The 144,179-nt window shown below is 37.2% G+C and overlaps 2 protein-coding genes, 1 non-coding gene and 2 pseudogenes across 3 annotated transcripts; all 5 read right to left on the minus strand.

Annotated features, from left to right (window-relative positions):
- Positions 1 to 9,885: 9,885 nt before the first annotated feature.
- LOC118621394 lies at positions 9,886 to 22,720 on the minus strand (annotated as a pseudogene).
- Positions 22,721 to 48,673: 25,953 nt separating this feature from the next.
- Positions 48,674 to 48,875, minus strand: LOC118622092. The gene has a single exon (XR_004957919.1). It is a non-coding gene; the product is annotated as a small nucleolar RNA SNORA73 family (small nucleolar RNA).
- Positions 48,876 to 52,075: 3,200 nt separating this feature from the next.
- On the minus strand, positions 52,076 to 63,417 carry LOC118621530 (cysteine-rich secretory protein 2-like). The gene is made up of 7 exons (XM_036248842.1): positions 63,346 to 63,417; positions 61,819 to 61,935; positions 60,964 to 61,051; positions 57,365 to 57,510; positions 56,841 to 56,938; positions 54,334 to 54,422; positions 52,076 to 52,203 (listed from the first exon to the last, which is right to left on the minus strand). Exons 1-7 carry the CDS (start codon positions 63,412 to 63,414, stop codon positions 52,076 to 52,078), a joined length of 735 nt encoding a protein of 244 aa, XP_036104735.1. The 5' UTR covers positions 63,415 to 63,417.
- Positions 63,418 to 66,556: 3,139 nt separating this feature from the next.
- Positions 66,557 to 67,710, minus strand: LOC118621395 (annotated as a pseudogene).
- An 8,534-nt stretch (positions 67,711 to 76,244) lies between these two features.
- On the minus strand, positions 76,245 to 94,051 carry LOC118621565 (cysteine-rich secretory protein 3-like). Its single transcript, XM_036248885.1, has 7 exons — positions 93,989 to 94,051; positions 84,929 to 85,045; positions 83,155 to 83,242; positions 80,968 to 81,116; positions 80,441 to 80,538; positions 78,464 to 78,552; positions 76,245 to 76,372 (listed from the first exon to the last, which is right to left on the minus strand). The coding sequence occupies exons 1-7, from the start codon at positions 94,049 to 94,051 to the stop codon at positions 76,245 to 76,247; spliced, it is 732 nt and encodes a 243-aa protein (XP_036104778.1).
- Between the last annotated feature and the right edge of the window lie 50,128 nt (positions 94,052 to 144,179).

A 144,179-nucleotide genomic window follows, 5' to 3' on the forward strand; every position in this document is an offset into this window, starting at 1 on the left:
GCATAGTGGTTAGACAATCACATGCTTTACAAAGCGATTCCCTTATATTCCAGTACCCACCTGGCACCATACATAAGTACTACAATATTCTGTAGCTATCCATTTGTACTTCTTAATCCCTTCACCTTTTTCATCCAGTGTCCCAACCTCTCTTTCCTCTGGCTACCACCAGTGCACTTACTGTGTCTGTCTGAATTTTGTTGGTTCATTTATTCTCTTCTTTAGATTCTACATATAAGTAAAATCATATGGTATTTGTCTTTCTCTGAGTGACTTATCTCACTGAGCATAATACCCTCTAGGTCCGTTTATGCTGTTGCAAAGGGTAAGATTTCATTCTTTTTATGGCCAATGATATTCTATTGTATATATGTACCACTACTTTTTTATCCACTCATCTATCGTGGGCACTTGGGTTGCCTCCATAGCTTGGTTATTGGAAATAATGCTGCAATGAACATAGGGTCATGCATTTTTTCAAATTAGTGTTTTGTGTTTCTTGGGATAAATATCTATAAGTGGAATCACTGGGTCAAAAGGCAATTTTATTTTTAATTTTTTGAGGAACCACCATGTTGTTTTACACAGTGGTTGCACCGATCTGCATTCTCACCAGCAGTATACGAGAGTTCTCTTCTCTCCACATCTTTGCCAACACTTGTCATTTGTGGATTTATTGATGATAGCCATTCTGACAGGGGTGAGGTGACATCTCATTGTGGCTTTAATTTTCACTTCCCTGACAATTAGTGATGTTAAGCACCTTTTTATATTCCTACTGGCCATCTAACAGACACTTCTTGAGTGCTTCTTGTATACCAGGCACTGAGTTAGGCTCTATAGGAGACACACAACTAAAGAAAATATGGGATGTGTCTATAATTAACTTTCTTGAGGAAGTTAATATAGTTGGGAAGACAAAATATAAGTAAAGATTGTATAAAACAGATAAGTAATATAACAATGGTTCCAGAAGTATTAGGGAACATAAATAAATCAGCAATTTATTTTGCCTTGGGCCAAGGACACTAGCATATAAAATGATATGGATGGGGCATTAAGCTTTAACACCAAAACACATTGCTGAGAACGGCATACAGCTTAGTAGGACATGGCATGTTTGGGGAATAACAATTGATTAAATAAAGTTGGATTAGAGGAGAGATGGGGAAGAAAGCTATAATTGCAGCTAGGCTGACTTGTAAAGTGTCTTGCATCCAATATTAAAGAGGCAGATGTTGAATATTAGCGTATAGGCAATGCGGGGACTTAAGACACTATAAGAAGTGGTTTTGCTTATTTAGGATAATGTTTCTTCTTGAGTCCTTACTCTGCCTTGCACAAATGTAAATATAGAAGTCACAAATATGTATTTTTAGTACTAAAAAACAGGAGAGAAACAAGGGAGTTGCCCTAACTGGTTGCTCCGTGGTTAGCGCATCGCCCGGCAAACCAGAGAGTCTCGGGTTCGATTCCAGTCAAGGGCATGTACCTTGGTTGTGGTTCAGTCCAGGCCCTGGCAAGGGTTGTGTGGGAAGTAGCCAGTCTATGTGTCCCACTCACATTGATGTATCTCTCTTTTTCTCTCTGAAAAGAAATTAAAAAATATCTTCAGGTGAAGATATAAATAAATAAATAAATAAATAAATAAATAAATAAATAAATAACAGAGTGAATGTAAATGTGCACATAGCTAATCTTCTCTCTGACAAAGTTATGTGTAAATAAGATGCTAAATTTTTTAAAACCATGACCACATTTTTTGCTTCCTTCCTGAAGTTGTTCTCAGAGCAGAATAGAGCTATGTTTGACAAATTACAGCTAGCAGTGAAATAGCACTGTTATCACTGATCTCCATTTTCAAAAGACTCTATTCAGAATATAAAGGAGGGAAAATGCGAAAAACTGCTGGGACAAACTCTACATCATAACAAAGGTTTATAAAAGAGAGCAGCAAGTTTGTTTTGTCTTTCTGGTGTATTTTTCCTCAAGAGAACATAAGACGTTAGGACGAAATGATTTCTGACATTTTATAAATCTACAATTTAAATATTTTTAAAATGGCTGTTTCTCTTGTTCCTTACAGGATGGCCCAACAGGAGTGAGTTTTCAAGCTCCATTGTGAGAATACACATGTGCATTGTACACTTTGGTATCTGGTCTTAATGCTCATGAGAACTCCAACAAATCATAAGCGTAAAGCATTTATGTTAATAACACTACACTAAGGTTGTAAAAGCACAAGACACACATTTTATGTTGTGAGGAGTTCTAAACCATCATAAATAAGTGTGGCTTAAACTATGGAATAAAATGATAAAGTATACCACATATATTGCAGTATTAGACGTGAGTAGTTCAGATGCACTGCCCTTCTGAGTGCAGACCTTCCTATTGAAATAAGCTGAGTCATGTTCAATCTGGGGAAATAATTATTTTTCTCTCTTAGCTCTTTGCTCAAGCTATTCTTTTAAATCGAGGACTCTTTCCACACATACCCGTGCACATCATCCTTCACTTCTCAGGTAAAAGCTTACTTCTTCTGCAAAAGCCTTCCTTGTCCTCCCATTATAACCCAGCTTCTCACTATTATTGTTCACTGAATAATGACCTTTTCCTTCATAGCACTTCCCAGTTGATTGTGTGTGCATGTTTCTGTGTTGTTTGTTGTTTATATGATATTTTTTAAATGGCTGTTTTCCTCACTGGCCTGTTGCTGCCCACGGACAGAGGCTGAGTCTCTTCTGCGTGTCATTAAACAATTTCTTTTTTCACTTACAGCTGATGTTCAATGTTAGATTAATTTCAGTTTGTACAGCATAACGGTTAGACATTTATATAACTCATGAAACATTCCCCCATAAATCTAGCACCCACCTGACAGCATACGCAGTTATTACAATATTATTCACTGTATTCCCTATGCTGTACTTCACATCCCCGTGACTATTTTGTAATTGCCAATTTGTACTTCCTAATCCCTTCCCCTTTTCACTCTGACATCATTTGTTATCTAGAGTCTATACCGTGCCCAGCACACAGTGGACAATTGATAAATATTATTTGAATGAATTAAATTAAGGGCAGTCTTGAAGAGGGAACAAAGTTCAGAAAGCAGTCCAAATTGTGTGATGAAGGGAAATAGGAACAGCCTTATTGCAACAATTGCACTTCAAATATAAATATGTATTATTCTAACAGTAACTACATTATCTTTTAAAATATGTTTTTATTTATTTCACAGAGAAGAAGGGAGAGAAAGAGACAGAAACATCGATGAGAGAGAAACATCGATCGGCTGCCTTTTGCACACCCACGACTGGGGATCAAGCCTGCAACCCAGGCATGTGTCCTGACTGGGAATTAAACCAGTGACCTCTTGGTTCATGGGACCACACTCAACCCACTGAGCCACCCCAGCCAGGCCTAACAGTAACTTTAATATTGCTGTTTACTTTCTCATTGTTTCAGTCAGCAAGAGCTTATCATCAGGATCTCTTGGACTTGAGCAAAACTAAGGATCAAGCTGAAATCATGAAGCTTAGAAGAACCAAAGGTCTGCCATACAGCAAATAGTGTGACCTTGAAAGTTCTCCTGACAGTTCATAACCACAAAAGAATCAGGCCGGAGAGCAGGGGAATTCTAAATTCAATGATTACAGACAGCTCTTTTCTCCTGCCTTCATAGACTTTCAGTAGGTGAGGTAAATCTGAAATTAACATGAATGAGTAAGTTAAGTTCTCATCCTATATGGATTCTTAACTTGCTATGTAGCTTCAGGAAAGTGACATAATTTCTCCATCTCAACTTCTGAATGTATGTAAATTTGGATAACAGTTATTATTAGAAACTTTTATTGGAGCTGCTTATTTTTGTTAGGAATGACTGATCCGAATAAGACCACTACTGCTTTTAAATGGCTTCTCTCTCAAAGGGAACCCTCATGCACTGCTGGTGGGAATGCAAATTGGTGCAGCCACTATGGAAAACAGTGTTGAGGTTCCTGAAAAAATTTAAATGAAACTGCCTTATGACCTAGTGATTCCACTTCTGTGTATTTATCTGAAGAAATTTAAAACACTAATTTCAAGGAATATTTGCACCCCTATGTTCATTGCAGCATTATTTACAATAGCCAAGATATGGAAGTAATCTAAGTGTCCATCTTTAGACAAATCGAATAAATTAGTGATACATATATACAATGGAATGTTACTCGGCCATAAAAAAGAATGAACTCTTACCATTTGCAACAACATGAATATATCTAGAAGGTATTATGGTAAATGAAATAAGTCAGATCAAAAAGGACAAACACCATATGATTGCACCTATATGTGGAGTCTAAAAACAAAATAAAAAAACAAAACAGAAACAGACGCACAGATACAGAGAATAAACCGAGGGTTGCCATGTGGAATGAGGGTTGGGGGGCTGGATAAAAAAGGTAAAGGGATTAAGAAGTACAATTTAGTAGTTACAGAATAGTCACTGGGATGTAAAGTACAACCTAGGGAATATAGTCAATAACATTGTAGTAACTATGTATGGTGCCAGGTGGGTACTAGAATTATCGGGTGTATCAATTTGTAAAGTAATGATTGTCTAACCACTGTGCTGTATACCTGAAACTAATACAACATTGAAGGTCAGCTGTAATTTTTTTAAAAAGTTTGCCCTTCATAATCTTTCCAAGAAAGTATATGTACCAAACATGTTTCCCCTGCTTCACTAATAATAAAAATGTATGCGGTAGCTGTTATCCCACTGTGCACAGTTTAAGAACGAAAGAGAAGAAGGAGGTGGTAGAGGAGGAGGCAGAGGACAGAGAGATCCCGCCCGATCAGTGCAGTGGCCGTTGCACTCAAGGGAGTATACGGCTTAAACGAAAGGAAGTCACATCAGCCAGGCAAGCTGCTTTTCAAAGATAAGGTTGGAACGGAGGGCCTCCCAGAAAATATGACAGACCTTTATTACTTTTTTTATTTCCAGAGCTTGGTCTCTTTCCCCATTGCACTTTATCAATGTACCTCAGCTTGTTGAGCCTTAGGCACCAATGTGTCTTTGGAGTAAGCCTTTGGGGTCTTTTCCACACCGCCTGGCACCTGGTATTTGCCAGGCTCTTTATACGGTGCTAATTATAATCCTTAAAACGTCCCAGCAAGGGAGGTTCGCTTCTTATTGTCATGTTACAAATGGGAAAAACAAGAAATTGAGGGACTTCTAAAGTCTAATACTATTTAGAAAATGTCAGGACCCAAAGCATCTTGCAAGTCGGTCTGACCCTGTGACTGCTGCTCTCTGTATTTGACTAATTGGTTTTGGCGTTCTTCTGCTCAGTTGTTCAGAGATTACTCACATCTTCGAAAAAGTACTCTCCTTCATAGGAATATCAACAATTATATGTGTATATACAGATATAGATGTATATTTGTATTTAGTTTCAGTTTTTAAATTATGTAAGTTTTAAACAAATTTTTCTTTTACTTTCTTTTCTTTTTTTTTTTTTAATACTCACCTGAGGACACTTTTGCATTTATCTTCAGATAGAGCAAGAGGAAGAGAGAGAGAAACATCGATGTGAGAGAGACACATCGACTGGTCGCCACCTACACAACCACAAATGGGACCGGGGACGAACCCAGGTCTCTCTGATCCGTGGGCAAATGCCCCAACTGCTGAGCCAAACTGGCCAGGGCTCCTTTTTTTTTCTTTTTTCTTTATTGATTTTAAAGAGAGAAAAAGAGTGAGGGAGAGAGAGATAGAAACATCAATGAGAGAGAGCATCGATTGGCTGCCTCCTGCATGTCCCCCACTGGGCATCAGGCCCACAACCTGGGCATGTACCTTGACCAGGAATAGAACCGGTGACCTCTTGATGCATGGGTCGACACTTGACCACTGAGTCACACCAGCCAAGCTTACCTTTTCATTTTTAAAGATGGTAAAATGTTTCATAGATAGATGAACCATATGTTTTGAAGTTTTAATAAAGGATTACTAAAGATTCTTATTCGAGGATTACAACCCAAAGAATAAAAACTATGCTCTGAAACTTCAGCATTCAGACAGTGGGGAGCCGGGGTATTTGGAAGCATTCGGGGGCCATGTAGTAGTGCAGGTCGGCGTTTCGCACCTCAAATTTAAATCTAGACTGTTTTGCTTCTGATCCCAGGTACAATGTTTACTGATAAACTTGAGGAAGTCAGATTCTGTGGTTGATTTTGTTCTCTAAAAGATGGGGATAGTACTTTCTCTATAGGATTATACTGTAATGAGCACCCTAATTGTAGTGCATATAAAAGACTTAAAGCCTGGGACATAGTAGGGACACATTAAATGTAACTATTGCTGTTATTGTCATTTTTGGCTACCCACATTCAAACTCTTTCCATTTCGAGTGAGTTTTTAAATAAAGATCTTGCTTTCCATTGTGGAAACTCAAGTTGGGTGGATATTTCCAACCTTCCTTTACCTGGTTTTGGCAGTTTTAGCCTGTGATTTGGGTTTGGTCAACTGTATCCTCATATATGGGATTTAGTGATCAATTATACAAAATGCACAGGAGTGGACACCCTGGGGGCTGCTTATAACCAACAGTAGCAGTGGTCTTCTAATTAGAATGTTCCTGTGGTGTCCTCTACCTGTGACCTCAGCTTGCCTTGATAGGACTTGTTTCCTAATGTTTGGGTGGATTCTGTGAGCTGCCTGGTATCCACCCAGCAAATCCCATTTACCCTTTAGAGAAGACTTGGTTTCTGTAATTTGCAACTAAGGTATCTGATGATTCAGTATACTCTCTGTACCCTTCTCTAACCTCACTGTATTCAAAGTATTTGGTGGGGACTGTCTATGTCTGATAGGAGCGCTACAGCGTGTGATATTGTTCCTCTTTAACAAATTCAAGAACACGCCTAAAAAAAATATATGCACACTTGGATACCTTGACCCACTGCAATGGATTTTTTGGATCTGTCACTGGATTTAAGGTATTTTTACAAGTTAGGATCATGAGACTGCTTATTTACACACATGTTTTGGGGGAACATGTCAACTTTAAGGTAACCTGGAAATTACGTGGCTATCAGTGTTTTAAAGAGTTATTTTTTTTTAATCTAATAAAACAATTTTGCATGTAGGAAAACTATATCAATAGGTGTTTTCCAGGAGTAATAACTTGGGAATTTCTGTATGAGTTTCTGTGGAAACTTCCTATCAAACCGACATTGGATTATTCTGCATAGAGCAGTCTGTCTACTTACAAAGGCTTCTGCCTGGTGCAATACCTTCAGCCTGTAAGACTCTTCCCTTCTGGCCCAATCCAAACCCAACTTCTCATCAACTAAAAGAGAACCTAGGGTTTATGTATTCTTATATGATCATTTTTAAGTCTCAGCTCTGTGCGGGCTAAAACATATCGATACTTTGGGAACAGTGGGTGCACTAAAGAGGAATTGCCAAAAAGTAAGTAATTTACAAATATTTGCAATCTTACTGATAGTTGAAGAAATAAAAATCTAAACCATAGCAAGGTACCACATGTACAAATTAAAACAATACAATTTAACCAAGTTTTTTAAAGATATGGAGAAGTTGGAACCCTATTCTTGCCTGTTGGGAGTGGAACCTGGTCCTGCTAGTTTGGAGAACAATTAGGCAAGTTCCAGTAAGGAGGAAAATGCAAATTACCTTTGGCCTAGCAATTCCAGTGCGGAAGAATGCTGGAGCATGTTTACAGGAACATGTGTAAAAATGTTTACTGGAGCCTTGTTTGCAATGTTGAAAACGAGAGACAATCAAAATATCCACAAATAGGAGGATGAGCATACAGTGTAGGAAAATGCAATTAAATGCCTATACAAAAGTGCAAATGAATGTGAAAAGCTTGATAGCGTCAGAATGAATAAATCACAAAACCATATTTTTGAGATAAAAAGATAAGCTGTAACCCTGGCCGATTTGGCTCAGTAGTTGGAACATTGGACCAAGGGGTCGAGGGTTTGATTCCAGGTCAAGGGCATGTACTTGAGTTGGAGGTTCGATCCCTATACCAGATGGGGTAGTGTAAGAGGCAACCAATCAATGTGTTTCTCTCATGTCTATATTTTTCTTTCTCTCTCTTCTTCCCACCCTCCCTTCCATTCAATCTAAAAAAACAATGGAAAAATATCCTGAAGTGATGATTAACATAACAAGCAAACAAAAAGACAAGCTGTAGATGGTATGTACAGTGTACTGGCATTTACCTAAAATTTGAAAATATGAAAAACAATATTAAATATGTCTAAGGATACACATATGGAAAAACTATGCAGTGATCAATAAATGGGCATGATAAGCAAAAAAATTAAGATAGAAGCAGAAGGAATAAGGGCAAGTGTTTCAGGGAGTTTCAAGTCTACAGTATTTTGTGTCATAAGCTGGCAGGTGAACACATGCTTGTTCATTATATGAATCTCTCTAGCATGTCTGAAGTATTTCATGAAATCAATATGCACAAAACCTTATCTTTTTGCCACAGCTATTAAAATAGCAGTACCAAGTACTATGGCACTAAAAAAAATATTTTGTGAATCTGTGAATCTAATAGAACCACTATGGGGAGAATATATATATGTTTGCCTTGTTATATAAAGGGAAACTGTGTGTGGTTATCTTTGCTCATTGTAATGGAATAAGAGCAATTATGAAACTATAGATGTATTCCTGGTGCCAAGGAATCTGTTGACTTCCTCTAATAAAAATTTGACATGTAGAATTACAGTTGTGAGTGGGACCACCATGTGGTTAAGTTTGCAACAGTCTACAGCATCTATTTTCCACTGGTGTGCCACAGAAAATTTAAAACATGTAATACCTGACTATTTAGTTAGGGGCACTAACTTCTGTTCCTTAGATTGTCAAATAAAAAAAAAAAAGACAACAACCAACACAACAATAGCTGTCTGGTGTGAATGAATCAAAATTATTCCTATTTATTTTGTCAGATTGGCAAAAAATATATTTTTTGGTGTGCTGCTGAATTATAGTAATTTGTTTATGTGTGCCATGGGATTAAAAAGTTGAAAATTGCTGGTCAACAGTTATTATCCATAAGACATTTTGCTTTTACACTAGCTAAATAGGCAAGTTAAATAGGGATGAGGGAGGTCATAATTACTACCCTTGAATTTTGTATAGATTGTAACATACATTTCTGCAGTACCCAAGTCATTAAACTTATTTTTGGTTTACTACCTTGCTTGATTTCAGGGCCTTCCACTTGGCTCTGGCTACCATGATAGCTAAGGGAAACAAACCCGGGTCTCTTTGGACTGCAGGCTGACGCTCTAACCACTGAGCCAAACAGGCCAGGGCTATTTTAACATTTTTAAATACATTTATTTGTAAGATGCACAAAAGCTTTTGGCACATATTGCAAATTATGATGACTAAAGTATTCATTAGATTCAGCATTGCATTTTTTATCTGTAGTTCACAGTTACTGAACTTACTGTTTTTGTTGCCTGTTTTTTTTTTCATTCAGATATCATCAAATTTAATGGATGAAAGAGGACGTATTCAATAGAAGATTTTTTCTTTTCAAATTTTTCCTTTATTGATTTTATAGGAAGAGGGAGAGAGAGAGAGACATCAATGAGAAAGAACATCAATTAGCAACCTCCTGCATGCCCCCACTGGGGATCAGGCCCACAACCTGGGCATGTGCCCTGACCAGGAATAGAACCGGCGACCTCTGGATGCATGGGTCAATGCTCAACCACTGAGCCACACCACCAGGCCATAGAAGGTTTTTTCCAAAATTTGTTTGGAAACAGACGATGACATTTTTACAGTTCTGTTTTTAAGCGGAATCGCTCTGCTCTTGCGAAGAAGCACCACCCTTAAAGTATGTTTTGTTTTGCTGAGGGAGGGCGCCTGCAGGTGGCTCGGCAGTTTTCTCTTGTGATTTCTGCAGCACACCCGTGTCTTCTGACCAAATCGTCACAATTCGATATCTTATTCACCTGCATACCGGCATTGGCTAAAATGAAATAAAAGGTAAATAAAATGCTGCTTTTGGGAGCGAAGTATTCATTATTAAAAACTATATTGTCTCAGGGAAAATCCACTTACTCCTTATATATTTTATTATTCAAAGGTCACCACACACATAAGAGCTGATAGTCTTCAACTGCTCGACAAACATACCTAATATAGCAGATAGAAAGTTCACACACCCAGAACTTCATGAAATCTAATAAATGTCTCTATCATGTTCTAACAAGGTGCACAGTAACAGAAATAAAATAATTACCAATACATTTCAGAGACTACTTATTTAGCACCCTGTGTATGTGTGCTTCCCCGTCTGCCTGTGCAATGAACAGATTGCAATGAACAGAGCCAGGGCAGCGAGTGGAAGACCCATCCTGCCCACTCCTCACGTAACAAGCCATACAAAGGGGTAGAATCCTATACGAGCAGTGACTCTGGTCTTCTCATTTATGTGTATATGTAGTGTCTAAGGATTAATAGAAGACTGGTGGGGAAGTTCAATGTATGTGCTTAAAATAGCTCAAAGTTCTTTGTCAGGGGCCTGCTTCCCATGAAATGTGGCTGGGAAGAAGGAAGCAAGTGATGTAATTGGCAGAATGTGTGAGTGTACATGAGTGTGTGAATGTGTGTGTGTAGGGGTGGCCATACTAAGGAGAACAACTCCCTTTATTTTATCCCCTGGCTTTTATTTAGGGGCAAAAGCAAACGGAGCCTCAGCCTCTCGGAGACTATAGTGTCAGTTTCTATACTTTTGCCTTCTCCCCTCCCCCGACTGAGAAAAAGGAGGCCTGAATTGACCAGAAGGACTTAAAGGGCGATTTCATCTCCACCCTGGCTGGTTTGACTTCGCTCTGCATGACCACTCCCATGTTAATCTTAATTTAGTCATCACCACTCTCAAGTGGCTGAACCCAGCACTTTCACTTTCAGCTCTGTTTTTATTGCCAAGACCAAAACAACTGAAGTAGGAAAGGGAGGGCCCAGGAGCAGAGTGAGGTGGTGTATACATCAGGCCAGATTTCGAGACTGTCCTACTCAGCAAGGCCAGTGCCCATGTAGACCTCACTATAGAAAGAGGCAGAATGAGTGTTACTTACTGCAAAGCCCTTTCTCACAATGATGGGGAAAGTCTTCTCATGGTTTTCCTCTTCTATAGGGGTTTTTATGGTGCTCAATATGTTTCCGCTGGCAATAGAATATTTGAAGGACAGAATTAGTGGCCACACTATGAAATATAGGACTGTGTCATATAGAACATACAGCAAGAGTCACAGATCAGAAAAGAGAAAGATGTATGAAGGTAGGATCCACAAAGACCATTTCAAGGTAAATCAGTACTATTTAAATATATGCAGAAGATAAATTTATATAAATAAATAAATAGATGCAGAAAAAAGAAATAGGGTTCTGCTGCCTTCACCATAGACCAAAGGTGTGCAACCAGAAGACAGGTTTGCAGCAAGGTGCCTAAGAATTTTTGGAATTGGCGTCTCATAGAATATTTTTTTTACCTCTTTACTGGATGAATTTGTTTTCATTGAGAATCTATTAAGTGCGACAAGCTATGCTAGGCACTTAAAATAGCTTAGTATATTTAATCCTCAAAAAAAAAAAAAAAACACTTTCAGAAATGTATTGCTATTGCCTCTTTATAGATAAGGAAAAAGGAGTTCAAGTTGTTAAGTTACTGCTGAATTGCAGGTCACTCAAGTGGGAAGTGACAGCCAATGATTGTACTTGAACCTTGTGGACCTCAGAGCACATTTTCTGGGCACCATGCTACCAATATCCCCATGGCTTTGTCACCCCTTAGAAGGCACTGCGTGTCCTTTCCATTCTTTCCCAGTTTTCTCCTTTCTTCAAACCGCACCCTCAAAGCTGTCCATGAAGCTATCGTATAACCTCAAATAGATGAAAGGGGTTGGATTTCCCCTCAAGGTGCAGGCCACTTGGCCTACCATCCGCCCAAAGTGGTCCCTTGGGCTGTTTAACTGGGGCAATAATGGCAAACATAGTAATACTCTAAGATGTTATGAGGACAGTAGGCAAACGCCCAGCCAAGATGGTAGGAAGTGGCCGAAACAAGCTTAAGTGAAAAGTTTAAAATAAAGTCATTTTAATTAAATTTATGGTGTTCACATTGTGTGGCTTATTTGCTTCTTAGAAGTTATCAAGGAAGATACTTTTAAAAACTGAAAAATATTGGCTGTAATTTTTTCGAATTTCTAAACTTGATGGTTATTCTTTTTAAATATCTCTTCCAGCTATGTGGCTTTATTTAACATCAAACGAGCTTTATATATTCATGATACCTTTGGTGTAACAGTGAATCATACTAAAATTCATAAATATGTGGACAATGGGGTATTGGGCAATAAGGGGATATTAACCCAAGGACAATTTGGTATTTGCAGGAAAAAAGAAGAAACCTTGTTAATCTTGTGTGTGTGTGTGTGTGTGTGTGTGTGTGCAGATAATTTTAAGGGTCCCAATATAACTTTTCTTTAGTTTCTATATAATACAAAAAATATTTATTCAATGATTTAAAAATAATTTGCATATATAAGTTAATTTTTAAAATATTTTTCTCTTTAACATTTCATCCTGTGACTAGTCTAGAGAGAATTACTCAAGACTTGTTCAAAATGTTGCTTAAATATAATTAAGGTCATTAAATCACTTGATTCTCAGAGCTGTCATCTAAAAAATTCATTGTGGTAAGTCCAAATCACAATAACCAGATGAGTGTTTACAGGTATCCAAGAGACAATGGATTTATGTTGATGTACATTAATGGGTAACACATACCTTGTAAAATAGGGCAGATTTCATGCTCACGTACAAATTGCATAGCTAAGATGTATACCTAGCATCTCCAGAATGAATTGAGGAGACAAAGGAATTCTGGGGTAGTAGTGGACAAAACACATTACACTTTTGTCATTTCATTTTACCTGGGTGTAATGGCCAGTCACAGCATTTGCTTGCGTATTTCCAAATCCATATTTGAAATCTTTAACTTCATCGTAAAGAGATTGGATTGCATGTGACCATAATTTAGGACTACTAGACATGAATAAATTTTCTCCACAGCCAGTGACTAAAAATTAGAAAAGACAATGAACCAATAGTTAAACCAGTAGTTGCAAAGAATGCTCATCGAAACTGTTAGAATAGTATATTTTTGTGTTAGTGATCAGAGTCACCTCCCAAATCTTTGACTGACCTCCTAGAGAAACCTAACTTTTATTTCTAAAGCTCAGCTCTGTGAATTGGAATCGCTCCCTCCTCTCACATATAAACAGCTCTTTTTAAAATATAAATAATGATTCATTTCCATGCTGATTATGCAGCTCAACACAGTCACAGTCATCATTTTGGCAAACTAGTGAACTGACTAATAACCAGCAAGTCTTTATTTTTGTTTATTTTTTATTTTTTTAATCTTCACCAGAGGATATTTTTCCACTGATTATTTTAGACAGACTGGGAGGAGGGGGCGGGGGAGAGAAAGAAGCATTGATGTAAGAGAGACACATCGATTGGTTGCCTCCGGAATGACCCCGACCAGCCAACCAGAGCCAGGGATCAAACCTGCAACCCAGGTAAGTCCATGCCCTTGACCGGGAATTGAACCTGAGACTCTTCAGTCCTCCGGCTGACACTCGAACTGTTAAGTCAAACCAGCCAGGACCAGCAAGTATTTATTACCTACTATGCCTTTATAGTACACATGCAGGGGATGTGATTTTGACCTTTTGCTCTTCAGCTAGAGAAATAAAAGGAGCACATGTGAAGCAGACTGCAAATAGATCAGACACACGATAGGACATCCTGTGGGAAAATGAAATCAAAGCCATGGATGCAATAGTGGTGATGAGGCCAACGAGATTATAGTGAAGATGTGTAAGACAGGTTGGCGCACAATGGGCTTGCAGAGGTAAGCGGACTGCAGACTTTGAAAGGGAGCTAGAGAGTTAATTCTTCGCTAACATAATTTACACTTATGTTCTGGAAAGTTATATTAAAAAAATATTATTTCACCAGGAATTTGTGGTCTGGTAATTTTTGCTACAATATATTAAGTGGGAGTTTTTTTTTAGATTTCAAGAATAAATTTGGCATGGGGATAAATAAGGATGATGAGTATCTAAATGCACTAAAGTTCAGAAAACAATTTCTATTTAAATATTTAAAACAATTTTTTGTTGTTGTTTTCCTCCCTCATAGCTTTTGCCTTGGACCAATAACTCAGACTCATTTTACATTTTTTTTTTTTTTGGCTTGGAGTAGCAGGAGTAATGCAATTTTAGGGCAAGAGTTTCAAAAGGGAAAACAAGAAAAGAAGCAAGGTATGTGTGTGGGGATAGGTCATGGAATTAAAACCAACAAACAAAATCTAGATCACTATTTTCATGAAGTTAAAACCAACAAACAAAATCCTTATCATTATTTTCAAGCTGCCATCGTTCACCACTTCAGTGCAGTTTAACTTCATTTTTGGTTTTTATTCAATGCACACTATTCATTGGGAAAGTCTGACTTACAGCTGATTTACTGTTCAGCTGAAGGACTGTGAGACATTATACACTTCTTCTCCCATTTTTCGGCCTTCCTTGCAACTTCATTATTCCATGTCCTGAAATAAAATACAAACATTTGGAAATGAAAATATGATGCTTGCCCTGGCCGGTTTGGCTCAGCAGTTAGAGCATCGGCCTGCGGTCCAGAGAGACCCAGGTTCGGTTCCCGCTAAGGGCACGTACCTTGGTTGCAGTTTGTCCCCGGCCCTCCTTGGGTCGTGTGGGTGGCGGCCACTCGATGTGTCCCTTTCACATTGATGTTTCTCTCTCTCTCTCCCTCCCACTCTATCTGAACAAAAATATCAAAAGAGTGTCCTCGAGTGAGGATAAAAAAAAAAAGAAAAAGAAAATATGATACTTTCATGAGCTAATCGTGATGTATACCACCACATTTTTAAAAAAAGGCCTATTTGATTAATTATTTTCTAGTATTTCTTATTTTTCCACTGTTCTACCAAAAGACACATTTCTTGATTTCCTAAATTACTTAATTACCGAGAAGTATCTTCGCATATGGGGTCACAAATAAAATATTCTAGGGAAAAAAATATAGCCATTCAGTTTCTCAGCAACAAAACCTTTCAAAACCAAGCATGTTCTTTTTTTTTGGTATGTGCCCGTAGCGGGAACCGAACCCAGGACTCTCTGGTCCGCAGGCTGGCTCTCCAACCGCTGAGCCAAACCAACCAGGGCCCAAACCATGTTCTTTTTGATGGATAATCACGGCTTGGGTTTATGGCTATTTAATTAAAAATGAGAACTTAGTACTGTATGTGCTGTTTTCCCCAAAATGTCTATGGCATTTGCCCAGTCTTCATATACATCAGTATACTGCCAGATGCTATAGCAAGCATTAGTAGGTTTTTGTTGAACTAAATTAAATATAACAGTGGAAAAGACACAATGTATGGAAAAATAAATGTCAACCATTATCTCACATGCAAAAATAAGAAAGATCTAGGAAAATCAATGCAACTAGGAATTTAGTATTATAATTCAGACAAGTTAAATCAAGATTACTCAACAATACTTCCTAGGGAAAAAAGAAAGTTGCAATCTCCCATGAGCTGTTGAGATGAGAGCAGACACCTTGCATCTTTGAGAGGGCAATGTCCATTAATTATCATGGTCAGGAGGTATTTGTCTTGGACAGCTGGCAGAACACACCTCCTCAAAAATGGAACTAAACATAAGGGTCAGTAGGAACATTCCCTCCTATTGCCCAGATTAAGCAACAGCTTTCAGAATCTCAGAAATGGAATGAACTAGAAAGATAATGGATTCTATTTCTTATTTACTATAGGAATTACCTCCAAAAATATGCACATTTTGCCTATAATTGATGTATATATTCAGTACCTCCTAAGACAGTTAATGGTAGCACTAATTGCTAAATAGATTTTTTTTTTAATCTTTTGAGGTATAGTATAATTTCCAAATACCTATGATTTGCTGATTCTAGCTCAGCTCTTTGAGAAAATTCAGAAAAAATTAATTCATTTGTCATACGATAACACTTTAAATACTTGAATTGGGAAGAGAAACAGTAACTAATTTTTAATGAACATCCCATATGTTAATGGCATTTGTTTATAATAGTATTTCTCTGCTCCTCACAAAGATGTTGCAAAGTTTGATTATCATTCCTATTAATAGCCAAGAAACCTGAGGCTCCTCCAGGTTAAGTACTTAGCCTAGAGTCCACGATCACATTCTCCTGGGATAGTATTTAGTCTAAATATCTCATACTTCCTCATCTTTTGGTGTCCAGGCTCCCCACCATGCTAATCAACACCTTCTGTCTGTGCTCCCTTTTAACTAATGTATTGCCTAAATCCATACACATTCTATAACCTATGATCTGACTGTAGCTGAAGAGTAGTGTCACTGTTGTAACTAGTTTATTAATGTTAATAATAGGAAGAAAGCATTGGGAAGGCCAGACATTATAAGCATGGTCATCTGGGCAGCTTTACTACGAAGCTACAGCTTCACACTCCACTGGTCCATTCCCTGCAAAACCACTGGGGGAAAGGGAAATGGATGCATGTGCAGTGAAGTTGGCGTGACGCAGGGAAGGTATGTGCCTGTGAGTCTCACCTGGGAAAAGATAATTGGCTAGAAAGGGTTGATTGGTTATGCTCCCAGTTATAATCCCCAGACAAAGAATTGTTTCTCTTGTTCCTCTTGCTTGTTTGCTCTTCTGCTCCTGCTCCCTTGCACTCTCTTGCTCCGTGACCCACACTCACCTTGCACTTGCCTGCCATGTGGCCTTCACAGCCGCATGTTCCATGGCCACGGGACCCTACACACTCTGGACTGCAGCTGGAGACACAAGCTAAGCTACCCAGATGCTGACTGGACTGTGCTTTGACATGGAGCAGAAACTGCACAGTGGCCTTAATTCTAGCTCTGCTGAAGAGAAGGTTGGACTTTTTCCATGGCAAGGTGGAAGCAAATAGGACTTTGGAAACCCAGGGGCTTAATTCTACGCAAATAAATACCACTCATTCTCTCGTGCGAGTCTCAGAAAATTCCTATTCTTGGGACATCACAAGAATTACATTTCCACCAGTCACAGGTGGGGACACACAGGGCACCCCACCAATAACAGACGGACTCTAATTTTTTAGACCTATACACCATATTTTACTATATAGTTTAATTTTCCAATTGCTGTTTAGCAATTGTTCCAGTAGTGTAATTTACACTGCCCGTTAATTATACCATCATCCTATACTGAGTGAGTCAATATGTTTTCAGTTCAAATGTAGTATGTTACATTTAACTACCAGCCAATATGGCAACTTTTCTAGTGAAGTAAAGAGATGAGAATCTTTTACATACATAGATCCTAGTTTAAAGTCCATTGTTAAATGGTTAGATGCTAACTAATAATGATCTGTCAATAAGACATGACTTACCATTTTAAGCATGTTCCTGGCACTGGGACTTACCAGTCTTCTAAGGTCATTATGCTTATTAATAATCTCCATTTGGATTGATGGTTGTTGGGTCAATAAAGAGAACACTGACATATATATATATATATATATTTTTTTTATCCTCACCCGAGGACATTTTTCCATTTTTTGTACAGATAGAGTGGGAGGGAGAGAGAGGAAGAGACAGAGAGAGAGAAACATGGACATGAAAGGGACACATCAAGTGGCTGCCACCGCATGACCAACCAGGGCCGGGGACAAACTGCAACCGAAGTACGTGCCCTTAGTGGGAACCGAACTCAGGTCTCTCCGGACCGCAGGCGGATGCTCTAACCGCTGAGCCAAACCGGCCAGGGCAACACTGACATATTTGACTTTAAAATGAAGCAAAAAGATAGTAAGGACAATGTTATAATATTGAGCATCAAGGTAACAAAACAATTGATTTATTTCAATATGGAAGTTAATAGAAAGGTTTAGTTTTGTGTTCTTTAACTTGAGCATCAAACTCACCAAGTGGGTTTGTTAACCTACAGATTGCTAGACTTCCCCCTGTCCCCCCGAATTTTTATTCAGGAAGATTAGGTGGGGCCAGGAAATTTGCATTTCTGACATGTTCTCAGGGACCATGCTTTGGGAATTAGTAGTCTAAATCACAGACTCCTTAAATCCTTCAACTAAACAAGCTACTCATGACAAGAGTAGATTCCTGTAAAGCAAGTAGCGCATTGATATTACATTCTGATACCCGCTATGCTTCTCATTTGATGCTCATTGCTGACCCACTGTCTTGTTGCTCAGTAGTGTTAATGAGTAAAAAGGTTACTGATTGCTGTAAAAATACACATTAGTGAGAAGACAGGTGCGTTATGTAATAAAGGAATAGTTCTTTTTCTCCCCATGCCAGGAGATCTGCAACCATTACCTATGTCCACATCACATTCACCATGAACTATGAGTCAGGTAGCCCTGTTAACAGAGCCTAAAGATGGATCTTATATGTAAAATCCTTACCACGCCTGCAGCCTGTTGTAGCAGTACCACAAAGCATATGCCTACCAGCGTCATTGTTTCTGAGGCAGACAAAAAAAATGAAGCATTTATGAATATATAAAAATAGTTTACTTTATGAAAAAAAGTGATGATACTTTTAAAAAATGTACTCTTATAGCTTTTTGTAGATTGGACTTTCTATAAGAATATATTTTCTCACTCTGGCCAGTGTGGCTCGGCCTGTGGACAAAATAGACCCGAGTTTGGTTTCCACTAAGGGCATGAACCTTGGTTGTATTTTGTCCCTGGCCCTGGTTGGGGTCGTGTGGGTGGCAACCAGTCGATGTGTCTCTCTCACATCGATGTTTCTCTCTCTCCCTCCCTCTCTCCCTCCTGCTCTATCTGAAGATAAATGCAAAAATGTCCTTGAGTGAGGATAAAAAATTTTTTTTTAAAAGAATACACTTTCTCAGTCAGATGGACAGTTTTTCTTAATAAAAATCAGTTTCATCCTTTACCCTCAAATGTAGGTTTTAGTCTTGTGTTACCCATTTCTAGATTGGAGCTTGGGAATATAGTAGCAACGTTTCTTAACACGTTAGAAAGACAAGAATTTGAGACCTAACCAAAGATGAAAAGTAAAACTTTGATCTTTAATAATTCATATCACTGATGAGCATCTCCAATTGCAAGGAAGTTAGTTTAAAATTCTGTTTTTAAAATTTGTTTCTCTTTTAAGACGCAACTGAAAAAAAGTGACAGGTGTTCAAGGTTATACACTAAAGTAATAATAGTAGATACCTCTAAACAGTGATGGATTTATAGTTATATTACAATTTTACTTTTAGCTCCTATAATTCTCTACTGTTATTATTATTGAACAATTGCCAAGTGTTACTTTTATAATAATTTTCTCTTTTATATTAAAACTTATTTTTTTGAAATACCTTTTGTTTTCATTAAATCTTACTCTAATTCTTTATTACCACCAACTATTAAAGTTGACTGGCACTGTCCCATGAGGACTCCTGTCTGAAAAGCTGACCGGCCTGCCTTCTTCACTTTGTGTACAATGTGTTTTCAGTATCCTTAGTGCCCTAGTGGCTTTGTACTGAATGCACTTTAGTTTATCTATACCCCTATTAAAAAGTGTTATGCTGCCCTGGCAGGTTTGGCTCAGGGGTTAGAGTGTCACCCCTAGAACAATAAGTTTTGGATTCAATTTCTGTTCAAGGGCATGTACCTTGGTGGTGGGTTCAATCATCAGGGCTGTGTGGGAGGCCACCAATCATTGTGTATCTCTCACATTGTTATTTCTTCCCCCTCCCCCACTCTATCTAAAAAAAAAAAAAATCAATGGAAAATTTTCCTAGGGTGAGGATTAAAAAAAAAAAATTGTTATACTAAAAAGAAAAATAATATTCCATGCATGAGACAACTTTTGGTTTATTTGGTGTGTTACCCCAAGACAACACTAGAAAAGTATCTTAAATAAATCCTAATAATTAATGCATTCCCATTTACTAATAGTAAAATTGAGAATAAAATTAAAGGCTATAAAAGATTTACTCCCACCACGAATAGCTCTTATCATCCCAAAATGCAGCAAATGTTTTACCTGAATTAAACAGATGGGAAAGAGAAGATGTTCTGACTTCCAAAAGGAGATGAGCATATTTTGATCTTCAGCCCAGAAGTATATATAAGAACACAAATCACTTCTCTTTCCTGTTTGGTTACTCAGAATTATGCAAAGTGGTACTAATACGCTATGGTAAAAACATCTTAAAAGATCTTATCACCTGCTTCAGTACGAAATCAGCCCATCATTTCATTCTAAAGAGAAACTAAATTGATAATTGCTGTTCCCCTATAATTAGGTTTAATAATGTTAGTAATGATGGATTAGGGAAGGGCTAAGCTTTACTACAAAGATCTGGAGAGTATAATACCATTTAGCTAGGTAGTGATTTGTGTATTTTTTCTCAGTAGCTTCCTTGGAATTGTTTACTAATTAGCTTTTGCTAAATTGCCTGTATGTGGTCTAAGGATTATATAATACATATTACATAATCCAATATTATGTTCATTATTAAAATTAATTATACAATCTACTATGAGATTTAATAAACATAGAAAACTAATTTTTACTGTATTTTCAAGATCAAATACCTCAATATCAATGTAAAGTGCTCAAACAATTTTTTAGAAACATAATATCATAACTTAGTGAAAAAATATCTCCCAAGTAGATCAAAAGGGGAAAAAAAAATGAGCCTTACATATGTAATACATTTGTTTTAATAACTGTCAATTTCTTATGCTTTCATTAAAACATAATTTTCTTCCTGATTGTGCTACTGTAGATTGGAACAGTAGCCAGGCAGTGTTTTAGGGTGTGGCTTGGGGGCCAGTCACCTTTGTTCATGGCCCGCTTCACCCCTCACTGAGAAAACTTGAGCAAGTGATATATCTTCTTTAAGGCTCACTTTCCTCATTTGTAAAACAGGTAATACTAACAACCATGAAATGTTGGGATTATTATTAAATAATTTAATCCATTTAAAACACTCAGTGTTCACCCTGGCCGGTTTGGCTCAGCGGTTAGAGTGTTGGTCTGAGGAGCAAAGAGTTAGAGTGTTGGTCTGAGGAGCAAAGAGTTGCCGGTTAGATTCCAGTCAAAGGCATGTGCCTCAGTGGGGGTTCAGTCCCTGGCCCTGGTTAGGGTTGTGTGGGAGTAAACCGGTCCATGTGTCTCTCTCACACTGATCTCTCTCTCTCTCACTCTCTCTCTCTCTCTCTCCCCCCACTCCCACTCTATCTGAGGATAAATGCAAAATTATCCTTGGGTGAGGATTTAAAATAAAAAAATAAATAAAATGAAACACTCAGTGCTTGCCGTATTGTAAGCACTTAATGATTGCTATCGTGATATTCATTATATTTATATAATTATATTTCACTAATTCTTAATGTGTTAGTAGCACTGGACAAAGCAAGACACTATGAAGTATACAATGAAGTGACTGTGGTAGCAACAGGGCAGCAGGAGATGTTCTTCCTTTTCATCCCCCTTTTAAATCAGTGCATTCGAGCTCTATACTTGGACAGAAACACCTTTGTGGGTATTTTGGCGCCCAGTACTTTACTCCCTCAGTTCTGCGAGGAATTTCACCCAGCAGTGCAGCTGGTAAGAGACAGACACACCTAGGTATCAGCTGTAAAAAATAATATAAATGAAGCCACTTCAAAGTGGAGTCAGAGCCGCCGTCCCAGAGGAACTGCCTCGCACGTCTTAGCCCTCAAAGCTTCAGAATGTTAAACTGGGTAAAATCACCTTTAGACTGTGTTAAAGGAGACTTGTACACCAAACGACTATTTGCAAAGCTAAGAGGAAAGACATAGACATTCTTCAGAATTAGCATTACTATGTTAGCTTATCTGCATCTATAGAAGTTCCTTCTTTCTAGTCATGTAATTATCCCTCTTCCCTTTCTCGTTAATACCCCTTGACTCCACATCCTACGTGGAACACTGTTTCGGTTCCTGCCTGCATCAGTGCTTCCCCAGTAGTTATTCGTTTTAATCTCAAATAAACATCTTGCCCTCACTTTGGCTTTTTCTTTTTAGGTTAATAGAGCTATGGAAACAGTGAAGCCGGGGGAACTGCCTACACCACTCTGGCCACTGTCAGGCAAACCTCTCAGTGGCCTTTTATGTCCAGGTAGGCACTGGAAAGTATTTGCGGAAGTCCAGCCTCGCTGAAGGGAGACTCCAGTGTAATGCTAGAGAAAAAATAAAGAGAGAAAGAGAAATAGGACTTTGGTCACAGTGAAGTAGGTAAGCAGCTTTCCTGGTGTCACCCTTCCCGCAGGATGTACATGGCTGATTTACCAAGCAAGGCCATCTCTCCCAGGGGCAAAGGGAAGCTGTGTGTGACAGCCTGCCTGCCACAGCTGGGCAACGTGTGCTGGAGAGACTCATGTCTCCCCACCAGCACCTGGAGTACTGAGGTGGGAGTTCTAGCCTGGGGGTCGAGAGGACACTGGGGAAGAGGCAGATGCGAATTCCAGAAGGTGTTAAAGGGAGTGCGCTCATCTGATAGTCTACCCATAAACCTCTGGGAGTGCCAACCCTGAAACTGTCCTTACCTGGTCCATGGGCACGCTCAGGGTATCAATTCCTAACTCTACACTTTCTTCCACTCTGCTGCCAGCCCCCTGTGCGTGTTCCCGTGTGAAAGAGTTCCCATCAACAGGGAGTAAACAGGCCACAGTCGGTGGGCAAAGGACAAGCGACACACTTGAGCTATAGCACCGCTTTCTGAAAAATAAAAGTTTCCGACAACCAGATGGGTAAATTGTAAGAACTACAGTAGACCCAAAAGATTAAAAATTCACCCACAATAGGAAATTTTTAAAAAATGGAGCAGATATGTTTTCACACAGACAGAAAAAGAAAAACACCTCAGGTAGTAACAGCACCATAGAAATAATAGTCTATCTGCTGAAGGCGATGAGTTAAGGATGTGTCTGCTACTTCAGATGCAAAAGCAGAAAAGCATAACTACAAGGACTGTTAAAAATCAAGGGAAAATAATACTAATGCTACCACCACCACCAATATGACCAATATGATGATAAAAGTAGTTTTCTTTTTTTGCATTGTATTCATGACATGAAATATAAAGAAAATAAATAATTATGTATATTCTAATTCTGTCCTTACCAGGGCTCTTGAGAATGAGGATTATAGGTGTGGAAAAGGAGGTAAAATGTTCACATAGATATGTTTAAATATTACTATAAAATTATAAAGTAGTTTTTAAGGAAAAAAATTATGATGATATGGCATCACAAAAATAAAATGATAATTCTCTAACAACCAAACTCAAAGGCATGGAATATTGTGATCTAACTGATTAAAAATTCAAAATAGTTGTTATGTAAAAACTCAGAGTTACCAGAAAACTCAGAAATAAGATATATGAATAAAATGAGTTCTTTGCCAACAAATTTAAAATAATAAACACACAAACAAATTATTTGGCTGAACAAATCAATGAATGACATAAAGAATGCAATAAAGAACATCTGTAGCAGGGCAGACCAGATAGAATAAAAGAATAAATGACTTGGAGGTTAGAAATTTTGAAATAACGTAGAAGAGAAAAAAAATAAAACACTAAGATTAAAAAGACTGAAGAAAGTCTACCAGAGCTATTGAATTCTAACAGAAAGATAAATCTTAGAATAACTGGGACTCTTGAAGGAGAAGAGGGAGATAGAGGCAGAATATATTTAAAGAAATAATAGCTGAGAATTTCCAAAACTTGGGGGAAGACTTGGACATACAAGTTCATGAAGCTAACAGAACACCCTATTATTTCAATGGAAAAGGACCTTCTCCCAGATACATTATAATGAAACTGTCAAAAATTAATGATAAAAAAAAGAATCTTAAAGGCAACCAGAGAGGGAAATAATTTAATTTGCAAAGGAATGTCCATTAGACTATAAGTATATTTCCCAGCAGAAACTCTACAGGCCAGCAGACTGGATTGACATTCAAAATGCTGAAAGATAAAAACTGCCAGCCAAGGCCCTGGCCAGTTTGGCTCAGTGGTTAGAGCGTCGGCCTGCGGTCCAGAGAGATCCGGGTTCGGTTCCCGCTAAGGGCACGTACTTCGGTTGCAGTTTGTCCCCGGCCCTGGTTGGTCGTGCGGGTGGCAGCCACTCGATGTGTCCCTTCACATCTATGTTTTTCTCTCTCTCCCTTCCTCTCTCTCCCTCCCACTCTATCTGTACAAAAAATGGAAAAATATCCTCGGGTGAGGATAAAAAAAACAAACAAAAAACAAAAAAAACTGCCAGCCAAGAAAAAGACTCCCTCTGGCACAGTTCTCCTTCAGTTATGAAGGAGAAATAAGGACTTTCCCAGACAAACAAAAGCTGAAGGAGTTTACTACCAGCAGACCTATATTCAAGAATTTCTAAAAGAAAAGGTTTTTCAAGCTGAAATAAAAAGATGTTAATCAGTGACATGAAAGTATGCATATATAGTCACTAGTAAAGTAAAAAATATATGTTCAGAAAAATATTACTCTATAGTAAGACAGTTTATTAACAATTCAACTATGGTATAAAGAGTAAAGAAAAAAAATATTAAAAAACTATAGCCCTAGCTGGTTGCTAAGTGGTTAGAGCATCTGCCCGCGGACCAGAGAATCCTGGGTTTGGTTCCCACTAAGGGCACGTACCTTGGTTACAGTTCATCCCTGGCCCAGTTGGGGTTGTGTGGGTGACAACTACTCCATGTGTCTCTCTCACATGGAGGTTTCTCTCTCTCTTCCTTCCACTCTCTCTCCTGCTCTATCTGGAGATGAATGCAAAAAATGTCCTCTGGTGAGTATAAAAAACAAAACAAAACAAAAAAACTATAGTTACTATAAATTGTTAACAAATACACTACATACAATTGTGACCTCAATAATATAAAAGGGAAGAGTAAAAGGCTGAAACCTTTACAGGCAATCAAAGAAAAATTGCTATCAGCCTAAAAGAAACCATTTTTTTTGCCAGGCAGTGTGGCTTAATGGTTAAGCATCAACCCATGCACCAAGAGGTCGCTGGTTTGATTCCCAGTCAGGGCACATGCCCAGGTTGTGGGCCCGATCCCCAGGTGGGGGCATGCAGGAGGCAGCCAACTGATGTTCTCTCTCATCGATGTTTCTATCCCTCTCTCTCTCCCCCCTTCCTCTCTCTCTAAAATTAGTAAAGAAAAAATAAAATTAAAAAAATAAAAGAAATTGTTTTGTTTACAAGATGTTTTATGTAACCCCAAAGGTAATCACAAAGCAAAAACCAAGAACAGACTCACAGCCCTGGCCGGTTTGGCTCAGCGGTTAGAGCATCGGCCTGCGGTCCAGAGAGACCCGGGTTCGGTTCCCGCTAAGGGCACGTACCTCGGTTGCAGTTTGTCCCCGGCCCTGGTCAGTCGTGCGGGTGGCAGCCACTCAATGTGTTCCTTTCATGTCGATGTTTCTCTCTCTCTCTCTGTTCCTCTCTCTCCCTCCACTCTACCTGAACAAAAAAAAAATGGAAAAAAAAATGGAAAAATGTCCTCGGGTGAGGATAAAAAAAAAATAATAATAATAAAAAAAAAAAAAAAGAATAGACTCACAAAAGATAAAGAAAGGGGAAACTGAGCATGCCATCATAGAAAATAACCAATCTAAAAATATATGCAGAAACAGAGGGAAAAAAGAAAACATTGGAAATACAAAACAATCAGAAGGCCATTAATAAGGTGGCATTAGTAAGTCTGTAGATATAAATAATTACTCTAAATATAAATGGATTGAATTTATCAATCAATAGGCACAAAGTGACTAAATGGGGGGAAAAAAACAAAACAAGAATCAACTATATGTTACAAGTTGACCCACTTCAAGAGACTCACTTCAGAGTTAAGGATGCACATAAACTCATCTGTGCATAAAGGGATGAAAAAAGATTCCATGCAAATAGAAACCAAAAAAAAGCAGGAGTAACTTTAAGCCAAAAACAGTAAGAAAAGAAGAAGGTTATTATATAATAATAAAGGAATCACCCATCAAGAAGATATCATAATTTTATACACACAACATCAAAGCACCTAAATATATTAAAGAAATACTAATATATATGAAGGGAGAAATAGGCAACAATACAACATCAATAGGGTACTTCAATACCCCACTTTCAAAAATGGATGGATCTTCCAGACAGAAAGTCACAAGAAAGCACAACATGAACCATGCATTAGATCAAATGAACCTAACTGATATCTTTAGAACATTCTATCCAACAGCAGTGGAATATACTTTCTTCTCAAGTGCACAGAGAACATTATCAAGGATAGAACTTAAGCCCTGGCAGGTTTGGCTCAGCAGTTGGAGCATCAGCCTGCGGACCAAAGAGTCCCATGTTCGGTTCCCGCTAGGGGCACGTACCAAAAAAAAAAAAAAAAAAAGGAGAGAGAGAGAGAGAGAGAGAGTAGAACTTAAAATAGAACACAAAACATATCTCAGCAAATTTAAGAAGACTGAAATCATACCAAGTGTCCATTGGTCCATTCTAATCACAATGGTATGAAACGAAATCAATAATATGAAAAAGGTGAAAAATCTACAAATATGTGAAAACTAAACAACACACTACAGAATAGCCAACCAATGAGTCAAAAACAAACAAACAAAAAAATTGAAAAAGAAATAAAAGAATTTCCTTAAGCAAATAAAAATGGAAACACAATGTATCAAAACCTATGGATGCTACAAAAGCAGTTTTTAGAGAAAAGTTTATAGCAAAAAATCCATATATTAAGAAATTAGAAGGATATGAAATAAACAACCTACCTTTATACAACAAGGAACTGGGGGAAAAAAGACAGATTAAACCAAATGCTAGCAGAAGAAAGGAAATAATAAACATCAGAGTGGGTAGAAATAAAATAAAGATAATAAAAAATGTCAGGATCAATAAAATTGAAAGCTTTCTTGTTGAAAAATAAGCAAAATGGACATTAACTTTCTGCCAGACAAACTAAGGGGAAAAAAAAAGACTCAAATAAATAAAATCTGAAAGAGAAGAAATAATAATGACACTACAGAAGTACATAGAAGCATAAAAGACCGTTATGAACAATAATACTCCAACACATTAGATAACCTAGAAGAAATCAATAATTTTCTAGAATCAGACAACTTTCTAAGATTGAACCACAAAAAAATAGAAGTCTGAACAGACCAATAATGAATAAGGAGATTGTATCAGTAATAAAAAATCTTCCAACATGGAAAACCAGGACCAGATGGTTTCACTGGTAAATTCTACCAAACAATGAATGAAGAATTAATGCCAATTCTCAAAATCTTCAAAAAACTGAAGAGAAAACATCTTCAAACTCAGTCTTGAGGTCAGCATTATCATGTTATCAAATTCAGAAAAGAGTACTTTAAGCATAGGAAACTAGAGACCAATATCCCTGATGCCAAAATCCCCAACAAAATATTAGCAAACTGAATTCAATAACTTATTTAAAGGATTGACCAAGTGATGCAAGAATGTTTCAACATATATATATCAATAAATGTGATACACTACGTTAATAGAATGAAAAACAAAATCACACGATCATCTCAACGGATACAGAAAGAGAACTTGACAAAGTACAACATCACTTCATAATAAAAACCTTCAACAGTTGGGTACAAAAAGAGCATACCCCAAGCATAACAAAGACCACATACATCAAAATCTGCATCTTTTATACTCATGCAGAAAAATTGAAAGATTTTCTCTAACGTCAGCTACAAGACAGGGTGATGCTTTTCTCTATCTTTATTCAACATAGTACTAGAATTCTTAAGTAGAATAATCAGGCAAGATAATTAAAAGGTGTCCAAATTGGAAAGGAATAACTATAAGTATTGCTATTTTTGGATAATATATCATATATTTAAAATCTCAAAAATTCAAGTAAAAAAACTGGTGGATCTTATTAGCGAATTTACTAAAGTTGCAGGATATAAAATCAATAAAAATAATCAGTTTCATTTTTATGCATAAACATTAAACATCAAAAAAGATACAAAATTACCCCATTTTAAATAGCATCAAATAGCCCTGGCCAGTTTGGTTCAGCAGTTAGAGCATTGGCCCACAGACCAAAGAGTCTCAAGTTTGAGTCCAGTCAAGGGCATGTACCTCAGTTGTGGTTGTGGTTTGTCACTGGCCCTGGTTCGGGTCAACCAGTTGTGGGAGGCAACCAGTCGATGTGTTTCTCTCACAATGATGATTTTCCCCCCCCCCCCCCTCTATCTGAAGATAAATAGAAAAATATCTTTGGATAAAGATAAAAAAAAATAAAATAAAAATAAAATAGTACCAAATATAGTAAAATACCTAGGAATAAATTTAACCAAGTAAGTGAAAAATCTGTACAATAAAAGCTACAAGACTTTGCTGAAAGAAATTGAACACAAATGAATGAAAAAAACATCTTATATACATGGATTGAAGAGTTAATATTGTTAAAATGTTCATGTTTCCCAAAGCCATCTATGATTCAACACAATCCCTATCAGAATCCTAATAACATTTTTCACAAAAATTTTAAAAAAGCAAATTCAAATCTAGAATTTGTATGGAACCATAAAAAACCTTGAATAGCTAAAACAATCATGAGATAAAAAAATAACCAGAGGCATCACACTTTCTGATTTCAAATTATACTACAAAGCTATTGGAATTAAAACAGTATGGTACTGGCATAAAAATAAACACCTAGATAAATGGAACAGAAAAAATATCCCAAAATGAATCCTTCACATACACACTCAACTAATATTTGATAAGAGAGCCAAGAGCACCAATTGAGAAAGGAAAGTTTCTGCAACCAGTGGGGTTGGGAAAAGTGGATAACCACATGCAGAAAAGTGAAATTGGAAACCTATCTTACACCACAGACAAAAATTAACTCAAAATGGAAGAATGACTTAAACATAAGACTTGAAATCATAAAACTCTTAGAAGAAAACATAGGAAAAAATTCCTCTACATTGGTGTTGGTCAAAAGCACAAACAACAAAAGAAAAATTCAACAAGTGAGACAACATCATACTTAAAAGTGTTTCCACTGCAAAAGAAACAATCAACAAAATGAAAATACAATCTATGGAATTGAAGAAAATATTTGCAAACAGTGCATTTCATAAAGGTTAATAACTAAAATTGATTGAGAACTCATACAAGTCAATAACAACAATAACAACAAACTATTCAATTAAAAATGGGAAGAGAAACTAAATTGACATTTTCCAAGAAAGATATTCATGGTATGTGAAAAGGTGCTCAACCTCACTAATCATCAGTTAAATGAAGTAAAAACCACAGTGAGATATCTTACCTCAAAACTGCTAGAATGGCTATCACCAAGAACACAAAAAATATAACAAGTGTTGGTGAGGATGTGAAGAAAAGGGAACCCTTTTACACTTTTGGTGAGATTGCAAACTGGTTCAGCCACTATGGAGCCCAGTGTGGTGGTTTCTCAAAAAATCAAAAATTGAACTACCACAAAATCCAGGAAATGAAAAGAGGTCATTGAAGATATATACACTTCCATGTTTATTGCAGCATTATTCACAACAGCCAAGATATATTCATCAGTGGATGAGTGTATAAAAATGATGTGGTATATATGTCCAGTGGAATACCACTCAGTCACCAGAAAAGGAAATCATGCAGTTTGCAACAACACAAATAGACCTTGAAGGCATTATGCTAAATTAGATGTCAGACAGAGAAAGACAGATACAATATGATATCTCTTATATGTGAAATCTAAATAAAGCTGTCTGAAAAAAAAAACAGAGTAGGGTGGTAGTTATCAGGGGCTGGGTACTGGGAAATGGGAGAGATGCTGTTTTAAGGATATCTACTTTCAAGTACTAGGTAAATAAGTCCTGGAGAGCTTACACAGTGCAGTGACTGTAGACAAACACAAACACACACACACACAAAACCTGTATTATAAACATTAAACTAAGCTAAGAGACTCCATCTTAATTGTTTCCATTATTAGAAGAAATAATTAAGTAACTCAACAGAGGTGCTAGCTAATACTACAATGACAATCATATTGCAATATAATTGTACCAAATCAATATGTTGTACACTTTAAACTTACATCATGTTATATGGTAGTTATATTCCAGGTTTAAAAAAGAAATTAGTTAAGAAAGGCAAAATGTGATTTTAAAAAGAAAATGTTTTTAAAAAGTATATGTGAGTTGGTACACACAATAAAATTATAGTTTATTTTGAAGACGATCTGCCTTGGCTGGTATTGCTAAGTGGTTAGAGCATCAGCCCTCGGACCGGAGAGTCCCAGGTTTGGTTCCCACTAAGGGCGCATACTTGGGTTGCAGTTTGTCCCTGGTCCCGGTTGGGGTCGTGTGGGTGGTGACCTCTTAATGTGTCTCTCTCACATCGATGTTTCTCTCTCTTGCTTCCTCCCTCTCTCCCTCCCACTCTATCTGAAGATAAATGCAAAAAATGCCCTTGGTGAGGATAAAAAAAAAAAAAAGGAAAGAAAAGAAGACAATCTGCACTTAATGCTTTGTGTGATAGTTTGAAGTAAACAGGAAACTTGGTCCATCTTTACTTTTCTTATAAACTAAACCAGTAAAGCTTATTGAATAAAGTTATATTGTACATATCTACCTGAAACTGTAATACATTTGGCCAGATCTCTTCTTAGATATTTTATACTGAAGATGTTTGCATGAAGTTACTAGTTCTTACTAAACTTGTCTGACATGGTTAAATCATGAGATAGCTTGAGGCTAATGGGTATATACAAATATGTATATAAATATAAAGATATTTATGCAAAAAATAACACTAAATATTGTTTAAAAATACCTTAGTTTCATTTTAAGAGTTTGTTACTCAATAGTTTGTATAATTTCATCTCCCATCCAGAATATCAACTTTACATATCCACAAAAAATAATTGGTGGAGCCATCTCACATAGAAACATACTGTGTCATTCAAGCCCTTTGCTAACTATGGAACTTATTATCCACGAGGAAACTGCATTACTTAGCAGCTGATTTAAGAAAGGTTCTGTATTTCATTTTTCTAATTTTTAAATGAGATAATTGTGATATTTGCCTTAGAGGGTAGGTTGCTAAAATGAAATGATGTAACCTATATACAACGCTTAGGACAGAGCACAAGTAGGAGCTCAATAATATTAGCTACCATAGTCCTAGTGCTCCTCTTCTTCCTCCTCTATCTATTGGCTTTACTGTTACAAGCAGGGAAATGCAGTTTATCTCTGAGTTCTAAGGAGATTCCAAGGAGGTATTATTTATATATGTCCTGATAAATATGAGAAAGGACCACTGAGACATTTAGTTTAACCCTCCATCCACCCCCAAGATTATTTGAGAATAAAGAAATTATTTGAGAATAGAGAAATTACTTGGCAAGTAATTTTATTTTTTGACATGGGATCTCTAAAAATCTTTTCTAATATTATTTTCACTTTTTGAATGTACAAGAGTAAATTTAAGTAGTTCTACATCTCCTACTTTGTAGAGTGTTCCAAGGTAGTACAAATGAAATCTAGGAAAAAACAAAACAAAACAAAAAAACACAGCTTTGTTTAAATAAAGATACTAAGAGTATCAGGTCTCATTATTTGTACTTGAGTGATCTTTCTCTCAATCAAGAAGAGCTGTTACTTGGCAAAAGGCTCTGCCTCCATGAGAGCCTCCAGTTTTGAAAAAAAGAGACCTATTTTTTTTTTGTGGCAATTTTTATTAATTTATTTTTGTTACAGATGTTTCTCCCTTTTCCCCCTAGACACCCTCCTCCCGACCCCCCCCCCCCCACCATTGTTGTCTCTGTCCATTGGTTACAAATACGTGCATATGAGTTCTTTGGTTTATCTCCGCCCCCCTCCCAACCCCACAAGGTTTGTCAGTCTGAATCGTACTTTTTTCTATGTCTCTGAGTCTATTTTGTTCATTAGCTTATTTTGTTCATTATATTCCACAAATAAGTGAGATCATGTGGTATTTTTCTTTCAGGAAGAGACTTATTCTTAACCCTCCACTTCAGGTAACTTATCTGCTGGTCTTCACAGTTAGCCATGGAAGGACAAATCCTGTTCCCCTCTAAGAAATGTAACTTCAGTTCACTGTTAGTCTTGGAAATGCATTGCATGCTCCATGTCTCTGGACATCTGATGGCAGATCTGCAAATACAGCGAATGGATAACTACAATAATAATAGCAAATCCATTAATTATACTGATAAAATTAGCTCCTCATAACTTTAAATTTAGTACTTTAAACTTTTAAAATCTTTCCTGCTGTGAGAAGTTTCTAATCTCATAGTCTGAAGCAACTTTAACCACAAAAGAGTACAGAGGATTTGAATGTTTCCCAAAGTGGGTCATTTCTATGCAAATCATTTCCTCCTAAGATTATATTTGGTATCCATTCACCTCAGTGTTTAGATCACATACCAAGAACTAAGTCCACTCTTCTACATAGGCAGGTTAAACATATGTTCTCTTCCATTTTTGGTGAAAAATTCAAAATCTCAGCTCTTTATTGTAGTACAGATTGACCAAGTTCATCTACTGGTTTTTATCTGTTTAGGGAATTAATATTTCCAGTTTAATTAAACACTTCAATATATTATAGAGTATCTATCATGTAATGAATGTTTTAGATGCTCTGACAGAGTTTACAATCCAGTTTGAGAGCTCAGACTTGAGAATGAGAACAATGAAAAAAGAAATATGAAATAAGTAGCACCATAATACAGATGAATACGTGAAGAAACCTTTCTTCTTCTGTTGAATCCAACACACACACACACACACACACGCACGCACACTAGTGAATATAGCATGACCTTATACATTTGGGAAGTAATTCACTAGACTGGAAATACTGTGTTTTGCCAAGGAAGTTAACTTGAGATACTGGCAAAAGCTACAGGAGGTGTTAGTCAGAGGGGGAAATATTTCAAAGATAGCAACAATAACAGGTCTAGAAAAGGTGCCTGCAGGCTAAGAACTAGTCATGACTGACAGATAGTAGATGGGGTGATAGATAACTAAGCTTTTGTTGAAGAAAGAAAATGTAGAGATGGGGTAAAGGATAAGGGAGAAATGAAAATAAATGTTACAAAGAATCTACATATATTTTTATAATCCTTATTCTTGTATATATGCCTACAATAGTAAAATCTGTCAGTCTATAAAACAAAAAAAAAAAAGAAGAAGGGAGATAAGATGTCTTTGCTTCTTTTAAAATAACTTGACTAATTTAGAAAAAGTGTTTTATAACAACATAGTTATATCATTAAACATGAATATAAAGCCTCCTGATTCACAGATATTGTCTAACTAAAATGGACGTAATTAAGAAACAGGCAATTGCATGGGTGTGCTTGGCCCCATGTTGGACTGTGGACATAAGATGACAGAATCGTTACAAGAGAAGCAGTTTTAGCAAATTCTCAAGTGAAGACTCACAAACTAGGCAATTAAAATGCAGCACCTAAGACTGTTAACTATTCAGGGCAAGACTGGTTAACACTTCCCTTGAAAGATGGTGTCCTTACCCAACATTTTGGAAAACACCAAAGATGTTTTTCATTGTTCTCATTTACTGGTTTGATAGTGTAACCAACAATTCAGGTTTAATAGAATATATATTGAATAACTTTCAACCCTTATGTTTCAAAGAGACTGCATGGAATTCAGAACTTTTGAACAATCTATAAATATTTACACAGTGAAATGGAGAGATGACCCAGTCATCATAATTACAAGACAGGCTCCTGGGTGCAAGCAAAGGAAGGTGTTATGAAATAGTCAGCACATGTCGTTACATAAAAAATATTTTTTTGTGTTTGTTACATAGATGCCTAACGTCCAAACAGGAATGAAAATAACCATCAGGAAAAGTAATGATAATTTTTCTTCTCTTGTTTAATTTGTATGTGAAAGAAACTGTAAGGTCCCAAAGGTTTTTTAGTAATACTGTGTAAAACCATGATGATTTATGACAAAGTAACCATGACAACCCATGTTGTTGGGTTTCTTCCTTAGTAATATAAAAATATCTAATTTATGGATGTAAAGTACCTATGCAAAGGATTTTCATGAATGTCACAAAAAGACATCTTTTTAAAAAGAAGTTTCAATGACTGTTGTCACCATCAGAGTCTTTATTATATTGTGAACATAGTGTTTTCTTTGCCCTCCAGGTGAAGACAGCCCTCCATCCATTAGTTGACAGTATCATGTCATTCTTCCCTAGTTTCAAGTAATCTATGTGCATAATTCTCTTGGAATAAATTTCCTATGACCTCATTAAAAAATGGAAGTGTCCCTGTTGCTAAGTACTCAGTTACTTACCAATAAACTGGTGCAAAAAAAGATGGGATTTTCCCTTATTCCATTTTGTACAAGGAATGATGGAAAAGAGCCTCTTTTACTGAGGTATTATTTGAATAGCGGACACCATTGGAGTCCAGTTTCTCTTCACCAGCTGGTGCACCCATCTCCCAGCCGCCCTGAGTGTTGGCTTATGTGTGTGTGTGGTTCATAGCTCAGCTGCTCTTTTCTCACACAACTGCCCTTGCCCTTCCTTGCCCAAGGATGTTATGCACCCCCCAACACTCGGGGGCACTCAGGAGCCGATGATATCACCTTAAAAAGCCCAGTTGCCTTGTTTCAAAGTGTGATAAATCTTGCCATACAATTTGGTCTCTAGTAGGATCAGAGTCCAGTAGTTCTTGCTTATCCCTCACAAGTCCTGTTTTCCTCCCTCTCCTCCTGAGAGCACTCCCCAGCAAATCACTTGAATCAGAATCCCCATCCTGGTCTCCCCTTCCAGGAACCTTGACTCAGGACACTTGTTTGCCCACTCTAGGTTAACATCAACAGTTTTCTGGATTTTTCTAAGCCATAGTCTTATTTAATGTTAGAACTCATTTTGAAGAGAGATTTGACAATTTAAAAAATTCCTTAAGATCTTGAAATTAAAACTGAAGCAATTATATTTGGTGACTGTCTGATTTATTAGTAATATTACTATACACATGAATAAACAACTAAGAGAGACTTAAAACAAGCTGCTATAGAGTTCATATACTCAGTTGCCTCATTTGGCAACACACTGTAGGAATTAAAAAAACAAGCTCTATCAGATTATGTGCGTCCTTAAACAAAACAAATTTGTGATAATAATAAAACTTTTACTTTTAGAAATAAACACAAAGCATTATGCATTGTTTATTCTAGCTACTTATTGTCATAATCAGAAATGGAGTAAAGAAAAAAAGATTAGCAATTACCAACTCTAATAGATTCCTCCTCATTTGAGAAACAGCATAATAATAAAACTAGCTGTATATATTTACCTACAAGATAATTCATGCAGAAAATATAATTCAGTTCATAAATTTTATTTGCATAAACTAAAGGAACAAATATTTTAAATAGATGTTTAAAACGAGAATCAGCAAACATTTTTTATTTTTTTGGTGTGGATAGTCCAGTCCAGTTTTGTGTTATACTCCTATTGTTATAACTAAGATTTTTAAAACACCAATTGTGTGAACAATTAAAAAAAATATATATGTTTTTTATTGATTTTTTCGAGAGAGAGGAAGAGAGAGAGATAGAAACATCAACTGGCTGCCTCCTGCATGCCCCCTACTGGGGATGGATCCCTCAATCCGGGCATGTGCCCTGACCTGGAATCAAACCAGGACCTCTTCATTCCCTGGGACAGTGCTCCATCCACTGAGACACATGGGCCGGGCTGTGAGAACTATTTTTGGTGCTTTCTCAATACCATGTTATCATTCCTTCTTTCCAACAGTCCTCATTTCTATTGGAGGTTCCTTGTAGTTCTGGGAAGTGTGACTCCACCTAACTCCTGACAAGGGAGGGAAGATTATCTGATATCAACTAAACTGATCAGGCTTTTATTCAGGCATCTCATTCCATAGCGATTGATAAGAGTACTCGACTGGAGCAGGTCCAGTTCACATAAACATCAAGATATGTGTTTACATGTTAGCATAAATGCATTGCTTTTCTCTCCTCTGAAGGTTGTGTGATCTGGATGTGTGACTGGAATAGCCATGGTCATGGTTGCCACTGTTATACCTATACTCCTCAATTCTTTCTCGAACTACCTTTAATCAAAACTTTGCCCCCACGATTCATTGAAAACGGCCTTTCTCAAGGATGTCAGCGACCTCTGTTCTTGGTTTTCCCCTTTTATTTGATGTATTGACAGCGCATCCTTCATCCTTAAACTTTTATTTTCCCACAAGGCTTCCAGTGAAGTAAAACGAACTCATACTTCAAAGGCTGTGTTTTGGTTTCCTCCCCAAACTGTGCCATGTTTAGACCTTTTCTCTTTCTATTTACACTCCACAATCTCAGCAAATCTCATGTCTTTAAAAACTTATTTTTATATGCTGAGGAATCCCAACTTCATATCGCCATTCTGGAGTCTCCCCTGAACTCCAGACTCAAATGCCCAATTACCCACTCAACATCTCCACTTGGTTACATAAAAGGCCTACACAATTTATCCAAAACTGAATTCCTGATCTGCCCACCCAAACCTAATCATCTTCTAGATTCTCCATCTCATGAAATAGCAATTTCCTAATTCTAGTTTTTTGGTCCCCAAACCTCATAGATATCCTTGATTCCACTTTATTTTATCTCACATCAGATCCTTCGGTAATCTTCATAAGTCTTGCATTTAAGATATACCCAGAATCTGCACAGCAACCACCTCGACGTAGCTATGTCCACCTCTCATCTGTGATATTTACCACAGCTTCCTAACTCCCATGCTTCGGCTCTTGCTCATATTTAGTTCAATCTCACAGCACTGGGACAATCTTGTTAAGATATCAGTCAAAATGTGTTATTTTTCTGCTAGACCCTTCAATGGCTCTTCCAATAGTTCCTTTAACTGTTTTTTTCTTACAACCCTTACAATGGTTCACAAGAACCTATGTGATTTTTCTCCCACCCTTTACTTCTCTGATCCATTTCCAATAATTTTCTACTTTGTTTACTCAATTCTGGGCTTATAACTATGAATCATGTTATACAATTTTATAATTTGTTTTCTTAATTGTCTATCTCTCTCCACTAGAATGTAAGTTCCCCAAGGGAAAGGATTTTTGTTATGTTTGTTTACTTACAAATTTTAGCACTGGTGACAATGTCTGACACATTATAAGTACTAAATAAGTATTTGTTGAGTGAATGAAATGATGAGAGGTTCCAAGCAAAACAAACAAAAAACTTGTGATTATGAGCCTTGCTTATTTGTTTAGCTTCAATAGAAAACACCTTCCCTTTGATCAACCAAAATGTCCCCAATTATTTAAAATACTTGAATCTAAAATTGAATAGAGGCTGACATTCTCATTATAATATAACAATTAAATTTAGGATCAAATACTGCTTAAAATATGATGTGATTCTTAAAATAATTTGGAAGAATCGATGAGTCACACGTTCATGGACAGCCTAGTTGACTAGTTGTCAAGGCATTCTTTGCAAGAGTTATGATTATATGTAATTAGCCCTTAACAGAAAGTTCTGCATTGCTCCTTGGCTCCATGGTTGTCTGTCTGGGGAAGTCTGAGGCAGCAGGAAGAACACCCAGTCTCCTGCCTGTGCTGTTATAGTTGCTTACATCCATCGGTGACATTTCTTTTTTGTCCCTTGACTAGACAGAGAAACATAGTTTTTCAGAATCAGTAGACTCGCAAACACTCACCCCTCCACCTCACTCCCTGCCATCAGTCCCATGCCCTGCCTGGGGGGATGAGAAGCTGTATCCCTTACTCCTCATTGAGTTACAGACCTTATTCCTTGACATTTGACCTAAGGAAGCTGGGAGGTGACATTAAATTTTACTTTTTAATTTATTTCTTGTTGTTAGGTAAAAATCCATTCACTGCGGAGATACATACCTTGCTCTTAGTCCCACATTTAAAACTACAGATTGATTTTTAATAAAATTACAACACAACCTGCCAATAAAGCCAACACATGGAGGAGGGCAAATTGAAAGGCTGCAGACAGAGAAATAAACCTGGTAATTTGAGAACATTGAAAACCTTCGGCTCCAGTAGTCTGCCCACTTTGTCTTTTTAGTCATGTACATTAGAAAAAGCCCTTGTATTGTTTGTTACTTCAGATTGGGTTAAAACAAATATATATATTTTTTAACAATGAAAGAGTACTAACTGATATATTTATATAGTTAAGGATATACACAAAAGCAGATATTTTGAAAGTGTACATTCTGTTGAATAATATAAGAACCAAAATTTATAGGCTGTTTACTATATATCTTGCATTCATATTAAATGCAAGTGATATTCTACACACCAGTGACATTGGCACCATAAGGAATAAAATAAAACATCACATCCTTCCTTTCAAAGATTAAGTAGAATACTTGGGGTACTACAGTAAGAGGAAACACTACTTATTCATACTATGCTCTCTTTGAGGGAAGCCCTGATGGCTGTATCATCTTACTATAGGAAGGGGAAAAGGTTGGGTTTAGAGTTTATAGACAATTTATGAAGGGTTATAACATTTTAAATGAAATGCTTTCATTTATAGAAAAAAAGAATCTGTTGGAAAGTTTTTAAACAGGAGGGAAACATAGTGTGTTCTAGGAAGTATAGATTAGTAGCAGTGTACATGATGATTTTATGAGATAAATTAGGACAATCATAATTAATACTCCAGGGAATAGAGTATAATGACACTCAAGGAATATTGTCATATCCCAACAACTTCAATTTTTTTCTTTGTTGTTTCAAGAATTTATAATAAGCTATTATAAATTTTCAGATACTTTCCCTTTAATCATTCTTTTTTTTTATCCTTACCCGAGGACATTTTTCTATTTTTTGTTCAGATAGAGTGGGAGGGAGAGAGAGGAAGAGAAAGAGAAACATCAACATGAAAGGGACACATCGAGTGGCTGCCACCCGCACAACCAACCAGGGATGGGGACAAACTGCAACCAAGGTACGCGCCCTCAGCGGGAACCGAACCAGGGTCTCTCTGGACCGCAGGCAGACGCTCTAACCACTGAGCCAAACCAACGAGGGTACTTTAATTATTCTTTATTGAAGTTTCCTATACAGAACAATACATTAGAAAATAATACTCATGTAGTCACAGAATAACAATATTTATATGTGTATAATGTTTTGCTTTTTTTTTTTAATCCTCACCCGAAGATATTCCTCCATTTTTTGTTCAGATAGAGTGCAAGAGAGAGAAAGAGAAACATCAACATGAAGGGGATGCATCGAGTGGCTGCCACCCACACGACCAAACCAGGGCCGAGAACAAACCGCAACGGAGGTACGTGCCCATAGCGGGAACCGAACCCAGGTCTCTCTGGACTGCAGGCCAACACTCTAACCACTGAGCCAAACCAGACAGGGCTAATGTTTTACTATTATGAAATGTTCAGCAATATCATGCTGTGATATCACAAGATTGAAATAATTGGGCAAGAATTTTTATTTTGAAGCTTAGAAAAATGATAGCTCAAAGAGCTAAGTAATTGTATCAGAGAATTGGAGCAGGTAAAGATCGTTCTCAGATTCTTGGATTTTAATTTTCCACATGGCTTCAAAGCAGACAGAGAAAGCTAGTGCCTACTTTATTCCACTAAAGGAGATGGAAATTAATTTCCCAGCTACCTACTTATCACCTTGACTCAGTGACCCGAAAGTACACCAGAATCAAAACCTTTTTGTCTGCTTTTCCTTCCTTCCTTCCTTCTTTCCTTCCTTCCTTCCTTCCTTCCTTCCTTCCTTCCTTCCTTCCTTCCTTCCTTCCTTCCTTCCTTCCTTCCTTCCTTCCTTCCTTCCTTCCTTCCTTCCTTCCCTCTCTGTCTCTCTCTTCTTTTTTTCCCCCAGATGAGTTAGCTTTATCTTATCACTTTCTAATCACTTTCTTCTTGATTTTATTTGTTAGTCTTGTTAGCTGTAGTTCAACCGAACACTTAACTCCATGTACACTAATAACTAACTTCAAATTCCCAGTAAAAAAATTGAATCGAATTTGCTTCCCTGATAATAATAATAATGACCTCTAGTAATAGAGCTTCTTATATTTAGAAAATAACATAAAACCTACCCTCATGTTTTAAACATGTTCAGGAGATTAATACCTTCCATGAAGTCAAGATTTCCCAGTGCAACTAATCAGCACATGTGGGGAACAATAGATCCTCATTAAACATTTGATATCTTTTATTGAGTAAAGACTATTTTTAATTTACCAGAGATATGCATAATGGTGCTGGATACTCAATTCAATTATAAATACAACTTGATATATATCAATGCCCATAATTGCCTTTTAATGTTCTTATTCTATCAAATATATTGTGATATTCTTTTTTACGCTAAAACATTTAGATATTTTTCTTTTAATTTTACATGCACTAAATCACCAATATATCAACTTATTTTAAAATAATAAACATAGTATTAAAAAGTGAGAGTGAGAACTTTGGAGTCAGCTCACATGGTTCCTTTAGCTATGTTTCTTCCTTGTATTTATTATATTTCAAAGGGAAGTTGGCTTTTATTTCTTCCTCCCACAAAAACAGAGGTGATATCACGTTCCATGTTTACCAAAGATGTGGAGATGACAATTGTCTTCTTTATTTTTAATAAATTAAACAGCAGGTGTGTTCTTTCACATACAATTTTAACAGGAAATACATTAAGAGTTTATTTGACAATGCTTCTTTCTTTGCCAAAGGATTCTTTGTTATAGACTTATTCTTTGAAATAACTTGGCTTTTTAAAGTATCTAAGTCAGCTTACAAAATATAGTCCTATGCAATTATTCAGTTCACGTATTCATTTATTAAATTACGGCTCAGTAGCTAATGTCAAGCAGAAAACTGAGTGTCCGAGTGTCCGATACTAAGCAGAATTCTAGCTAAACAAACATCGAATTTATTATTGAATAAAGATACACTTGAGAAAATGCCAAAAAAAATCCCAGCTGACAAACATACAAGGGATCAATACTTAATAAAGAAATAGATAATGAAGGCAAGTGTTATTATGGTAGATAGATAAGAAATGGTGATATTCAAGAATGAGTATAGTTTTAGTGGAACAATTACTGAAATTGAAGTTAGGGAACCTGGGTTTAGAATTGGTTAGATTTATAACTTCCACTAAATATGTCTGTAACCTCCCTTTTTGAGGTTCCATTGTTCTTTCCTCTAAATAGAGTGTAGACCATAGAAAATTTCAAGGTCCTTTTAAACTCTCATTTCTCATACTTGCAGGGTGAGTATATCAAAAATCCATCTGGAATTTAAAAATAAAAATAATAACATCAGAAGTAGGACACTAGATAAGGTGTTTGGAAACAATTCAGCACAACAAATATTTCCTGAACATCAAATATTGTTCTACAGGGTGCTAAGTGCTTTAGGGGACATAAGTGAAATATCATCCACAACTCCGAAGAAGTTATGCATCCGAATGAGTTGATAAAGCACACATGACCTGCATGAGCAGTACTGTGTTCAAGTTTCAGCATGGGCCACATCACAAGACATGTCAGTCCAACAATAGACTTTGCTTTTCTATAAGGATATACCTTCTTTGAAGCTCTAGGGAAAAAAAAAAATTTTCCACCTCATTATATTTGTTCCAGAAAAACATCTTGATAGTTCTATTTATTATATATTAAAAACAATCTGGCCCCGCCAGTGTGGCTCAGTGGTTGAGCGTCGACCCATGCACCAAGAGGTCACCTGTTTGATTCCAAGTCAGGGCATATGCCCAGGTTGTGGGCCCAATCCCTAGTGCGGGGCATGCAGGAGGCAGCTAATCAATGTTCTCTCTCATCCATGTTTCTATTTCTCTCTCCCTCTCCCTTTTTCTGTCTCTCTTAAAAAAAAAAAAAAAATCAATAAAGAAGAAGGGAGGGTCTGGGGGAGGAAAAGGAGAAACATCTGTAACAAAAATAAATTAATAAAAATTGAAAAAAAAATATCAGAAGTGGAAGAAAAACAAAGTTATTCATTGAGGCTTACTATCTCATATCATAGCTAGCCCCCTCTGCCCCACCCCACCCTCACCCTAGCCCCTTCAGTTTATGAGGCTGGGACATTTGTAATTGTGACAGGGCAAATGTGAGAACATCAGGATTTAAAGTGAGAGAGGTAGGGAATAGATTCTCCAGCCTGAAGTCACTGTTACGTGTTTTACCAGGTGGGACAGGTGGCCACTAAATATACCATAGTGCTCAAACCATAAGGATGTCTCTGACACTCAGAGGTGGTCAGTGAGTGAGAAGCAGCCATGCTTATGGATGTGGACTGCTGAATGATCAGTGTTCTCGTGGCTCTGCGGGATGGCCATGATATGATTTAATAGACCTCACCTCCTTATTACTGCCCTTTGAACACCAGTTCAAATATCCTGCTAAAAGTTGACATCAGAAAAGAATAGAATGTTCTAATGTTCTGGTTGTCTTCTCCACAATGCACAGTTGCCTGAGCCTTTTATTTGCCTTGAGCGAACATTTTCCTATAAATGCATGCTAGCTTGTGTCAACACGTTAATAGTGCTGTCATGCTATTGCCATGTCACATTTGTAATTAATGAAAAGCTCTGTGTCTTTTTCAAACAAGACACTCATTTGCCAAGAATTGCTCAACCCAACCTTCCACAGTTGATTTTTGCACCTAAATTCTATCTTAGTTACTGCCACTGTCCAGCTTTTCAACACTTGCTATCCTTGATTCTGTCACTTAGAGTATTAGCTATCTGCCCAAGTTTAGCATGACTATGTCCCCCTTTAAGGGCTCCTCTTTTGCAGTGACCAGGTAATTTGAAGGCCAGGCATGTGATAAAAATGTTGAATTTTGCACACAAAATGAGAGCAAAAGAAAAGAATTTGGAAAGGTATTTCATTCAAGTCATGACAGAGCCTTGCCTCATGGGAAATACTGTCCCCTAATGACTACACTGGAGTCTGCCAAATTCAATGTCTGCCTTCCTTATTCCACACCATGGGACAATCAGCCTGGAATTTTAGAGCATAGTGGGGGGCATGTCAAAACACAGATCTCTGGGTCTCACCCCAGTTTCTGATTCAGTGTGTTTTAACAAGTTGCCAGGTGATGTTGATGGTTGGGAGACAACTCTTTAAGGGCCACTGCCTTATGCTGACCTACCCTGTCTAATTACATAGTCTTTCCTTAAGCTTCCATTTAATGAATTGCAATTACATTCCAATCTTTATCTCTAGTAAAGTAGATCTAGGTTAACTTGCTTGGGGTTTTGGGCCTTCTCAAACATGTCATTTGACATTGATTACATCACTAGGTTTAATTAAGAACTAAAGTTTATTTATAAGCTCCTGAGAGGTTGCACATTGCTGAACCAATTTACTGCCTAATTGCCTACTTGTGGAGAAGTTAGCAGAAGCAATGAGTAAATAGCATCTAACCAAGGTCCGAATCTGATGCTGAATAAATCCAGTACAGAGAACTGTAGATTGACCTTTTTTTTCCCCTCTAACCAGCATTTTTTCAACCTCTTTCAAGTATCCATTATATTTGTGAATAGTGTCCATGTTTTAATAAGAATTTAGTAAAGTTCTGCTGAACCTGTAGATGAACTATGGACACACACACATGTAGTTTTATAAAATAGGATCAGTCTTCATTTATATGTATACATTGTTACAAAAAGAACAAATCTAGGTCAGCAAAATTTTTTGAAAAGTGTAGGTTAACGTATGGCTCTGTTTTATATATGAAGTCGTGGTACAAGAATGCTAACAAGTGAAAGAATAATATTTAAAATTTTAGATATTTCCTGGAGAAAAGGGGACTCTAATACACTGCTGGGGGGAATTCAGACCGGTGCAGCCACTATGGAAAACAATATGGTGTTACCTCAAAAAATTAAAAATTGAACTTCCACTTGACCCAGTGATCCCACTTCTAGGAATATACCATAAGAAGCCTGAAACACCAATCAGGAAGAATATATGTATCCCCATGTTCATAGCAGCACTATTTATAATAGCTAAGATCTGGAAACAGCCCAAGTGTCCATCAGTAGACGAATGGATGAAAAAGCAGTGGTACATATACACTTTGGAGTACTATGCAGCTGTAATAAAGAAAGATCTCTTATCCTTTGAGACAACATGGAGGGACCTGGAAAGTATTATCCTAAGTGAAATAAGCCAAGCAGAAAAAGACAAATACCACATGATCTCACTTATATACAGAATATAATGAACATAACAGTCTGAGGAATACGGTAGACCCAGAAACATGGAAGTAGGGCACAGACTGACATCCTTCAGAAGAGGGGGTGGGGGTGGGTGGGAAGAGATAAACCACAGAACTTATATGCATGTATACATAGCCAATAGACATGGACAACAAAGCCGGGGAAGGGGCGGGGGGGGGGTGGGGTGGGGAGGGGGGTGCCAATGGGGTAAAAAAGGAGAAACATCTGTAACCAAAAAATAAATAAATTAATTAAAAATAAATAAATAAATAAATTTTAGATATTTTCCACAGATTAATATCAAATTTTCAAGAGATTCTTTGGCTCTTCCATTTGCCATATGCCAGTCCCTGTACATTGCTCACCTTCCTCATTTTTCAGGTTAACCGAGTTACTCCATGATGACTTGAAAAGGTTGTCAGTGTTCCCCAAGCAAGTAGATGATTTGTGACTATCTCCTCACAGATTAAATCATTACTTTCCTCTTTCAGATAATTGTGCTGGGCTGTAGAATTTAACGATTCATCTCTTTGATAGAAAAACATTATAAAGGGGAGTTAGACAGTAACTTTGGACATTTTGGTTCAATCTTTGCATTTTATATTCACAAGCTTCAGCATATTCTGGGACTCATCATGTCCCTTCACTCACTCTCTAAGAATCTAATGTAGTATAGTGATTTTAAGTATCATCTGTCCAGTGATGGTTTCCCAATTTTTATTTCTGAAATGCAGCTGCTACTCCATACCTCCACTTTGAATATGCCCCAAACTGAAGACTGATTTTCTTCCCAAACCTGAGTTTCCAAGACAAATCACGGTAATCTATTTTGTCTTTTTGTTCTTAACTTCTTTTTCCCCTCCTTCCCTTCCTTCTTTTCTACATCTGTTTATTGTTTTAAAATTGTGGCATAATTTGTATACAATATATTGCATAAACTCAAGGGTCTATAGCCAATTTAATTTTTCAATATGTATACAGCTATCCACCCAGCATTCTAGAAGTCTTTCTTATACCTCCACACAGTCTAGTACTCTTTAGGATTTTATCTATTTCTGGGAACCTTTTAAAAATAATTATAGACCATATTTTTAACATAGTAGCAATGGAAGTCAACAGAATTGAGTCAACTGTGATTTTATGAAGTTATAAGGAGATATTTTATGCCTGACTACCATTGAACTACAACTCTTAAAAGTCACATAGAGAAAAATCAACACTTTCCCACAATCTATCTCAAGGCTTAAAGAAATGTTTTCTTTTCAACTAAAATAGAGCGAATGCATTTTTAGTCCAAAGTGTCAAACAAGTTCAATCAAGATAAAAAAAACAAACGAAAAAAAAAAACAAAACAAACAACAACAAAAAAAAAAAACAGCACTGTATAGTGCTTAAAAGCTTTAGGCTTTTCTCAGGCTGTATCTGGGTTGAGTTGATGCACCACATTTTACTCAACCACCTTTTTGTGTGTGAGCTACAGAGTTTTATTCAACAGTTTGCAATTACAAATAATATTTTAATAAATAATGTTGTGCATATGAATCGTCTTATAGTTGGAAGAACAGCATGAAATTTCTAGAAGTGATTTGAAGATGAATCCTAGAAGGATGTTTGGATTAAAGAATAAATGCACATGTAGTTTTGGTACATATTGCCAAACACCCCTCCATAAAAACTGTAGCAGAATGTACTATTTTTGTATTTTTGCAATTTGAGAGCTGAAATGTTATGTCAGTGTGGTTTAATCTATTTCTTTTATGGGTAAAGTAAAAAAAAATTATTTCCTTATGTTTAGTGACCATTTTAATATGTTTTTGTGAATTATCTGTTCATATTCTTTGCTCATTTATCATATTACACACACACATTTTTTTTGAGAGGTAATATTTACTTAATAGATTTTTCTATATGGACAATGAGCATTTTATTCTTTATATCTCTAATAGAGTCAATTTTTATATTTCTATTTTCCTAGCAAATCATATTTTTTTATCTAGGTGTCCAAGTATATTTGCGTAGAGATTTTACTAATCCCCCTTCCATACCCCTTCAAGCCACCTCTCTCTTCCTCTTCATTTCTTGTATTTTAATAGTTGTTTCTCCCTTGTTATCTTATTTGGTAAATTTTTGGTTTTATCTTTTTATTTTTCTTTGTTAAGCTTCCTAGTCATTTGTCTCTTTTGTTAATTATAAAACACAGAATTTTGATTAATTATATCTTTTGATTTTTTATTCTCCATTTCATTAATTTCTGTTTATGACTATCATTTTCTTCCTACTGTTCTTTTTCCAGATTTTTGAATTGGGGACTTAATTAACTTATTTTAACTTTTTGATAAAAATGTTTAAGGCAATTATTCTTTTTTAACATTGAATGTGTTCCACAAATTCGGATAAATAGTATTTTTATTATTATCTTTATAGAAATCCTGTAATTTGTATTTGTATCGTCCCTATCACCCAATACTTGTTTAATATAAGGTTTTTAAAGTTCTAGGTAGAAAGGCCTTTTTCAGTTTTAATTTTGTTTACAATTTATAGTTTCATTACTTGATAATAAAGTACTTTTATATTTCTATTTTATAAAACTGTGTTAAAATTGTGTTATGTACTTGAGAAGAGTGTTATCACTATCTTAGTGAATCTTTTGTGTTCTATATTGAGTTTCTATCCACTTTTTCTTGAGTTGAAGTTATTAGCTTCCCATTGTTAGCCTGTTTCTGTCTCCTTGCATCTCCTATAGTTGTCATAAGATGTCCTCACTGTTATCTGGTTCACAGGTGTTTATAACTTCCAGATGGTGAAATGCAACTTTTGGCATTACATAGAGCTCTTTTTTATATTTCATGTAATTTAGCTTCAATTCTTCTTACTTTAATATCAGGGTCATAGTCCATGCTTTCTTATTTTTTCTATTTCCCTGGAATACCTTTGCTGATTCTCTTACTTTTAGTCCATTTGAATTACTCTTGAATAAAGCATATAGTTGGGTTCTGTTTTGTGCCAAATTAAATTTTTTTAATGTAATTTATTTAAGCTCATTCATATTTATTGATAGAACGGATACATTTTTTCAACAGGGGACCCCCTAGGGCCATAGGAGTTGGCCTGGATCTGAGGTTTGTGGTGAAGTCAGGTGTTCACTTCACTCTGTTTCTCCCACAGAAGGGTATTTGTCTGTGGTAGGCTGCCCAGGATTGGGGGACAGAAATGTGTGTGGTGTCAATTTATCTTACTGCCTTCCTCAATGTGTCGTTTCTTATTTCTGCTCTTCACCCAGATGCCGTAATCTCTCACCTGGAATCCTTGGCTCTTGTGAAGGTATTTTTGGTGCAAATTGTTGTTCGAAATTATGTTTTTGGATGGTAGATGAGTGCTAGAAATTGCTAAGCCACCATTTTGCTGATATCACCCAATAAACATCACTATTTTAAATGTTTACCTATATCATTAAATTTTACAAAATCTCATGTGATGCATGTAATGATTATACTCATTTTATAAATGAGGAAACTGAAGATCAGCTTTCTGTTGCTATAGTTTGCTTTTAGTTTTATATAAATGGAATCACACAGTATATGCACTTCTGTCTTCTTTCACTCAGCCTAATTACTTTGAGATCCATCAGTTAGGTATATCAATAATTCATTCCTTTTATTTGACAAGTAACATTTTATTATATGCATATGTTATAACTTGCTTATACAGTCACAAGTAAATGAACACTTAAATTGTTTCTAGGTTTTGACTATTACTAATAAACCTGTTATGCATGCTCATTTACACACACGTCTTTGAATGGACTTATGTTTCCCCTTGGGTATATAGAAATGAAAAGGCTAGATCATGTAATAGATATATAACTCAATAACACTGCAGATGTGTTTTCTAAAGCACATATTTCCAAATAGAGTGTATGATAGATCCAGTTCTTCCACAATTTCACCAACACTTTGCATAGTCAGCCTTTTTTTATGTTAGTCATTCTAACACTTGTCTAGTGTTTTTTTTTGTTTTTTTTTTATAGTGGTTTTAATTTGCATTTCAATACTGGCTAATCATGTTGAACATCTTTTCATATTTTTATTTGCGACCTGTACATATTCTTTGACAAAGTGTCCATGTTTTTTATTCATTTTATTGGGTTGCTTTTTTGTTTTCTTTTTTCTAGATGTTTCTTGCATGATTTTTCTTCTCAGTCATTGTCCACAGGACTCCGAGTAGCTGTAGAAATATGTAGGCACAGATTCAAGGCCCAACTTTCCCTCCAACGATGTGGGAAGAGACTGTACATCATTGGGCAGAGCCTTATGTTCCCCTACGCCACCTACAGAGCCTAGAAAGAGTGACCTCTGAGGGTATCCACGTTGGGATATTGGGTTGCTTTTTAAAAATAATTATTGAGTTTTAGAAATTATCATATACTTGGGTTGCATCCAAGTTGTATGGGAGGCAGCCAATAGATGTGTCTCTCTCATATTGATGTTTCTCTCTCTCTCTCTCTCTTTCTTTCCCTTTCTTCCTTCCAGCCTATCTAAAAAAGTCAATAAAAAATATCCTCAGGTGAGGGTTAACCCAAAAAACATAATCATATATTCACAATACAACTCTTTTTTTAGATTGATGCTTTGTAAATGATTCCTCACAGTTTGTGACTTGCCCCTTTATTCTCCTAATGGTGTTTTTAAAGAACAGAACTTTTTAATTTTGATAAAGTCTAACTTATCAGGTTTTTAAAAATATTTTAAAATGATTTTAGAGATAGAGAAATGGAGATAGAGAGAGGGAGATCGAGAGAGAGAGGGAGAGAGAATGAGAGAGAGAGAGACAGAGAGACAGAGAGAGACAGAGAGACAGAGAGAGACAGAGAGAGAGAGAGAGAAATATCGATGTGAGAGAAAAACATCCATTGGTTGCTTCCAGCATGTACCACAACTAGGGATGGAACCCAAACCTGGGTATGTGCCCTGACCAGGAATCAAACTGGTGACCTTTCTGTGCACCAGACAACACTCAGCCAACTGAGTCACATTGGCCAGGGCTCTTTTATATAGTTTTGACATTGTATATAAGAAATCTTGACTTAACCAGAACTCAAAAATTTTTTCTCTTATGATTTCTTGTACATGTTTTTGAATTTTTTATTTTAGGTTGATGATTTGAGGTTACCTTTTTTGGTGGAAAGTCTGGGGAAAAGTTTATTTTTAAACATAGAATATCAATTTTCTCAGTATCATTTGTTGACAAAACTATTCTTTCTCCATTGAGTGGTCTCCCCACTACTGTCAAAATCAGCTGTTAATATATGTGTGTCCATTTTCAGGTTAATAACTATGTCTATTGTTTCTTCTGTGCATAAGAATGACTTTATTATTTCCTTTCTAATTAGATGCTTTCTGTTTATTTTATCTAATTCACTTGCCAGAACTAGTACAATGTTTAATACAAATGATAGTGTATGTCTTTGACTTTTTAATTTTTGAGGAAAAACTTTTAGTCTTTTACCATTAAATGTGGTATATTTGTTTATAGAAAAAATATATTTTGTTTATAGTTTTCCTTTATCAGGTTAAAAAATTTTCCTTCCATTCTTTGTTCGCTGAGAGTTTTATTAAGATTCGATATCAGATTTTCTCAAATACTTGTTTTTCATCTATTGAACCCATGGTTTTCTTCTTTAGTCTGTTCATATGGTGGCACACAAGTTTGACTCGAATGTTAGCTGAACTCTGCACCTATAGAGTAAATCCCATGTGATTAGGGTATATTATCCTTATTTTATAATCCAGGATTAATTTACTTAATTTTTGCTTGGAATTTTTATATCCATGCTCATGACAGCTATAAATCTATAGCTTTTTTTAATCCTCTTTAATGTCTTTGGATTTAGCAATAGGATAATACGAGTCTCAAAGAATGAATTGAGAGTAGTCCCTCTTGTTCAATTTTTGGAAAAATATTGTGTATAATTTGTATAAATTTTTCTTTAAATGTTTGGTGTAACTCTGCAATGAAACCACCTGGGCCTGGAAATTTCCTTGATAGAAACATTAGAATTATGAATTAAATTTCTTTAATGAGAATGAGATAATTTAGATAGTCTATTTCATTTTGGAGGCTCATTCTAGTATACCATGTCTGGCAAGATCTATTTTCTGACTAATAGCAACACTTATTTTACTTTTTTTTAGATTTTCAAAGTACAGTGATACCTCGGTTCTCGAACATAATTCGTTCCAGGAGGACGGTCGAGAACCAAATTGTTCGAGAACTGAAGCAATGAAACCCAATAGGAAATAATGGAAACTGGATTAATTCGTTCCAAGCCCCAGAAAATGCCTATTTACTGGCCTAATTTGTATATAATATGTAGAAAAACATAAGTCTCAACAAGAAATAAAAGTGTACAGTATGTCTAAGGGTTAAATTCAGTGTAAAGCGTGACTCTCTCCACAAAGCGTGACTCTCTCCACAAAGCGTGACTCTCTCTCTGCACTCACACTGATGACGCAAGCAAGGCGCGCTGGGCCGAATGAACGCCATTCGGCTCAACTCGGCTCATCTCGGAAGTTCGAGTTCCAAATATTTGTTCGGATTCCAAGACAAAAGTTTCTCGAATCTCCTGGTCGAATACCGATTTGGTCAAAAGTCAAGGCGTTCGAGAACCGAGGTATCACTGTATATTTTCTCATTCATGAAGTGGGTCTACTTTACTTTGTTGTTTTACCAATCTTAAATTACAATTTGGCAAAGACTAATCATGGTAAATCTCTTTAAAAGATTTACTACTATTGTTTTTGGGGAAGATAGAGGATATATTTGTATATATTGTCAGAAAATAGCCTCTTTATTTTTTTATATATCAACTAAACCAATAGGGAGGATTATCAAAATGTCAAAAAGCAAATAAAATAAAAAACAAATAAGAATAGATTGATTATTTTTGTTGTTAAAATTTACTTTTATAGGCAAACATTTTGGAAATTTTGTTCTGTATAATCATTTATCTGGGCTGAGTCTAGCTGGAGTAGTTATAAATTCTATAAAATATTGTACAAGAATCACATCCATGTGGGTGCTTAGACAGGTTCTTTATTCTAAAAGCTGATTACTTTTGTTTAAAAAGGAGACCATAAGACAAAAGTAGATGCTAATCTTTGAATTTATTCTTTATACATGTGAAAATTCATGTAGTAGGAAGGACAATAATGTTACAGTTGTTGTTTTTTTTTTCCCCAAGTTGTTTCAAGAAACATGTGATTCTTCATTTTAATCCCAAATTCGTGACCTGAGTTCTGTGGTTATATAACTTTTAAAATCCTCAGCTTGATTTAATTCATTAACTTTAAAGCACCAAATGTATCTCCCAGTCCAAAGTTGTCATCATAGACTATGCTGCTTTTGTAAATTGATGTATGAAAGAGATTTCTGTGAAGATCCAAGAAAAAAAGATGCATTACTGTTTGGACTAAAATGTGTGACTAACATGCTTACAATTGTCCCTCTAGGGTGTGTCAACCAAATAATGCAGCTCTTCCTCACTTCGTCTTGCTCAATGCATGTTGAGTATTTCAGTAAATTTTGTTTTCACACAGGCAGGTAGCCTTGCACTTTTCCTTGAGCAGTTCATGTTCACAGCCAGCTGTTGACTTCAAGGAATTACAGTTACTAAGGAGATCTTCATACTCACAACTATTGGCTGTAACAAAAACAGATTAGTTACATTATTATCATTTTCATTAATAGCTGCAAAGCAATTTATACATTCAAAATGCATAGGTGTGGAGGGTTCTGGCTGGGCAGTTCATTTGGTTAGAGCATCATCCTAATACCAAGGTTGCAGGTTTGATCCCCAGTCAGGGCACATACAAGAATCAACCAATGCATAAATAAGGGAAACAACAAATCATTGTTTCTCTCCCTCTCTCTCAAAATCAACAGAAAATTCGTGGGGCGGGTAGGGTGGGGTGTAGGATTGAACAAACAAGTCAGTGTTTCTTACACTACGATGGGCTTTCCATTTCTTGAGGGACATATAAGGTGCCTCAGTTGAGCTCACTGTGTAATCTATCATTTTTAAAATTTTGAACTTGGTGACATGTTTCTAAAATGAATTGACCTACTTTCCCCCCTTAGCAAAGAGAGTAAAATGAATATAAATAAATCACTGTACATCTACAGCGTCTAATATTGGAACCACTAGTAACATGTAGTTATTTAAATTATCCTAGATCAGATAAAAGAAAACATTTGTTTTCTTAATCTTACTAGCCATATTTCACATGTTCAGAGGCCACACGGGACTAGAGAACTCTAAGACGCTTGTTGATAGGGAACATTTTTATCGTTGTATACTGTTGGACAGTACTGCTTTAGGCTCCAATGTCTTTCTTTATGAGGAAAGTGATTTTTGTGGGAAGATTAAGATGTAAAACAGGGATAATGTGCTCCCTTTCCTTCTGATATTTCTTCTTGGATGCTCCCCAGGGGCCCCAAACTCAACAAATTTCAAACTAAACTCATCATTCTATCCAGAAGGCTGACAATTCTTGGATTTTGTCTTCCTGCATCCCTCCTACAGTCACAGTAAATTGGTTTTCTGACCACTCAGGATGTTAGGCCAGGAACTAAATCGATCTGAAATCCTTTTCTGCTTCTGACCAAGTTCAACCAGCACAGAAACAGACTCATAAACATGAGCTTTCAACCTCTAGTCCCTCAACCCTGTCCCTTTCTCTTCATGCATTTTGCTGGGAGTGCAGTCAAGACATCCATTTGTTTTTCAACTCATGTTTTGCAAAAGTTTTCTAGCTTCCATTCAATTGTTTCTACATGCTATTACTAGAAAGGTTTTTGTACAACATGATTCTGAACTTGTCACTCTTATTTAAAATCTTTTTGTTGAGTACGTCTTGCTAATTAGATAATTCCAAGCTCCTCAGCAAACAGCATTCAGCAGAGGTATAAATATTCAACTTTTTTCTTCCTTTGTTGATTTATAGTTTGATTTCATCCATATTCTGAATTATAGCTTCATAATTCAGTCAAAAAGAATGCCAACTAAAGGTGAAAGCATTTGAAAGATCAAAATCTCAGTGAATGGGTCAACTCTATTATTCATAATTTTAATAAAAGGTTCCCAACTATAAAAGGCCAACAGCTATTTTTACCTATATGTATGACAACTTTAGAAATAATACGTATGACATTTACTTTATTTTCTCCTTTTTTAACAGCATGTTTGTGGGTTCTATGAGTCAGTTTTGTATATAGATTGGATTTTGTCATTAAAAAGTATACAACACTACTATCAAATTATAGGATTAATGGATCATTTATTAAGTCAAACACTATGATTCCAATTATACTATAAAAATGCGGTAATCAGCATGATGAACACATTAGCACAAAAGAAACTTAATATTTGGTTTGCTTGTTTAGACTGAGCCATAATATCATCTCATATCTGTAGATTTATATATTTTCATTCTTTCAAATTACCAGCTTTTGTGTAATGATATTTTGATGCAATGAACTAGTTACCAGAAACATGTACAGTTAATATTAATGAGCTCTCTACAGTCACAAAAGCTATTGGTGGTAGATGTTTTATTATGTTTGATATGGCAATATTCTTTTCATTACAAAAAATTAGTAAGTTATAAAAGTGTATAAAATGTTTACTTAAACACATCCTGTTGAGGAATCTTTCTGTCTTTTGCATCAAAATATTATTTAATTGGTAACTTGAAGAGATATCTTAATGCATAAAAAGAAAAGAAAATATCAACTTTTTGTTATAACAACGGGTTAATCACTTCAAACTTACTGCATAGTCCATTTTCACAGTTACCAGGGCAACTGGCACAAGGTGTTCCTTGTTGGTAAGGGGTATTCTTTTTACTCACATTATTACCACTGAAATATAAAATACATGATGTCAAATATTTTTCACTTTGTCATTTAGTTTATACTCCAAAGGTAGCATCAGTCACCAAATATACAGTTATCAAATATATTTAGATATGTTAACAAAAGTGAAAATTTACAGTTCCCAATGTGTTCAGATAATGTCCAAATTAAGAAAATACCTGAGAAATTGACCCAAGTCTTGACTATAATTCTTCAGGTTGAACAACTAAATTGGAATAACTACAGTCTAAAATTTTTAGGGTGTCTTTCATACTTTTTCATCTCCCAGGAAACTTGGTCAAATTAGTAAGGCAGTTGCACCACAACAGGCTGGCTCAGGGTAGGATGTATCTCCTAGACAGACAGAAGAAACTCGGGGGCTATGGGGTTGCAGTATTAAAAAGAATTCTCAATGTGGCAATATTACTTGTATTTGAAAAATGATAAAATACCATCATTTCTCTGATATGTACTAGGACAGTATAGCTTTAATATATATATTTCAGAGTCCAGAAGAAGTTAACATTTTAAGTCTTTGTTTCTCAGCAGTTTTCACACACACACACACACACACACACACACACACCACCACAATTCTACAATGAACCATCCCATACTGTCTTGATTTATAGCAGGAAACATGTGTGTGTATGTGTGTGTGTGTGTGTGTGTGTGTGTGTGTGTATATATATATATATATATATATATATATATATATATATACATTTAGCTCATATAGAAAGGAATGATGATATTTATGTAGTTAGTGGTGCATGTGTTTGTGGGGGATATGGAGAGTTGAGGAAAGGTTGTCAGTTTCCAGAGGCTGTGTGTGAGAGATTTTTATGTTCACCAGGAAAGGAATAAACTGAAGTACAAAGTACAAAATAGAAACAGAGGCAAGGATACATTGGAACAGACTTATAGCTGTGGGAGTGGTATGGGAGGTGGGGGTGCTAGATGAAAAAAAATGAAAGGGTTAGACAAAGAAAATATATGCATATCTCCATAGACACAGAGAACAGTGTGGAGATGGCCAGAGGGAAGGGGGACAGGGGTTGGGTGGAGGTGAGCAAAGGGGGTGCAAATGGAGACATCTGAAATAGCATTAATAATAAAAATGAAGTTAAAACAAAGGAACGTTAGTTTTAAAATGTTTTGATAAACCTCAATATCCAGGGTGTAATCACTTTACAGGGACTAAGCTGTAACCTTCTGATGATCACTATCCTATTGGTAATTTCATTCATTTGAAAATGCATGGGAGTCAAGCAGGCCAAGGGCCCATGGCAATGCATTTAAATCTCAGTCTCCTTGCACAGAATAGTGTGTGTGTCAACCCTTGGAAAAATTGTAAAATAGACATAAAAGTGCTCTGGGAGTTCTCATATCTCTGCTTTCCCTCGTTCTTCACTCTACCCCTCACTTCAGATGCCTGGCTCCAGATGATCCCCCACCCCTATCCGGCAGTGAGTCTGAACCCATTCTCCTAGAACTTTTCACTTCTTTCTATGAAACCTTAATAGATGCTTGTGGGGAAATGACTACGGAGGTCACATTCCTCAAACGGGAGATCCACAGATGCAGTTATCTATAACCTCAAAATTAATCCTGTGGGAGATTTGGTTTTGGGGTCTCCTTGTCATAAGGAATTTCAAACATTAAAATAAATTAGGGCTAATGGATATGTTGAGATTAGATCTTCAATATACCCATAGGATTTGTGTATGACTTCAAACATATTACTTGATGAAATAACATGTTTTCTGCTATAAATCAAGACAGTATGGGATGGTTCATTGTAGAATTGTGGTGTTATGTGTGTGTGTGTGTGTGTGTGTGTGTGTGTGTGTGTGTGTGAAAACTGCTGAGAAACAAAGACTTAAAATGTTAACTTCTTCTGGACTCTGAAATATATTAAAGATCTCTTCAAAAACTGCTGAAAAGCAAAAGAACAAATAAATCATTTTTAATGGAACAATGTCAATGGTTTTTTAGATACACAGGAAACATTTTAGCAGAAATCACAATTTTTGATCCCAATTTGCCCTGCGCATCCACTCTTTCCTTCATCTTCCACCTGCTTAGAGAAGAAAATTAGTGAGAATTGACAATACAAAATCTAGAGAAATGCACATTTCTCATGTTCACGGAATACCTCTGAACCCCAAGGTAAGGCAATTCAGAGAAAAGACGACATCTTATAACTGAGAATAGAGAGATTCAGATTTTATCCTTGGATCTCAGAACTTTGTCTCATCTCTGAGAAGTTGAGTGTATCTCACCTGAAAAAGCATTTCAAAGATGTATTCCTTTCCCTTACTGACACATATATTTTTATTCTGATGTGTTAATATATGAGAATTGTAAAATATTAAATTGCAGTTGGAATTACTGACATTAAACTCTAAAGTAAATACTCACGTAGGACAATATTGGCAAACATAGTAGTATTTCAGACTATCTTGATTGGGACAATAAGCAACTCCACATCCAACAAGGTAAGATGAGTACCAAACAACCTAAACATCCATAAGGCAACATGTGAAGAATACAGTAAGAAAGAAAAAATATTAAAGAACAAATCAAAACTTGAAGAAAAAAAAAAAACATGTTACTGCTATTGTTTGTAACCACGTATTTTATATAAATCATTAAATTATTGAAACAAAATCACATACATTTAGAATATTACAGTTTTATGTACATTCACTAGTTTCTTTATTTATAATGTTGGAAAAATACAGAGTGTATTTCCTAACCGACAGTGTTACAGGCCATGCAATTAAAATAACAGCTGTAGGTGGAATACCAGTCCAATGCTGGGACTATATTGTACCCATTCAGGTCTCTTTCTCCAAAATTTTACACTGAAGTTGGTCATAATTTGAAGAAGCATTATATATTAGAATCTTTGTGGCAGAAGTGTTTTCATGTGTTTCCTTTACCTGGGTATAATGTCCAACTACTGCATCGGATCTCTTTGGTCCTACACCATAGACAAAGTTTTGGCTCTCATCATACCAACTTTGGATGGCATTTGACCAGGCGGTTGGGTCACTTGACATAAAGAGATTCTCACCACATTTTGTACCTATGAAGGAACAGAACATGAGGAAAGCAATAAAACTGCAGCAGTAATAGAAATCAACTATATGGACACCAGGATACTGCCTCTCATGGTGCCTATACTTGCTAACTGTTAATACATTTAAAAGGTGGTTCTATTCCTTATCAGCTAAAAAAGCTGTATTGTAGACAGACTTCCCTAGCACATTCATATATAATGAAATATAATGGCCTTAATATATAAAACTGAATAGGTGGAGAAGACCTTAATTCTTTTAAAACTTTCTTCCCTCTGGATCATCAAAGAGGTATTCTTTTTCAGGCTAAATTCTTCAAGTGTGCAATGCCTCTTGTGCCCTCAGTGTTGTATTGTAAGCTTGCAAAAAGCAGTGACCAAATTTTATTCTTTCTCTTGCCCATCCTCACCAGAGATTTTTTACATACAGGACCTTGAATTTATTATGATTTATTATGAACTTTGGGGGAAAAAAAGCTTTATATGCAGTCTTTAAGAGTCCCAGAGAAGGAGCAACTGACAGCAGGAGAAATGGCAGATTTCCAAACTGGATCTTCCCTTACTCAGTAAGTCAGAATGTTTCAAGGTCAAGTCCTCCACAGAGAGTAAGGCAAGAAGGTCCTTGAAGAGGGTGACATCAGCAAGATGGTGGAGTAGGAAGCCTGGACTTTGCCGTCCCCAACTCACAGACCCAAAACAGTTTGTGAACAAATTGCCCTTGTGAGAAATCCAAAAGCTAATGGAAAGGCTTTTATACCTGGAAGACCATGCAAGAAGACTCACTGAAGCCTGTAAGGAGATGAGAATACTTGCAAGAAGCCTTAATCTCAGCACAGTATCATATGATCAGAAAGGGACCCTCCCACCTCCCAACTTCTCCCAGGAAAGGGAGTGAACTGGTTTACATGTCCAGCATTCCAACTTTTCCAAAGGAAATCTCCAGAGGGCTGGTTTCTGTTTTTCTGGTCTTAGAGCTCTGAGTGTCAGGCAAAGGTTAGCCTCCTGAAGGACAATGGATAGGGTGGCTTGGACACCATAACTCTGTCCCCTTGGCTCAGCACAGTGAAGAATCTTAGCTCTCAGCTTTGGAGGCAAAGTGATCAGCACATTTAAGGTTCCAACTTTGCCAGGGCTATCCAATAAACTGGCATCTGTCTTGCCAGTCTTGGAGCTTTGATGGGTTTGGCACAGTCTTGCCTTCTGGGGAGGAAGAGAGAAGGCCATTTGGTTTGATAGATACCATAGATCCTCTTCCCAGTTCAGCATCGAGCAAGCAGATGAAAACCACAGCTGCCTGCTTCTCGCTGGGGAGGAAAGAAGTTGGTCTGGGCATCCAATGCTTCAAATTTCCAGAGGCTGACCAAAGGACTGGCTTCTGACTTGCCTGTTTGGGAATGCTCACAAGATATAGCATAACCTTCCTGCCTGGGGTTAGTGAAAACAGAGACTGGGATTTTGGCTGGTAGTTGCCATAATTTCTCTTTGGTCTAGCACAAAGTGAGCAGACCGAAACCTTAGCTACTAGTCTCTCTTGGGGAAAGAAAATAATTGAATGAAATGCTTAAAGATCTGTCATTTCTGGGGGCTGCCTGAGAAACTAAGAATTGTTTCTGACCATGATGGACTAGAAGAGACCTTTCTTCAAAGACAACGTAAAAATGGCCAAATAGGTATATGAAAATGTGCTCAGTACCACTAATCATCAGCAAAATACAAATCAAAATCATAATGAGACATTACCTTACACCTATAAAAAAAAAAGAAAGAAAGAAAAAGAACAAGGGATGGTGAGGATGTGAAGAAGTTGAAATTCTTATACACTATTGGTTAAAAATGCAAAATAATGTATCCGCTATGGAAAGAATATGGAAATTCTTCAAAATATTAAAAGTAGAGCTACCAAATGATCTAGCAATTCCACTTGTGTGTATCCAGAAGAATTGAAATTAAGATCTTAAAGAGATATCAGCACTACAATGTTCATTGAAGCATCATTCATGATAGCTCACACACACACACACACTCTATCTATCTATCTATCTATCTATCTATCTATCTATCTATCTATCTATAATGGAATATTATTCATCCTCTAAAAAGAAGAACATTCTGCAACGTGCGACAACATGGATGAACTTTGAGGACATTATGCAAAATGAAATAGGCCAGTCACAGAAGGACAGAATGACTCACTCCACTATTTAAAGCGTCTAAAGTACTCAAGTTCACAGCATGAACGAGTGGAACGGTGATTGCTGGGGCTGGTAAGAGGAGAAAACGGGCATGTGCTAATCATTGGGCATGAAGTTCTGCTGCCCAGCATGGTGCCTATAGTCAACAATTGTGTATCGTGCACTTAAAATTTTCCAAAGGGTAGCTCTCATGTTGTGTTCTAAAACAATAAAATTAATTTAAAGAATAAAGAAGTGCCTTGTAGCCCAGAAATGTTTTCTTATCGTTTCTAGCCCTCGCTTAATAATTACATTTTGGTGGCTTGAAGTTTAATCTCTACATGCAGCTTAGAATATAAAATATTCTCTTAGAGTATGCAATAACTCCTTTAATAAGGAAGGAGAGAAATGACAAATCTAAGAGTAGATTTGGATCTTTAAGATAATTTGTATCAATCTTCTGAATGCAATGTTCTCAGGGAGTATCAGAATTTCATTATAATGTGAGCACCAACAATACAACAATAGTTCTGAAATTCCTGGGAAAGAAGTCACTACTTTCAAACTGGGCTTGCCTATATATAGATCATGCTTGATAATGTAAGTAAGTATATAGTATGTATATACATACATACAAGTTTTTGCATACAGGTGTTTTTCCTTTCATAGTGTTTTAGATCCTTGGTATGACTCTTATGTTTTTGAATCTAATATATCATTCTCTACATTATGATCACAGTCCATACAAAATACTAGACTGTTTTTTTCAAAAATTTAAAAAGTGAATCAATATACCCCAAATATTCATCCTGATTAAAAGAGATTTAATATTTTTAAAGAAAATAATCAGGAACACTTCCACACAAGTCAATATATTTTATGAATACAAAATAAATAGATTTCAGAACACCAAGTGGCTATAAGATATCACAAAAAGATAATGGATTAGAAATCAGAAAGCCTGGTTATCTTTCCAAATACGTGACTAAGACAGGTTGTGTTCTTGGGTTAGCCATTCCTTCCACATCTTAGTTTACTCACGAGCTGGTTGAGGAACAAATGGGATACTCCCTGAGAAACCATTCGCCTAGTATAAACAATCAATAAGCACAAAATGGTACTTATCATAACTCTCTCTTTAGGTACAGAAACTTTGATTTCAAAAAGACAAGCATAAGTAACATTTATTCACAGTCTTAATGCAACATCCCAAAATGGTCCATTCTATTTTATTTGTCCACTGTTACATTATTTCTTTGTTTATTCAACAAAGATCTGCTAATTTACGTACTGGTTTTTCGATCCTGTGCATTACTGTGTTGTAAAGTGCATTTGTTTGCCCATTTTTGGGCATTTGCTGTTGCTTCTCTGCTCCATTCCTAAGTGTCATAAGAAAAAAATATACACTTAAAAATTCAACCCCAACAAAGCATATGCATTATCATCTGATTGATAGATTAATTTGCACTACTTCAAAACTTCTGCAGATGTGTTATCTATTGGTCCTTGGCCTTTAAATATCTTTTGTTCAGTGTGACTTTATCTGCCGCAATTTTAATCTCCCACAAACAGTCCATAGGTGATATTTCTAACAAGAGAAATGTCTAAGAAAATAATATCTGACTATAACCATACAGCAGCCACATCCAAGATTTTGAGTAATGGTGCTATTCTAAATACTGATCAAAATGTGAAGTATTATAATTGTATTTTAACAGTAATAAGATGACCTAGATTATTCTCAAATCCATATGTAGCCCACTGTTTTCATATGGGAGATATTTAGTGTTCAGGGACTATGCCCCGGAAAGTGGGCTATTTATTCTAAATGGCACTGATTCTGAAAGAAAGGAGATTTATTTTAGACTAGGAAAGAGTGAAGAAACAAATGTAACAGCTTTATGTTTCATGCCTGAAGATTTGGCTTCTAAATCTGCCTTCCCAGCTTTATAGTCCTGCAAACTTGACAAGTTATTTAACCATTATAAAGTAAAAGTAAGAATTTCTTTCCTGCCTACAACACAGCTCAAATGAAACAGAAAAACAGAGGCAGAATGTTGTAAGCCACCAAGTTCTTAACAGGTGCCGGTTGCCTGCTCTCACCACCACCCATTCCCACCACTTCCCTTCTATTACTGCCTCTTACCATCTTTAGCATGTTGCTGGCAGGTGGAGAGACTGATTGCCTTAAGGCATTGTGTTTATTCACAATCTCTTTTTGGATTTGCGTGTCAGTGGTTAACAAAGAAGAAAAGGCTGGATCCTAAAGGGAAGTAAAGTTAGAGATTTTGTTTAACAATTTTGGAAATATTTTTAAAGTATAAGAGGAAATGAGCTATTCAAAGATCACTTTATTGTTCTAAATTTTTATTTAAAAAATGTTTTTTCTTTATTGATTTTAGAGAGAAAGGAAGTGCGAGGAAGAGAGAGAGAGACATCGATGAGAGAGAACATCGATTGGCTGCCTCCTGCATGTTCCCCACTAGGGATTGGGCCCACAACCTGGGCATGTTTTCTGACCAAGAATAGAACCAGTGACCTCTTGGTGCTTGGGTCGATGCTTAACCACTGAACCACACTGGCCAGACAGCAAGGATCACTTTAAAAAGTGTTGAGTTCAAGCCACTATTAGTTGTCAAGTATTGCCATGAATCTCAGCCAAAGCTGTGACAAACAGGAAAGAAGTAACTTGAAACTTTGAGAATGAAAATGTAATTCATGGCATAACAATTTAAAAAATAATCCTTTAGGCCATATATGACCATTTCTAGCTTCAAAGGAACTCCTAATACAGCATATGAGTGATAATATTTTATAACCCCAAAGGTACACAATAGGAACCTTAAGACATTAATTTACAATTGATCAGGCTGCAGCAGGAGGAATAAGGTTGGAGTTGAAGGTTCATCCTAGACTTTGAGGGAACTTTGAACAGACATGGTGTCTCTATTTAGAGGCAGAAGGTATTTAGAATATATTAGGGAAAGAATGTTTAGGCTCAGTTGAAGTGCATTAAAATTTCTAAAAAATTTGTTCTACCAAATGTGGATAGATTATATGAAATCACTCAAAAGACAATTTTGAGATATTAAACCAATCTCCAAGGCAATTTGGAGGAAGCAAAGCCATGCAATTAATGGACTATTTCTGATTTTTTTCCCTTCATTAACAGAAATGTAATTAAGGTATTAAATCAGGTGTCGATAATTTTTGGGTTATCTTTGTGTGTGGGAGTGTTGGCGTCTAAGTCTAATGGTACAGTAGGGTGTATGAATTGTTCCACATAGTTTATGCAATGTAATGACCTAAATTTATAATAATCTAAAATACTATTTCATCATATATTCAACATATAAACTATTAATGCAATGTTTCCTCTTTTTTTATTTGTATGCATTCAATCTTTCAAATCTTGAATGTATTTTACACTTAAAGTACATCTTATTTTGGACCAGCCACATTTCAAGCGTTCAACAGCCACATGGGACTAGTCACTACTGTATCGGACAGCGCAGCCGTAGACTTTCATCTAGAAAATTGTGCTAAGTGCTCTGAGCAACAGGTGGGTACTTTGTGATGAACCAGACACACTTGCCCTTTCCACTCTCCAAGTGCCTTGCCATCCCTCCAAGTTGCCCGGATAGCTCTGGAAAGATTTTCCACTCTACGTTACCTTTCCTTCTGCGGGTAAAGATGGAAGCAGGAGAGCAGCCAGAAACACCACCACTGGGAGTAAAGCCATTGCTGGGAAGTAAGTCAAAGAGAACAAAGGTCTGCATTGAAACATTTAGCACATGGATTAAGAGGAAAAAAAAAAAAAACAATGGAACGATCATGGTTACATCATAGCTACTGTGACTCCCAAATTCATAACAAGAGAAGGTTGTCACATGGTGTCAGTAGAATCACAGTGGAACCACAACTCTCTCTGATAGGAACAGTGGAACATAAACTGAGGAACCTGACTGATGCCCTGGAAGTATACGTAATATATAAACATTGTCATACTTTCACACTTTTCTATTAAAGATAGTTCTAGTTCATTTGCTTCAAAGTAAAAAATAAAGAATTATTTATAGTATCTGTTTTAGAATGAAATGTAAAGAATTCATTTAAGTTTCCATTTGATATAGTGAGTGAAAGAGTAAAATGTACTTGAGATCATTTTCTCAATAAAAATGTAACCATAAAGTTCTGGAAATCAAGGATGAATTAAATATATCATTGTTCCATTGGCAAAATAAAAATGATTGACAAATAGAGTGTTCACAGTAAAAGAAATGACTTGTCGCTTACCGAATGTTGGTTCTCAGAGCAGGATGAAGTATCTGCTTTACCTGGAAGAAGAAGGTGAAGGAAAGGTTAGCGCACCACATATATTCCCCCTATTTCTGTTTTAGCAGATTCTGGTTGCGCAAGAAAATCTAAGTCAACAAACTTCTGAAACAGACTTTTCTACATCCATAGCTTCAAATTTCATTGCCAGTTGCCTGACATTGCTTTTTGATATTATTTAGTTCCCATGTAGCTTTTAATTTGAGTAAAGAATTCCCTTCTTCCCTAACGATCCTTCTCTTATTTTTAGGCACACTAAAAGTTGGATGATGTCTTTTTGGCTTAGCATTTTTATAATACCCACTCAAAGTTAATCACTTCAAAGGTAACCAGGATCCTGCCTTGTAGCTGAACCCCTGTGGCTTAGCTTTCTGTGACATTTACTTCCTAGTTAACAACTTTCAATAGCTTATTGGTTAAGAACATAGTTTTTAAAAACATCAGCATTGGGAAACCCTCTCGAAGATTTAGTTTTCTCTTCTGTAAAATGTGGATTATCTTATCATAGGTTTGCTTTGACAGTTACGTCACAGGCATAAGAAAGGCATAATATACATAAAACACCCAATACAATGCCTGGCACAGAATTCTCAATAAGTGGAAATTATTAATACTTTCATTATTATCCTTTACAATGTGTGGTAGTTTTTCGAGCTCATAAGATTTTGCATATGTATGTTGTTTGGTTAAACTGCTAATTTTAGAAGTGTTTATAAGACCTGTATTTATTTATTTTTTTGCACTTATGGGAAATTTTATAATTTTCATAAATATAAAAAGTCAAGGTACAGTGTTTAAATATATAAATATTACTAACTGGCCACTGTTGGACAAGTAAAGAAAGGAAAATTCAAGAAATGTAAAAGCTTCATAAGTTTTTATCTTTCTTCTACTATAATCAGAAAAGTTTTTAGTTTTCTTTTAGATATAGTATTTCTAGGGAGTTAAGATTCAGTTCATCTATAGACTTGCATGCCTTCACTGATAACCAAATATCTGAATTGAAAGTACTATCTCAAAGGAAGTTAAAAAGAAATTAGAGGAGAGATGTCAGGCTAGCATGTTTTAGAGCTCTTGGTAAACTGTAACTACTGGTGACATTGATTACATAATCTGATGAGCTAAGGATAAACTAATTTATGGTGACATTAATTACATAATCTGCTAATTATTTCCTTAAGAACTAAATTATGTAACGTTTACATCCAAGACTAAAAAGATTACTATCACAAGCCATGAACCACCACACCATGAATCCATGTAACCAAAGATTCCTAATGAAAAATTATCTTTTATAAATCCTTCAAATTTCAGTTAAAAAACTGAATTTAGTGGCTAGATGTTCACGTTAATTGATAACAGACTTCCATAACAGGCCCACTGTACCCATGTTGTAAGTTGCTCTGTATTTTATATAGATTGAAGGCTTAATGCTGTTTACCTGACTATTAACAACCATTCATTTCCACAAAGGTCTTTAAGTGTGTGAATAGTACTTTAAGAGCAGCATTCTCTGAAATATGCCTCATATTCTTTATTACCCACATGTAGTTATAAATCAGAGTCATACAGATAGCTCATAAGGTTCTGAACACAAATTTAGAAATATTTTCAAGATTAGTTTCATACTATACTTTTGTAAGTTTGGCTAGTAACACAGTGGGTAGAAAGATGGCCAACCTTGTTCAGGGAAACTGTCCACTTTACTGTTACTACTTTGAATTGGTAAATGACAAGTATTTTCATTTTGCTACCTCTACACCTTGTGAAATATTTAACAGTGAGCCTCTGAAGGCTTAAGCATTCATCTGTCCCCCAATCCCACCCTCTTCCCTGCAACTACTTGGCCCATAGGAGATACTCAGGGCTGAATGAGTGATATAACTAGGGTGCCATGTGGGTGATCACTGGGCATTACCACTTGAAAATAAATACACTGATAAATTCACTCCATAACTAATATTTTTAACATTATGTTCAAAGTTAGTTATTTAATTTGAGTAACTACTGAAAAAAGAATACGAGATTAAGTAACCTGCATTATCAAAAGGGAAGCCCATGTTAATATTTGGTGTTATAAACTCAATTACCTTCCCATAAAATAAAGTTATTCTTAAAGGAAAAAAATTCAAAGTGCTTTCATCTTGCTCCTTTCATTACATACTCAGTGAACCATCTTTAGTACAAAATCAATGGTTAGATATATAAATGTAAGACATATAAACAATCTAGGGAAAAAATCCTCTTTTTCATCTGTGATTAGTAATATCAGCTCCAATTAGACTTAATCAGCATTTTTTTTTTTTTTTGTACAAACACAAATAGTAGACAAGCTTCATAATTTAACTCTTGCTAATTGGCAGTTAGGGTTCTAAAATGTCCTTAACTTTTTTACAAAGATCATTTAAAAACCAAAGCACTAATTTGACACACAGTAAAAACATAGTAGAGATAGCCACATTTCAGATCTGACTTTTGCTAGATAGCATCTAAGAATAAAGGAAAAATTTCCCCTTTCCACATAACGATTTAACAGATAAATATCTGTATTAAGTTGCACTGAACAGAGAATATGAAAGTTCCTGGTAGGAAGACCAGCCTAGAATTTGCAGTTTGAGAGTCATTGCATTCCCTGGTGGGACAGAGACTGAATTTTGTTTGCTTTCTGTCATTACTTCACATCTCCCTCTATTTCAAAATTAGGATGCACAAGTGAACTGGATACCACTGTTTCTGGTTGATCTGTCTGAACGGAATCCACCTGCAGCTTACTCTGTTGGTGTGGTCTTTGTGGGTCTTCAAATACCCTGTTTTATTCTTCCTTTTCTTCTTCGTCCAGTAATACTCATCAATGGCATATTGGTACCTGGGGGTACTGACACCCAAAATAGATACAATTTTCTTTCCAACAAAGTCATACACTGAGAGCGTTGATGTGGCAGCACTATGTTTGTAAAAGCATAAGTAGGGCCCCCAGGTAAGTTTTGTTGGATCAACAAAGGCAAAACATTTTTTCTAGGTCATCAATTAACATATTTTTTCTTTAAAAAGAAATGACAAACCCGGCTGGTGCAGGTCAGTGATTGAGCATAGACCCATATACCAAGAGGTCGCCAGTTCGATTCCAGTCAAGGCACATGCCCAGGTTGTGGGCCTGAACCCTAGTGGGAGGCATGCAGGAGGCATCCAATTAATGTTCTTTCTCATCAATGTTTCTATCTTCCTCTCCTTCTCTCTCTAAAAACAATAAAGGAAAACAATTTAAAAAGAAATCACAATATCTCACATCCATTGATAATTTTTACCTAAATCTGCCAATGCTACAATGGCTTAAAAATGATGTGAATGTGTTTATTTTCTTGGTCCTTGACATCTGCTGAACTGTGGAGCCAGGTAGGGCTGGTGCAGTGTCTTGCATCGATTTCACTTTCGTCAGTGCTGTATTCTTCCACTGTTTCCCCACCGACAAAGCAGATGACTTTCCATGGGGCTTTCTTCTTTTTACCAGTGACTCCCAGTTCTACATTTTCAAAGCCTCTTCTGTTACACATCTGCTGCTCTGAGTCCCCGACACCTCTGTGGCCTCAAATCCTGAGGTTGCAGCTGCTTCTCCTCCTTCAACAGGGCTCACTGGCTCCGGGTCCATACTGGCTACCACCACAGGGCTGCTGTCATTGGCTAGATAGAGCGCAATGGCCAATAAGCCCACTCCATTCTCTGCCTCCCTACCCAGCTGTGGACAGAGCGGGTGGTCACAAAGTAGAAGTCACCAGCAGTCAAGACCTACCTGTGTATATAAGTGTTTATAATTCCATGTGTCATAGATTTAAAGAAAAATTTGCATAATCTAACAAAAGATTTTAATGCTTAAGGCCGAGTTTAGTGGAGACCTATTGGCTAACTTTAGGAAAATGGTCTAACAATTGGCTGTTGTATTCTCATCAGCTCATTGAAAGACATACACATGAGCCTAAAAATTTTGTCGTTCAATCAGTTTGCATTAGATGACCCATGATTCCATAATTCAGTAGACTATGATGCCACATACAGAGCCCTGATACTCTCCCTCCACCCAAGTCACTCAACCTATAAGTTTCTTTGTTGCATCAATAAAAGCAGTAGCATTTTCAGTGAGAGTGTACTTACAGACAAAAATGATCCTATTTCATTCCTTTAAACCCACATTCATTTATAGTTGACAGGTTAGCTGCCTTATGTCACCTCACTACTTACTAATAGAAAAGTACTCTGCCCTTTGTTGCAGGTGTTTTAAAACCAGGATGGCATGGTTCTGCTGGGGTGTTTACAGGAAGAGCATGGTGTATGATTCCATAATCCTGGAATAGGGAAAAAGAGGATATTTAAAATAAAGATGTGAAGAATAGGTAGAATCAATAATCTCTGTCACAAACTTAAAACTTGACACAGCTGTTTAGTATTGTTCTCTAATACTTTACTGTATTAATTTGATCTCACCATTAAGACCATACTTGCCTTCTGAGATTGTTTTGATGTCCTGGTATTTTATTCAAATACTAACAAAGAATTGGACTAGTTGACTTTCTTGGAATATCCAGAATATTTCACTAATTCTCAACTCCTTATCTAGGCCTCTAACTTATATACTCTTTAAAAGACAAATTCTGTAAGTAGCCACCCACATAGTGAGTATTTGCAACATAGATTTGGTGTCACAACTATATTTTTCTTCATGTGTTTTTCTGGAAGCCAGGTGATGACATACAGTCCAGAAGAGTCAACAGCCACAATTCTAATTGTTATAATAATATACAGTTTCTAATAACTACATTCAAAAGATAAGGAGTTGTGCCCAGCTGGTGTGGTTCAGTTGGTTGGGCATCCTCCCCTGCATTGGAAGTTTGTTCTATTCTGGTCAGGGCACATGCTGGGGGTTGTGGGGTCCATCCTAGTAGGGGGTGTGCAGGGGGCAGCCAATCCATGTTTCCCTCTCATCCATGTTTTTCTCTTTCTCTCTCCCTTCTTCTTTCTGAAATCAATATAAATGTATTTTAATAAAAGTTAAAAAACAAAAACAAACAAACAAAAAACATAAGGCTCCCTGGCTGGTTTGGCTCAGCGGTTGGAGTGTTGGCCTATGGTCCAGAGAGACCTGGGTTCGGTTCCCGCTAAGGGCAGGTACCTCGGTTGCAGTTTGTCCCCGGCCCTGGTTTGGTTGTGCAGGTGGCAGCCACTCGATGTGTCCCTTTCACGTTGATGTTTCTCTTTCTCTCTCTCTCTCTCTCTCTCTCTCCCCCTCCCTCCCTCCCTCCCTCCCTCCAACTCTATCTAAACAAAAAATGGAAACATGTCCTCGGGTAAGGATTAAAAAAACAAACAAACAAAACAAAACAAAACATAAAGCACTAAAGTTCTCAATTTGTTTTTGAAAGGCCAGATTTAGAAATGATTCTGCTGTGACTCAGAGGCTTCCTGTGAATAGCATGGTTCATCTTTTAGATTGGTAAAGAATTTCAAAAGGACTAACCTAGAGACACACGTTGCAAGTCTTAGGTGGATGGATATTAAGCAATACAATGAAAAACTCTATGGAGTGCGCTGATGCAGACAACGACATGCATCAGAGCTCCAGAAGAGCTCTTAGGATCACAAGACCCCTCGCCTCACAGATCTTTCTCTCCCCAGTCTTTACCCCACCTCCCCCGTCCTGGTCATTTCCAATTTCCCAGCCTGTTCTCCTTCTTACCCTGGCTCCAGAGCCCAGGTCTTCCTGCTTCAGGGCGGGAGCCAGAGACAGGCTGCAACTGGCCTCTTCCACAGCACGTGTGAAACTGCCAGCCAGCCACGCGCGACACGTCACAGGGCTTTGTGCGGTCAGCGCCACGTGAGCACCAGCCTAGTTCCTTCCGAAACCTCCTCCAGCTCCCCGAGGGCTGCACTGGGGAAAACCCTCCGCAGTCTCCCTTGTAAACATTCGAGTTCTGCCTTGCTCTCATTACCATGATGAGAAAGGTAAATGTCTGCTCACACACCTGAGCGGGAAGAGGAGGATGGAGATAGATCAGGATTTTAATTGCCCAGGGGTGTGGCTGAAAAAGAGATGTCCTGCTGAGTTAACACGGGTCGGAATGTGAAGAACAGATCCGACTAGGGGACAGAGGCCTCCGTTCCCAGCCCTGTACCAGTGTGGAGCGAACAATGCGCTCAGGGTGGCATAGATCAAGTTGGCATTTTGTAGGTTTGCTCATAAACACTTCGTGTGCCTGCCCCGCTTTATCCTTTCCACGACTGTTTTGTGGTCAGGAAATTCCAGGAGAGGAACAAGAACACGTCTTAGGAAAACCCCCAGAATTCTCGATCCAAGGCTACTGGCTTCAAGTTCTGCAGGTATATCGGGTTTTGGTGAAGACGTGTTGCCTCTCTTCACAGAGGGCAGATGAAGAATAGCTGCATCTTCTTTCATGCTCAGTTGGTTTCAAGATTTAAAGGAATGGGTTAATTTACTACTTAGAGGGTGTGTTGGGTCCAAAGATGTCACACCAAGCATTGTCATCCGTCCCAGGCTAACTCTCTCTACCTGACTCAACGAGGCTTGAAGTTTCTCTCCATCCTCTGAGACTCGGGCACTGCCTTGTTTCAGGGCGCTGAGCGCCATTTCCCCTTTGCAGGGTTAAAATTCCAAGTGGCAAATCCAGGGACATTTTCTTAGTTCTCTACTATCTCAGTTCAGTTACAACTGACTAAAAAATCTTGGAATTTACCAGCTGTCCTATATTGCTTTACTCTTAGGGTTACATTACAGTTAACTCCTGACAGGTGCCTTTTCTAAAGGTTTATTAAATCCACCCCCAGATCTCTCTTTCTCACGTCTATATTTGTGTTTTGACTGTATCTTGTTTAGATGATTAATTTAACATTACAGGTACCTCTCACAGACACCAGAGAGGAGTTATCCAACAGCTCCCTGAGTCCGAGGGAGCAGGCTGCCCCCACCTCCCTTCTTGTCTTCTCATAGGAATGAATTCAAATGAATGACGCCAAATAATTGCATTGTGTTAAAGCACATTTATTAAGAAAATAATCTATTAAGACAGTAAAACATGCAAACTTATTAAAGGAGCAAGACAAGCAAATCTATCATCAGGCATAACGCACGGTGCGCTCTCTGGACTAATCCGAGGAGCGAGCGTGGTGGGGGCGTTTCTGTCTTATATACTCTCATGTCTTTAGATTTTAAAATTCCTTTGCTAGATATTCTGATATAAGTTAACTCTGAAGTTCTCTCCCTTTTACCTTGTTATGACTTTCCCAGAATTTATGAAAAGCACCTGGCGATTTTATCTTGACAAGCCCTGAGACTGCCGGCCTCACTGATTATGGAGTGACCCCCTCCCAACCCCCCCCCCCTTTCTCCTTTCCCCAAACAGCTGGTTTCTTTGTTTAATGAGACAGGCTTTTAATACTCCCTCTTCTTTCCTTCCCTTCTCCCGTCTTAGAGATTCCAGGGTGGTTTATGCTATGAATTCTCTGGTTGGGGAGAAGAGGCATTAAGACACCCCTTTCCTCCTTCCCTTCCCCCTCCTTTCCTGCATTCTTGTAGTTAGTGGGGAGAGAGATTTAGCACCATCCTTGGTGGGGGAAGAAAGTGGCTTATTATTTGCAAGCTGGCTGCAAGCTCCCCAGACAGTTTGGCCTTGTTTAATTTTCTTGTCTTCGTTTCCCTATTCCACTTGCTTAAAAATTTTCCTAGCTTCTCATGATCCTGTAACTCTTATTTATACAAAATTGCTGCTCACTTTTTAGGAAGAGAATTGTTTGGTGCATTTGTTATTTTTTCTAGTGCAAAACAATTCATTGTTATGCTATAATATGCTATAATTTACTGTGAATATTCTATTTTTATTCTTGGAGGCACCATACCTGCAGGATTATTTCTTGTTCTCATGGACAATGTCAGAATGAGAGCTATTTAAGTATCGTAGTGATAGATATTGTCAGTGAACATGTGCAAGGGTTGGCAAAAGTAGGTTCACAGTTGTTTGTATGGAAAGTTATACAATAATTAATAAATAATAATACAAGAATTAACTTTCATGTACTCACAACTGTAAACCTCCTTTGACCCGCTCCCTGTATTTAAGAAATTGACTATGTCTCTCTTGATTATTGCCATAGCTCCAAAGCTTAGCACAATAGTAGTTAGATAGGTGGCAGTTTGTAAATATTAGTTCAGTGAATAAATATTAGCCTGGCTTAGATTCTTAGGAAATGCAGAAAAAAGGACATGTCATCTCTTTCCTCTAAGATGTGTAGTCCTGTGGGAAAGATAAATACACATAAACATCAGATAGTGCAGTTTTTATGGTAAGTAGTTGAAACAACTGGGAGTTGATATTACCTGGGCAAAGACTACATGGTGGAGTTATATTTGAACCTCTTTGAAAAATGTTATAACATGATCAGAAAGGAAAACAAGTTTTGTGAGCTTGGCAGGAAGAGCAGAAACAGACAAATCAATGTATCACAAAGATATATTTAAGTCAGAATGTTAGGCTGTAGAAAATGTTGGGGAAGCTTTGTAGAGAAGTCTAAGGAGATTTGCTTCTTTGTATAACATGGAAAATAATTTCACTGATGTTTAGAGATTTGGGAAATTACATATTCACTATTTTTTCCTGAAAGGTACCTGATAGTACTGTGCAGGATAATTTTCAGAGCTGAGAGATTTGTGATGGGAAAAAAATAAGAGTTTGGTGACCATTTTCTATATTAAGTTTAGATTAGTAGAAACAGGCAGTGTTGATGAATTTGGTGTGGAGGGTAAACTCAGAATAAAAGAAAGCTTGTAGGTTTAGAGTCCAAAGGTGTTGGCAAGCACATGGAAAGTGAATCTTCATTATTGAAGGAACAGTGCAGGTACTGTAAATATTTATGCAAAGTCCAAAGCTGCCAGTGTGCTGAGCGGCAAGGAGCTGTGTTCTACAAGCCTGAGAGTTAGAAGAACTGGGTTCTGGCATGATTTTGATGAGAAGCCCACTGTAATTCTTATCCTGTGTCTTTATTTGTAAGATGCTACAAGTCCCGCTTTGTAGTCTTTGTAACCTTGCTTATTACATCTAGCAGCTTTTTTATAGGTCCATTTGGATTTTCTACAAGAAAGGTCATTATAATCTGCAAGTAAAGACAGATTTCTAATTTATATGTCTTTAATTTCCTTTCCTTATTTTATTGCATTGGCTAAAAACTTAAAATGTGAACAAAGTGGTACAAACTGACATAGTTGCTTAATTCTTGATAGTGGATTCCAGATTGAAATGTACTACAATGGTGCACTTACCTATAAAGTAATACAAAGAGAAAACACTCAGTCGATCACTAAATATAACGTCAGCTGGATGTTTTGTTAGATGTTCCTTATTAGGATGAGGAAACTACTTTTTATTCCTACTTTTCTGAAAATTGTTTTCATGAAAGGTTCTGAATTTTGTCAATCACATTTTGTGTATCTTTTGTGATTATCTTGTCTTTGTTTTACAAATATGGTATATCACATTAATTGATTTTGAATGTTGAAGCAACCTTTTATATTGGGACAACCCTACTTAGCCATGGGGTGTAATCCTTTTTATATGAGGCATCTATGTTCATGAGGAATAACAGTCTGTAATTTTCTTGTGATGTCTTGGCTTTGGCAAAAGGTAATACTGGTATGAGTTGGGAAATAGTTATAAACAAAATATCCTGAAATTGTAGAATATACATTACACACACACACCTATAACCTAGTGTAATTTAACTTAATCTCATTCGTTGTCAATAGTCTCTTACACGTTTTTTGCTTTATCTTGTGCAGTTACAATTTATACCTTATGGTATACTTAACATAGCTCAATTTACCTGCCCTAGAGGCACCAGGTGACTAAGTTTGTGCTTAGCTCTCTGACCTTTTTAAAAATTATTGTTACCTTGCTCATTGTGCCCCAGCAATTCTGAGTTTCTTGCCTTTCCTTAAATATACCGAGTTTATTTCTACCTCAACAACTGTGTACTCAAAAGTTGCCTGAAAGTTTCTTGATCATTCATTCTTATTCACTTCACTGTTTTCTCACTTTGATTGGTTCTGCAATCTCTTGTCATTACCTCAGAGAGCATTTACCTATCTTATTTAAATTAATATTTTCCCCTCCCTGCCTATTCTCATTATTTACATTCTCTTGCCCATTTTAGTTTAAAGCACTCAGCACTTCCTATATTACGTTAGAATTTATTTGCAAATATGTAGTTTTTTGTGTTTCTCTCTCTCTCTTCCCAATTAGAGGGTGAACTCCATGAAGTTCAGAACTTGGTCTGTCCTGTTAATCACAGTTTTCAAAAGACCTGAATATAAATACCTGAGCCATCACTGTTTCCAATAAATATTTGTTGAATGCATGAATAAATTATTACACATTGTGATATTATGAAAGGAAGTATAGGGCGCTGAGAGGGAATAGAAAGATGTACTTCAGATTCTCAACTCAACTCAAAGGAATGTCTTGGATGAAATGATATTTAATGTGAAGGAGCCAGTGTAGCGAATAATAGAGAGGTGAATCTTCCAGACATAGCTAACAACATACAAAAATGCTCTGGGCTAAGAAAAATCTTGAGGAGCTGAAGAGAATTTTATAAGATCATTGAATTTGGAGCATAAAAAATAAGGGAGAATGAAATGAAGTGAGGTTAGATAGAAAAGTAAACAAGCATTATTTCTTCTTGCCTACCAGTTTGGGCATAAATATTACTCTCAGTACTTGAGAGGTCTATGGAAAGGTTTTGAAAGTAGACTAATTAGGAAGTCTATCATTGTCCAGATGAAGAAATGTGTTGCAAAAACACCATCTGGGAGCTGCGTTGGTGGTCTTAGACCTGTCCCTGTTTTGCCTTTGCCTCATTACTTATCTCCTTGAAATGATTAGTGATGCTTGACACTGGATAAGCATGTGTGTTTGATTTGACAATCTAATCCTTGATGTTATCTGAAAGTTTTTGAAAATGACAAAATCAAACATTTAGCAGTGGAATAGAGGAACTAAATCCTGGGGTGAGTGGATGGATGGGTAGGAGAGTCTGACAAAGAAAAGCCAGATAATCTAGAAAACAAGTGTGAAGTGTCATGGAGTCAAGACATTGTTTTTGTATAATGCATTTTTAATTTTGGAGCATTTTTAGAGTTACAGAAATGTTGCTAAGGTAGTACAGAGAATTTCCACATAGTTTCCCATAATGTTATCATTTTACATGACTCTGGTGCAATTGGAAAGAGTAAGAAATCAACACTACTATTAAAAACACTACACTCTATTCAGATGTCACCATTTTTTCTATTAATGACCTTTTTCTGTTCCAGGATCTGACCCAAAATACCACATTGTATTTAGATTTCCTGTTTGCTCATTCTACTCTGGTCTGTAACGAAATCTCTGAATTTGCTCATGATTTTAACAGTTTGGAGGAGTCCTGGTCAGGTGTATTTTGTAGACTGGACTTCAATTTAAGTTTGCCTAATGTTTTATCTTGTGATGATATTTGAGTTACAAGTTTTTAGAAAGAACACCCCAGAAGTGAAATGCCCTTCTAATTACATCAGATGAAAAGAACATGAGTCCACATGACTTGTTATAGAAGATGCTAACTTTGCTTGTTTAAGGTGGTATTTGCCCAATTTCTCTGCTGTAAAATTACTGTTGTTCCCTTTCCATACTTTACTCTTTGGAAATAAGTCACTAAGTTCAGCCTAGACTCAAAAGGGTGAGGGCTCATTTCCACCTCCTGAAGGAAAGATTAATTATGTATATTATATTAAATTCTTCTTTAAGGAATATTTGTCTAAAAGGAGAGAGGTTTAAAAAGGAAGGTGCGGTCATATTGTACTGTACGATTTATGCAGATGAATAATCAGAAGTCTTCATTGATTTTGAGTAAACAAAGGTTGGGGTTACCTTAGGAGGAAGAAAATCAATTTAATTATAAGGATGGAAGCTAGATAAGTGAGAAGAAGGATAGATGGCAGAGGAGGAATTAAAGACCACATATGCGAACACTTCTTTGGATGAAAGAGATTTCTGTCAAGTAAAAAGCGCATCCAAGAGACAAAGACATTACTGTTTGGAATGAAATTCATAGCGGGCATGTCTACGATTTCTTTGCTAATGAATGTCAAGTGTAAGTAGATGTGGCTTCTCCCCCACTTAGCCATGACCGGTCTGTATTGGGCATTTAATAAATTTTGTTTGAACAGTTGCAGGAAGCCTTGCAACTGCCCTTGACGAGAGTATGTTCACAGCCCACTTGGTTCTTCAAATCTTTACAGTTACTATACACATCCTCATACTCGCAAGAATTGGCTGGAAGAAAAACAAATAAATTAGTCACTTCAGTGTCATTTTGCTCCACAGCAGTAACTAACCCACACAATAAATTCCATGTGAGGGAAGAGGAGGGAATAGAGCAAACAAGTTGGCATTATTCATGACACTCTGATGGTCATTTCAAATCTTGTGACACATAAGGTTCCTTAGTTAAATTCACTGATTAAGGCATCATTTCTTGTAGAATTTGAGCTTTTGCAAATGTTTCCAAAATAATTGACTGACTTTCCTCCCTCAGAAAACAGGGTAAATGAAATTAAGTAAATCTCTCTGGAACTATACTTTCCAACAATATAGCCACTAACCATGTGGTTGTTTAAATTTAAACTTTATTAAATAACTTTGAAATTTCAGGTCCTCAGTGGTACTAGTTACATGTCAAGTGTTCGATAGTAGATGTATTTAGGGACTACTTCACAGGACAGTGCCAATGTGGAACATTGCCATCACTGCAGATAGTTACATTGGGCATTGTTGCCACCAGACTCTAATGCCACCAGCCTTTCCTTTAGGAGTAAGAAGTCATTATGAGAAGATGTGAGTGTGACAGTGTTAAAACAAGATTTTACTATTATTATTGGACATTTCCACTTGGATGTCCTTCAGTGGCCACAGACAGACTCAACAAATCTCAAACTAAATTCATCATCCTACCTACAAGTTTGACATTTCTTTGGTATCCCTCCCCAACTCCCAATTCAACACATCTCAAACTAAATTCATCATCCTACCTACAAGTTTGACATTTCTTTGGTATCCCTCTTCAACTTCCAACTCAATTCACCCAAGCTCAGGGGAATGGCCAGCTCCACTACTAAATAATTCCAACCAGGAACCAGGAAACTACCTGGACTCATCCCCCCCCCCTTTTTTTTTATCAACACATTACAAGCACACGTAATGAACGCTGGCTATTCTACTTCTCCCTGTCTCTCATAAACTGTCCCTTCTTCTTCATTAATTTTGCCCTAATACAGTAAAGATACTTATTTGGTTTTTGAAACCATGTTTTTCAATAGTCTCTCAGCTGGCTTCTACCCAATTGTTTCTTTCTACTCCTGCCAGGAGCTCTTTATAAAACACATTTCTGATCTCATCACTCTTCTGCCTAAAAGCTTTCAGTTGGCTACTCATTGCTAACAAGATACATTCCAAACTTCTGAACAGATAGTATTCAGCAAAGGTATAAGTATTTTCTTCTTTAGTTAATTGATAGCTTTTTATATCATCAGTATTCTGAATTATGGCTATATAGTTCACCCAGAAAGAACACTACAATTCAGTCAGGTGAATGAATTTGAGAGGTAAAAATGTCTCAACTGTATTGTTCATAATAATTCTAAACTAAAACAAAAAACAAAAACCCAACTTGTTGTACCTCAATTTATAACAACACTGGGAATGAGAAATTATATGGCATTCATTGTAATCCTTTTTGTTAAAATAGTTTTGGGGCTTCTATTAGGTAATAATGCTATATGCAGATTTGATAAGCATTTTAAAAGTACATAAAAGTTACTGGCAAACAAGAGTGCAAATGATTATTAAATTAAACTTGATGATTCTAACTAAGCTATGAAGAAAATTAGGAATTTGATATAATGAATACTTTGGTTTACAAGGGATTATATTTGTTGTGCTTGTCCAGACTGAGCCATATTCTGTGGTCTCACACTTTGATATTTGTACATATTTTCTTTTTAAAATGTCACTTTTTCTATAATGGCATTAACTTTGATGAAAAGAAAATTCATATTTAATTACAATAAATTATTTTCACAGAAACATTTTCATATATGCCAATATGTAATGGGTTCAACATAGTCAAAATGTATATTGATGGTAGATATTATTTAGGTTACACATGGTAACAGGCTTTCATTGCAAATAATACATATATACTGAAGGGTTTAAGATTTTTGCTTAAACACACTCTGTTGAATAATTTTCTTGACTTTTGCATGAAGGTATGGCTTAATTTGGTTCCTTTTAAGAGCTTTCCTAATTTAAAAAATATATATATCAGGTCATATAATTATACCAGTAAATTAATGACTTCAAACTTACTGCATAGTCCATTGTCACAGTGATCAGGGCAGCTGGCACACGATTTTCCTTGCAGATAAGGGGTATATTTTCTGCTAGCAACATTACCACTGAAATTTGAAAAACAACATGTCAAACTTTTTAATTTTTATTTTTTGGGTTTAGTTTCTGTTCCAAGGGTAGCATCTGTCACCATATATATCTGATTATTTATTCAATGTTTTTAATCTTGTCAATTGAAAAACTAATATTCCCAGTGAAGACTCAGATAATACAAAGTGAGATCTTAATTCACACATACACTCACTTCCTTGACCATCATCTCATAGTCTGAGCAACTGAAATGGAATAAATAGGGCCTAACGTTTTGAGAGTATATTTCACTGTGGCAACACTCTTCATCTCTCAGTAGACTTGATGAAATGGTACATCGGTGCACCCTGAGGTGCTGCCTAAGGGTCAAGCAGATCCCCTAGAGAGTGAGTAGAAGCTCAGAGGGGACAGAAGGTTGTGTTATGGAAAATACTTAATGTTAAATATAATTTTATATTTTAAAAGGTAACTATAATTATAATTTTTATAATATGAACGGGGGAAAGTAAAACTCCAAGATAAATTTTGGGTTCTAGCTGCAGGGTGGTGATGTTTTCAATGGCGTTGTGAAAAGTGAGTGTGTTAGGAAGGGTTTTGAATGTTGAGAGATTATTGTGTGTGAGATTTTTATGTTTACCAAAAATGGGAATGTTAGTAAGAAAAGTTTCATTAGCACAAATCTCCAGGGTATAATGGTCTTAAAATGCGTGTCATTCATGATTATTATCCTATTGGCAACTATAATGTGAAAATGCAAGAATCAAAGTTTCCATTGGACCAAGTAGTCCCAAGTCCCAAGGTAATGCATCTGAGTTGCAGTCTCCCTTCACAGAATATAGCTATACATGTGTGAGCCCTTGGAAAAAATTGTGAAACAGGTATAAAAATGATTTAGAAGTCTTCTCACTCCTATTTTCCTTATTACTCACTCCAACTCTCACTACTGATGCCTGGCTCCAGGGGTCTCCTCCCTCACAGCCTGCCAGTGAGTTGTGGTGTGTTCTCTTAGGAACCTTCAGTTCTTCCTACCAACCAGTGCTTACAGGAAAATGACTTTGAAGCTCACACTTCTCAAACTGGAATCCAACCTCACCTGGCATAAATGATGTGGGAATGATGTGGGAAGCTTGATTTGGGGGGACTTTCTTCTTCCAGTGGCAAGGAATTTCAAACATTAAAAATAACCTATATATTGTGAATATATCTTCAATATATTTATAGAAATTTTTGTGGATAATTCAAATATATTGCTTGAAAAAGGGGTATATTTTCTGCTATAAATCAAAATTTTAATGGCTGGTTCCTTCAGAGATTTTTGTGTTAAATTCTAAGAAGCAAAGACTTAAGAAATTGCCTTTTCTTGGCAATTTGAAATATATCAGGAATTTCCTGAAAACTCTTGGAGGCCCAAGATTTAATCAATTCAAAATAGTACATTAGAGGTATTTTCAGATAAGCAGAAGGGGGACCATTTGCGGAAAAAGGGCTGGGATCACTAAAATGTCATTGCCATTGGCTGCTTCACCTTTACCCTTGGCCTTCTCATCAAGCTATCACTCTCTAGAAAGTGAATTTAATAAAAATGGAGACAGTACCAAATCTAGAAAACACACAACATGTACCCATTAAGCCACCCTGAGCCTCAGGAAAAGCAATTGAGAGGGTAGACACATAATTTTAATCGTGATGGAAGACAGCTACAGGATATTAAACTTGAAACTGAGAATTTGGTCTTCTTTCTGAGAAGTTGATTATGTCTCAAATTTAGGAAAAATTTTCTAAATATTTATCTCTCCCCTTCACTGAAATCTGCTTTTTCAGTCTGAGTTGTCTGTTACATGATAATTTTAAAATATTCAATTGCTGATGGCATCATTGACAGCAAATTTGAAAGTATATACTTACGCAGGACAATATTGGCAAACATAGTAGTATTTTAGAGTTGGTTCATTGGGACAATAGGTCATTCCGCATCCAACTTTGAAAGATGAGTACCAAGCAACCTACAAACCCATAAGTAAAAATGTGAGAATGCATTGGAGAAGGAACTGTCAAAAAAACAAACAAACAAAAACAACAAATAATGGAAAATAAAAAACTGAAAATAATATTACTGATGTACAATTGCACATACCTTATGAAAATATTTTAATTATGTAATTAAAGTAAAAATATTGAAAAATATTACATTTTCACTATTTTATCCATTTAACTCTTTAAAAAATACAGAGTATGTTTCTCTATTAAAAGCCCAGAGGCTTTTGACAAATGACAGCTCACAGCTGAAATACCTACAAAACGCAAAGACTATTCTTTACCTACTTGAGATCTTCCCCCAGAGTTAACATTGGAATCAGTCAAAATTTTGAGAAGCTTTCTTTTTAGGGCATTTATGGCAAGGTTTTTTTTTTTTTTTCATTTGTCTGTCTCACCTGGGTATAATGTCCAACCTTGGCATCCTCATATTTTGGTCCTACACCATAGACAAAATCATTTGTCTCATCGAACCAGTTTTGGATTGCATGTGACCACAGAGTAGGCTCACTTGACATAAACAGATTCTCGCCACACTTAGTTTGACCTAAGAAGAAAGAGATCATTCATGAGGAAAACAATAAAGCATGCTATATCTATCTATCTATCTATCTATCTATCTATCATCTATCTATCTATCTATCTATCTATCTATCTATCTGTCTATCATCTATCTATCTATATTTATCTATCTAGATATATATACACACACACATATATATACATATATATGTATATGTATATGTATAAATATCAAGAGAGATCTATCTGTCTATCTATCTATCATCTATCTGTCTAGAGTCCCTAGAGTTCCTTCAAGCACAGAGTCCATAGTGGCTAACTGTTCATTAATACATAGAGAGTTCCTTATCAGCTATAAGCTGAATAGAAGCTGAATAGATGTGCGAAACACATTGAGGCTGATTTCAACATGTAAAAATTTTGAGTAGATGAAATCCTCTTTCTTTAATATCTACTCCCCCTAGAGCCATTCATTTATTTACATGTTAAATTTAACAGGCAAATAAATGAATGGCTCTAGGGGGAGTAGATATTAAGCCTCAGACTCTCTCTGCTGGGTACTGTTAGTTTGCTGAAGGCAGAAAGCAACTCATAATATTTCTCCTACTCTCACCCCCATTTACCAGACAGTTTTTATATATAGCAACTTTAATAAATGCTTAGGGCTGTTATTTTGTGTGAACTTTGAAAACAATCTGCCCAGCCGGTATGGCTCAGTGGATTAAGCATCATTCCCTGGACAGAGAGGTCCCAGTTCGATTTCTGGTCAAAACACATGCCTGGGTTGCAGGCTGGATCCCCAGTAGGGGGCATGCAGGAGGCAGCAGATAGATGTTTCTCTCTCACATTGATGTTTCTATCTCTTTCTCTCTCTTCCTCTGTTTCAAAAAAAATTGATGAAAGCATTTAAAAAACAAGATAAAACAATTTTACTCTCAGTCTTTAGGGCCCCAAGCATGAAACAAATGACACCAAGAGGGATAATATATTCAAAGTTTCTGGGTTTCCCCTTAATCAGCAAACCATAACATCACAGGCCAAATGCTCCTCAGAGAATGAGGATAAAAGTCTTTTGCAGCTCATAAACATTTCAATATATTTTTTAAACCCTGAAATTAAGATTTATGCTTGGATGGTTTAAAATGTAATATCTATATGCTACTTAAAGGGAGTATAAACTACTCTTGAATAGTTTCTTATGAGGGAAAGAAAGAAGCTGAGATTTTAACAGTAGACGAATCTTCAAAACCATTTGTTTCAATCTTCTACTGAATGTAGTCACCCCTCTTCAGAATCTCATTAAATTATAGTATTAAAAAATGCAAATAACAATGGCAGTCCTATTTTCAAAACAGGTGAGTTATTTACTACTTTCAACTTGGGCTGGCCTATATCTATCATTTGATAATTAAGTAAATATTTTGTTTACTTGTTAATACATATGATATCTAATTGTTTTCAGGTTCTTTGGTGTAGAGGTCATGTCTTTGAGGCTATTTTTTAGTCTCATATAGTATTTCATGCTTTGTAAGAGGCACCCAGAACATACAAAACACTTGACTTACTGTCATCAAAAATTTAAATGATGCTAATGCTAAATATTTTTGAGTAAAATCCAGAAACTGTTTGAAAAAATTCAACATATTTTATAAATCCAAAAATAAGTAGTTTTCAACACACAAACAGGCTCCATAGTATGAAAAGGGCCCTGGGTTAGAAGCCTGTAATTCTCATTTTAAACTTCCCAGACATACTTATAAGCAATTGTTTTCCCGCTAACAGTGAGTCCCCTACTCTTTAAAATAGACAAGAGAAGTCACATGACCTGCTTTACTCATGAGATGGGCAAGAGGGACAAATGTGATATTGTGGGAGACAGTTTTTGTAAATGATAAAACAATAAAGCACAAGGTGGCGCTTCTCAGAGTTTTCTTTTGCACAGAGATACTTGACCATGAAAAAGGCAGCTTTAGAAGCAACATTTAATATCTTCATGCAGCATGACAAAATGGCCCCTGATTATCTTGTTTGTCTACTCAACAAATATTTATACATTTACATACCGAGTGCTCGATCCTGTGGTGAGCTGTGTCTGTAATGGCACTTGTCTGCCCACTGTTGGGCCTGTGCTGCTGCCTTGCTGTCCCAACTCTAAAACAAAGAGGGAAAAGATATGCACTTAATGAGTCAAACCGTGAAGGTGCATAAACTTTATAATGAGATTGGTAGGTTGAACTCACATCATTATACATTTTTCTGTACATGCATATTCTGATTATTCTTCCAATCAAAGACATATTTTTGATGTGCCCTTTTTCTGCCCCATAAAGAAATATAGAGCTCTGGCCGGTTTGGCTCAGTGGTTAGAGTGTCGGTCCGTGGACCAATGAGTTGCGGATTCGATTTTGGCCAAGGGCACATCTCTGGCCTTGGTCCAGGTCATGTGGGAGGCAGCCAGTTGATGTGTCTCTCTCACATTGGTGTTTCCCTCTCTCTCTCCCCCATTCCCACTCTATCTGAAGATATTTGGAAAAATGTCCTCAGGTGAGGATTAAAAATATAGAGAGAGAGATAGATAGTATGGCTACCCTAAGTAACTGTAAAATCTGAGATAGTTCATCGTCTACGTATGATAGCACAGCAGGAACACCTAAAGACTTTCAGCAGTGGTCCTGCTGCAAATATCGATAAACATGTAGATGTATTGATGTTACTTTTCCTGTAACATTGAGCTGGCATACTGCATTCTAATTTCCTCACCCCTCCCCCTCCCTCAATGAAGCCATTTGGGGGATATTTGGCTTTCAGTACTGGGTCCAGAATGGTCTGTTATTTACCCAAAATGGCATGGATCCTAATGGGAAAAGGCCTTTCTGATTCTAGATTATGTGAGCTCATGATCAGAAAAACATAACGACACTAAAGATTTGGGTTTAATTCTACCTCCACAACATAAATAGCCCTGTAAAATGGTCAAGTCATCAAACCATTATAACATACAATTAAGAGTTTTTGCCTTGTCTCATGGAGCTAATGAAGGTTAGCTTTGGGCCCCTCTCTTGCATAGGCCCTTCCAAGGTTGTTCTAGGGAACCTCAGAATATGCATGTTCATTTTTTTTTTTTTTTCCAATTTGCAGGGGTAAGATAGTTTTGTACTCTCTTCCTTAAAAAGGATTCCTTTAAGCTTCAAGTAAGCAAAACGTGAATTTCCCCAATGAACAGCATATCTCCGAGGAAAGGTCTAGGTTGCAAGGTGAAACTGTAGTGGACATCAGTAATAAGGATGATGTCGATGATGATTATAGGTCGTCTGATTGTACTGAGAGGAACTGGACAGAAGAGCTGCCTACAGCCAGATAACTTACTGGAAATTGTTTGGGATCAAAACAAACAGAAACGGCCCAGTGAAAGTGTCTAAAAGCCAAATTATCAAGGTCAGATGGCATACACTAATCTCAGGGCCAGCAGGGTTCACAAATGGCTTCAGACGCTCCATGGATACCTTGATCTTGTATGCAAATTATATATACATGTATGCATTTTTTTTCTGGGAAGAGAAATTCGACTCACAAAGATGGGAAACTGAAATTGCCAGGATAGCCACTCGATTCTGACAGATTATATTATTCTAGTGAATAGCACTAATCATGGCAGGATGATATATAATGCATAAGCAAAAACAGCATGTGGAATGAAAAAAGTAGTTCTGCCTTGTCCATAACACAGCTCTGTGGAAATGACAGACACTGAACTTCCTAAGTCACAGAGTTCTCAGGAGATCTTATTGACTAGAAGCCTATGCTGGCTTGGACCCTTCCCTCCTTACTGCCTCTTACCATCTTCAGCATGTTGCTGGCAGGCGGAGAGACGGCTCTCCGTAGGTCATTGTGTTTATTTACAATCTCTTGTTGCACTTCTTTCTGGGTCGTTGACAAATCATCAATATCGAGATCCTAGAGGAAAACCAAATTAGAATCATTAATGTTTTTAAGTTTTACAAAGATTATTTAAGAATTTTTTTCAAACCAGTATCAGTTGTTAAGCATTGCCAAGGAATCTGGACCAAAGCTATGACTTTTAAATAGGAAAGAAATAGTATTAAATTTTGAGAGTGTGAGTGTTATTCATATCATGACAACTACAAACTCCTCTGATGTCCTGGCCGGTGTGGCTCAGTTGGTTGAGCATTGTCTTTTGCATGGAAAAGTTGCTGGTTCAATTCCCGGTCAGGGAACATGCCATACCCATGTTTCAGGTTCAATCCCAGGTCGGGGTGGGTACAGGAAGTAACTGATCTATGTTTCTCTCTCACATCGATATTTCTCACGTTCTCTCTCTAAAAAAAAAAAAAAAAAAAAAAAATCAATAAAAACGTATTTAAAAACACCTCTGGGGCCACAAGTACCACTTTCTAGTATTAGGAGATGCCATAATGTGATTTTCAAGACAGATGAGTGATAGCATAACAACAAAGTTATAAGACATTCTCATTCACAGTCAGGCTGCAGTAAGGGAATTGCAAGCGTGGGGACAGGGGATTCATCTAGACTTTAAGGGGAACTTTGACCAGACATGCTACCTATATTCAAAGGAAGAATGTTTAAGCCCAGTTCAAGAGTATTCAATACTCTAGTCAATGGTTCTACCTGTTATGTAGCAGATTTTATGGAATTACCCAAAAGACCGTTTTATAATATTAAACAAACCTCCAAGGCAATTTGGAGGGATCAAAACTATCCAATTAATAGACTATTACTGACTTTGTTCATTTTAGTAACAAAAATATAATTAAGGTATTAAACCAGATCCTCATACTTTTTATGTGTCTTTGAGGGAGGAGTGTCTAAGCCCAGAGGCAGAGTAGGTTGTGTGATTGTTCCATAAGGTTTCCACAATTTGATGGCCTGAATTTACACAAGAATGCGATGCTATAGAAGCATACACCAAGGTTTTGAAGTATAAGTCTCAACAAACAGAGCCCTTTGTTGATTTTCCTTGAGACTCTGGAATAAGTTATACTCTCCTCTTTCAAATACTGAGTTTTATTCAGTGCTCTCCAAATACTGCAAACATAGGTCTGACCACGTTCTATGGCCACTATCTAGTCCATTTTCACTCCTACTCGTATGTTCCTAAGGACAGGGATCAGAACGAATGTACCCACAGATCTGGCACATTCCACCCACTGACTCCTAAATGAAAGGGACACACTTGAAAATATTAGCAGTGGTCAATGAAAGTGTCAAGTAACATACCTGGACAAGTCCTGTTAACCCTCAAAAACCTGCTTGAAACAGTTTCATCTCAAAGCATATCAAAATGTGGCTCCTGAGAAAGAAGTAATTATGTTCTGCTTCTTATCCAATCGTGTTTTGTAGATTTAAAAAATCTACTAAAAAAAGACATGTTTTTGTTTATTTTTAAATAAGTATTAATAAAGTTTTAATTAGATGATGAGAAATATGAAACATGTTGAGAATGAAATGGATAAAATATGGTATCTGTCTATCCTTAAATAATTTATATTGGATAGACCATATGACAAATAACAATAATACCATATGATAAATGAAATGATAGGCAATATCTACTACATACAGAGGAAGGAGAAATTAATTGTTTATGATTGGTGCTAGGAAATTGGGTTTTAAGAGGTGAATAGTGTTTCCTAAGCACCTTGAGAAGGCAACCCCACTAGATGGTGGGGATGTGCAAAAGACATGATGATATGGTCTCTTTTATTTTTTTATTTTCTCATTTTCTTTAATTAATTAATTTATTTTTGTTACAGATGTTTCTCCTTTCTCCCCAACTGATTCCCCCTACCCTTCCCTCCCCACCCTGTCCCCAGCTTTGTTGTTCATGTCCATTTTTCGTGCATGCATACAAATAAGTTCTGTGGTTTATCTCAGCCCACAACCCCCTCTCTGGGGATTGTCAGTCTGTACTCCACTTCCACATCTCTGGGACTACCCCATTCCTCAGACTGTTATGTTCATTATATTCCACAAATAAGTGAGATCATATGATACTTGCCTTTCTCTGTTTGGCTTATTTCGCTTACGATAATACTTTCCAGGTGTCTCCATGTTGTCTCAAAGGATAAGAGATCTTTCTTTCTTACAGCTGCATAGTACTCCATTGTGTATATGTACCACCACCGTTTTATCCATCAGTCTACTGACGGACATTTGGGCTGTTTCCAGATCTCAGCTATTGTAAATAGTGCTGCTACAAATATGGGGGTACATATGTTCTTTCTGATTGGTGTTTCAGGCTTCTTAGGGCATATTCCTAGAAGTGGGATCACTGGATTAAATGGAAGTTTAATTTTAATTTTTTGAGGAAACACCATATTGTTTTCCATAGTGGATGCACCAGTCTGCATTCCCACCAGTAGCATACTAGAGTCGCCTTTTCTCCACACCCTCACCAACACTTGTTTGATGATTTGTTGATGGCTGCCATTCTGACAGGTGTGAGGTGATACCTCATTGTTGTTTTAATTTCCATCTCTCTGATGATTAGTGATGTTGAGCATTTCTTCATATGTCTCTTAGCCATTTGTATGTCCTGTTTGGAGAGGTGTCAATTCAGCTCCTCTGCCCATTTTTTAATTGGGTTCGTCTTTCTTTTGTTGAGTTGTATGAATACTCTCTATATATTGGAAATTACCCCCTTATCTGATCCATCATTGGCAATGATGCTCTCCCATACAGTAGGTTGCCTTTCCATTTTGGTGATTGTTTCTTTTGCTGTGCAGAAGCTTTTTAGTTTGATGTAGTCTCATGTGTTCATTTTCTCCTTTTTTTCTGTTGCCTTAGGTGATGTATCAGTGAAAATTCTGCTGCGTATGATGTCTGAAATTTTGTTGCCTACAGTTTCTTCTAGGATTTTTATGGATTCATGAGTCACATTTTAGTCTTTTATCCATTTTGAGTTTATTCTTGTGTATGGTGTAAGTTGATGGTCTAGTTTCATTTTTTTGCATGTAGCTATCCAATTTTCACACCGTTTATTAAAGAGGCTGTCTTCACTCCATTGTATGCTCTTGCCTCCTTTGTCAAATATTAATTGAGCATAATGTCTTGGGTCCATTTCTGGGTTCTCTGTTCTGTTTCCCTGGTCTATATGCCTGTTTTTGTGCCAGTACCAGACTGTTTTTATTACAGTAGCTTTGTAGTATAACCTGATATCTGGTATTGTGATCCCACCTACTTTTTCCTTCTTTTTCAAGATTGTTGTGAATATTTGGGGTCTTTCTTGGTTCCATATAAACTTTTGAAGTATTTGTTCTAGTTCTGTGAAGTATGTTGTTGGTATTTTGATGGGGATTCCATTGAATCTATTTGGGTAATATGGACATTTTAATGATGTTAATTCTTCCAATCCATGAACAAGGTATGCACTTTCACTTTTTATATCTTCCTCTATTTCTTTTTTCAATGTCCTGTAGTTTTCTGCAAATAGATCCTTTACATCTTTGGTTAAGTTTATTTCTAGGTGTCTTAATTTTTTTGCTGCGATGGTTAATGTGATTGTCCTCTCAGTTTCTCTTTCTGTGACTTCATCATTGGTATATAAGAATGCCATTGATTTCTTAACGTTAATCTTGTATCTGACTACTTTGCAAAATTCAGTTATTAAGTGTAGTAGATTTTTGATGGAGTCTTTAGTGTTTTCTATGTATAATATCATGTCATCTGCAAATAATGACAGTTACACTTCCTCCTTTCCAGTTTGTTCCCTTTTATTTTTTCTCTGTGTCTGAATATTGTGGGTAAGAATTCCAGTACTATGTTAAATAAGAGTGGCAAACGTGGGCATCCCTATCTTGTTCCTGTTCTTAAGGGAAATGCTTTTAGTTTCTGCCCATTGAGTATAATGTTGGCTATAGGTCTTTGATATATGGCTTTATTATGTTGAGATATGATCCCTCTATTCCCACATTGCTGAGCGTTTTTATCAGAATTGGATGCTGGATTTTGTCAAATGCTTTTTCATCGTCTATTGATATGATAATGTGGATTTATTCTTTATTTTATTTATGTGGTATATCACATTTATTGATTTGCGAATATTGTACCAGCCTTGCATTCCTGAGATGAATACCATTTGGTCATGGTGAATAATTTTTTTGATGTATTGCTGGAGCCGATTTGCTAATATTTTATTCAAGATTTTGGCATCTATGTTCATCAGGGATATTGGTCTGTAATTTCCTTTCTTTGTAGTGTCTTTTTCTGGTTTTGGAATTAGAATTATGCTGGCTTCATAAAACAAGTTTGGAAGTCTTCCTTCTTCTTGAATTTTTTGAAATAGTTTGATGAGAATGGGTATTTTTTTTTTTTTTGAATATTCAGTAAAATTTCCCCATGAAGCTATCCGGGCCTGGGCTTTTGTTTGCTGGGAGAGTCTTGATTACATCTTCAATTTATTTTGTTGTTATTGGTCTGTTCAAGTTTTCTCTCTCTTCCCAGTTCAGTTTTGGGAGACTGTTTCTTGAAATTTGTCCTTTTTGCTCAGATTGTTGAATTTGTTGGCATATAATTGTTCATAATATTTGTTCACAATCCTTTGTATTTCTGTGGTGTTAGTTATTATTTCTCCTCTTTCATTTCTTATTTTGTGTATTTGGGTTATCTCTTTTTGTTTCTTGGTGAGTCTAGCTAATAGTTCATCAATCTTGTTTATCTTTTCAAAGAACCTGCTCTTTGTTTCATTGAGTCTCTGAATTGCTTTTTGGTCTCCATGTCATTTATTTCTGCTCTGATCTTTACTATTTCCCTCCTTCTACTTGCTCTGTGGTTTTCTTTTTGTTTGCTTTCTAGTTCTTTAAGTTGTGAAGTTAGTCTATTAGAAATTTTTCTTGCTTCTTGAGGTAAGCCTGTAGTGCTATGAATTTCACTCTCAGAATTGCTTTCGCGGCATCCCATAGATTTTGTGTTGTTGTGTGTTGATTTTCATTGGTTTCCAGGAAGTGTTTAATTTCTTCCTTGATCACCATGGTAACCCATTCATTGTCCAATAACATGCTATTTAGCCTCCATGTGTTCAAATGTCTTTGCATGTTTTTGTTGCAATTGATTTCTAGTTTCATGCCATTGTGATCTGAGAAGATGCTTGATATAATTTATCTCTCCTTGAACTTGTAGAGATTTAGTTTGTGTCCTATCATGTGGTCTATCTTTGAGAAAGTCCCATGTGCACTTGAGAAGAATGTGAATTCTATAGTTTTGGGGTGTAATACTCTGTAGATCTCTATTAAATCCATTTGGTCTAGTGCTTTATTTAGAGTCTGTTTTCTTGCTAATTTTTTGTCTAGAGGATCTATCCAGTGATGTCATCGGGGTGTTGAAGTCCCCTGCTATGATTGTATTGCTGTCGATTTCTCCTTTAAAGTCGTCCCAAAGATTTTGAATATATGTTGGTGCTTCTATATTGGGTACATAGATGTTTATCAAGGTTACATCTTCCTTTTGGATAGATACGTTCAATATTATGTAGTGGCCTTCTTTGTCTCTAGTTATGGCCTTCATTTTGAAGTTTATTCTATCAGATATGAGTATTGTTACCCCAGATTTTTTTTTTTTCTTTCCGTTTGCTTGGAAGACTTTTCCATCCCTTCACTTTCAACCTATATGAGTCGTTTGTTGTGAGGTGGGTCTTTGATAATAATATATAGATGAGTCATGTTTTCTTATCCAATCAGCTACTCTGCATCTTTTTATCGGAGCATTCAATCCATTTAGATTTAAGGTGATTATTGATAGGTACTTATTTATTGCCATTTTTTTTTAGTTTGGTTCTATTTTTATTCCTATTTCTTCTACTAATTGCAGCAGTTCTTTTAACATTTCTTGCAGTGCTGGTTAGGTGCTAATGTATTCCTTTAACTTTTTTTTTTTTGGTCTGGAAAGCTCTTTATTCAATCTTGTATTTTGAATGAGAGCCTTGCTGGATAGAGTAGTCTTGGATTCAGATCCTTGTTTTTCATGACCTTGAATACTTCAAGACATTTTCTTCTGGCCTGTAGTTTTTCTGTTGAGAAGTCAGCTGAGAGCCTAATGGGGTTTCCTTTGTAGGTAACCTGTTACTTATCTCTTGCTGCTTTTAGGATTCTATTTTTGTCTTTAATTTTTGGCATTTTAATTACTATGTGTCTTGGTGTGGGCCTGTTTGGGTTCTTCTTACTTGGGGCTCTCTGTGATTCTTGAACTCGAATGTCTTCTTCCTTCACCAAATTAAGGAAGTTTTCTGTCACTGTTTCTTCAAATATATTCTCTAACCCTTGCTCATTTTCTTCCTCTTCGGAGACGCCTATGATGTGAAAATTATTATGTTTCCAGTTGTCCCACAGTTCTCTTAAGCTGTCTTCCTTTTTTTTCATTGTTTTTTCCTTTTGTTTTTTTTATTAGTTCATTTTTTTCTACCCTGTCTTCTAATTCACTGATCTGGTTCTCAGCTTCTTCTACTCTGCTGTTTAGACCTACTAATGTGTTCTTTATTTCTGATATGTCATTCTTCATTTCTTCTTGGTGGTTTTGAATTTCCAATTGGTTGATTTTCAACATTTCTGTGTCCTTACTCATGCTGTTGAGCTTCCTCAAGATCATGGCTCTGAATTCTAGCTCTGCTAACTTGCTTAACTGCTCCACATTTATCTCATCTTTGGTAGAGGTCTCCTTTTCTTTCATTTGGCTCTTGTTTCTTTTTTCCACCATTTTGGCTATCACAGTGTGCTTTGGAGCCTGCAAATTTTTCCTGTGAGTGTTGGTGTTCTGTTGTTTGTGGCTCCATCTCCTGGGTTTGGATGAGCGAGAGAGGACCCATATTAAACACCACTGTCAAGTCTTACTTTCCTGGTTAGAGTTGCTAGCCCAGGAATGGTACAGTAATCCTGGAGGCTATCAGCGGCAGTTACTTGAAGAGCCTTGGGTTCTCAGGTGAAAGAAAAACTCCCTCAGGTGCTCAGCATAAGGGGATTTCCCGTGGTTGGGGCAGATGCTGGTTGTTAATGAGCCTCAATTTGCATTTCAGTGGCCCACCTCAGTGGGGTTGAATCTTTGAGCAGGGGCCACTGCCTCTCCCGAGAACCCTGGGAAGGAGTAAGAAGGCCACTGTCCTACGTGGCTACAACTCAGAAAAATCTCTGAGCCCCCTCCAAATCCTGATTGTCCCCACACAGTTCCAGTCCAGTCTCCTCTCCCTGTGCCAGAGCGCAAGGTGAGTGGCTATTTAGCATCCGTCCTGGCTCTGCACTGTGGAGGTGCTTAGGAGTTTAACCCGAGGATGCTGCTCACAGCTAAAGCCGCTGCTGTCCATGGGCTCCCAGGTCCCCTCTCATGCCTCCACAATCCTAACAAAATTGAGTCAGTGTCCCTGGTTATATGATCCTCGCAAGTTGCTTTTCTGTTTCTTTTTCCCATTGATTTGTCTTTATTTTAGTTGTAATTCCAGTTTGGTCCTGGGAAATGGTCTGTGTAGCTTCCATTCACTCCACTGCCATTTTGGAATCTCCGATATGGTCTTTTTAAATAATTTTATGAATGAAGCTCAGGAAATGAACGAGAGATGTTAACAGAGAATTGTAAAGGGCCATGAAAGAAAATCTTTAGGAAAAAAATTGGGAAGATGGAAAACGACTTGATTGAAGCCCTGTATGATGGCTATATGTCTTCAGATTGAAAATTTGATCAATAATGAATGAATTTCTGATGCCCAAATGAGGTTTGACTCAGTGTCAGAACTCTCTGGTCTGAGGGAGGGGTCCTAGCTAATTTGTATGCTCAGAGCTAAAGAAGGGCATGGGAACAGACAGTGGGAACCAGGGCTCCTCACGTTCACAGCTTTCTTGATCATAAAATAGACTTCCTGTATGGGCACCTACACACCATTTGAAGAGGATAACTGAAACAGCCTTTGGGATTATTATTATTATTATTTTAAAATACTCATCCAAGGATATTTTACAATTGAACTTTAAAAAGAGTGTGTGTGTGTGGGGGGGAAACATTGATGTGAGAGAGACACATAGATTGGCTGCCTCCCACGTGATCCTGACCATGCTGGTGATTGAACCCAAAACCGAGGTACATGCCCTTGACTGGAAACTGAACCTGCGGCTCCGTGGTCCTCAGACAAACACTGCAACAGCTGAGCCAAACCAGCACTGCTCTTGGGATGATTAGAGTGAAGCAGCATAATAGAAATTAGAGCATTTTATCTTACACAAATTAATTGTAAAAATTATGAAGAAATCCAGATGCTTACTCTCTGAGTAAATTTTCTTTTTTATAATAAAAAAAAATAAGTATAATTATTCTCAGATAATAACTGTGAAAATTAAATTTGGTGATGTTTGTAAAGAAGTTTTGCTAATATGAGACTATGTAAGTATATTGTTGATTTCTGATGGGGATCACATTGAACTAGATGAAATAAAAGCACAGAAAAGATCTTGAGATAGGAGAGTGTGTTAACATTTGAACCCATAGACCAGTGTTGTCAATAGAAAAATAATTAAAGCATAATTTTGATGTTTTTGGTGGCCACTTTACAAAAGTAAAACAAATTAAATTGATATCTGTAATATATTTTAAAGCATATTCAATACATGCTATCATCATGCAATCCATATTAAAATTATTAATGAGATATTTTACCTCCCTTTTTAAATTCAGTTTTTGAAGTCTGCTATGTATTATATTTATGCAGATCTCAATTCTGACTATTCACATTTCCAGTGTTCAATACTTTCATGTGTTTAGGGGCTACCATACTTTGTGATGCTCCAGACACTCTCGCCCTTTTTACTTTTGAAAATGGATCTAGTCACTTGCTGTCCTTCAAGGTTGTTTGAATTGACCTGAAAATATTTTGAATCTCAACCATACCTCTCCATGTGCAGGAAAGAAGGAAAGCAACACAGCAGCCAGAAACACCGGGAACGATGCCATTGCTGGGAAAACAGAACAAAGACCTGCGTTGGAATCTTAGTGCATGAACTTCCAAGGAACACAGGGTGGGTCTGGGGCAATCAAACAACGTAACAATATCAGTTATCCCAAATTCATTAGTAACATAACAAGAGAAGTCCTGTCCAGGGTGCCAGTAGAAAGATAATGACTTCAACCCCCGCAAGCTTCCAATGGAGATGACAAAGAACAAAGAGAGGTACTTGACTGAAGGTCTTGAAGTAGTACACCTGTAAGTATCAAGGTTACACTACCCAAATCCACCCTGGGCCCACAGTTTTGTCTCTGTAGCAACTCTTCAAGTTCTAGGAATGTCTTCTTCACGTTGCTCATTTAGGAGTGATAATAGTTCCCAACTATTACTAATACGGGATACTACTGCCCTAGTCTTTGCTAGTTTCCTTCACCCTGCCTATCTTTATAAATATCCCCTTATTAACATCTCTTCAGTTTATACTAAGCATGTGCCATTTCTTTCTTCTGACTCATCTGCTTGCCAGTCCTATAACCATAGGTCAATCCACTAAGAAATAGTGATGTTTTACTATTTACTAAATATACTTTCAACCACTCCTCTCAGCTCTGTGTACCTGTTGTCATTCATTCTTACTCAAACTTTTCTTTCTATTACACTGCTTTAAATTCCAAAAAAAAAAAAAAAAGGTAATATTCACCTTTTGGATCTAAAAATAGAAAATCACTTTTAAGAGATTACCCACCCAATCTGTATGAATAGCCTTCATATGTTCACATCCTTTGCCCCACTAATTCAATTCTTGGAATCCTTAAGAAATAATATATACTGGAAAAACTTTAGGCATATATATTTTTTGTCACATTAATATTTATAAGGGTAAAACACTTACATGCACAATAACAGGGAGATGAAATGTCTAAATAAATTAAAATACTTCCTCTTGTTAAAGTATATTAGATACAAAATCATGTCTATGATGGTTCTGTGACAAGAAAAATGTATATGCTTCAACATTAAGTCGGGAAAAAACCACACAAATAGTACAAGGGTGATCTTTAGCTTTCGTTATGGATGAATGTTTGTGTCCTCTCGAAATTCATATGTTGAAGTTCTAACTCCCAGTGAGGCTGTATTTGTATTTGGGCTTTTAGAAAAGTCATTAAGGAAAAATGAGGACATAAAGATGTGTCCTGATTCACTAGGATTCATGTTTATATAAGGAGACACCAGAGAGTACATATTTACTGTGCATGTTCTCTCTCTTCTTCTCTCTCTCTCTAAAAAAAATAGTTATCAATAAAAAATAAGAAAACATATTGCTATTATTTACTAATACTGTGTAAATTCTGGTATTAGCTATCTTTTCCTTCCCTTCTCTTTCAATGTATTTTTAAGTATATTTTGCTATTCTAAAGCAGAATAATGAATTAGTTTATCAAAACTAAAAAAAAAGAGAGTGGAAGAGATGGAGGGATGGGGAGAGGGGAAAGAGAAAGAGAGACATTGATGTGAGAGAGACACATCAATTGTTTGTCTCTTGCACGTGCCCTAACTAGGGCCAAGGATGGACCTACAATCCAGGTACATGACCTTGACCAGGAACCAAATCCATGACCCTGGAGAGTTGATGCTCTCACCACTGATCTTCACTAACCAGGGAATATTCTTCTTTTTTATACAAGTCAATGGCAATCAGATATTGTTCTTTCTTTTAACAAGCATTCATCTAGTTTTACACACTGTATCTAGGGTAGTAGCATGCTAGATATTGTTGAACATGACCAAGGGACTAAGATTTGATTCCTGCCTGCCCTTAGAGCCCTAGCATACTATTAATGGAGTCCATCATTCAGGTACCCAGCATGTGGGTTATTTGGACTTTCCCATGCATGCAAAAGTGAAGGCTAAAGTTTTCTTTTCCTTTGCACTGACAAATTGTGATGCTTTTGAAAAAAGATGGCGAGAATCTAGCATAATGCAGGGTACTGGAAGTAAATATTAGAGATGGGGTAACTATGACTAAGATCTAGCATCAGCTGGAGACCCAAAGCATTTAGCTCCCCTCCTTCCTCTTCCCAGGTGCCTATGGAATATGGTTTATTTTACTTTCATTGAGTAGAGTCTCATAGAAAACACTAAAAATAATTAGGTAAATAATGGCCTCTTCCTGTCTACATGCAAGTAGATTCTTTTAAAATAATTCCCCCCAAAGAGTTAGTTTGCCAAGTCTCTCCTGTCACATGGTTTTCCACTCTGCTGTTTGTAAATCTCCTTTTTCAAAGAGATTAGTAATTTCTCTTAAGTGTGACTACAGAACAGCCAAATCCAGACATTTCAGACATGTGTGTTTCCAAGTGCTGACAGTTTACTGGTATCTGAATACAAACAGTAGAGAGCAAGCCGTGTCTTTCTGAAGCATACATGTAAATGATGCCATTAAACAGCAACGGGCTGCTCCTTCCCCACATTGGCGTTAGAACCACCACTATGTTTCACTCACTCACTTGAAAAAGAAAATAATTTGTTTTCCAATGACATATCACTGTCTATTAATGGATAAAAACATATTTACAAAAATTATACTAGCGTATGTAACCTTAAAAGTCCTTTTTGTGGACATAAGGATTTTGAAATGATAAACTAGGAAGAATTCTTAGTTCTAAGAGAACTCCTAAAAGGGTCCGTTTGCAAAGTAAGCCTTTAGTCTTCTATTGCAGTCAAATGTCTGAATAGGCAGGCTTCTGGTCATCACCCCATGAACTGATGGGAAGAGAGGGGCAAAAGGGAAGCATGGCTTCCAAGAGAGCATCAAGAAGACAGTGAGAAAATCTGAAGAGAAGTCTCTTATGACCTCAAGTATGCGTGTTTGGATGTGTGTAAGTGTGAGTGTGTGTAAGTGTGAGTGTGCGTGTGAGTGTGCGAGAGTGTGTGTGAGTGCGTCTGTATGTGTGTGGTGAGTGAGTGTGAGTGTGCATGTGCACATGTGCGTGTGTGTGAATGTGTATGTATGTGGTGAGTGTGTGTGTGAAAGAGTGTGAGTGGGTGTATGAGAGTATGTGTGAGTGTGTGTGTGAGTGTGTGTGTGGTGAGTGTGAGTGTGTATGAGTGTGTGTGTATGGTGAGTGTAAAGTGGAGGACATCCTGGGAACGGGGCTGGCCTGATCATATAGCTTCAGTAACGACGTTTAGTTCTTGCTTTTCCCTCATGACAATCTGCTTCCCCTTTATTGCTAAGTTCTAGAGCAAAGCACGAGCTCTGGTGCCATATGTCTGCGCGACAGCATCTTGGAAACAAGCACCTCCGTCACGTGTCGAGGACTACTGAAAATAAAGACACGCGGACTCGCCTCCAGCGTCATTACCGTCACACCTCTACTGCTCCCTACCGCCTCGGTTACTGAGTGTAACGTAGTGCGCCGACCTCCTCCCAAAGCGGTTTCTCCCGAAGGAGTAGCCTGAGGAGTGGTAGCGAAGGAAATGATTCTGGGAATGTTTCCTCAAACAGATGAGGCTAATAGTACATGATATATAAGCTCATTTTGTAAATAAAATGCAAAAAACCTAACAAAATTTTAGCTCACCAATTTCAAAAATGCATTTAAAATTTTATAATCAAGTAAAGTTTATATCAGGACTGCAAGGATATTTTAAAATTTGAAAATTCATCACATGGATGAACTAAAAATATGTGGGAAACATAGTTTACTAAATTTAATCCCTAGTTATAGCTTAAAAAAAAAGAAAAGAACAGAGGAGATCATTAATTTGGTAATGACATATCACTAAATATCTATTTCAATAGTTACTGGAGAAATTAGGTACATTCCATTTAACATTGGGAACAAGAGAAAACGATAAATGTTACTGTTATTGTTCAACATGGAAGTGGAGAGTTCCTGATTAAAGCAATTAACAAAACAAAAATATATATTCATTAGTCTTGTAAGGGAAGAGATAACATTGTTATTATTTTCAAATGACATGGTCATCTATCCATAAATTACACCGTAATCAATGTTTACTAGATGAAATATCAGCCTACAAAAATACTATTGTCATATAGCAGCAATACTCAACTAGAAAATAAGATTAATAGAAAGATGCTACCCATAATAGTAACAAACACTATAACGTATCTATGAAATAACCAAGAATAATCCTTTTTGGGGAAAACTTAAAAACTCTAGTAAAAGACATTAAAGAGCCCTGGCTGGTTTGGCTCAGCGGTTAGAGCATTGGCCCAAGGACCAGAGAGTCCCAGGTTCAGTCCCTGCTAAGGGCACATACCTTGGTTGCAGTTTATCCCCAGCCCCAGTTGGGGTCATGTGGGTGGCAGCCAGTCAATGTGTCTCTCTCACATCGATGTTTCTCTCTCTCTGTTCCCTACTCTCTCCCTCCTGCTCTATCTGAACATAAATGTAAACATGTTCTTAGGTGAGGATTAAAAAAAAAAGACATTAAATATCTGCATGAATTGAGAGATTTCCACACTCCTAATTTGTATACTAATAAGACAATTCTTTATATTCTAATAAAAATTCTGATTGGCATATGAATAAGTACACCTTTATAAAAAGAATTAATATAGGTGTCTTTTCAGATTTCATTATTAAAATAGACTTCAAACTTATGTTGACAAAAATTTGATACTGTTGTAGGAACAGACAAATAGACCAAAGGAGGTGAATAGAAAGTTGAAGAGACAGACCAAACAAAATAGCGTAAAAATGTATTTAAGAGGAAGATTAGGTTATTTAGCATATAGTGTTAGAAAAACTGGTTCACTATATGGACAAAATTGAAACCAGATCCTTTCTAAGCATCACACACACACACAAAAGTTAAGTGTAGAGGAATTAAATATATAAATAGGTTTTAAAAAATGTCTACATGTAACTTTTCTGGGCTACCCCTTTGCTCTAAGTGAGTCTCCCACAACAATGCCAGAGCAAGGTGAGACTGTGGATGTGTGAAGCACTGTCTCCCTCTATGGGAGCTCATGCGAAAGTTACAGCAATCTAGGGATTAGCTGTCTACTCAGTTTACAGAAGGCAGTCCCAGGATCAGAGATTTAATGATGAAATGCCAGAAACTTGTAAGCTGAAGAACTGGGGGATAAACCCAGACACTTGGACTTCGAAGCTGTTAGTATTGAAGGGAGAGAATGGAAAGGTTTTACATAATACAGACTTGAAAAAACAAACAAAAAAGCCATTGAGAGCATTAATTAACACATGTGGAAAAAAAGACATTAAAAACATGAACACATGTGGGTGTAATGTGTGCATTATAGGTATAGACACGATTACATACTAATCCCAGCACAGAGCAGTGTCTGATGCAACATTTTCAAACTCTCAAGGTGGTATTTAACCTTCATTCTGATCACTTTCTCCCATCTCACCAGTTCTCTGTGAGATAGAAAGCAACCTAGACACAATACAAAGTTTGCAAGTTTTCTAGATTTTTTCAAGGATGAATCACCTCGCTTTTGTTTGAATTTATTTACTAATCATCACCAGAATTCTTAGCAGTATCTACTTTACACCCCACTTGAGAGTCTTGATGCTCTGCCTCCTGATTTACTTCTTCCTCAAATCTTAGCTTAATTCAGTGGCTCCACTGGACATTACCCGAGAGTAGCTCCGGGCGATAAACAAACATGTGAGCAGTTTAATTTCCTTTGATTCTCCTCCAGAGAGTTAGTCATCCAGGCAGACTTTGGTTTGGGTTTCACAGAGGAAGAGGCAACTCCAGATCTCTGGCAATACTGTAAGTACCCCCTCCAATTTCCCTGTCTCACATTCAGCCGGAGAGGAGAAATGCGTTACTAAAACATTTTGAAAGTAAAATCTTTCCTCTACGAGGTAAATAACTCCTTACCTGCTGTGCTTAGGTAGCTCTGTGGTTTTTTAATGTCTCTTTATCCAAAGTCATTCCTTCTTCGTATAATTATTTACAAAAATCACAGACATGGGAATGCATTATATTGCTTATTTTATTATTTAAAAACATTTTTTTCTTTATTGATTTGAGAGAGGAAGGGAGAGGGAGAGAGAGATAGAAACATTGATGAGCGAGAACACTGATTGGCCACCTCCTGCATACCCCCCACTGGGGATCAGGCCCACAACCTGGGCATGTGCCCTGACCAGGAATCGAACTGGTGACCTCTAGGTGCATGGGTCGATGCTCAACCACTGAGCCACACTGGCCAGGCTATATTACTTATTTTAGAATAAAAGGCAAAAAAAATTTATTTAGATGTTAAGTTTGATAAAAGCGCTTTTGGAATATCAGAGCTCTATGTTACTTTCTCAGCCTAAAGTGTGTATAGTAACTTAAGGAGTACTCCCCATAAAAGTTATCAATAAAGTTTTGAAAAGCAGAGATTCATTTTCTATATACCATTTACCACTGACAAGGCACAAATACATTAGCGTGATAAAAGGTTCGCCTTAAAATAAAGCAGTTATCACTTACTTGGTTCTCAGAGCAAGAGCTAGCTGCAGGGAGAGGGCGGGTGGAGAGAGAAGGTTAGAGAGGTATATATACATTATACCTGTTTCCTGTTCTTGGCAAACACTGTGCAAGTAAGTCTAAGTCAACAAAGTCTGCAATGGGATTTGTCATACCAACAAGTATCCAATTTCATTGCTGGTTGTCTAAATGAAGTGTTGGCAGTATCTCGTGATTCTCATGGCATTTAAAAATAAATTGTTATTTCACATGTAGCTATGGTACATTGACTCTTTGGAGCTCATATACTGTTATGATTTGTCTGCATTTTTACCAATCGGTATTTTGACAATTATTAACTAATTTATTCGCATTGCAACATTAGAGTTTTTAGGATTACTTCTGTATGAGTAAAGCTAAGCTTATCATTTTCAGGAACTACAGACAATATAATATTTTCTTATAGAGCTCTAAAATATCCATTAATATTCTATTGAACCTTATTGCTTTGGAGAACAATTTAATATTTTATCTTTATAAATAAAAGTTTTCAATGTTGTTGAAATGGCAAAAGACCCCATCCATCACTGTTGGTACTTCTAATTTTTAAGTTATCTTGATATTAAAATTTGTTTTCTAGTTGTATGGATTTCAACATACCATTGATTGACATTACATACTAAATTACCATCCTATGATTCTGTTAATTCATATAAGGCTTTATTTAATTGTTATAGATTTGTTTTTACATCTCAGGTTCTCTCTACCTCTAAAGTATAATGATTTTAAATATTACACTTTATAAATGAAGGAGTATAAGTAATCACAAGTAGTGTATGCAGAGCATTGTCAGGCAAGTCTGGGTGTTCCTGTTAGCATATACATGGCACATTAATGTGTGCAATTTAGTGATTTCTGTTCATTTCCAGTTTAGACTAGCTTTATTGAGTAAGGTGGCAAAAATGTACTAGAGCAGATTAGTGCCTGTGATATCTATATAATTTAATTGTAGCTAATTATAAGTTAAAATTTTATTATTATTCTAAGTGTAAGAGAGTGTATTTTTTTTATAATTTTTCTTCATTGATTTTAGAGAGAGACGAAGAGAGAGAGAGACATTGATGAGAGAGAGCATGGTTTAGCTGCCTCCTGCATGCCCCCTACTGGGGATCAAACCCACAACCTGGGCATGTACCCTGACTGGAAATCGAACTGGTGACCTTGTGGTGCCTGGGTCACCACTGATCCACACCAGCGAGGCTAACTTTAAGAGAGTTTAGAACTCCAGATAGATTTTACCATAAGACCAAACAAAAAGCTCTACCTGTTTGCTGCCAAGTCTCTAGTTAAACCCTAAAATGAATTTTACCTCATTATATGCGAAGCAGGAGCTCTCAGTAAGCTGAATCAGCCACCAGAACGAAATCACTTCAGAGTTGCTGTCTCTGCAGCCATTTTCCGGTGGGAGGAGGTGCTCCATGGGCAAGGCCAGAAGCACTCGGTGCCCAATCCTACTCTCTACCCACTAGTGTGTAATATTGTTAAGAGCTTGGGATTTCTGGTCTGATGGGCACAGATTAAATTTCTGTACCAATGTGTACTGGAAAATTATTTTTCTGCTCATGAGTGTTTACATCTGCCCATGTGAATAATGTTATTTTCTTTAGTTGTGATAACAGGAGGTGATATGTGTAAGTTGTCTGGCATATAGTCAAGTGTTAGTTCCTCCCGTTAAAACGTGCTGCTTTTCTTGTGACTGGACAGATCTGTCCCTAACACTGGTAAGCTATGAAATTGTACTTGAATTTTATGAGATGGCATGATTAAGTCATTCTGTGAGAGAAGTAGATGGAAAAGCATGTAATAAGGGGAGGGGGGGATTATTTTTGACTTATTATTAACATTTACTAGATTTCTTTAATTGTATACCCATTGTTCTGACTAAGTGATCATTCCATGAACTATGATATATAGGTTTTATGCTTGTCAAATATTATCACTCTTATTATTAACTTAAACAAAAATAAAAGAACATGCAGTTTCTTAGGGTCACACACATATTGGACTGACAGATCGACCTTGACCTTTCAAAATTGTTTTTTGAATCCACCTTTGTTCCTTCCCCTCCCTGATTGCTTTGTTCCTTCCTGTAGGTGCCTTGAGCATGGTCATCATGGTCCTTTGTGACCCAGCCCTCCCAAATGTATCAGTGAGTATCTTCCAGCTTATTTTATTTGTGTACCCAGGGTTTATGTTGAATGGGCAAACCATTTGTTCCTGTGTATACATTTAATCAATTCCACCTGTTCTAATGGAACGTGTAATTGAGTATCTCAGTGACAATTATTATTAATCCATACATCCTGCTTAGGGAATGTTGGTTTTTTTACTCCTTAAAATTAACATTCTGTTCTTGGGTTTTCACCAGTACACTTGGACCAGATCGGCTGTAATATGAATTAGATAAAATGCAGGTTCACTTCTTTCCTGACCAGGCTTCTCATCTTCCACACGACTGTAACTGGAAGCTGCCTTTTTGGCACTTCTGTGCTGACCACCCAAACTAACTAGTTACTGTGAAGGTAAATAGCATCCCTACCTTATAGCTGACCTTTTGTGGTCCAGATTTCTATGAATTTTTCCTTTACAGTTACCAACGTATAGCTTACAGGTTAAGAGCACAGTCTTTGGAAACTATCAGATCTGGGAAATCCTCTCTAAGCTCTAGTTTTCTCTTCTATGAAATGTTGATTTTCAGCTCTAGTTGGTTTGGGTCAGTGATTAGAGCGTTGGCCCTCGAACTGAAGGGTCTTAGTTTCGATTCCTGTCAAGGGCATGTACCTGGGTTGCAGGTTCAATCCCCAGCCCCTGGTAGGGCCTTGTGCATGAGGCAACCAATTGTTGTGTCTCTCACATTGATATGTCTCTCATCCTCCTTCCCTCCCTCTATTCCACTCTCTCTAAAAACAAAACAAAATAAAACAAAACATCAATTGGCTAGGAGTTAAACTCATGCTACAAAAGTTGAAGTGATGATTAACTGTTTTCCATAATAAACGGGTCTTAAAACATTGAATGAAGAAGGAAGGAGAAATGAGAACAGAAAGTAACCATATTTAATTACAAAACATTCTCGTCACCTCTCATATACAATGCTTCTTCATGGCCAACATTTTTCATCAGGTAACATTAATCAAAGAATCAATACATTTACTTGTGGCCTTAGAATTAGCATTAACACAGACACCTGCACAAGCTGGCTACAGATATACAGTTATAGACATTGGAAAATATTGCCCAGATTTATAGGAAAACATCATCAAGGAGCGAATTTGCAAATTATTTGCCCTTAATTTTTTTTCTTTCTTCGTGAGTAAACACTCTGTTTAATTGCCAAAGGGAAAATGTCATTAAAAATTATGTCACTCATCTTTGAACTGCTTGTAAGATTCTCAACTTGTAAACTTTCTCCTCAAGTAACAAAAGCTGTATCATTCTTCCTCATAGTTTTCATAGTGCACAAATATGGTTATCCTGTATTCATACCAGATTTGGGGCACAGTCCCATCACACATGTCAACATTTACAGAGAGATGATCAAATTAATTTTCATTTGTCAAAAATCAGGACTTCAGTGAAGTATTGACTTCCAGATGTCTTAATTCCTCAGTGTCCATTATTTTTACCCATGATTGAGTGTTCAGATTGTAAAACCTTGATCTATGGCATTGAGCACAAACATGACTCTAATTTTTAAAATGTGTGAATGGTGATGTCATGCTTAGTCCCATACAAAGTAAGTTATAGCTAGGTGATTTTTAACTAATACAAACATTTTATTTAAGATGGAGATTGACGCAAACTGATTGATTATACCAAATAAACAGATACATGGAATTAATTAAAAGAAAAAGCTAAGACATTTGGTGTTTTCATTAGCTAATGGTACATTAAAATTAATGAATGTACCTGAATTAAATGAAGTAAATGTCAACAATGTCATGTGTTTTCATCTCGACTGATCTATCATTTAACAGATACCTAGTACGAGCCTCCATGACAGCCTGCCCCAGAGACCGTCTCACCCAGCACACCTATGAAGAAGCTGGAAACAGAGAAAATTGTCTATAACAATGAAGACACGGGGATATTAAGATATAAAACGCAGTTGCTGTTGTTGTGGTGGTGGTTGTTGTTTGGATATGTCTGTTACCTTCATTGTGGTGTTGCTATCACAGGTGTTTACCTATGTCCAACCTAATCAAGTTGCACACATTAAATATAGGAGTTCTTCATGTATTAATTATACCTCAATAAAGGCATTTAAAAAATTCAAATTGGATTTGGTAATTTCTATAGAGCCCCAAAGTTTATCAATTCTCAAATGCCAACTCACCTTCAAAGTTCTGTATGTATATATGTTTGGTAGCCATCAAAGTGTATTCCTTCTATTAAATTCTTACAATCATTGCAGTGGGCACGAGCATGTTTTGTCACCTATCATGTGCACCGATAGATTGTTGCATAATTTATTCACATACCAGTCTTTTCTCTTTAGCAAAGCAGGGAAACATTTTTTACATTCCTTATAGCCCTTGGTACTATGTACTTCCTCAAGAAATACTCGTTGAGTAACTAATTTGATATTCCAGTGATTGAATTTTTTTGTTTTGTTTTTTTTGTTTTAGAACAGTGGTTCTCAACCTCAACTTCAATTATAACAATCTGGGGAGATTTTTTAAATCATTATATTCAGGACATACCCCTGATCAATTAAGTTATAATCTCCATGAGAAGGACCTAGGCATCATTATATTTTCAAGCTGAAAATTAAGGTTAACTATTTTTTTTATTAATCATGAAAATAAATTCTCATGCCTACAAAATTTTTAGGGGAAAAGTGTTGTGCCCTCAGACTTTTATTTAAAGCTATGGTATTGTTGATGTTCAGAAACCACAGAAGAACAGTTTCACTTATACATATGACACTCATTTTCAAACTTTAAAAACTTCTTTGGTACTGTACTCAAGCCATTCAAAAGAAGAATAAGATTAAGATATTGATTAAGCAGAATAAATTATATGTTCTTTATTGTGAGGTTCTCCTTGTCATTTTGAATCCCAAATTTATTAATTCAATTATGGCATCTGAATTTTGCATATTCTTATCTTAGTTATTCTTCTTCTGCTTCTACTCCTTCCCAAGATATGAGTCTCTCGAACCAGATATCTGTACTGTAAATCAGTAAAAATACCAAGCTAGTTTCCTATTTTGGACACTGTAAGAAAACTAATAACTAAAGTTTTTCTTTTTCTTCGCCTGTGCCTCAAAAACAGTCCTGGATAGAGCACATGGTGACCATTATTATTAGAAACAAAGAGTCATGAGTTTGTGTATCTTCACAATTCCTCCTGAACCACTTGAGTCACTACTGCTTTTTTTTTTTTTTTTTTATGTCTGTAACAAAGCATTATGTTTTATTTTTATTTTTAATTTTTAAATAAATTGTATTGAATTTGTAGATTTGGCAAATATTGTAATTTTTTTTATTATTACTACTGCTTTTTTAAAAGAAGAAATTCATTTAAAAAACTACTCAGTGGCAAATGATTTTTCAAAATGCCTGTCTTTTTATCATCTTTCTAGTAGGTCATATATTAACTATGTTAACTTTGGAGAAAAAAATTCAGACTCTATTTTGCAATTAAAAAAAAAACAACAACAAAAAGCAAATATATAAAAGAGACTGTAAGCCCTGGCCACTTTTCCTGAGCTGTTAGAGTATCGGCCCACGGACCAAAGAGTCTTGGGTTCAGTTCCGGTCAAGGGCATGTACCTGGTTGGGTTGTGCAGGAGGCAGCCAGTTGATGTGTCTCTCTCACGTTGATATCTCTATCTCTCTCTCCCTCCTTCCCACTCTATCTGAAGATAAATGGAAAAATTATCCTTGGGTGAGGATTAAAAAAGAGACTGTTAGAAACTAATCTAAATTGTTTTCTATTTTTATTTATAATTGGTAAGTCCTAAGTGACTTTTTTCTTTTGTGAGTAAAACAAAAAACACTGTTCTTTCAAGTACATTTTCAGAGTGTGCACTGTGTGACCATAATTATAACCATGAAGTTAACTTCTGGGTTTATAACTGAAGAGCTTGAGCGATTTTAAGTACTTGCCCTGGGGGAAATATGTTTATATCTCTTCTATTGATACTACCTTATATTTAGCAAGTTTTCAGCAAATATTTATTAAATCCTTATTATGTGCCTACAGTTTTAAGAATGACATACAAGCCCTGGCTAGTGTGCTCAGTGACTGGAGCACCTGCTCCAACACCCAAGGATTGCAGGTTCGATTCTTGGTCAAGGGCATGTACCTGGGTTACAGGTTCGATTCTGGGCATGATCAATGTGTATATCTCACATTAGTATTTCTCTCTTTCTCCCCCTTCTTTCCTCCCTTCTACTCTCTCTAAAATCAATGGCAAAAAAATATTCTTGGCTGAGGATTAATTTTTAAAAAATGAAAAGAATTAATATACAAGACTCAACCCCTGCTAATAAAAAAAAAGTTCATTTTTCTTCGTGAAAAATTTGTCCTGCATATATATTTTGTTTGTTGACACTAAATTTGAGAACACGAAAGGTAAGATTTTCTTGAGAAAACAGCAATTCTTCTCCTTAGTTTTGGATACTTTTTTTACTGATTTCCCTCCTACAGAATGTCAAGTTCAGCTAGATGCCAGAATATCCGTCTAAGATACTTAACTGTGTAATCCCTATCTAGTTATTCATTAGTTCTGTAAACTTTATAATAATACATAGCAATTTCTCTACACTTTAAGCAAATTTCACAGAATAAAAAATCCAGCCTTGAATAGGTCTTTCAACATCATGTATTGTAATTTCACCGTTCTACATACACTCACAATTGTTAGTATTTATAGGACACTCACTACATGCAAGATACTGTTATAAAATGTTTTCTATGCATTAAATTTATTAAAGCTTTACAACACTAGGTATTATTTTTATCCTTATTTGATAGGTAACATAACTGGGAAGTGGGTTAAAACCAATACTAGCAAATAGTAAAAGTCAATGACTTAGCAAATAAATGCATCTAGGTAATGAGAGAAAAAGAACTAGAACCCTGCCCTGGCCAGTTTGGCTCAGTGGTTAGAGCATTGGCTCCTGGACCAGAGAGTCCCGGTTTTGGTTCCCGCTAAGGGCATGTGCCTTGGTTGTGGTTCGTCCCCAGACCTGGTTGGGGTTGTGCCGGTGGCAGCCAGTCTATGTGTGTCTCTCACATCAATGTTTCTCTCTCTCTCTCTCTTCCTCTCTCTCTCCTTCCCTCTCTGTCCAAAGATAAATGCGAAAATGTCCTTGGGTGAGGATAAAAAAAAAAAAAAAACAAGAAAGAAATAGAACTTTGTTTCTCTTTCCCTAAAACAAATATTAACAGAAATTTAGTAGTATAAAGGTTTTTGGTTTTTTTGTTGTTGTTAATCCTCACCTTGGGAGGATATTTTTCCATTTATTTTAGATAGAGTTGAAGGGACGGAGAGAAGGGAGAGAGAGAGGAAGAGAAAGAAAGATCCATGTGAGAGAGATGCATCGATTGGTTGCCTCCTAAGACACCATGACTAGGACTGAACTGGGGATCAAACCTGCAACCCAGGTTTATGCCCTTGACTGGAATGGAACCCCAGACCCTTCAGTGCATGGGCTGGCACTCTAACCACTGAGCAACACCAGTCAGGGCTAGTTGATTTTTAATAATTTTTTTTTCTTTCCTTCATTGATTTTACAGAGAGAGGAAGTGAGAGGGAGAGACGGATAGAAACATTGATGAGAGAGAACATCAATTGGTCACCTCCTGGATGCCCCACACTGGGGACCGAGCCCACAACCTGGGCATGTATCCTGACCGGGAATTGAACCAGCGACCTTTTGGTACATGGGTCAACACTCAATCACTGAGCCACACCAGCTGGAGGCTAATTGATTTTTATAAATTAAAATTTTTGTAGTTAACAGCAGTATCTATTTTCATGTGCTGGCTCATTTCTTGATATATAAAGTACTTATTCTATCCATTCAAATGCTGATAACTTTTCCTTTGAGTTATCTACTACATTAATGACAAAAGATGTTATGGTGAATAATCTCTTTTAGTTTTACTAAAAGTTACAATATTGTTTGTCACCATATCTGTTAAAAAGAAGAAAAACTAAAATTTAAATTAATACATATTAATAATTTATTTCATTTGGCAATTTTCTGTTAGAAGATTGAGTGCACTAGAAACAGTATTTTAGAATATATTTCTATATGAACATCCGAATCACCTTTTTTTCTGGTAGGAAGAGAAAACTGTTTGGTTGTTTACTGAGATCATATTAGAAGAGTAAATTGGCTTTGGAGACACTGACAATTTTATCCCATTGAATTTTCCAATACAAGACCATTTTATATCTTTCCATTTTTTAACATTCTACTAAAGTATTAAATCCTCCAGGATTAGTTAAAATTGTTTTCTCAAGTTTTTGAATGTCTCTCACTTAATTTATTCTCATATTTTATCCTTTAGTTGTCCTTGCACATGACACGCTTTCTTTCCATCTGCCATTCTAAAAACCTACCCAGCCACATCTAGTCAGTCTTTGTAACCTAGGAAATTAACTATGTTGTAAGTCAAAGTGATAGTAAAGAAATGTCTCCACTCAAGCTATAGAATATGGATGAAATTTTGCCTCTAAAAACCATCTATGATTTGTCTTGCTTATCTGCTTGAGACTCCTAGCTATTAAATAATGATGAAGTTGTATTAGTTTCCTGTGAATGCTAGTTTCCTTTAAATTTTTTGGCTAAAAACAACAAAGAATGTATTCTCTTATAATTCTGGAGGCCAGAAATTTAAATACAGTATCACTGGGTGGACATCAGGGAGTCAGCAGGGCTGCATTTTTTCCAGAGACTCTAGGGGAGAGTCTGTTCATTGACTCTTTCAGCTTTTGGTGGCTGCCACCATTCATTGACTTGTGGCTGCATCATTGCAGTCTCTGCCTCCTTGAGAATACACAAGAATACATCGTCTCCCCCTTCAATCTGTCTCTCATAGGGCGTCTATGATAACAATGAGGGCCTGTCCAGATAACTTCTTCATCTCAGATCCTTAACAATCACATCTGTGAAGATCCCTCTCTCCCAAAATAACAACATTTACAGGTTGCAGAGATTAGAACATGGATATGTTTTTCAGGAGAGGTGGGAGGTGGGGGTGTCATTTTGAGCCTATACACTAGTCAATCCCATACTTATCATCTTCTTAAAGTCCAGATAATGTCTGATTTTACCCTTTCTTTCATTGAGCAGTTGAAGGAAGAACTGATTATAGACAGTTTAATACGATGCCAGGGGAGATTTTCAGAGCCACATCTCCAGTTGTTCAGGGACTGTAAGTTTGACCTGAACAAAGCCATGGTGCTCCTGCACTATAGATCAGTATACCTTCTCACCATCTCAGGAATAATGAGGCCTTAGTGGAAAACAGGGCATCATCTAAACTAAATTTGAACTAACTTATACTTTGTATATTCAAACAATGTAAATATGTTAGAAAATATGTGTGAGAGGAGAATAGCAAGATTTAATAAATTTTATTATGAGTTTTTAATTCTCACTTGAGGATATGTCTTTATTGATTTTCAGAGAGAGAGGAAGGGAGAGAGGGAAAAGAAACATCGATGTGAGAGAGAAACACCAATTGTTGCCTCCCATACACACCTGATGGAGGATCGAACCTGCAGCCTTGTGGTGTACCTGATGATGCTCCAACTGACAGAGCTACCTGGCCAGGGCAGGACGTAATAAATTTTAATGAACTCCAGAGAGGAAGTCAGAGTAGTTAAAAGATTAAAACTGGTATAAAAAAACAGTAAGTTCCAAAGTATAGCAGTGAAAGAAAATGAATGAAATGTACTAACAACGGCCATCTTAGTTAGGTATACAAGTGCCAGGAAAATAAAATAAAATTATTGTAAAGATCTTTATGTTCATGTTCATCATTAATGTGTAAAACAAATTTTTCACGTTTAAGCAAGAGAAAAGATTATCCTACAGAGACTAAAATCTCAGTGGCACACTGGAATCCAAATGGCGTGTTCAATCCCTGGCTTAAATTATACCAGAAAATGAATCATTACAATTTTCAAACAAATAAGAAAATGTTGGATTTATTTGTTTTAGAGGAAGAAGTAGGAAAACAGAGAGAGAGGGATCAGTTTGTTGTTCCATCTATTTATACATTCATTGGTTGTTTCTTATATGGGTCCTGATCGAGGATCGAACCCAAATCCCTGGCACATCCAGACAACACTCTAACCAACTGAGCTACCCATATGGGGCAATAACGTTTAAAAAAATTTTTTTTTTCTTTATTGATTTTTAGAGAGAGAGGAATAGAGATAGAGACATCGATGAGAGAGAACATGGTTTAGCTGCCTGCTGCATACCCCACACTGGCGATCGGGCCCAAAACCTGGGCATGTGCCCTGACTGGGAATTGAACTGGTGACCTCTTGGTGCATGGGTCGACCGAACCACACTGGCCAGGAGGCAATAACATTTTTAATGCCGTAGACAAACTCCAATGAAAACAAATCACAAATCATACTGGCTCTGTTTATACCAACCCAGCTAAGACTGGGTAGAAATTTAGAGCAAAGGAGAAACTTAAAACACTGGAGGGCAATTATTATTATTATTATTATTATTAAGCACAATTGTGAAAGGCTAACTTGTTTCTTTGGATGAGGAGTAGATACATGTCAGCCAAGACTTTATTCTTTAAAGCTCATTTAATTCCTTTCAATTCTTTAGTTCCATGATTTCTTTTTGCTCCTTAGGTGACAAACTGCACTTCACCTCCTGGTTGCTCAGCTATATGGCTTTTACTTCACCTCCCTAATGCTTTTATTCTGAAGGTTGGTTGGGACCAATGTGAGATGATTGAGTCCGAAAAAGAACATCGATTATCTAGCTATGTATGAAAATGCACACATCAATGTTACCAAAACACTTGCTTTTTAGAATCACAGACTTTTGTTCTGTTACTAGACATTGTCATAACAAGTCATTAAGGTAGATTTCAGTAGAAATCCAGTGATAATAATGATTGGTATTAATTTTCTGGACTTCAAGCTGCTAGAATTTCTCTAAATCTAGCGAGGAAAAGGCTCTTAATATCTCGCCAATAAAGACATGCTCCAAATAGGAACCAGGTTATCACCTATTTTTAATACAGAGACTCTTTATCTTAGAAGATGTTGAGGAAGACAGAGACCAACAGCGTGAATGCCAAGGAAGAGGAAGAGAGTGAGGATAGAAAAAAATAGTTCATCCTTGATCTTCTTCCCTATTGCTGAGCACATCCGAAGGTCATAATAATTAAATACTTTATAAAGGCGTTTGTGATAATACGTTTCTAATTTCAAAGTCAGGTTCTTTTATAATAAGATTTCAGTAGGACTCAGAATAGCTAAGTGGGCCTCTGCAGTACCTGATACATTAATTGATTGATGCTTGGCAATCCTTATGCCTGAAATTCCCTTAAGAGAGAACAAATCTGTTCATCATCCTGTTGGGAGTAGACGAGTATCCGTGTGGCAGAGTTGCAGTGAGGTGTGAGTGGGTCAAATTTTTTAATTTAAATCTAAAAATAAAAAAAAACCTTGATTTTTGATTAATTAAGTCACTTATCCATGAGTAGTATTACTAATATTTCAGGCTGTTAACAGACTAAGAAAAAGTATGTTTGAAAGCAGGTGTTTTGTAAAAATATAATTTCAAATCAGAAAATGTAGACACCTCTGGGAGTTCTGTCCGAGTAAACATTACAGATAATTTTTTTTTTCCTGAAGAGAAGGGAAGCATCAAAGTAAACTGTACAGAGAGTAATCTTTTGTCTAAAGGTAACCTCTTTATTTATAGTGAAATAATGTGAAATCCAGACATGTAAGCCTTTGTTCTTTCTGTTCATTCTGCCCGAGAAGCCCCATATCTATACCCATCTTATCCTTCTTGGATACTATTAAATTCCAGTCATTCTCATTGGAGTCCTAGGTTAGGGTAGAGAGCTTCTGATTGCAAAAAATAAGAGTTCCCAGGGCCTCTCAGATGTTATTTGGAACTCATAGGCTGTCTCCCTAACATTAGAGCCTCCTCCATGATTTCAATCAAGGACAACCTACACTCCTCTTTAAAAAATAAAATAAAATAAAAATTGATAGACATTTGAGTAATGAGCATTTTATTTTATTTTACTTTTTATTGATTGATTTTAGAGAGAGAGGAAAGGGGGGGGGAGAGGAAGAAACATTGGTTTCCTGTATGTGCCCTGACCAGGGATAGAACACATGACCTTAGTATATCGGGGTGATGCTCTAACCAACGGAGCTACCCGGCCAGGGCTCTACATTCCTCTTTTCCCTGTTCTTCCCAGTGATTCCAGTCCATTTAGTCACTGCACATGGAGCTTATGCATCCAGAACAATGAACAATTATAGCCATGGGGATTTCTGTAACAATTACATGGAAATTATTTTCAGTAATTTCCTAAAGGGGAACGTCATTCTCTAGCCCATTTCTTCAAGTCAACAGAAAAGCATGTGCATGTGGAATCACCTGCAATTCACACATTATCCATCAAATCTCTTTATCTTCTAGAATTTCCCTCATTCCCTCAAGTCCCTGTTTCTATTGTCGATTATTTATCTTCCCAGGCTGGAAGAAGAGAATGACTGTAATGTCCTTGAGATTTTCTATGCAGTGATATTTGGCTGGTCATATCATAGCCGTTTCCCTAGTAACACTCCAGGGTAGTTGCTCAACTCTAAGTCTTGTTTCTCAGCACACACACACACACACACACACACACACGCACGCACGCAGTAGGAGCAAAATATGATTTAGTGAACACCTATTTTTGTATAATTTATTCTCTCTTTTGTGAACAGAAGAATAGATGGTATACAATTTATTTGTCTATGTTAATATAGGGCTCCTGATGATATAGTCAAAATCAGTAAGAGTGCTTGATTTTTTAAAAAACATGGATTTTTATATTGTTTTCTTTTGTTTCTTCCTAAAAATACTAAATTGGAATCTCTGGGAGTGAAACTCAGATTTCAGTATTTTCAATGAGCTTTCCAAGTGAGTCTTACACTTTGAGAACTCTTTGAAAAGCCATTCCTGAATGAAATCACTTGGAAACTTCACTAAAGCTGGTTAGAATGATCATTAATCTGTGATACATTGAAGATAAAAGAGGACACTGGTAAATATGATTGCTAAGGATAACTTACATATACCAGGAACCTCCAAGACAAATCAAGAAAAACTATTATTTTAGTAAGAGCTGGGTGTTTTAAACATGAAACCCAGGACGGACGAAAAGTTTGGGATGTATCCTACACTGTTGGCTCCATATTCTATATTATCCCTACACACATCCATTTAGAACTGCAGATTATCCGAGTTATTGCTCAATCCAGCTCATTTTTTCCATTCCCAGTACCACTGCCCTCATCATTGATCTTCTAGATGATAGTGTGGGCCTTCTATCTGCTCTTGCTCTCTCCGTCTCTGTCTTTCTCCTATTCTTTCTTCCCAACTGATGCCAGAGTAATGATGCATAAATTGCTGTTCTCTAATAATGTTTGAAGTTTGTAAAAGTTTCTATGGGATTTAAACTACAATAATGAGCAGAAAAAACAACAACAATAAAATACATGTATACCATAATGACATTGACACGAATAATAAATTATGTAAGGGAAAAAGAACAGTGTTCTTATTTAGCCAGTAAGCGGTAGTTAAAAATACCAGTTGGCAAACTGAACCTGCTCTTCCTCTTTCTAGGCCCCTTGCCCACTGCAAAATACCCCTGGCCGCTATCTTCAGAATCGGCAACAAACAAGGCTAAGCCTGGCATATGGCTGTGTTCTCCTGGAAATGTTCCAATAGGTCAGTGCCTGTGTGGTGCTTGTTATGAAATATTTTATAATATCCACCCTTGGAATAAATAAGTTCCTGTTCATGTCATATGAGATTCCTTGTGATTTGGCCTTTTTAGACCTCATCTGTTCTATGATCCATCTCCTCCCACTGTATGCTTCACTGCTCTGAAAAATGACATTTCCCCCTTCTTCATGCTTTTGCACCTGCTTCCTGAGCCACTCTCTCTCCTTACTTTCCTTCGCCCCAAACTCTTCCTTTGTTTGTGTCTCAGCTTAATTAATATTTATTTTTTTCATGATGGTCTTTCCTTGCCCCTATAAGCAGATTTGAATACTTTTCCTATGCTCACATTTCATTTTAGACATAGCTCTAACTCAGTAATTTTTAGATGTGGCTTTTTTTTTTACACATGTCCATTTCCCTTCCAAACAGTTATATTCTCGAATCCTGGATTTTCACGTATATTTATCCCCCGTCCTTAGCATGTTTCCTATATGTAGTATATGTCAATATATAACCAAAAAAATGCTTATTTGGATGAGCCGGTGTGGCTCAGTGATTGAGCATCAACCCATGCACCAAGGGGTTGCCAGTTAGATTCCCAGTCAGGGCACATGCCCAGGTTGTGGTCCCAGTCCCCAGTGGGGGACATGCAGGAGGTGGCCAATTGATGTTCTCTCTCATCAATGTTTCTATCTCTCTCTCCCTCTCCCTTCTTCTTTCTCTCAAAACAATAAAAAAAAAAATTTTTTAAAAGAGCGCTTATTGGAAAGAGTACAGGAATGGGGGGGGTTGGTTAAAATTAGAGGGGAGTTTCATGGACATGATATGTTTTGAGCTGAACTTTGAAGGAGGAATAGATGTGGAATGGAGGTCAAGGAGATTTGCATTCCCAATAAGGCCAATGACAAGAGGAAAGCACAGGAAGAGAAATGAGGACACAGATGAGTGGAGAATGGCAATATTGGGTTAGTAAATGAGTGATACAGAAGGAAGGGAATTATTCCAACACATGTTATGCCAGTTTGAGGAGTTTAGAGCTACACTACTGAACCAGTAAATCCAAAGCTTTAGCTCCTCACAATGGCTTTGGGTTTGTAACACTTGGCAGTTCATTCTTCCCAGGGGTTTGGTTCCTGCTCTATACAATGTTACCATCTGTGTTTAAGAAAGATGTAAATCTATGTTAGGAACCATACTCCCTGTTCTTGTACTCCCCAAGCTCATCCTGTTCTCTCAAAGGTCAGCTGATAGCTGTTTGGGTCTGCTGGCTCATTGTCTCTTAGAATGTGGCTCTTTGTCAAATGTTAAATAAAGTCCCTGAGGAATAAAGAAATCCATTATTTAGTGATTTATGTGGATGTTCTTGCACCTGGCACTGGGTCCTTGCTCTTTGGCATGTGACCTTTTTATATTTGTTTTAACAATTCACTGGTGTTCAAAGGTCATCTCTGACTCCATAGAAGCCCATCTTTGTGGCTCTAAAACTGTACTTCCTAATCTTCATGTGTTTTTAATATGAAGCTTAAGGGTTAACTTCAGATGTCTATTATTATTTTCCCCTTTCTAAGGTTAATGATTACCTCTAGAATGCTCATAGCCACAGTGATAAGCAGTCTTGCCTTCATCAGGTTCAATACATTCTAGCCTGGGATTTTGTTATTTCTTTCCAGTTACACAAAACTGAAAGTAATTTGTTCATTTCATTGTAAACTTAAGCAAAAGTTTTTACAGCGTTGGGTCCCTGCCTAGGAATGGAAAACAAATGATAGATTTGTGCAGGTGATCCCTTCGCATGGCGTCAGGTCATGTTATTTGCTCAAGTGATATTGTCCTGAGCAAAACAACTTTCTTTTTCATATGGGGTAAAGAAGCTTCTACCAGCTGAAAAAAAAAATTAGATAGAATTACTACCTGCTGTCCTTCAGTTTCCAAATGTTTCCTTAAGATTATTTTTCCCAGGTGTTTCTACTGCCTGAAGGGCACCACCAACCTAGGGAAACAGTTGAAAGCAGGATACGATTTTTTATTTTTTTTTTACCATCAATTCAAGGTACCACAAAGAACCTGTGTCCTGGTAGAACAGGGGCACCACCTGCTTTATTTTATTATTGTATTTTTTAAATTTCCAATTACAGTTAACATACAATATTATATTCATTTCTGGGGCACAACTTAGCAATAGACATTGATATAATTTACAAAGTGATCACCTGAATAAGTCTAGTACACATCTGACACCATACATAGTTATTGCAATACCATTAATTATATTCCCCGCACTGTAATTTATAGGAAGAATATTACTTCTGTATGCGTGGTTCTCAAGATTAGTTCTGAGCCTGTTTTCAACCTCCCATCGCTCTTCATCTTACTGCTTACTCTGTTTTGTTACACTTCTCTCTACCAACTCCAAACTCAGAAGGGTTTTCTTCTACTAAAAGAACCTTGAGCTTCTGATGAAAAATCACATTCCTCGAGGATGAAGCTCCAGATACACGGACTTCCTAACACTTCTCAATGAAAGTTCCTTCCCTCTGTGGGGACTCTGTAGTTTCGGGACAGTCTGCCTGAGATGCTTTATCCTGTACCCCCATCCTCATAGTTTCATGATTTTAGCTCAAATGTTACTTTTTTAGAGAGGACTTTCCTTACTCCCCTAGACTGTACTGCACATATTGGCTTCAGAGAGATATGTTGAATAAATGACTGGATGAATCTGTTATTACATGTTATATCTTAGGAAATGAAAAAGTGCTGGACGTACTGGAAATGTATGGAGGAGATGAGAGAGCCAGAAGTAGAGATGACCGTGCATGTTTGTTTAGCATTTTACAGTTTCCAAAGCAACTTTGCAAATGTCATTTGAAGCTTTGAACTTTGGTATGGAAAACAATTACTATCTCCATTTTACGAGAACGGAGGCCTAGAAACGTTAAATAACATTTCAAGGTCATATAGCTCATAGATAGGAGAGGTTGGAAGTGAAACTAGATTCTCACTGACACATCTATTGTTTTGTCTTTCATAACATGTTGGAGTCCCCTGACAAGATGTGCGAGAACAGAGATTCTAGGGAAAATATCAGCAATATTAGGGAAATAACAGTTATCACAAGTTGAACAGTTTTATGGATATAAATTCTTACACCTTTCCTGCTGCAGAAAAAACGTACCAGCCCCTATGTGTGGCTTCAGCTTAGTCTCTTCCTGGTTGTATCACTAACTGCTAACTCTCTATTTTCTCTTCTCTAGATGGGAATAATTACAGTACATATTCCATAAGGTGGTTGTGAGAATTAGAGCAGTTTGTACATGTAAAGTGTTAGAACATTGTCTATTACAGAGTAATGCTTAACACATGAAAACTGCTACTATGATTATTACCACTGATATTAGCATTATTTTACACGTTTACTAAACATTATTTTACATGTTTACTTCTTTCCCCTTAAAAGAGCACTAAAAGCATGGTCTCTGTGACTGTTTTATTTGTAATTAATTTTCTAATATCATCCATTGCACGGAAGGAGGGTTCTTCTTTATTTTTTAATTTAATTTTATTTTTTTATCCTCACCCGAGGACATTTTTCCATTTCTTTGTTCAGATAGAGTGGGAGGGAGAAAGAGAGAGAGACAGAGAGAGAGAGAGAGAGAGAGAGAGAGAAACATCGACATGAAAGGGACACATAGAGTGGCTGCCACTCCCACGACCAACCAGGGCCGGGGACAAACTGCAACCAAGGTACACGCCCTTAGCGGGAACCCAACCCAGGTCTCTCTGGACCGCAGGCCGATGCTCCAACCGCTGAGCCAAACTGGCCAGGGCAGGGTTCTTCTTTATTTTTAATGTTAGACTTTTGGTTGAATGCTTGACATTTTTCTTCTGAGGATCTAGCCAGCCCCAAACAGGATTTCCTACAATGGATGTATCTAATTGATCCTGGATTTGATCTTCAATTACAAGTTATAGAAGTATAAGGCCCCACTGTGAAATACATCAGAACGTAAGTAGAGCCATAATGTTTTAATGTTTGAAAGGATAGTAAATATCACCTGATATTTAACCCAATTACATAAACACAAAAACTAGACATTTCCTGTACTTGGAATTACCTGATACAGTATGGATTATGTAACTCTTCCTAATTTTGTGGGGGTATGTTTGCTTTTCTCTTTTCACATTGTTGCAAAATAGATCTTGTTCATGGATTTTATTGATATGCAAATTCTATTTTGCATATAGAGACCATTAACCAGGAGATACGAGTCTACTGGAAGATGTCAATGCTGTATCCAGTAAAGAGAACTCTTGGTCCATTTCTATGACTTGGCTCTATGTAAAGGGAATTGCTGGGATTCCTGCTTTAAAGGGAAGAACAGTGATTATGTTCTGTTTAGAGACTTTACAATGAGAACTCATATGTATTATTTTCCATATGAACAACTGTCAACCTACTTTTGCCCCACCCTGTATTTCATTTCTTTTGAGGTAGAACTAAGAGGATACAAACACCTGTAATTATAATTAAGGTGCATTTCTGCAGACAGAATGTTGGTTCAAACAATGGAACTAACATGACACCACCTAGTCCATTCCAACCTTGGGCATACAAGGCAAACCATACTGGAAAAAGAAAAGAAGGTATAAAAGGCATTGTCTTGTTTAGCAAAACTATGTTTTAAGATTTGGGTAACATTGTGGTCCTGCAAAATCACTGTGCACATATTTAAGCAGTGTGGTGGATCCAGGAAGGAACACAACCTTGTCTTTAGTTAGCTCTACTTGGATTCTACTGATGAAATGTAGCCTATTTCTATACCTAAGAAATGGAATGGAGTAACACCAGCATTAATGACTTTATGTGAATGTGGTGTTGTCATTATAGTGTAATGGACATATGTACCAAGAGTTTGCAATATAAACTAAGAGGTAACTGTTTATATTTTGTAGGCTACTGCAAGAATAGCTTCCAAAACACCACTGGCTGCTTCTAAGATATTCACAGTTCAAATACTGAAGAGTTTGCATATGAATGGTCTGACTTCATTGTTGTTCATACCAGTTATTTCCCAGATATTTGTATTTATTTGCACTGACATTTTATTCCATCTGCAGTATCCCAGTTTATATAATAAAATTTGGTTCAGCCTATCAACTTGACAATTCTCGCTGAGTGGGATAAAGGGTAAGTATGCATCTTTTATTTATTATTAATTAATTAATTTATTTTTGTTACAGATGTTTCTCCTTTTTTCTCCACTGATTCCCCCCTCCCCCCACCCTGTCCCCAGCTTTGTAGTCCATGTCCATTGTTCATGCATACATGAGTATGAATCTTTATTGAGAATATTTTATGCAAAACAAGAATTCTAGATCATATTCCTTGAAGCAATTTCTATTCTTATACGCAAGGTTTTCTGCTAAGTCTCACTTTCTGATTTGAAATTCTCAGTCCTCTTCAATTTCTAATCAAACCTGTGTTAGCACTAGGGTTCTTTTGTACGTAGTACACCACATTCATCACAAAGTTCTCAGGACCACAGGAGGATGTTCTGGGGGAACCGGTTATTAACATTGGGTATTTTAGCCCTTTCCAAAAAAAATTAACAATAGTTAATGTAAGTTTAGTGATTAATTCTAAGGTCTCAGAAGACCTTCACCTTCTCCTCTGAGAAAAGTTACGTTTTGTTTTTCTCTGATTACCACTCTTAGAACAAATCTACTAAGAGTACTTTCTTCAGTCTTTTGCTTTATTATAAATATAATTTGAAGGAGGAACACAATGCTTTCTTTCGTTAATTCATCTTAAAAGTGTTCTATAGATTTGCAATCTCCTTATTAAGTCTAAGACTATTCTGGTTGCTCAATAGTTTTTTTTTTCTCTATCATCTCAGTCATTTGTGCATCTAAATCCTTAAAGCTAAATAATGATCTGTTAACATTCACTGATAAATATCTTAGTATAATCATATATATGATGTTTATAATGGTGTTTTCCCAACTGCAGTCAATGCAGTCCAGGCTACATGAATAGTCTTGAGGGAAATGTGGGCCCAGGACTGAGAATCCTCCAACTGCATGTGTAAACTCTTTCCTGAAAATGATCTTTATGAGTATGTACCCACAGTTTCTTACTGATTTGTGTTGATTGAAACTTTGTGTTCATTTGCCTTTCTCAGCTTTTCATCTATGATGATGTGTTTCCCCTTAAAAAGAAAAGCACCTCTCCCACATCCTAAATGTTGGGTTGCCTCAAGGTGTAGAATCTCTGGGACCTCAATAAAAGGGCAGTAGGAAGTACAGGTGACAGGGAAAGCCTCCTTTAGTTAAGGCACAGAACCCTGGGTGGGTGTTTAAATTTACCCTGGTCATAGGTATACACCGTTAAGAGTGAGCCATGCTACTAGAAACAGATATTTAGGAGAGTTGCAGTGCTGAGTTCCGATATATTGTGGAGTGGAAGCAGTTGGGGATGATGGCAATCATCTAATAATTCTGCAACATCTATCTTCTGGCTATTGTCAAAGAACATGTCGCTGAGAACAATGAAAGAACATTTCGGTAAGAAATACTGAAGTCTAGTTGCATCTACTCATCTACATGGTGACCTTAGAATTACATGTAAAACATTTATCAACAATCCTGCGGTGAACTACCGATGGGAAGGGAATCTGCCGGTCTCCACGAGACTGTTTTCAGGAGGAAGCGCACCGCAGGCACTATGATCGCCTGGACTGCTGTTTTGCATGGATTTAGAGAGAAAGAAGTGCAAAGTCAGATATCGATAGCTTTGGTTAAAGAAAACGTATATGGAGGCAGAGCTTTATATTTTCTTGAATATTTATACGCATGGATTAAATACTGTAAATATTGTAGGAAATTCTACATTTTTTAAGACACTTGGGCAAAGTTTCTTGCTCATAGTTGTATGGAAATATAAAGAACATGGTTAACCTAGCCCTGGCTGGTTTGGCTCAGCAGTTGAAGCGCCGGCCCGTGGACCAGAGTCGCAGGTTGAATTCCGGTCAAGGGCACGTATATCTGTGCGATTCAGTCCCCGGTCCTGGTCGGGCTCATGCAGGAGGCTACCAATCAATGTGTCTCTCTCACATCAACGTTTCTCTCTCTTCCCCTCCTTCCTACTCTATCTGAAGATAAATGATTAATCTAAAGTGGCCTAGTTTGTGACTTTTTAAAACAAAAAAACACATTTTTCACAGATAATGGAAGCTTCCACACTCAGAAATTATACAAGGGTTGGCACAAGCAGATGTACAGTTGTTCATATGGAGAAAGACATGCAGGTTATGATTATTACAAGTTTCATCAATGCTGCGTTTCACGTACTCACAGCTGTAAACCTACGTTGGCCCACCACTGAAATGCACCAGCAATCTCTAAGTGCTGTTTTCTTCCCTCAGAATACAAAGTAAAACTTTTCTTTCAATGGATCCATACAAACAAAAACCATCAATTATTACCAAAACTAACCGCAAAGTATTGAAAAACCAATGTATGCATATCTAAGACTACAGCTTCTTAATTTTTTCTATGATGTCTCTGAAATACTTTATGAATCACTGTTCTAGCCTACCAGAACTCAGAAAGGGTCCCCTGAACTGTGCTCTCTGATGGTTAGAGTACACACTATAAAGAGACTCTATTACTCAACCCTGGCCAAACTCCCCATTCTCCCTCTGCTTAAGTTTTTATTTTTTTTTTATTTTTTTTTTTAATTAGTAGAATGGTATAACTCTGCCTTGTGGCATAGTTCTAAGGAGTAAATGGCATACTATTGGCAGAGTATATGCTCAATAAATACAATCTGTTACTAACCCATGGGAAAGGAAGAGCCGCTGTAATTTGTCATTAGTTGATTCGTTTTGTAAAAACTTTTTAAGTTCCTATAACATATCAATTTTTTTATGTGGTGCAGGTGCCAAAATGTGTATTTCAGAGCACATCCAACTTGACCATTGCTAGGGACGTTGAAAGATTGCAAGGAAACATTGGACTTAATGCATTTTATGTCACTCACCTGAATTTGTTTGATATATACGGTTTCCTGTAAATATTTCTTTTTCCCAAGGGAATTCCAATGTTGTGAAAATGTTAACCCTAAGAGTGGTAGTATAGATAAACTATTCTCCACTATTAATAATGAAAGTGCTTACATGTTCAGAGCTTTTTGCCAAACACAGTTGTGTGCACTTTAGAAAGATTGTCTCCTAAGGGTTTCACACACACACACATACACACACACATACAATTAATATATCTTAATAGCATTTTTATATTGTAGACAAGAATTAGGAATGTATTTATGTTCCATCTAGTAAAATATGCAGAATATTTATTATCAATGTCTTGTGACTTTCCATAATGACTTCTCACTGGTTATATAGGAATTCCACTTTCTATGTTTCTCTAGTAATTGATTATCCTGTACCCTGGCTGGCTGGCTTTCTTTTCTGTAGCATACTACAGTAAGTGGAATATTCTGTTTCTTTTGCCAGGAAAGGAAACGTAACTGATGGTGGGAATGAAGTGTCTGTTCTGTAGCTTCATGGGCACTGTTTCATTTCTGCTGGGGAGATGAATATGAATAAGATTTCCAATAATGTTAAAGAGTAAAACAAGATGCTTGCATAAAGAACAAATACTCCAAAGGTATGATTCATTTTCTGGATGTGGGCTGGGCAAGGGAAAGCTGAGGTAAGGCTTCCTGCAGGGATAATATCTGGGCCTATCCACTTAAGACCATTTTCTTCTCATTTGTAGATAATTTTCCTAATTGAAAAGAGGATCAAATCACCAGTTTAAACTGTATCAGAGAGTCTACAATGAAAAGTATGCCTCTTTCTCACTCTAATGTTTTGCTCTCTGAACAGCCACCAAATCACAGCTTTAAACAAACAACCAAAAACAGACAAGCAAACGATATCAAACCAAACAGTTAAATGCACGGATATTTTTCTGAACTATCAATTTTCTCCTTTCGATGTGAATTTAAGACTCACCTTTATTTTATAAGCTAAAGAGTAATCAAATCCATTTCACTATATTTTAGTCTATTTATATTTTTTAAGTTCTCAGACACTATAGTTTTAGGGAAATTTTCTTTCATATATAGAAGTTGAAAATCAAATTGCAAAAGGAATTTATAGATAGACCCAAAGTTCTAATGTTTTTCTTTATTTCTCTAAAATTTACACCTCTATGCCCTGTGTCTGTTAGCTTCTGGGACACTTTTTTCCTATTTTTCAAGAGTAGATGAAAAAGGTAGCCAATAGTCTTGAGTGTACCAATCAGGGATCCAGAGCCATATAATTCAGAAACAAAAAAGAACATCAGAGACCATATAGCTAATATGTCATTTTTCAGATAAAGGAGGCCAGAGAATGAAATGCCTTGACTCAGTTGAAACGAGATATTGACAAAATGCATAACCAATGGACACAGACAATAGTTTGGAGAAAGCAGGAGTGGAGCGGGATCAGAGAAGAGGGGGTCAATAGGGGGAAAAGGGGGGAACATCTATAATACTTTCAACAATAAAGATAAAACAAACAAAAGATAAAACAAAAATACTAGATATTGACATGACTGTTGCTAAATTAATTCTTATTTTCTTTTAAAGTGGTCTTTATTCTATACCAGTGGTTATCAAATTTAGCTGAAATAGACACACAAGAGAGTTGGTTAGAACACAGATCCCTGGATGTACCCCTAGAGTCTGTGGTTTAGTGGGTCTCATGCATAGCACAGTGATTGCATTTCTAAGAGTTTCTGGGTGCTGCTGGCCTGGCAAGAGCACATTGAGAACCTTGTTCTACAGCGTCACTGTGAGGCCTCTAGTCTATTAAATGTTAAACATCCTTCACCCCAACCTTCTGAGAATTCACTAGTAGGCATTTCTCAGTGGGCAAATCTATATTGCCTTTTTCACATACCATCTCCCTTCAGCATCTAGAGGCTTTAGTTTCCAATGGCTTGGTCTGAGACCTAAAGATGTTTCTGACCAAGTACTCATGTATCTAATTTAAACATCTAGTTAATGCAAGGATGCTTCTTAAAAAAGTGAATACTAAAATATTTTTATCCTATCACCCCTACTTTAGCAATTAAAATTATTCTCTATCACCTCTCATGCTTTCTTATCCATCTCTGTGCAACTGAACACCAAGGTCTGCAAATTATTCTGTTATAATTTCTAATCCCCTCCTGACCCCTCCCCATTTTCGCCACCTTCTTCTCTCACTGCCCGAGTTCAGGTGGCCATTCCAGAAGGATCCCATTAACCTGCAATGACCGTACTTTTTCTTTTCTCCTGTTTCACAGACATGAACTGACAAAAATCATCCATCTTCTAAAGAAATCATAGTTTCTTAAATAATCCCAAGATTTTATCAATATAATAAGAAAAAAAAATTAAATGCTTTGAGGAAATGTGTCTTATTTAAAAATCTTTTATTTTTTAACATCATTAGGTCATTTTGCTTTTCTAAAACTGTGATTTTTCTGATCAATCACTATACATAACACATTAATGTATGCTAATTGCTTTATATTAAAGAAATAATACATATTTTCAGATTAAAAAACCAAACAACTCTAATATTTAGACATAATTTAACTAAGGTAGTTGACAAAAATATTCTCAATTAACTACTTGCTCTGCTCACTTCCAGAGAGCCATGAGGTTACTCATACAAAATGTAGAATTATCATGGGACAATATAGTACCTTATCTCAGTATTGGTATTTGACATTGAAGGGCATCATATTCTCTTTAATCTCTCCTTTCTTCATTTTTTTTTTTTATCTTTATTGATTTTAGAGAGAGAGGAAAGGAGAGGGAGAGAGAGAGAAGCATTGATGAGAGAGAACATTGATTGGCCGTCTCCTGCATGCCCCCCAGTAGGGATTGGGCCCACACCTGGGCATGTGCCTTGACCAGGGATTGAAACAGTGACCTCTTGGTGCATGGGTCGATGCTCAACCACTGAGCCACACCGGCCGGGTATTTTTTCTTTCTTTTCTGGTAAAGACAGCAAAGAGACACACAAAGGCATTTTAGAACAAGAGTAGAACCACTACGAAAGCTAAAATTTATTTTTCTTAAGCAAATTAAAACACACATTCAAAAGCCATATTCGAGTAGATATTTGTTTCTAAATAAAGTTAATTTGGCTGGATGTAAGGTTGCATCTTCTGAAGCATTTTATGAGGCTTAATTCTTCAGGAAGTCTGCAGCGAGGCTTCCAAATGATTCTCCAGAGTTAGACATGCCGAGTGTCATCTAAAGAGAGAAACTGAAGATTCAACTTAGTCTCCTTAACTCTGGGCTCCATGGAACAGCCTTCAGCAATACTGGCTACCTAATTTGGGGGGTTCATCCCATAGAAAGTAAAAATTCTGGGCCCCAAATTCAAAAGTATTAGGAATTACAAGATGGTAGAGCATTAAAACAAACAGGGGTCCTCTGAGAGGGAGACCCTGTGTGACTGATGTACAAGTCGCCGGAGCATGAGCCAGAGCCTGCCTTCTGCTTTCCCTCTAGGTTGTCAGTTCGGTTTATCTGCAAAGGGAAAGAGCCTGGGGATTCAGAGCAGAGGCTATGCAGGAGTAAAGGGTTTATATGTATTTGGAGCATGAATTTGTACCTGTTGGTAAATCAAATACATTAAATGATAAATAGGCTATGAGAAGTACCTTGATGATGGAAGTTTTCCTCCATTAAAAAACTCACATAAATCTTGGAATATTGAAATAGCAAAGTGTGATTTCATTAACATGAAATCTAAGGTATTTTGGCAACCATATTACCCACATTTTCCCATAAAGAAGGGAGGGGTGGACATGATCAGCAAATTATGTGGCACCTCAAATAATACACTTCATCTATGTCATGTAGTACTTGCCATAATGAAGTAAAAGCATTTTCTTATTTTGTCTCTTACTCATAGGTCTATGAACTCTTGAGAGAACTGACTATTGTATTGTAACACCAGAGAGTAGCAACTGGGTCTAGAAATGTTTGTGAAATACATACTTTAATGTCTGTGTAAACAAATTAACCTACCCTTAGAATAAATTTATTATTTATAAGATGCATTTGATTCAATGTATACTTTTTAATCTTTAGGGAGAAAAACTGTTATTCTTTTTTATTATATACATAGTGAATTTATATAAATAATAAGAGACCAATGATGTCGCCTCTTTCTAGAGAGTGTATTTGTTCATGTCCCTTGAATTCCAGCCCTTATTCCTATTTGTACCCCTGGATGCATCCATGGTGTGGCTCTGCCCCTCGTTCCATTCTGAGGTACCTGTGCTGTTCTGACGGCCTCTCACAGCTGTACAAGGGAGCTGAGGGGTGGGTATGGGTCTGCATCAACTCATCACAACTTTATGAGTGGTCTTTGAAAGAAATATGGAAGTTAAACTAAAAAATGTATTTGCAAAGCATAGCCATGAAGATTCAAAATTGTACCATAGCCTTTGGAAGTCTTAGTAGCACGGCCATGTAAGAGGCAATGGAAAGTGTGTAGACTGCTATTCTAGTTAGCTTTGCAAACAGAACTGTAATTCTGGCTTTTATGTAATTGATTTTATAGGCAATTGGTCAAGTCCCCTGTTTCTCAGTTTGACTATCTGTGTCTCAATCTGGTTTCATAGAAACCCAGACAAGACACTCACAAACTTCTTTAGAAAAATTAGTGAAAGTACATCTCCAACCCTCGCTGGGTATAGTTCAGTTGGTTAGAGAGTCATCCCCATACACCAAGGTTGTGGGTTTGATCTCTGGACAGGTCACATACAAGAAACAACCAATGAATGAATAAATAAGTGAAATGACAAATCAATGTTTCTCTCTCTCTCTAAAAAATATCAATAAAAGTTTTTAAGAAAACACATCACCAATATTTGCTAATACTCTGTAAATACTGGTATTAACCATCTTTTCCTTCCCTTCTCCTTCAATGTAATTTTAACTACATTTTGTTATTATAAAGCAAAATAATGAATTAGTTTATCAAAACTAAATATAAGAACGACCACCCAAACAAAAACAAACAAAGCCAAAACAAAAACAGCCAGTGGTTTATATTTTTACTGTGGGAAAAAAAAATTGGCCTATGACTTTAATCAAGGAGGAATCAGTATGACTATTGGGATATATAGTAACTTATTTCCATATGAGATATCTCACATAGTCCACACCATCACAGAAAATATCTGGGGAAATCATGGGATTCTAACTAAAATTTAAGGTGCAAGTCCAGCCTGGTATTACAGAAATAAAAAAAGTAAAATAACTCTGAAGCTGAGTTTATGTGTTATAATGAGGGGTTATTATCTTCTGAGTGAAATAACCCTATGTTTAAAATTTACAGTGGATTGGGTTTGTTTGAAGAAGAGATACTTTTTTTAAAAGAATAGTTTATTGATATTTTTAGAGAGAGAGGAACGGGAAGGAGAGAGAGAGCAACATTGGTGTGAGAGTGAGACTCCCATCAGCTACCTTCTGCACAACCCTCATCGGGATGGAGCTGGCAACCTGGGCACCTGCCCTGACCTGAAATTGAATCCAGTGACCTTTCGGGTGCATAGGGATGATGTTTAACCAACTGAGCCACACTGGCCAGGGCAGAAAAAGATATTTTAGTGCACTTAAAAATCTAATATTTTATTTCTCTAATAGTAAGAGATTCCATAATATAATATCTGAAAAAGTATGTTAAGAAAAAAAAAAAACCAATATATTTGAATTTTAAAATAAAATAATAAAACCTTGGCCGGTTTGGCTCAGCAGTTAGAGTGTCAGCCCGCGGACCAGAGAGATCCGGGTTTGGTTCCCGCTAAGGGCAAGTACCTCGGTTTCAGTTTGTCCACGGCTCGGTTGGGGTTGTGTAGGTGGCAACCGGTCGATGTATCTCTCTCACATCAATGTCTCTCTCTCTCTCTTCCTCCCTCTTTCCCTCCTGTTCTATCTGAAGATGAATGAAAAAATGTCCTTGGGTGAGGATTAATAAATAAATAAATAAATAAATAAATAAATAAATAAATAAATAAATTTATGCCCAGCTGGGGTGACTCAGTGGTTGATTCCTGGTCAGAGCACATGCCCAGGTTGTAGGTCAAATCCCCAGTGTGAGGCACGCCGGAGGCAGCCAATTGATGTTCTCTTTCATCGTTATTTCTGTCTTTCTCTCCCTCTCCATTCCTGTCTCTCTAAAATCAATGAAGAACAAATAATAAAAATAGTTTGACCAGTGTGGCTCAGTGGTTGAGTGTCAACCCATGCATCACGAGGTCACCAGTTCAATTCCCAGTCAAAACACATGCCCAGGTTCTGGGCCAAACCCCCAGTCGGGGACATGCAGGAGGTAGCCAATCACTGTTCTGTCTTATCGATGTTTCTATCTCTCTCTCCTTCTCACTTTCTCTCTCTCTCTCTCAAAAATCAATAAACAAAAATAAATAAATAAATTTTCAGGTTTTTGTCCACCATGTAAGGAGCTTAGAAATTGCCACTCTGTCCTAACAACCAATTAAAAGTTGAACACATATGAACAACTCTTCCGAAGTGACAGGGCAGACTGCTGCCCCCCAAACTGAAGAGACAGATAGACAGATGTCGAGAGTCACAACTTAACAGAGCAGAAGCCCACCACCAACTCCACAGAAACCGGTGCCCAGATGGCCAGACTCGCTGCAGTCACGGAGCCCCGGTGTGGACATGTCTCGGAGGGCACATCCAGGGGACCCATCATTGGTCAACCCTTAGAATCACTTCTGTGAGTTTAACTCCACATGCTCTACCAAGTGTTCACAGTCAAGAATAAAGAAAACCTCCTTGGGCTTCTGGATGGAGTTTGAGGAAAGTAACCATTTTGACATGTGACAGAACATTTTGATCTCCTTAACCAAGCCTGGCCTTAAGAGAAACCATTTTACTAGAGTCTAATGTGTTGGGGATTCACCAGAGCCTAAGTGACCTGGGAGAAGGGAAATACTCAGCTAAGCATGCTCTGGCCTTCCCTGTGGGGAGAGGGATACACCCAACTCCAGCCTCTCTGCCACTCTGTACAGCCGAGGAGGCTGAAAACAAAACAAAACAAAGCACATGTGAAGTGTGAAGGTCCCAGCCCAGGAGTCTACGTAGGCTCATTAGAAGGCTGACACTAATCATTGGACCATAGAAGGATTCTTCACCCCTCCGCAGCACTGCATTCCTGAAGGTCTGTTTACCCTGGTTCCTTTCACCCGATACATCACTCCTGTCTTTCAACAAAAAATTGCAAAGAATACCAAAGGTAAAAACAAAACAATACACAGTTTGAAGATACAGAGCAAGAATCAGAACCAGACCCTGATATGGCAGGGATCTGGGGATTATCCAACTGAAAATTTTAAATGACTATTATTAATCATTTAGGAAAATTCAGTTCCTCTTGAACTGTCCCTGGCCCTCGTCAAGCTGCTGGAGTCCCTTTGCTGGAGTTTAGGGCGAGTGTTTGTGAGCGAGTGAGACTGTGCTCAGGCCCTTTGAGAGGACGCCTCTGCCCTTAGCAGCCCTCTGTCTCACCCGACTGAGTTCCTTCTCATTGTCACAGCCAGGTGCTGACAGCCAAGTGTGGTGGAGACTTCTCTTCCTGGCACTGGCTATAGGCTGGGAGCCTGGTGTGAGTCTGAGAACCAGCCTTGCTCCTGGTTGGTATCACTGAAGCCAAGATATATCCCTGCTGGTTCTTCTTTTTTTTTTTTTTTTTCTTTCCTCCATTACTTTTTAGAGACAGTGGAAGGAGGGGCAGAGAGAGAAACATCGATGTTAGAGAGACACATCAATTGGTTGCCTACCACCGGACCCTGACAGGGCTGGGGATGGAACCTGCTACCCAGCTATATTCCTTTGACCTGGAATTGAACCTGTGATGCTTTGGTCCACAGGCTGATGCTCTAACCGCTGAGCCATACTAGCCAGGGCTCCCTGCTGGTTAACAGCCACATGGGCGTGGGACCAGCCTGTTTCTCATCTCCAAACCTCCTACCTGTCTCCACATGGCTTCTCCTTCATATTCTTAGATATAGGAGTTGTGTTCAGCTAGTCTACAGGTGTTTCTCAAGGCTGGTTGTTCAATCATTTAGCTGTAATTTTGATGTGGTTGTGAAGGCAAGCACAGAATTTACCTACTCTACCATCTTGATCTGAAGTCAATATGGAGGAAACTGTGATGTATATTACTACGTGAAAGAAGCCAATCTGAAAAGGCTACCTACTGTGTGATTTCATCTATATGACATTTTGGAAAAGGCAAAACTATGGGGAAAGGACACAGTTGAGTTGTTGAGTAGAGCACAAAGAATTTTTAGGGCAGGGAAACTATTCTGGCTGATACTATAATAATGAATATGTGTCATTACACCTTTGTCAAAGCCTTCAGAGCGTACAATGCCAAGAGTAAACTGCAACGTAGACTATGGACTTTGGAGATAATGATGGGTCAGCGTCATTTCATTGATTGTAACAAATGGCCATGAACCCAAAAAAACTGCTCTGAAAATAGGTATTAAAAAAAAAAGTAATAGCACCCTGGCCGGTTTGGCTCAGCGGTTGGAGCATCAGCCCTCGGACTATAATGTCTCGGGTTTGATTCCGGTCAAGGGCACGGACTTTGGTTGCGATTTTGTCCCCAGCCCTAGTTGGGGTCCTGCAGGAGTCAACCAATTGTTGTGTCTCTCTCACACCGATGCTTCTCTCTCTCTCTCCCCCACTCTATCTGAGATGAATGAAAAAATATCCTTAGGTGAGGATTAAAAAAAAAAAAAAAAGAATAGCAAGTGACTCTGCCAGAGAAAAAAATATTTTCTTGAGCAATATTAGAAAAGAGGGAACCTTAAAAAAAAAAGTTAATAAATATATTTAGGATTCAGCTAGGTCCTAAACAGAGTATCAGTGTGAAGCTTCGCAAATAAACAATTTAAACTTTCACTTCTGATGAAGATGGAATAGACCCTCTCATTGGAAAGAACTGAAAAACCGGACAAAAACCTATGAAACAGCTGAGGGAGGAAACAAGACAAGCCCACCGTTGCCCCGGTTACCTCCTAGCGAAAATTCCTACAGAGCAGGGGAGGAACTCCAAGGCCTCCAATGCAGGGAAATGCCAAGGAAAACACTCTCTTTTCTAGAAAAGCTCATATGCTTTTCTAATTTGTTCTTTTCCAGTTATTTCACTTTTACATTTCAATCTTTTTTGTTATTAACACACATTGATTTAGAAAGTACAGACTTTGCTACAATCCATAGAAGATTTCTAATGACTAAGATGTGAAATTACTTAAGCAATGTTAATGGAAGTATAAGGCCATGAAATATAGCATTTACTCTAAAAATTTATTTCATACCTTGGCTGGTGTGGCTCGGTGGTTGGAGTGTCGTCCCATGCCCCTAAGTGTCTCGGGTTCAATTCCTGGTCAGGCCTTATACCCAGGTTGCTGTTTGATCCCTGGTCTGGAAGCATGTGTGAGGCAACCAGTCAATGTTTCTCTGTTTCTCTTTCCCTCTCCATCCTCTTTCTCTATAATCAATGAAAAGCATGTCATTGGGTAAGGATTTAAAATATATATTTTTATTTGACATTTATTAACTAATGTTGCTTTAAATAAGTTATTTCAGCAGAGATCTTTTAAATCAAAAAACTGCATAGAAAATAAATGAATAGTAATGTCCAAGTGTGTGAGTTAAATAACTAAAATAGAAACTTTGGATAAACAAATAAGCCCCTCCCTTGTTTCCACCAAAAACCCAAGGCCATCCCACCATCTTGCCGTAACACCCTAAGTTTCAGGATTTTTGTTTTGCTTTTTTAATTGGGTTTAACAAGTAGAAAATGAAGCATTTTTAAAGTATATAATTATAATATATAACTATAAAATTTAAGTTACAACTATATAAAATATTATATATAAGCATATACATATATGTATGTATGTGATATATATATTTATATATAATGATATCTATATTTTACTGTCTAAGTCTGCCTTAAATTCGGTGTTTTCCCCCAATCTTCTAATTCAAGTCACTGATTCTTTTCTCTGCAGTTTCAATTCTTACTTTAACTTACTTATTTGTTCTAACCTCATTTAATATTTTGTACTAGCAATACTTGAATTTTTCATATGTTTTTATACCTTTTGCCAGCCTATTTTTAATCTCACATTATTGTCCTCTTAACTCATTTTAACTGCTTTCATAATTTTCCCCATGTATTGTATTTGCGCATCTTTATCTTAGGAATAATCATATACAAAAGCATGATCCTCGTGGATTTTTCAATGTAATATAGAATTTTTAATGGGTTCTTCTTTTTGATGTTATCTTAAGTTTACCCTATATTATTCTTCCTTTTAGTGACAATTTTAATGGGGCCCATGATCACCCAGCCAGAAAATATACTGCTTTGTTTCCAATTAGCTAGATGTGATCATATTACCAGTTTCAGGCAAAAAGGATGTAATCAGAATTAATGTGCATTACAGTCAGCCTTCGTTTATCGCGGTTAATCAGTTTCAGACTCTACCATGATAAATGAATTTCCGCAAAGTACGATTCTTTATTTATGCAGTCATCCCTTGCCACTTCGTGATTCGACTTTTGCGGCTTCACTCTATGGCGGTTTTTTCCAAATGCTATACTATACTATATTTGAAAAGACTGCGATAGAGTGCAGCCCCAAAAATCGAAGCGCAAAGTGGCGAGGATGACTGTATCCTCCATTTTCTTTCTTAAAGATAGGAAGCTGGCTCTGGATCCTTCTTTCTCTATCCAGTTGTCTGGAAAATATCAACAATTGAATTGATCTTCATGCTTTTAGAGATGGAAGCCCGTGCAGGTGTTGGCAGAGCCATTGTGCCTGCCTGGGTCCTTGAATGAGCTCAACAAGAAGTATCTACTTACTCCTACCTCTCCTGAATATCACATGGGAATAAAATAAATTTCTATGTTGACACTTTGGGCTGAATAGTTCTAGTTGTGAGAGCTGTCCTGTGTATTGTAGGATATTTAGCAACATCTTCGGTGGCAAATGCTAGATGTTACAGCCCCTCCCCTCTGTCCCTGTTGTGACAAAAGTGTGTCAATATGGCAAATGTCCCCTACAGGGAAAATTTGTCCCTGGTTGAGAACCATTAGTCTATAGACTAAGGTAAAAATTACTACTGGTAAGTGAGATGCTGCCTTAATAATACCAAATAAATATGGCATTTACTCAGGGGTCCGGTGGGAGGAAATGGATACGAGACACAGAAGGCCAGCACGTGGTGATTCTTTTCCTGCTGTGGCATGTGTTGCCTATGGTATCATAGCAGGAAAAATGTGTTCCTATAGGGTCTTAGGTTATAGGGAAAGTATTTAGAAAGAGGCACAATATCAGTGTTTTGGTTGATATATGCTGTTTGACTCAAAATACAAACATGAGCTTATTTATTTTACAACTGGAAGTTTGTACCTCTTAATCCCCTTCACCTGTGTGTGTGTGTCCGCATGTGCACATAAGAAGGTAGGAAGAGAGGCATCCATCCCCAGGCAACAGAAGCACAGACCAGCAGCTGAGATCCATCCCACAAAAATACAGCAAAAACTAAGCAGGAGTTGAGCCCCACAGGGCAGCAGCACTCCCCAGCCACCAGCAGCAGGACCTGGGGCTCCACAGAGGCCTGTGTGGTCCAGTAGCTCACAAGAGCAGTGGGAAATCAGAGCCCAAGAGGGTCTGGTGCCATCCAGCTGCCCGCATACTGGACCTGCAGGGTGTGGGGGCACCACAGAGGGTTGTGCGACCCAGCAGGGACTGCATGATCTAGTTACCCATGGGGCCTGTGGGGTGCTGAAGCACCAGAGAGGCCTATGCAACCCAGAAGCCCATAACATAGGCATAGAGTCGGGTCCCCAAAGGGACTTTGTGATCCAGTTACCCACAGGACCTGCAGGATGTGGGGATACCAGAAAGGCCTGTGTGACCCAGCTACACACAAGATAGGCATAGAGGATGTGAAAATGGAGGCAGAGTAAATAGAAGCTATGCAGAGGATCTCCCGGGACAAAATGGGAATTACAACTAAAATAAAGACAAATCCTTGGGAAACAGCAACAGAAAAGCAGCAGGACAGGACCATATAACCAGGGACACTGGTGAGATCTGCAGAGATGCAAGAGGGTGGCGGGCTGGGGGCCAACAGAGAGCAGCAGTCTTAGCTGTGAGAAGCGCCCTTGGGGAATAAAGACCAAGCCTGCTCCATAGCCCAGAGAACCAGGACAGAGTGCTAAAATAGCACTCACCCAGGGGCTAAGGCAGAAGGAGGACAGACTGGGCTGGAACTCTGTGGGGATACCCAGGATTTGGAGGACACTCAGAGTTTTAGCCACAAAGGACTGTGGCCAGTGTGCTCCTTCCCCTAGCTGTGGGGAAAGCAGCAACCCCCCCCCCACCTTGAAGATTCAGACTTTCCCAGGTGAGGCAAAGAAATGCAAATTGAGGCTCATAAACAACCAGCATTTGTCTCACCCTCTGAAAATTCTCTCATGCAGAACACCAGGGCTAAATTCCAAAGCACTGAGTAACTGAGACTACTAGCAAACAGGAATAAGCTAGAGGATAACAGAACCTTTCCTGGGCTGGCAAATCTACCCAGGAAAGTAAGACTTGACACTGGTGTTTAACGTGGGCCCGCCCAGGCCCATCCAAACCCAGTAGAGGGAACCACAAACAGCAGAACACCAACACCCACAGGAAAAATTTGCCAGGCTCCAAAACCCACTGAGATAGCCAAAATGGTGAAACAAAGATACAAATCCCAAACAAAAGAATAAGAGAACTCTATTGAAGATGAGATCAATGAAATGCAGCTAAGCAAATTATCAGAGGTAGAGTTCAGAGCCATGATCTTGAAGAAGCTCAACAGCATGAGTAAGGACATCAGCACCATGAGTAAAGATATAGAAACATTGAAAACCAACCAAGTGGAAATGAAGAATGACATAGCAGAAATTAAGAACACATTGGAAGGATTAAACAGCAGAATAGAGGAAGCTGAGGACCGGATCAGTGAATTAGAAGACAGGGTAGAAATAATCAACCAATCAGAAAACCAAAGGGAAAAAACTGTTAAAAAACAGGAAGACAGCATAAGAGAAATGTGGGACAACTGAAAATGTAACAACATTTGCATCATAGGAGTCCCTGAAGAGGAAGAAAAATGAGCAATGGTTAGAGAATATATTTGAAGAAATAGTGACAGAAAACTTTTCCTACTTGGTGAAGGAAGAAGGCATTCAAGTTCAAGAAGCACAGAGAGCCCCAAGTAAGAAGAACCCAAATAGGCCCACACCAAGACACATAGTAATTAAAATGCCAAAAATCATGAAGAAAGAGAATTCTAAAGGCAGCAAGAGATACGAAACAGGTTACCTACAAAGGAAACCCCATAAGGCTCTCAGCTGACTTCTCAACAGAAACACTACAGGCCATAAGCGAATGTCATGAAGTAATCAAGGTCATATAAAACAAGGATCTGAATCCAAGACTACTCTATCCAGCAAGGCTCTCATTCAAAATACAAGGTCAAATAAAGAGCTTTCCAGACAAAAAAAGGCTAAGGGAATATATTAACACCAAACCAGCACTGCAAGATATGCTAAAAGGATTGCTGTAATTAATAGAAGAAATAGGAAGAAAAATAGAACCACACTCAACAAAAATGGCAATAAATAAGTACGTATCAATTATCACCTTACATGTGAATGGTTTGAATGCTCCAACAAAAAGGCACAGAGTAGCTGACTGGATAAGAAAGCATGACTCACATATATGTTGTTTACATGAGACCCACCTCACAACAAAAGACTCATAGATTGAAAGTGAAGGGATGGAAAAAACAAATCTGTCAAGCAAACAGAAAGAAAAAAAAAAAAAAAAGCTGGGGTAGCAATACTAATATCTGATAAAGCAGATTTCAAAATGAAGGCCATAACTAGAAATAAAAAGACCACTACATAATATTGAAAAGATCTATCCAATGGGAACATATAACCTTGGTAAACATATATGCACCCAATATAGGAGCACCAACATATATTAAACATCTTCTGGAGGACTTTAAATGAGAAATCTACAGCAATACAATCATAGCAGGGGACTTCAATACCCCGCTGACATCACTGGATAGATCTTCTATACAAAAAATTAACAAGGAAACACAGACACTAAACAAAGTGCTAAATCAAATAGATTTAATAGATATCGACAAAGAATTACACCCAAAATTACAGAATTCACATTCTTATCAACTGTACCTGGGACACATGTTAGAGCACAAACTAAGTCTCTACAAGTTTAAGAAGATTGAAATCATATCAAGCATCTTCTCAGATCACAATAGCATGCAATTAGAAATCAATTGCAACAAGAACATGCAAAGACATTTGAAAACATGGAGGCTAAATAGCATGATGTTGAACAATAAATGGGTTACCATGAAGACCAAGGAAGAAATTAAAAACTTCCTGGAAATGAATGAAAATGAACACACAACAACATAAAATTTATGGGATATAGCAAAAGCAGTTCTGAGAGGTAAGTTCATAGCACTACAGGCCTACCTCAAAAAGCAAGAAAAATTTCTAATAGATTATATAATCTCACAACTTAAAGAACTAGAAAGCAAACAAAAAGAAAACCCAAGAGAAAGTAGAAAGAAGGAAATAGTAAAGATCAGAACAGAAATACATGAGATGAAGACCAAAAAAACAACTTAAAGGATCAATGAAACAAAGAGCTGGTTCTTTGAAAAGATAAACAAGATTGATGGACCGTTAGCTAGAGTCACCAAGAGACAACGAGAGAGAACCCAAATACACAAAATCAGAAATGAAACAGGAGATATAATAACTGACACCACAAAAATACAAATGATTGTGAACAAATATTATGAAAAATTATATGGCAACAAATTCGACAATCTAAGTGAAATGGACAAATTTCTAGAGAAACATAGTCCCCCTAAACTGAACCAAGAAGAGATAGAAAATTTGAACAGTCCAATAACAACAGAAATTGAAGATGTAATCAAGACTCTCCCAGCAAACAAAAGTCCAGGACCAGATGGCTTCACGGGGGAATTTTATTGAACATTCAAAGAACAAATACCCATTCCAAACTATTTCAAAAAATTCAAGAAGGAAGACTTCCAAACTCATTTTATAAGGCCAGCATAATTCTAATTCCAAAACCAGAAAAAGACACTACAAAGAAAGAAAACTATAGACCAATATCCCTGATGAACACAGATGCCAAAATCCTGAACAAAATACTAGCAAATCGAATCCAGCAATACATCAAAAAAATTATTCACCATGACCAATTGGGATTCATCCCAGGGATGCAAAGCTGGTACAATATTCACAAATCAATAAATATGATACACCACATAAACAAAAGGGAAGATAGAAATCATAAGATCATATTAATAGACACTGAAAAAGCATTCAACAAAATCCAGCACCCATTTCTGATAAAAACGCTCAGCAATCAGGGAATAGAGGAAATATATCTCAACAGAATAAAGGCCATATATAAAAGACCTACAGCCAATATGATACTCAATGGGCAAAAATTAAAAGCATTTCCCTTAAGAACAGGAACAAGACAAGGATGCCCACTTTGCCACTCTTATTTAACATAGTACTGGAAGTCTTTTTTTGTTTGTTTTTTGTTTTTGTTTTTTCCTCACCCGAGGACATTTTTCCATTTTTTGTTCAGGTAGAGTGGGAGGGAGAGAGAGGAACAGAGAGAGAGAGAGAAACATCGATGTGAAAGGATCACATCGAGTGGCTGCCACCCTCACGACCGACCAGGGCCGGGGACAAACTGCAACCGAGGTACATGCCCTTAGTGGGAACCGAACCCCGGTCTCTCTGGACCGCAGGCCGATGCTCTAACTGCTGAGCCAAACCGGCCAGGGCGTACTGGAAGTCTTAACCACAGCAATCAGACAGAAAGAAAAAATGAAAGGGATCCAAATTGGAAAGGAGGAAGTGAAACTGTCATTATTGAGGAGAGAAAAAATGGCGGCGTAGTGAATGGAGCGACCCAGACCATCTCCCAAGACCAAACTGGATTTACAACGAAAATAAAGGCAAACCGTCAGGAAAGGGCAGCCGAAAGACATCTTGGAGGACCACTTAACCAGAAACACCCACTCAGTCCTGGTAGGCTTGCGAGAACGGGAGAGGGGACCGAGAGCCCAGGGTCCACAGCGGCCTGGGCAGGGGCCAGGGAACTTGGTGGGAAGTTAATCCTACCGTCTCCCTTCCCACCGTGCACGGCCCTGGGAACTCTGTAGCAGGCTAAGCTCTCCGCTGAAACCTCACAGACTCGCGACCCCCAGGGAACTTGGCGAGACCAGGGAACTCGGTGGGAAGTTAATCCTACCGTCTCCCTTTCCACCGTGCACGGCCCTGGGAACTCTGTAGTCGGCTAAACTCTCCGCTGAAGCCGCACAGACTCACGGGCCCCAGGGAACTCGGCAGGAAGTTAATCCTACCGCCTTCCTTGCCACCCTGCATGGGCCCTGGGAACTCTGTAGCCGGCTAAACTCTCTACTGGAGCCGCACAGACTCGAGGGCCCCAGGGAACTCAGCTGGACCAGGGAACTCGGTGGGACCAGGGAACTCGGCGGGACCAGGGAACTAGGCGGGAACAGGGAACTCAGCAGGAAATTATTCCCACCACCTCCCTTGCCACCCTGCACGGGCCCTGGTAACGCTGTAGCCTGCTAAGCTCTCGGCTGGAGCCACACAGACTCCCAGAGAACAGGGGACTTGGCGGGATTAAAGTGGGTCCTCCCTGGTGCATCCAAACCCAGGAGAGGGAGCCACAAACAGCAGAACACCAACACCCACTGGGAAAACTTGGCAGACTCCAAAGCCCACTGTGATAACCAAAATGGTGAGAAACAGAAACAAAAGCCAAATGAACGATCAAGAGACCTCCACAGAAGATGAAATAAATGAGGTGCAGTTAAGCAAGTTAACAGAACTAGAATTTAGAGCCAAGATGCTGCGGAAGCTCAACAGCATGTGTAAGGACATGAGCAACATGAGTAAAGACATAGAAATGTTGAAAATAAACCATCTGGAAATGAAAAACCAACAGGAAGAAATGAAGAATGACATATCAGAAATGAAAAACACACTAGAAGGTCTAAAAAGCAGAGTAGGGGAAGCTGAGGACCGGATCAGTGAATTAGAAGACAGGCTAGAAGAAATCAACCAATCAGAAAACCAAAAGGAAAAAAAAGATTAAAAAACAGGAAGAGAGCTTAAGAGAATTGTGGGACAACTGGAAACGTAATAATATTCGCATCATAGGAGTCCCTGAAGAAGAAGAAAGTAAGCGAGGGCTAGAGAATATATTCAAAGAAATAGTGACAGAAAATTTCCCTAATTTGGTGAAGGAAGAAGGCATTCAAGTTCAAGAAGCTCAGAGAGCCCCAAGTAAGAAGAACCCAAACAGGCCCACACCAAGACACATAGTAATCAAACTGCCAAAAATTAAAGACAAAGAGAGAATCCTAAAAGCAGCAAGAGATAAGCAACAGGTTACCTACAAAGGAAACCCCTTAAGGCTCTCAGCTGACTTCTCACAAGAAACACTACAGGCTAGAAGGGAATGGCATGAAGTAATCAAGGTCATGAAAAACAAGGATCTGAATCCAAGACTACTCTACCCAGCAAGGCTATCATTCAAAATAGAAGGTCAAATAAAGAGCTTCCCAGACAAAATAAGGCTAAGGGAATACATTAGCACCAAACCAGCACTGCAAGAAATGTTAAAAGGACTGCTGTAATTACCAGGAGAAATGGGAATGAAAATAGAACCACACTAAACAAAAATGGCAATAAATAAGTACATATCAATTACCACCTTAAATGTAAATGGACTGAATGCTCCCATAAAAAGACACAGAGTAGCTGATTGGATAAGAAAGCAAGACTCATGTATATGCTGTTTACAAGAGAACCACCTCACAACAAAAGACACACATAGATTGAAAGTGAAGGGATGGAAAAAAATCTTTCAAGCAAATAGAAAAGAAAAAAAAAGCTGGGGTAGCAATACTTATATCTGATAAAATAGATTTCAGATTGAAGGCCATAACTAGAGACAAAGAAGGCCACTACATAATATTGAAAGGATCTATCCAACAGGAAGATATAACCTTGATAAACATATATGCACCCAATATAGGAGCACCAAAATATATTAAAAAACTATTGGAGAACTTCAAAGGAGAAATCGATAGCAATACAATCATAGCAGGGGACTTCAACACCCCACTCACATCACTGGATATATCCTCTAGACAAAAAATTAGCAAGGAAACAGAGACTCTAAATGAAGCACTAGACCAAATGGATTTAATAGATATCTACAGAGAACTACACCCAAAAACTACAGAATTCACATTCTTCTCAAGTGCACATGGAACATTCTCAAAGATAGACCACATGTTAGGACACAAACTAAGTCTCTACAAGTTCAAGAAGATTGAAATTATAACAAGCATCTTCTCAGACCACAATGGTATGAAACTAGAAATCAATTGCAAGAAGAACATACAAAGACATTTTAACACATGGAAGCTAAATAGAATGTTATTAAACAATAAATGTGTCACCTAGGAAATCAAGGAAGAAATCAAAAACTTCCTGGAAACCAATGAAAATGAGGACACAACAATACAAAATCTATGGGATGCAGCAAAAGCAGTTCTGAGAGGGAAGTTCATAGCACTACAGGCCTACCTAAAAAGAAGAAAAATCTCTAATAGACTACCTAACCTCACAACTTAAAGAACTAGAGAGTAAACAAAAAGAAAACCCCAGAGCAAGTAGAAGAAAGGAAATAGTAAGGATCAGAACAGAAATAAACGACATAGAGACCAAAAAAACAATCCAGAGGATCAATAAAATAAAGAGCTGGTTTTTCGAAAAGATAAACAAGATTGATGGACCCTTGGCTAGACTCACCAAGAAACAAAGAGAGAGAACCCAAATACATAAAATCAGAAATGAAACAGGAGAGATAACAACTGACACCACAGAAATACAAAAGATCGTTAACAACTACTATGAAAAATTATACAGCAACAAATTCGAAAATCTAAGCGAAATGGACAAATTTCTAGAAACACATAGTCTCCCGAAACTGGATCAGATAGAGATTGAAAACTTGAACAGACCAATAACAACAAAAGAAATTGAAGATGTAATCAAGACTCTTCCAGCAAACAAAAGCCCAGGCCCGGATGGCTTCACGGGGGAGTTTTACCGAACATTCAAAGAAGAACTAATACCCATTCTCCTCAAACTATTTCAAAAAATTCAAGAAGAAGGAAGACTTCCAAACTCGTTTTATGAAGCCAGCATAATTCTAATTCCAAAACAAGAAAAAGACACAACAAAGAAAGAAAACTACAGGCCAATATCCCTGATGAACATAGATGCCAAAATCCTGAACAAAATACTAGCAAGTTGAATCCAGCAATAAACCAGAAAAATTATCCACCATGACCAGGTGGGATTCATCCCAGGGATGCAAGGCTGGTACAATATTTGCAAATCCATGAATGTGATACACCACATAAATAAATTGAAGAATAAAAACCACATGATCATATCAATAAATGCTGAAAAAGCCTTCAACAAAATGCAGCATCCATTTCTTATAAAAACGCTCAGCAGTGTGGGAATTGAGGGATCATACCTAGACATATAATAAAGGCCATATATGAAAGACCTACAGCCAACATCATACTCAAAGGGCAAAAACTAAAAGCATTTCCCTTAAGAACAGGAACAAGGCAAGGATGTCCACTTTCGCCACTCCTATTTAACATAGTACTGGAAGTCTTAGCCACAGCAATCAGACAGCAAGAAAAAATAAAAGGGATCCAAATTGGAAAAGAGGAAGTGAAATTGTCATTATTTGCAGATGACATGATACTGTACATAGAAAATCCCAAAGACTCCACAAAAAGCTTACCAGACTTAATAAATGAATTTGGCAAAGTAGCAGGATACAAAATTAACGTCAAGAAATCGATGGCATTCTTATACACCAATGATGAACTCACAGAAAGAGAAACTGAAAAAACAATCCCATTTACCATTGCGGCAAAAAAATTAAGATACCTAGGAATAAACTTAACCAGAGAAATAAAGGACCTATTAGCAGAAAACTACAGGTCTATGAAAAAAGAAATAGAGCAAGATGTAAAAAAGTGGAAGCACATACCCTGTTCATGGATTGGGAGAATTAACATCATTAAAATGTCCATATTACCCAAAGCAATCTATAGATTCAATGCAATCCCCATCAAAATACCAACGGCATATTTCACAGAATTAGAACAATTACTTCAAAAGTTCATATGGAACCAAAAAAGGCCTCGAATAGCCACAGCAATCTTGAAAAGAAAGAATAAAGTTGGAGGGATCACAATACCAGATTTCAGGTTATACTACAAAGCCACCATAATCAAAACAGCCTGGTACTGGCACAAGAACAGGTATATAGACCGGTGGATCAGAATAGAGAACCCAGAAATGGACCCAAGGCAATTTGCTCAATTAATATTTGACAAAGGTGGCAAGAGCATACAGTGGAGTAAGGACAGCCTCTTTAATAAATGGTGCTGGGAAAATTGGACAGCTACTTGCCGAAAAATGAAACTAGACCATCAACTTACACCCTACACCAAAATAAACTCAAAATGGATAAAAGACTTAAATGTAACTCATGAATCCATAAAAATTCTAAAGGAGACTGTGGGCAACAATATCTCAGACATCATACGCAGCAGAATTTTTACTGACACATCACCTAAGGCAATAGAAACAAAGGAGAAAATGAACACATGGGACTACTTCAAACTCAAAAGCTTCTGTACACCGAAAGATACAATCATCAAAACGGAAAGGCTTCCCACTGTATGGGAGAGCATAATTGCCAATGATATATCAGATAAGGGGTTAATTTCCAATATATAGAGAGTGCTTATACAACTCAACAAAAGAAAGACAAAGAACCCAATTAAAAAATGGGCAGAGGAGCTGAACAGACACCTCTCCAAACAGGACATACAAATGGCTAAGAGACATATGAAGAAATGCTCAACATCACTAATCATCAGAGAGATGCAAATCAAAACAACAATGAGGTATCACCTCACACCTGTCAGAATGGCCGCCATCAACAAATCATCAAACAACAAGTGTTGGCGAGGGTGTGGAGAAAAGGGGACTCTAGTGCACTGCTGGTGGGAATGCAGACTGGTGCAGCCACTATGGAAAACAATATGGTGTCACCTCAAAAAATTAAAAATTGATCTCCCATTTGACCCAGTGATCCCACTGCTGGGAATATACCCTACGAAGCATGAAACACCAATCAGACAGAATATATGTACCCCCATCTTTGTAGCAGCACTATTTACAATCGCTAAGATCTGGAAACAGCCCAAGTGCCCATCAGTAGACGAATGGATCCAAAAGCTGTGGTACATATACACAATGGAGTAC

Source organism: Molossus molossus, unplaced genomic scaffold (assembly GCF_014108415.1).
Source record: "Molossus molossus isolate mMolMol1 unplaced genomic scaffold, mMolMol1.p scaffold_m16_p_8, whole genome shotgun sequence".
In the NCBI taxonomy this organism is placed as follows: Eukaryota; Metazoa; Chordata; class Mammalia; order Chiroptera; family Molossidae; genus Molossus; species Molossus molossus.

Coding starts and splice junctions, on each gene's coding strand:
- LOC118621530 (XM_036248842.1), bottom strand. CDS start 63,414: ATGGCTTTACTCCCAGTGGTGGTGTTTCTGGCTGCTCTCCTGCTTCCA. Junction 57,511..60,963: donor TGCACAGGATCGAAAAACCA/GTACGTAAATTA, acceptor GTTCCTTCATAG/GTACAAAATGTGGTGAGAAT. Junction 52,204..54,333: donor CTGTGAAAATGGACTATGCA/GTAAGTTTGAAG, acceptor TTTTTGTTACAG/CCAATAGTTGTGAGTATGAA.
- LOC118621565 (XM_036248885.1), bottom strand. CDS start 94,051: ATGGCATCGTTCCCGGTGTTTCTGGCTGCTGTGTTGCTTTCCTTCTTT. Junction 85,046..93,988: donor TCTTTCCTGCACATGGAGAG/GTATGGTTGAGA, acceptor GTTTTCCTCTAG/GATCTCGATATTGATGATTT. Junction 80,539..80,967: donor AGGTTGGACATTATACCCAG/GTGAGACAGACA, acceptor ATGGGTTTGTAG/GTTGCTTGGTACTCATCTTT.